General features: G+C 41.7%; 10 protein-coding genes across 11 annotated transcripts; 6 read left to right on the top strand and 4 right to left on the bottom strand.

Moving 5' to 3' along the window:
* Window positions 1-2322: 2322 nt before the first annotated feature.
* Window positions 2323-5018, bottom strand: camk2n1 (calcium/calmodulin dependent protein kinase II inhibitor 1). Of its 2 annotated transcripts, none has more exons than XM_061070587.1 (2): window positions 4859-5018; window positions 2323-2468 (listed from the first exon to the last, which is right to left on the bottom strand). In XM_061070587.1, the coding sequence occupies exons 1-2, from the start codon at window positions 5016-5018 to the stop codon at window positions 2362-2364; spliced, it is 267 nt and encodes an 88-aa protein (XP_060926570.1). In that variant the 3' UTR covers window positions 2323-2361. The 2 variants fall into 2 exon arrangements, with proteins under 2 accessions (XP_060926570.1, XP_060926573.1); XM_061070590.1 differs by lacking the exon at window positions 2323-2468 and adding an exon at window positions 3761-3975.
* Window positions 5019-8423: 3405 nt separating this feature from the next.
* LOC132999560 (trypsin-like) lies at window positions 8424-13653 on the bottom strand. The gene is made up of 5 exons (XM_061069253.1): window positions 13599-13653; window positions 11908-12067; window positions 10564-10705; window positions 9560-9826; window positions 8424-8606 (listed from the first exon to the last, which is right to left on the bottom strand). The coding sequence occupies exons 1-5, from the start codon at window positions 13651-13653 to the stop codon at window positions 8424-8426; spliced, it is 807 nt and encodes a 268-aa protein (XP_060925236.1).
* Window positions 13654-17156: 3503 nt separating this feature from the next.
* On the top strand, window positions 17157-21759 carry si:dkey-33m11.8 (trypsin). The gene is made up of 5 exons (XM_061068961.1): window positions 17157-17217; window positions 17343-17493; window positions 17715-17856; window positions 19883-20140; window positions 21610-21759. The coding sequence occupies exons 1-5, from the start codon at window positions 17157-17159 to the stop codon at window positions 21757-21759; spliced, it is 762 nt and encodes a 253-aa protein (XP_060924944.1).
* A 732-nt stretch (window positions 21760-22491) lies between these two features.
* cdab (cytidine deaminase b) lies at window positions 22492-26382 on the top strand. The gene is made up of 4 exons (XM_061068962.1): window positions 22492-22712; window positions 23460-23571; window positions 23890-23947; window positions 24767-26382. The coding sequence occupies exons 1-4, from the start codon at window positions 22529-22531 to the stop codon at window positions 24905-24907; spliced, it is 495 nt and encodes a 164-aa protein (XP_060924945.1). The 5' UTR covers window positions 22492-22528; the 3' UTR covers window positions 24908-26382.
* LOC132999320 (dnaJ homolog subfamily C member 16-like) lies at window positions 25200-36160 on the bottom strand. The gene is made up of 15 exons (XM_061068960.1): window positions 35782-36160; window positions 35579-35645; window positions 34703-34851; window positions 33179-33354; window positions 31664-31848; window positions 31215-31319; window positions 30439-30597; window positions 30143-30273; window positions 29759-29936; window positions 29377-29559; window positions 29210-29286; window positions 28958-29038; window positions 28602-28691; window positions 27187-27357; window positions 25200-26922 (listed from the first exon to the last, which is right to left on the bottom strand). Exons 1-15 carry the CDS (start codon window positions 35958-35960, stop codon window positions 26433-26435), a joined length of 2421 nt encoding a protein of 806 aa, XP_060924943.1. The 5' UTR covers window positions 35961-36160; the 3' UTR covers window positions 25200-26432.
* A 1291-nt stretch (window positions 36161-37451) lies between these two features.
* On the top strand, window positions 37452-41497 carry b3galt6 (UDP-Gal:betaGal beta 1,3-galactosyltransferase polypeptide 6). Its single transcript, XM_061069685.1, has 2 exons — window positions 37452-37777; window positions 38406-41497. The coding sequence occupies exons 1-2, from the start codon at window positions 37713-37715 to the stop codon at window positions 39433-39435; spliced, it is 1095 nt and encodes a 364-aa protein (XP_060925668.1). The 5' UTR covers window positions 37452-37712; the 3' UTR covers window positions 39436-41497.
* A 2402-nt stretch (window positions 41498-43899) lies between these two features.
* tmem167b (transmembrane protein 167B) lies at window positions 43900-47098 on the top strand. The gene is made up of 3 exons (XM_061069506.1): window positions 43900-44040; window positions 45347-45478; window positions 46037-47098. The coding sequence occupies exons 1-3, from the start codon at window positions 44031-44033 to the stop codon at window positions 46117-46119; spliced, it is 225 nt and encodes a 74-aa protein (XP_060925489.1). The 5' UTR covers window positions 43900-44030; the 3' UTR covers window positions 46120-47098.
* A 2255-nt stretch (window positions 47099-49353) lies between these two features.
* Window positions 49354-70815, top strand: mapk14b (mitogen-activated protein kinase 14b). The gene is made up of 12 exons (XM_061069702.1): window positions 49354-49580; window positions 56304-56433; window positions 61415-61473; window positions 62352-62463; window positions 63604-63633; window positions 63734-63781; window positions 63937-64051; window positions 64675-64746; window positions 66791-66870; window positions 67318-67396; window positions 68443-68616; window positions 68759-70815. Exons 1-12 carry the CDS (start codon window positions 49462-49464, stop codon window positions 68824-68826), a joined length of 1086 nt encoding a protein of 361 aa, XP_060925685.1. The 5' UTR covers window positions 49354-49461; the 3' UTR covers window positions 68827-70815.
* A 3938-nt stretch (window positions 70816-74753) lies between these two features.
* Window positions 74754-95918, top strand: srpk1b (SRSF protein kinase 1b). The gene is made up of 16 exons (XM_061069032.1): window positions 74754-74818; window positions 75481-75535; window positions 87546-87673; window positions 87975-88083; window positions 88202-88289; window positions 88386-88473; window positions 89481-89587; window positions 89782-89947; window positions 91050-91075; window positions 91175-91403; window positions 91537-91986; window positions 92654-92748; window positions 92905-93012; window positions 93610-93679; window positions 93939-94031; window positions 94415-95918. Exons 1-16 carry the CDS (start codon window positions 74806-74808, stop codon window positions 94597-94599), a joined length of 2010 nt encoding a protein of 669 aa, XP_060925015.1. The 5' UTR covers window positions 74754-74805; the 3' UTR covers window positions 94600-95918.
* A 978-nt stretch (window positions 95919-96896) lies between these two features.
* lhfpl5a (LHFPL tetraspan subfamily member 5a) lies at window positions 96897-99089 on the bottom strand. The gene is made up of 2 exons (XM_061069252.1): window positions 98675-99089; window positions 96897-97294 (listed from the first exon to the last, which is right to left on the bottom strand). Exons 1-2 carry the CDS (start codon window positions 99075-99077, stop codon window positions 96897-96899), a joined length of 801 nt encoding a protein of 266 aa, XP_060925235.1. The 5' UTR covers window positions 99078-99089.
* Window positions 99090-107928: the final 8839 nt, after the last annotated feature.

The following is a 107928-nucleotide window of genomic DNA, read 5'->3' as shown; positions in this document are numbered from 1 at the left end:
GAAGGATCTATTCATTGTGTAGCTGTATGCAAGTAGCTACGCTTTCTTCATTAGCTCATAGATACCGAGTTATTTGTTGTCAACTATGAGGAGTATGGACAGCATCCAGCATTTTTACCAGTCTATCAATATATCTGTGGGAGACAAATGTTTGAGATATGTGGAAATGGATATATATATATGGAAAAGAAGCAGAATGTGTTTCTGTCACACTGTTCTTTGCAGACGATGTGGTTCTGTTCCCTCATAAGACAATGAACTCCAGAGTACACTGGGATGGGATTCAGCCCAGTGTGAAGGAGTCAGGAGGAGAGTCGGCACCTCCATGGTTCTCTGCTCCCTAGGGGTTTGGGCCCTAAAATGAAGGCGTATCTCAGGCTTGTGTCAACAAGTAAGCAGAACATGCTTAACGTGAAGCAGTAATGTGTAAGACTGCTGTGATGAAGAAGAGGCTGAGCCAGACAGCAAAGCTACATATTTAAGTTCTGCACATCACAGATGGTCTTGAGCTCTGGATAATAACCAAACGCATGAGATGGTGGATAGAAGCTGCCGAGATGAGAATTCTCTGTGGTGTGGCTGAGCTGAGCCTTAGAGATCCCTATCCCAGAGGAGTTCGGCCATCCTTACGAAGCTTGAAATAGAACCACTGCTCCTTTGCGTCAAAAGGAACCTGTTGAGGTGGTGCGGGCATCTGATTGGGAGCCTCCTGGATGCCTTCTCTTGGAGGCACACCCATTGGGAGGACACCTCCGGGGGTAGAAGCAGAACTCACTGATGGGATTATATATATCACATCTGGCCTGGGGACACCTCAGGATTCCCTAAGAGGAGTTGGAAAGCGTTGCTGAGCAAAGAAACGTCTAGAACACTCTGCTAAACCTGTTGCCAATATGACCCAACCTCAGAGAAGAGGAAGAAAATGGTGGAATACAAAAAATTTCTTTTTAATACTTTTAATACTCAGATTTACCTTCCATCTACATGTTTCATGTCTTCATTTCAAATCACAGATGTATACTGTAACTAACCTGTTAAGATGTTGCAGGTAAATGTCAAGAGCTGTAAATTATATTTCCTTTTGGGCTATATATTGTTCAGTGTATCAGTTGCAATTGAAAAGCTTTTATTCCACATTCTGATTCAATATAGAGAACAAAAGCAAGATTAATATTATAAAACTGAAATTCTCAACTTTGGTGAGACTCCTTTGATAATCTTTGATATCAGTTGACAGGGTGGTCAATTTCTTGGGTTGCAGAGAGGCATGTACCTGCAATGGATGTAATGAAAAAGGAAAAAGCTAAGAAACAAAAGCTGGACACTACAAGCTTCACTGCATTGGTATTTACAGCAGGAGCATTTTGATTCTTCCCTACTCTTCATCTCTTGTGGTTTTCAGCAGCATGTCACTGCTGTAGTCTTACATGTTGGCTGTGGATGTGTAAAGAATGATCACAGCCGACGTTAATTCAGTCATACCAGGCTTTCACTGCAACATTTACGTAGGATCAAGATCAACCACACCATCCTAAAGTTTCACTCCCTCCAAACGAGGAGCGTAACATCCTCTCGTGCTGTGTGTGGGGATAGGCTGTTACTGCAGTGAGCGTCATGGTTGACTGCTGTTTTGAAGGGACTATTTGGGCAGGATAATGCGGTCACGCCACTGAGTGAATAGGGGGTCTTGAGAGAAGAGGGCACAGATAAGGGAATGGAGAACATTCCATTAAAGATAGCGATGTTATCTAGCCGAGGCTCGGGGAAGACTATTCTGCACCGAAAAAACCCACCGCAGCCCCCATTGAGTGCAAGGTGCATCTGTTACCATGGTACCCGGCCCAGGCAGTCCCTTTCATGTCTGTCAAGACTGGGAAGGGAGAGACAAGCAATATGTTAGTCTCGCCTGCAGTTGGAGCTGAGGCATACACATGTGTGGTTATGTGTGTGTGTGTGTGCTCATATGTGTTCTCAGTCCAAATCCTGGTGGTCGGGGGGGCTTTAAGATGCTGTACACTGACAGAGCATCGTCACATAACATGAATCATTTAGTCACCACAGCAGAGTTGGAAATGTCACGTCTCATCAGTGTTCCTCATGCCTCGGTGCCCCTGCACCATTTACATCTCTGGCCATGGAGTTAAAGGGAGGACTTGATCAAAGAGAGGAGCTGAGATTTTAGGTGCAAACAGACATTTATTGCATTGGGAAGCAGTGGTGTACATTTTCCCCACAGAATCATTTGCAATACTGTAGCACTTTTCTGAAATCGTGGTTTCCTGCGCAGCAGTCAGAGCCGAGTGTCTCTGTGCTCTCCTTCAAACAAATCACGACAAAGCATAGATTTCATGTTTCCGTTGCTCATCTTTCGGATCTTTCCAACGATTGGGACACTGCTTTCTCAGTGGAAAATGCTGACTTGTCCTTCCTTGGCATCCACATAGGCGATCCATTAACAGCAGGGTAAACTGTACAAGGGACATCTCTGAAAGTCAGTCAAGCTATATCTGCTATTGTCTTCATCTCTCCGATACAAAACTATACTTTTGTGTTTTTGCTACAGTTTTAAAACAGTTAAAAAAAGACAGAAAGCAACATCAAGTACATCATTCCGCATTGTAAACCACAATCAACACTAAACAGTAAATAGTACTTTGTCAAATCTTTATTACAAGATATTAGGCCACTGTACAAATCAGTGAGAATCGTACAGTACAACGCAGAATTAAGACTGTTTCTCGAGGTTTGTCATTCAAAGCTGTATACGAGGTGCTTCAAGAATACACAAGAGTTTCAGAACTTCTGCCGTGCATGCATGATTTTATATTTGCCATGCATGAGTTGGTATTTCAGTGTTTTAAGAAAGAGCCCTAAAAATGGCAACCCAACAAAACAACTGAACTGTCCGAGTAAATGTATAAAGCACAAAAAAAATAAATAAAGAACAAGTTATCCGGTACAGTATATCCCTCATGAGATTTGGCACACACGATAATGCACAATGCAATATAAATAGTTTATCAATAGGGTGTGTACAGTCAAGTTACAGTATCAACCAATCCAGGTGAAAGCCTGGGAAGCTTACAAACAGGTGGGAGGTACACTGTATATAAATGACTCATTAGCTGCAAAATATGGTAACAAAAAACACTCAGGCAACATCGAGAATTGTTAAGTGAAAAAAAACATCACTCTCATTCGCTCAAAGTCTTCTTGACATACAAAAAAAACCTCTCCCTTGGGCCTTTAGTCACTGCAAAAGACATATTCCAAAGGATCAATAAATAAAGTCTTCAACACAGAGAACAAGCCAGTTTACCGATTCCCACTTTGTGCAAGAAAATATGGGCTACCCTCTCCATATTTACAAATCCTATTAGTTATTTTCCCTTGATCAAAATGAAGAGAAGAAAGAATGGTACCATAGGTTTAATAGATAACATATAGGAGAAGTGTGTGCTTTAGTTTTTATATTAGATTTATTTCTGTATCCTGTCCCTGATTTCTGCATTTTAACAGCGCCGCCTCCTTCCTCTACATCGCACCCCCCCCTCGCTTGTTGTCTTCTTCACTTTTGGATCTATGGCGAAACCCTGTGATCGAGGGCATTTGTGTATGTGTATGTATAAATACATATATATATGTGTGTGTGCGTGTGTGTGTGTTTGTTGGGGGGGGTCCACCTAGGGGTCTCCTTCGCTGCCATCTCCCACCCCTGCCAGTGTGTGTCACCCGGACGGCCATGATGACTGACAGGGAGAGGAGGGTGTGGAAGTGCTGCTTGCTGCCACATGAGAGAAAGTGCTTATATACAGTGTCTTTGGATTAAAACTAGTAAATATCGCCATAAAAAATCTTTTTCAAGAGTGTCTTTTGGGGGATGGTGAGACGAGCGCGCTCTCTAAGCCTCTGGCGGGGTCTTCTCTGTTCCATTTTTCAGGGCTTCGTTGTCGCCATTCTCATCCTCGTCCACAACTGTGGATGACAGGGGAGAGAGTTAATGAGAGTAGGGGGGGGGACTCGTCTTGGTGTGGCGTCTTGAAAATTCTCCATCAACTGACAGGAGGGGGGGGCATTAACGCCTTGGACCATGAGCACTGCGCTGTATGGGCAGAAGTGGTGTATGCATGCATGACAGAATAGCAGCCTGCAAAGAGAGAAAGAAAAGCATGGTTGTGTGTGTGTGTGTGTGTGTGTGTGTGTGTGTGTGTGTGTGTGTGTGTGTGTGTCTGTATGTGTGTGTGTGTGTGTCTGTTTGTGTGCGTGCGTGATGCACATTTGAATTGCTGCATGTCTTCGTGCAGTGTACCTGCAGATGCAACACTTACACATCTGCCTCTTTGCAATGTCTGTGCAGTGTGTACATAGTGTGTGTGTGTGTGTGTGTGTGTGTGTTTGCACTACTGTACATGCAACTGTGTGCGTGTGCGTGCATGCATGTGCCACCACAAGTGAGTCTTCTCATCAGGACAAACACAAGCAAAAAGGCACGAGCCGCCCGGATTCATCGTGCAAACACAAAAAGACGAGAGATCCCAATCACACTGCATCTACATCTTAATTACACCGCACGCTCACTGGGGAGGGAGGGGGGGGGGGAGACGTGCAGCACAACTGGGAAGGAGCGAGGTCCAGATGTGCACTGCGCATCCAAGTTGTGTTGCAGTGCGAACACAAGATTTAAAAAAAACGTACTACTCATGCAAACAAAAAGAGAACATTCCTGTGACCGTGCACTGTGATGGTGGAGCCCGTGTCCAGGCTTCACTCCGCCGGGTGATCGCATTCAACACATCCACATGGGGGGTGGGGGTGGTGGTGTGGGGGGGGGGAGAAACGCCTTAAATTATATATTTACCCCGTTTGCTCCTGCCTATTTGTCCGAGCTTCGGCGGACGCTTGTTCTGCGAGCCGTTGAAGAAGTTGTTGGTGTCCTGGAGACGACAGGTGAAGGACAGGTGTCCCTCGTCGCCCTCGTTCCCATAGTGACTCATTTTCTCCGGCAACACTTCCGACATCTCCGAAATGCGTCTTTTCTCTCTCTCCAAGGCGCACGGACTGCGATGTTGCACACAGCGCGTCTCCAAAAAGCTGGAGCTCCTCGTCGTCGTGTGTCTGTCTGCACAGCCAAACAAATGGGAGGTGGGGAGGGGGACAATGCGATCTGCCGAACACGATCGAGCCCTGATCTGTTTACCCCCGAAGACACGTGTGGAAGGTCTTCGGTGGAAGGTGCGCAGCTCAAATAAAGAATAAACAGTTTACAACAAGAGAAAGAAAAAAAATGTCCTCAGTTTCTTCTCTGGTGCAGCCTCGGCAACATCATTCCAAAAAAAAATGTCCAGGGCTTGTTGTTGTTTTTCTTATTGTCCCTCTTTCTCTTTTGCGTATCGCTTGGAAATGGACGCGCACGCACAATGGAGCTGGAGCGCCCGCTGGTTCCGAGCGGCTGAACCCGACGCACGGAGAAGCGGAGGGAGAAATGCAAATCCAGGAGCGATGCAAAACCCGGGTAGACCTGCTGGGGAGGGAGCTGCACTGGGGGGGTCCTCTCTCTCTCTCTCTCTCTCTCTCTCTCTCTCTCTCTCTCTCTCTCTCTCTCTCTCTCTCTCTCTCTCTCTCTCTCTCTCTCTCTCTCTCTCTCTGCTGCAGCCCGGTCGGAGAAGCTTCGAGCTGTGGAGGAGTCGTGGCGCACGAATTTCGCTCCACTCTCCGGGATCCGGGAGGCAAATCAAACCAATGACGAGTGATTTATTATTGAGAGATGGCACGGAAATACATGAGGCAAGTCAGGTACGGTGGGAAAACGTCGTTTTACGCACGGCCACTCCTAAAATCCTCCAACCTGATTGAAAATGAAGAAAGAAATGTTGATATTTATTTTTTCCATTAAGGGGGTTTAAAGAGTGTCAGAGCTCTCCGGATGATGGCGGTATTTTCATAGACTGAGGTTGCGAGTCTGGGGCCAGTGGTGCACAGACATCCTGAGGGCCTGCACTGTTTTCACCGACTCTTCTAGAGGGTTGGATGGAGGTTAAAATGTCAAAACTGGACATCAGGGACTTGCTCCAGGAAACATGAAATTACCTGGATATTTGTTATGTAAAACCTGGAACTGGTAGTTTTCTTTTATATAAATCAAAAACACTCTTTAATCTTCATATTGCCTCATAAAACACATTGAGGGATAACAGTTACAGTTACAATCACTGCAGGTGAAGTCAGTTGTACATGAGATAAGATTCGAGAATTCCCTTAATGAAATAAATGAGCACAACCTTAAAGATCTTTGGACCTCATTCCAAATCCTATATAGAGACCCTAACCCGACCTAACCCGTATAATGACCTCCCTCTAAATCTTCTTGATGATGATTGATAATGTCTCAGCAATACTTTTCATTTTAGAACAATGTACTGGATTGTGAATATCCTGTGTGTGTTCTTCCACACTAGTTGGATGATAAGTGGCCAACCACCAGCAGATGTTAGGAACATATCACCAGTTGTGAACCTGAGCATCAATAGATGTTTCAGCCTTTTAACCACAAGGCCTTCTGCTGAGGTCGGCCCACCACAGGCTGACCAGACCTGGGTGTATGTTACTGACATCTGGACTTACTGATCTCTCCCCTAGTCGAGGGTTGAGGGCAGAGGATGTCGCACCTTGTACAGATTGTTAAGCCCTATGAAAAATTGGGATTTGTGCATTTGGGCCTTACATATAAAATGTTATTTGATTCATAGCAGGCGCTCAGATAACACACTCAAACCTAACAAGATCCAGTCTGAGAAGGTCTTGGTGTTTTGTTACCACACAGAGTCAGATAGCAGTCAGTGGTATGGAAACTGGTTTGCTTTGTTAAACGAAGCCCCCGGGGATCGTCATTAGGTTTGTGGCAAACTCTCATTGGTTTTACTGGAGTCTGTGCTGTTTACATAAGTCTGTGTCTGGGAGCAGCTGCACAAAGGGGTATAGAGAGTAAAGGACACAGAGCAAAGGACAGTGATTGAACGGTGACAGCTCGTGGACTCTTTCTCAGGTGACCTCAATCAAATATCATTACACAGACAATGAAATGAAAGGTGATATCAGCCGTGACACACCTACTCTCCGTGGACCCACAGAAGCCACGATTTTTATCAGAGGCTCACCTTTCATTTCAGAGCATCTCTCTCAGTTACACAAATGTTGTTTCACCACATGTGGTTGTGTACACATCAGTTCTGAGTTGTGTTTTCTTTGTCATGCATTGAACAGCAAACCTGGGTAACTCTTACACAGTGGACACAAACATGAAGAAACCTTTTTTTTTTACAACATCACATGAGGAGATCTGTCACTTTAAGTTACCCACAGTTTTATTTGAGAGGTTGGTTCTTAGAATCCTTGAAGACTTGGTATCAAGAATTTATTCACAACATTAAATAGTAATGAGTAATAAAGCAAAACTCAAAGTTGAAATTCAGAGAAAAAGCAGTCCTTGCTATTATTTATTAGGAGTATTAAACAAAACTCATCATCTTACACCCCCCCCCAACAGAACCTCTACGATACACTTTGAACAAATTAGAACAGATCTTAAGCACCACATGGTTTGAACTCCCCAATGAGGAGCAGCTGTGTGTAAAGTGCAGCCTCAGAGCTCCTACTGGTCCCTAAGGCCACGTTCATGATTCAAAATAGCCGTGATTTAAACAACGAAAGCGAGCGTTCGTGGGTTAATTTAGTCTCAGGTACCCGTCACTGTGACCAAACCTGGAAGTCCAATTGGAGGAACCACAGATGTATAATAGGAGACACTTACCAGACTCAATTATGGCCTCCGGTTCTTTGAATAAAAACCATTTGCCTATTTGCATGACCAAAAATAGTTTTCAAGGTTCGCTTTGTTTCTCCCAACAGCCCCACCCGTGTGTTCTCGTCTGGCTCGTAAACCTCACAATGTGATGAGTCATGAAAATGATTCATCGCTCATTTCCTTGGCCCTGAGAGAGTTTACATGTTGCTGTGAACTATACATTCAGGTGAGAGAAATGCAATAGGCCCCCTACAGAGCCAGAGTTTGGTTTGTGCATTGCTGGCAACAAAATGAGTTCACCATTTAATTTTGACACAAATCATCCCACACATTTACTAAATCGGAATATTTATTGCCATTCAATTTTGGTACAAAAGTTCAACAATGAAGACTGGAATGACACATGAACAGTAGTTTTATTAACTGTTGCACCGTTTACAGCCAATCTGACAATATGAGATGGACCATCTTTACTCAAAACATTATCAGAAAAATCAGATCATGACTGAAAACACATCTGCCTCTAGGAGAACTAAATCTATGGATCTAGTCCAGTGAATGAGAAGCTCTGCACATTTTACACAGAAGCAGCTTTAAACATAAAACTTGAATCATCTTAGTTTTATACGTTTCTTTCATATTTCGGGCAGCGGATGTAGGATCCATAGATGGTTCTATTTATCCACCGGCGAAACTTGGACACCACCGTGTAGACTCCCGGAAACTTAGCATCCCCGCAGCCGTTGCCCCAGGAGACCACACCGTAGACACGCCCCCCGCACACCAGTGGGCCGCCAGAGTCACCCTGCGAGGACAAGACCACACCCTCCAACAGGTCACATGTGGTCAAGCTGCTTTAATGTCTTTGATTGGTGTTACAGCATACACTCAGAGGTCACTTCTGTGTGGGAGATCAGGCAAAACACTGAAGACTACTATAACAACTTCAAACCAGAGAAATCTTAAACTGACAGAAAGTGGCTGGTCTACAGTTGCAGTACAATTACAGCAGAAAAGCTCAAATTTATTTTTCAGGACAGGTATATACAAAATATGTTTAGCCCTTTTAAAATGTCATATGGCCTTCTAAAATCGTCTTTCTTCTACTTGTACACACGCAGTTGCTTACTGTGCCATTAAATATAGCACTTTTCATGTCATTCTGCTTCTTACCTTAGACCAAATATAGCATATTGCTATATCACACACTGAATTTCATGTATTTTCTCAGTTAGAGGCAGAGATTCTTTCATAGCCAAATCCGTGCACGCAGTTTGTTTGTGCCAACAGATGACCGTCACTGTACCTTTAATCGACAGCCAGCTTTTCTATCCTGGAGCTATTTCAGGGTTGCTTTGTTGCCTCTTCTGCAACTTTCATAATACAGTTCCTTAGGGTGGACCGCCACGTCTGTTTAATAAACGCTTGTAGCGGAACTACGCTGACATGATGAACTGTATCCACAGTGTCATGGGGATGTGCTTCCCAAAAACTGTTATTGTTTCGCTCTAATGTGAGCTGATGAAAAGCGTAATCCCCCTGTGCCATTTCATACACACTGGGAACCATGGCCAGGGCCTTGGAGAATATGTTATTTCAATAATAGATTAATGGCCTTTCAAGGATCAGATGATTATGTTGGTCACCACGGGCCAGATCAGACAGATCCCAACACCCACTTCATCTCAGAGCTGGAACCGTTCACCTTTATTGCTTGACACTAATGACAGAAGGTTTGAAAGGATTCGATCCCCGTACCTTGCATGCATCTCTTCCTCCAGTCCTGTAGCCAGCACAGATCATGTTTGCTGTGATATTTCCATTAAATGACTCACTGCTGTTACATCTTGCAGTTGAAATAATGGGCACTCTGACCGTCCTCAGGATGAAACGGGCCTGGCCTTCACCCAGCCTGTTGTAGCCCCACCCAGACACCCGACACACCCGGCCTTCAACTACACCCGTCCCCTGCCGGGGAAGAGGCACCAGCGACACATATTGGTTCAGCACCATGGGGGCCCGCAGCTGCACAGAAAACCAGGACAGATTATATGTGATAATGTGACATAGCAGCTTATTCTAAATATCATATCATTCATTAAAGATCACTTTTTTCCATATTGTCTGTAGATAAAATTATGCTTTTTCAACTGGTTCCATCTACTTGAGGTTTTTTAAGGGCCACCATGACCTCTGACCACCCAAATCTTGTGAGTGTTAATGAACACTTGTTTCAAAATTGAAAGGACTATCTTGAGGTGTTTTAATATAACATGTTATCGAGGCAAAAATGGGTTTGTGAGGTCACACTGACCTTGACCTTTGGCCCTCGACCACCAAATTTAAGGTGACCCTTGAGTCCAACTTAACTTTTGCACCAAATATGAAGTAACTCTCTCAAGGTGTTTCTGAGGTGCTGTGTTCACGAGACCAAAAACATATTTTTTTTAAGGTAACAATGACCTTTGACCTCCAAAATCTGATTAGGTCATCATTGGGTCCACCAGAACGTTCAAACCCAATTTGAAGATAGACCCAAAACATAATTCCTCCAGCCACGGGTCATCATAAAGATAAAGATGTCTTTGTAGATCAAAGTATATTTAACATGGATTTTGTTATGTTTTTTTGCCTACTGGGCTGCAGAGAGTTAATGGTAGACTGGTGAAACACAGGACATCGAGCAAAGCAGAGTGATGACGATGAAATAGACACTGATAACACTGGTAACATTGTTGTCCAGATCTGTGTTTGTGCAGTACCTTAATGAGCATGATGTCAGCGTTGTTCGTGCTCCTGTTGTAGAGGGGGTGGGTTACCAGCCTGTGGGGTTTAGCATACTGCTCATAACCCTCAAAGTTATTCACTATGTAGTCACCCGCCACAATCATCATGTGTTCTGCCCTAGAAGATAAGTCATTTAAATTTTATACCATTTCTATCCACAATTATAAGACAAGATAGATCATGGTCTTGAGCACTTCTAAGAAAGAGATGACAACACATTATGATATTTTAGCTTCTTATTTTTTCGTCTTTTCTGTGATAATTTTACTGAATCAGATGACATATCATTAAGCAGGGAGGCTGGGAGCGATGCTGAATGACATTCATTAATAATTATGGCCAGTTTACAAAGTCACAGAGTGAGCCCATAGGTGACCGCTGTGAAGCCATGAGGTGGTTCTCTGCCAAGGAACAGCTCACTGTGTGCGGACAAGGCTGGGATAGTATAACAGATATACAGCCAATTTTCTAGACCCTCTCACTCTCTCTCGAACACACACACACACACAAACACACACACACACGCACACACACACACGCACAGACCGGACACACACACACACACACTCCAAGTTGATGTACCAAGGTCAGCCCACTCGACTGTATCCGTGTGCTGCCTGACTTCCCTGTAAAGAGGTTCACTGTGCGTCATGATCAAGCTGTATTATTTTGACGTTAGTCGTAGCAGAATGGATTCTTGCTTTTAGGCATCTGTTGGGACCATCTGCTCACTAAAATAAATCATGCCAACTTTGCCTCTACACAGTGACTTTTACAGATTCTACTGAAAGAATGCCAGAGGAATGTCATTGAGTCTCCAGCCAAGCTGGCAGCTAATAGGCACAGCGGTGCTTTGAACTAAATGTTAATGCCGGCATGGTATCAGGCTCACAATGGCAAGACGAACATCATGTTGTTCAGCAACTGTCATGTTCATCATGTTCACCGTCTTAGTTTGGTGTGTTAGCATGCTAATATGTGCCAATCAGCAAAATTGATGAGATGATGCTGATCTCTTTGTCATTATATTTAGCATTTGGTTAAATACCAAAGTATGGGATCACCTAAGTCGTTAGGATTCATCATCTGGGGAGCATGAATACCATGGTAATCCATCCAACAGATGATGAGATATTTGATTCTGGACCAAAGTGGACAACAGGCTGGCCAACATTTCCATTGATAGGCCCACAGCACAGACATTACATTTATATATTAAACCATAGAGAAGCATGTAACCTTCTTAACATAGAAATCATGAAAATGTTTCTTTGTGAGTTCTAACAGCTGACTGGTGGCAGCTATAATAAAATCCTTACCCGATGTTGCAGTGTGCTGCTGTCAGCACCCAGTACCTGTGAACCAATGATCCACCGCAGAAGTGTTGGCCCCGGCTGCTCTGCAGTGACACAATGTATTTGATGGAGTTCGGTGCAGCGGTGTGACCACCTACGATACGGCCCTGCATGAGCACACGGCCTGTGTGGAAAAACAAACACCGACATGAAATGGGAGGAAAAAGAGCTGTGATAGATCGATTTTAAATAGTTTCATGTTTTTTTTCCTGGTAGAAAGTCTTCCTCCCCAAATCCGATGACATGTAGATTAGGGTTCAATTAAATGGAGTCTAAATTAACTTTAGTGAGAACGATGTTTTCACCTTAATCGCTAAATATCCAAAACACCCTGCAAGTGACACCTCACCAGGTATGGATTTCAGTGACACTTAAAAAGCCAATCTTAACAAAAGAGAAAAGTAAAGAGCGAGCCCCCCACCCCTTCCTATTGATCCCACCCATGGTTCTCTGTCACCTGGGAGGCCACTGTGTAATGAATGTTATCCAGCATAACCTGACCTTCTCCGACCTACACTTCACTCCCTGAAACATTAGAGTGTGGGGGCTCTCCCTACACTGTACCTGCCTTATGTAACAGCTCGTCCTCTGTACATTGCCTTCAGGCTATACATAAGGACATGGTGGGAACAGCAGTATTTCCTCTGACAGTGGAATGTAAATGTGTTTGAATTTCAGATGATCACTAATAATAATAATAATACATTTTATTTGGAGGCGCCTTTCAAATCACCCAAGGTCACCTTACATTAAAATAATACAAGATAAAAAGATAAAAGCATAAAAGATAGAAACAACATTAAAAAAAAAAAAAGTAATAAGGAGTAATCACAAACTAACCTGTTGATCCTGTAAAATAGAGGGTAGTCATTTAAAAGAATGCAGATATTTTGTTTATTAATACAGAAAATATGATACTGATTTTGTTAGCTGAGCTTCGAACAGAGACTAGGAACAGTCTGGGTAAAATAATTAACTAAATCTACCATCAAAGCAAAGGTTATCATCCTCTCATTGGTTGAATCCATTACACTAAAGCATCAAAATGTAAGTTTGCAGTTTTGCAATTCCTCGGAGCAGGCTACACTTTGCAGCAGATACGTCCCACCCTGTCCCATCAGGCCTCTCGTCCACTCTCCCGAACGTGCACTGACTCACAACTGCTAGACCATCTTCTTTGTGGTCTATATTTGCTCACTTGCAAACCTTTGACTATCGTCTCCTCTTCAGTAATGTATGTCTCTCTGACTGAAGACTCGGGTCGTGCTCACCAGAGCACAGACTGGGTGGACACAGGCCGGCAGCTCGGTCAGGTATGTCCACCAATCATTTCATTTGGCCTGAATCAGACATGTTTACCACAGTCCTGTGAAGGCCAAAGCCGGCCTTTTTCCTTTTTTCTTTAAAGAGAATCTCAACAAGTAAGATGAAAAAAGTTTCAGAAACATCACACCATCCCATACCTTAACTATATTTACCCATTATTGCCTTTAAAAATCTTGTCCTTACAACTGAAAAAACAAACATATTAAAAATAAAAAATAATAAGAGAAACCGAAAACTGGACATCTCCTTGAAAAGCTAGAATCTAACATTTACCAACAAGCAAAGCAACACATATTCTCTTCTCAAAAGTGATCCAAGCATGTACTCACTGTGGATGGCCATGAGGTCCAGCAGCACAACACAGGAACACATGATGAAGTTCATCTTCGCTGTAGAGGTTTCTGGAAGCAGCGCACCATACCAGCATCGATAATCACTGCAGCCACACAACCAGGGTCCTCCGCTCCTGTCCCCAGTCTGAGCATCAGCTTCTCTTTGAGAACAGTGGGACTCAGTTTCTTCCACGGGCACAAAAAAGGTTTTTAATTTCATCGTTCATCATTTAACACCGGGGGGGGGGGGGTTTAACACTGTAGCATTGATTGGAAAGGACAAGCAATGTGAGACAGCAACAAAGTTCACCTTCAGAAGCTGCTCATCACCTCTCCCGTCCCCCACTATCGCAACTCCTCTCCCTGACCCTCCGGACTTGTCGAAAGGGCTTTGCATTGTTGCCATGGCAACACGGGGTACTGTGCCGGGCGGGTTCATCCATACTGTATCAGCACGCTCCGTCTGTGTCATCATCCAGGCTTATCTGTGCTGACACGTTTCAATGGCCCACTGTGTGCACGAGAAGAGCTCTGTGTTGAGCCAAGACAACGCCGAGCTATTCTGTGTTCCTCTGTACCGACTCATCAGTCATCATCAAATCCACTTCAGCAGTAGAAATAACTCTATTATTATTATTATCACTCTGATCATCATCATTACTATCATCATCATCAGCAGCAGCAGCAGCAGCCTTCTGGCAAGTCAGCATCACTCTCAGCATGGGAAGAGAATCTCGCCTGACCTCCTCTTGTCCCACATTTAGTGCGAGCTGAATAATTGATGATTCACCCGGTGGAATGGGAGAGACGGCTTTGTGTGGCCTCCTGTGGTCAGGTGTTCCCTGGACCAACACTAACCCAACATTACAGACACTCACCTTCAAACGTGAGGTTATGTCTTCTATTGCTTTAACGCAGACAAGGCGAGGTCGATGAATATTCCAGAAATATGCAAATCGGAAGTTGGTCTTTACAATAAAAAGACAATTTGTATATATCTATTCTCAATGAGCTACAGGTTGCATGTTATGATGATGGACAGTTTATCACAATATAAATGCATTGAACATCAGAGGATTTCCCTAACGTGTATACAAAGGTGTTATATCTTTAATTTCTCACAATATATTCCGCCATTATGGCAAAAGCTAAAAGAAACATACGATTGTAATATCTCAGGAATCAAACACACGTATTTCATACATTTCTATAGGCTGTCTTAGACATGAAATGTCTCTCAAAATGCACTTGGTTTGTCAATCTTATGATAAAATGTTGAAAATTATATTTTATTGATTTAAATTGTTGGATTTAGAGGCAGAAATCTTATAAACAGGTACACGAGAAAATAGGTTGCTGTTGTTGTTTATTGTTTTGTTTTTGCAATGTTGGCCTGTGGCTTCCTCAACAGGAAATGTCAAAATACAACTTTTTCACGGCCGACATTTTGACATGTCAAAGTAGGAAAAGCATATGTAAATAATAACACAAATTATGAAGCTTCTCCCTATCTCTCCCTCTAACGCCAAAGGATGACAGATATGTTAAATTTGCATTTCTTTGTTACATAGATAACAGGTTTTAATGTGTGTTATGTTGATTTAAATGTGACCTTGAACCTGACCTGCAGAGTACAGCATTTCCCTCCCATGCACCCTGTAACTTGTATCATGGAAGTGATCAAACTAATTCCATTTATCTGTTTTAGTTCCAGTGTCGCATGTTGGCTCACACACACGGTCATGGCCAGTAACACACATGTGCTATGTCAACTTTGGTACGGAAAAGTGTCTGCAAATCTTGTACTATTGGTAAATATACCTTTATCTGTTAATTGTACATAGATATTTGCTATTTTCGTGGAAAGAGAAGCCTCCCACATTGCATGCTACTTGAGTATAAGGACAATAAAGATCTATAAAATGGAGATATGGGGATTACATCAGAGGACAAGACACGTGTTCAGTCCTCTCATATTAACACAAAAGTGTTTGCACCTGAGTGAGAAGGGCAGCATGCTATCACCTTTCCCCCTCACGGTTTGGAATGACACCTTAGGGAGGATCCAAACCGTGCATGTGGACAATATGAAGGCTATGAGTTACAAAGCAAACGTCCCCATGTGTGGATAAAAAAAAAAGCCTGCTGGGAACCAGCTGCATGAGGGGGACACCTGGGGAGATGGAAGAGGCTGGAAGAGGAGAGGAAGGACACTGCTCATCTCAGCTGGATGAGACTGATCCACAAGAGCAGGACAGGATGTAACAATGATTTCCCACTTTTTACAGTTCACTCTAAGATTGATGGGAAAGCAGAAGAACTGACGATGCAAAGACATACATATGAACACACAATATGCCGAGTCACTGTTATTCTCACTTCATCTAAATACGATTTCTGAGAAAAAGGTTTTCCTTGTCCACGTAAAGAATAAACACTGTAATGTCTCGCTAGGTCCCACGACGATATCATACTCAGATGTCATACCCGCTTTTGTCCTGCCCTCTGTAACATCACTGGATACAGCAAAAACATGTCTGGCGAGTATATTCTATCATTTTTTTTTTGTCTTGTTAGGTTTCATCTTCATCGAGCTTCACTTTGTCTCCACGACTGGATAATAGGTTGAATCTGTGCGAACAAAGGCCTTAGAAAGACGGGTATAATAAAGAGGGCTGCCTGTTTGCTTTTGATGTTGTTTTTTTTTTTCCTGTACTAGGTCAGTACTTTCTGTGTGTGAGAGAGACACTTAGATATTCGGTGGACAATGGTGAGGAGGAACAATGCCGGTGACAGGCATGGCTACAGTATAAAAGAAGCTTGAGCGTCCACAGGTTAAACTTTATGTTGCGGCATGAGAGCAGTGTGTGTGAGTGTGTGTGTGTCAGTGTGTGGAACCTGGACTTGGATATTTTACTGACTTGATAAGGTGAGACAACTTTGTATTGGAAGATAATTTTTGTTTGATGCTGTGTAGATTGCAGTGATCATATTTAACCGTGCAATGATCACTTTCCGTTTGCAGTTTTAATGTAAGATAAGATATACACCCTATTTTTAGAGTTGTTTGTGTTTAATTGTATTTCCTTTACTAATTTATTACCCTTACTGAGTGTTCCTTTCAAATCTAATGTTAAAATAAATCACTCAGAACTTCATCTAGGTAGGAATGAAATAAACATTTTCTTTTAATAGGAACTTAAAAATAAAATCGCATTGATATCAGTGTGAAGTGCCCCCATTTACATGTGAAAATAAACCTGAAAGCACTGAAGAAACATGACCATGAAATACGAGATTTCCTGGTTCTAAATCGGCTGTAAATCTTATATTAGTAAGAATTGTGGTGTGTGGTGAACTACAGCAGTGATTTGCACTGTGCTTTATTAATTGTTCAAAATGGGATGATAATTCAAGATGTCCTCAAGCCTATCATTGTTGTTTCAGCAGCATAAAGAGCACAATATAATAAATGAAGTTAAAATGTGGGTCAAGCATGATGCGTTTTTTCTTTCACCCACTTTCTTTTGTTCATGTTGTTTGGCAGTGACCAAAATGAACCTGACTACACCCTGTCACCTCTCGCTGCTCCTTGTGCTTGTTGTTAACCTGACAGGTGAGAAACAACAGAGGACACACAACACTGCAACACTGACTTTTCAACTTTTACACAGGAACAGTTGTGAGCTGGTTTTGTGTCACTGAATGGAGCAATGTCTCTGTGTGTCCTGGGTTTATTAGGTGTGTACGGGATCAGGATCATCGGGGGTGCAGAGGTACTACCCTACACCCTCAAGTTCCAGGCCTCCCTCCAGTTCCTGAACTCCCACTTCTGTGGAGCCACCCTCATCGACAAACAGTGGGTGGTGTCCGCTGCCCACTGCTGGAGGCCGTGAGTCACTGCACTTTGACACCTGTGGCACTCAAGACATTTCCTCCACACCCAGTGAAATGAATTGCATTGCTTTGTTAGGCTATGTCCTCACTTATACCACAGAGAGAACATACTGACATTCTGGAACACTTGTTATGTGGGTTTGGAAGAAGTGATACATCGTGTGATTGATAGATGATGAACCCGTACCTCAAAATATCTTGCCTTTTGGCTTCTAGGCAACACCTGGTCCAAGTGGTTCTGAGTGAGCACAACATCAACAAGGTGGAGGGCTTTGAGCAGAGGTTTAATGTCTCCAAGATCTATAGGCTCTACCCGAACAAACCATATATGTTTGACAACGATATCATGCTGCTAAAGGTAAGGGACGGCTGAGAACCCTCACTTTGACACAGGGCACAAGTTGAAACCAGTTTTAGATACTGCTGAGGGAAAATGTATCATTAGTCGAAATTTAAATATCTCTGTAGCCCTGTTTATCTTTCCATTTGATGTCTGGTCTGTCATCTTCCTCATTTGCACCGATCCTCTTGCAGATTGTGTCATGTCACGACAAGAGATGGATATTAAAAAAGTGTGCAGATCAACATGTTGAATTTTGTCATTAGTGAAAGACATATGAGGACTGTATTTTCATTTGCTTTAATCTGTGGGCACCTCTTTGACTTCAACTTGGTGTCTGGCAGTTACATTTTGATCTATAACTGATGTCTAAAACCTTTAGTATGCGCTTAGAACATTTAAACCATTAATTTATAACAACGTATGATGAAATATTCCATAAAAGAGAATTTTGATCCAAGAGACCAACACAGGCTGTGGTGCTTTTTTAGGGACAGCGTTTTAGACAGGAAATAAAATCAAATAGACTAGATTTATTTACTGGACATTGCATCATGTTTTAGAAGCAGTTTTATGAGGAGCTAGAATGGCACTCAGCCAGTCCTATTATATTCAATTAAACTGCACCACATTTCCCACACTCAGTTATCACAGATATAAGTTCCCTAAATGTATCAACTTTTTCATCAAGATCCATGAATTATTCTGTCAGAAATCTGTTAAACTATATTTTTTTATTTGTGCTGGCGGTGTTACAGTAGGTGAAAAGGAATCCTGGATCCTGGATACAGATCCAAATCAAAATTGAATGGATTCTTCCCTGATCTTTACTGCAACCTTCATCAAGTTTCGTGGAAATTCATTCATTTGATTTTGTGTAATCTTGCTAAATCACAAACAAATGAACCAACCAACAAACTAGATAGGGGTTGAAATAAGTTTTACACAGGTAACTAAATGTACCCATTTGTAATTAATGTAATTATGTAAGACAGTTTGTCCCAGCACAGATTAATGTAATTATGTAAGACAGTTTGTCCCAGCAACGAGCTTAATGTCAGGTAGAGAGAGGAGGGGCTTGACCTGGGAGCATTTTTTGATAATTGTCCTCCACAGCACGCCTCGTACAGACGGATGGTAGAGCAGAGTTCAAGGCCAGAAAACCAAAAAAAAAACATTTAAAAAGAAAATAGCCTTATACAACTGCTGATATATGATTAGTTCAGAACAGTTTATTTCTCCTGTCAAGCTTTTATTTAGTCTTAAGTGTGTAACTGTAACAAAACCTCCCTGGCAGAGGTAATAATCTTCAAGAAATGAAAAAGAACCCGCTACTGATGTCGGTGGAGTATTGAAATGTTGTGAAATACAGTAATAGAAAAACAATAAATCGGAAATACTGAAGTAAAGTACGAGTAAAGCAGGTTTTCGCTTAAATATTGTATTTGAGTCCATATACAGGTATTTACCCATGATTCATTTTGTTGCTTTTCTCTAGAAAGCAACCAGTCACTCTGACTGACAGGAAGTGAAGTCACTGGAAGTCACTTCCAGTCAGACTGACGCTTTTTAATATAGGAGATTTGTAATTGAAGTTCCAGTGTGCTGCAAGAACTGCAACACACCAGAAATCTCCATCAAGGTCGTTGGGCGACTTTATTACCTCCGCCAAGGAAGTTATGTTTTCACCCCTGTCCAGGTGTTTGTTAGTTGGTTGCTTTATATGTCAGCATATAACACAAAAAATTACCAATTGATTTTCTATGAAATTTGATGTGAAGATGGTACATGAGACAAAAAAGAATCCATTACATTCTGTTCATGATTAACTCAACATATTCAGTTTTGTACAGTGTCTTTATACCATTTTGATGCGTCATCATCCACTTGCACATCCAGCAGAGTATAAGTCATGGAAAAAATAACCCTTTTATTACTGACACTGGAGAATCTCCTTGTGTGATGTGAGTTGAACATTTGGAATGTTTTCTTCAGGATCAGCCTCTTATTTTGACTGACTGAATGTCTGATCTGTGTTGGCCAGTTGGAAAAGCCAGTAACGATCAATTCCAGGGTTGAGCCGGTCTCTTTGCCACCGCCGAATTCTCAACCGTTGGCTCACTACACCCGGTGCACAGTCAGCGGCTGGGGCGTGACCTGGCAAAACAGATACAGCTTGTCACCAGTACTGAGGGTCGTGGATGTGAACATCTTCGCAAACTGCTGGTTCTACTACTACTTCATGATCACAAACAACATGATCTGTGCTGGCTCTTACCGTGGTGGCAAAGACTCCTGTCAGGTGAGACACACGGTCATAGTGTGTGTGTGTGTGTGTGTGTGTGTGTGTGTGTGTGTGTGTGTGTGTGTGTGTGTGTGTGTGTGTGTGTGGTACAGGTGTTACTCAGGTTGTTGGGACCCATAACATCCCCATAACATAAATCATTATATCTTCCCCAGTCCGAATGCCAAAGTGTCCTTGGGCAAGATTCTGAGCCCCAGATCAGCCCTTCTCATGGAGAAAGTGCTGCACATAGATGCACTGTATGAATGTGTGAGTTAAAGGGTGAACGTAAAACTGTGACATGATTTATGATTAGGTTTTGCTTGAGGTTAGGTAGAAAGCAGGTAGAAACTAGAGACAATTGGAGAAACTGGGAGACATGACTGTGTATGTGTGTGTGCGTGTGCACGTCTCAACTACTAAATACTGAGAGGTGATGTAATGAAATATAAATCTTAATTTTATATTGGAATAGTGAACATGAGTTAATAGTCTGATGCAACATTAGTGTGTTAAATGTTAAGGTTGAAATGAAAGGTAATTTATTACCATGTACAGTTATGATGCATTAGATAAGCAAATCAAAAGATGGAAGGAAACACAAAGCTGCATTGAAAGATTGTTTTTGCCACCTTGGAGCAATGGAAGAATCTGTAAACACAACATTCATATATCGTCACCTTATTGTGGGAAAGGTTTAGGTTTGAGCCTCTAAATGCTCCGACATGGTCTCCACCAGCTATTCACTGCTGTTGCCCGGGGGCTGTTTGGTGCTGGGCACGGTGGAACAATAGAAACCTCCAGGTCCCAGTTCTGTGGCTGTTTAAGAGATTCCTTTACTGTCCAGTGGAGACGGACGTCACAAGAAGGCAGCACAATTCTGTCTGATGGTCAACACACAGGGTTGAGGTTTTACAGCATTATATGAAGACAAGTCTAAACACAATATGTTGCCTGTGTGAGGAAGTCCTTATGAAGTCCTGGAGTGGCTCGTTTAAAATACATTGTGCTCCATAGGTCAGCAACACATCTGATCGATCCCTTCAACACCTCTGATAATGTGATATATCTTTCTGCATTGGGGGGGGTTCTGGTAGATTTAATTCACATATGTGTATGAAACCGGTTCCACAGGCTATTTTCCAGAGAAAGTTAAGTCACAAGTTTTACACAGGTAACTAAATGTACCCATTTGTAATTAATGTAATTATGTAAGACAGTTTGTCCCAGCACAGATTAATGTAATTATGTAAGACAGTTTGTCCCAGCACAGAGCTTAATGTCAGGTAAAGAGAGGAGGGACTTGACCTGGGAGCATGACCTGGCCAGAAAACCAAAACAAACCATTTAAAAAGAAAATAGCCTTATACAACTGCTGATATATAATTAGTTCAGAACAGTTTTTTCTCCTGTCAAGCTTTTATTTAGTCTTAAGTGTGTAACTGTACCCAATTAGAACAACCTTTAACCTTCTACTTCATCCTCAGGGGGACTCTGGAGGACCTCTCATCTGTAATGGTAATTTTGAGGGGATTGTATCTTGGGGATATGGCTGCGCCCACCCCAACTACCCTGGCGTCTACACCAAGGTCAGAAACTACCTCGGATGGATGAACTGGATCATCCAGAACAACTGAAGAGACTCTTTAATAACAGGCTCCTCTAAGACTGTGCTGTGAGGAAGATTTGAATGTTTCCTCATGGACTCAAAGGACTTAATGGATTCTTTCTTTTTTGGGCCATCTTTTATGCTTTACTTTTATATGAGCATGAATATATAACATAAAGATCAGTCCAGAAAAATGACACATCGTGGGACACCCTATCTCACGATGTTAAAGAAATAATGCATAATCCTGCTAACAGACAATCAAACTAACGAATGCAGACCAAAACATAAAATCAAATATAAGATATAAAGTAAAAGTTTTATATAAAAGCTAAATGCATTTTAAAGTTATTCCATTGGGTTTTCAGGGCTTTCCTGAGCTGATGTTAAAGATTTTGGACCCACAATGTTTTTAGGGATCATTTTAATGTTTGACGAATCCACATCATTACGGAAAGCCGTACTTATCAATAAAGATTCATATTTTCACAAACTGCCTCCTCTGTTATTATACATATTAGTAATAGATAACAGATAAGGAACAAAAGCAACTAGGAAACCTGTTTGTCAAATTAGAGAGCGGCACGCAACCCATCCAAACCTCACTTCATTTGAAATGCTCAAAAATGTAGAAAGGTGCATGAGTAATGGCAGCAACACAACCGCCCCTCCGTCGCCTCGGCACAGTATGTTGACATCCTCGCGCGTGATTGGCTGTGACTGCACCCTGTCGCCCTCCCCTCTCTCCCATTCACATCTAAAGCTGAGCAACAACAGACTCATTCATCGAGGCAGCCATGGAACAGGCAAGGATGGACAAAGTGATGAACATCGAAGACCAGGGCTCCAGACACTTGTCCCCGGAAACAATCAAGGGGCTGATCCACCAGTCCCAGGAGGCAAAGGAACAAGCCTACTGTCCATACAGCAAATTCAGAGTGGGGGCCGCTCTCCTGACCCTAGACAACCGTGTGTTCACAGGTAAAATACACAAAAGTAAACAACTCTCCTGGGTTGTTGGATCTGAGTCAATATTTGGTATGAGGGTAGAAATTCAGGTTCATTCAGGATGTGAGCACCTGCTTATTATTTGATAGTCAAGAATTTTTAAATGTGTTACTTGAATATTTCTGTAAATGTTGTTATCAGAGCTGCAGTATTACGAAACATGTGAGTTAGGTAAGTTCATACTGCTTTGTTGTTGTTTGAGGTCATCTAACATGTGGCAGGAGTGAAAATTAAAATCCAAAGAACATGGAAATTGATAATTTGCTTGGTACCGGTTAGATGTTAATGATTCCATGACAACATACAAAAGCTCATAGTAAAAGTTTGACTTGAACGTGTCTCTCACTGCAGCAGACCATTATAAAAAACCCTTACCAGGTCCTGGTTCTTGCCTTAAACACACTGGTTTTACTGACTTGGATGTCAAATAACCAGCAACAGGAAAAGCCAAAGACAGGACTGTTCTGTCTATGTTGCTGGATAGTGCAAAGATTAGCGAGTCACGTGTCCCTGGGGGGCAAAATGCATGGCCAACAGCTGTGAGTGCAAAGACCCACTTAGTAACTATTTGACTAGTTCAGAGGGTGTAAACAGACCCAGACAAGCCCTCTGTTTAATGGCTAAAGGCTTGTTTTTTCAGCAATTTCAGGTTTCAACTACCTATTTTCCCCAAATGTGACTAATCAAAAGCTGATGTGACAACATTTATGTGCTTGACAGGTTGCAATGTGGAGAATGCTTGCTACAACTTGGGTGTGTGTGCCGAAAGGAACGCCATGTCAAAGGCGGTGTCAGAAGGCTACAGATCATTCAAAGCCATTGCAGTTGCCAGGTACCCTCCACCTCTCGAGTGACGCAAGACTGATTCTATGACACCAGCAGGGAGTTTCTCCCCTTGCATCTTCACCGCCATTATTCTATTGCCAAACCATAACTCAATTATTGGGCACGTCACAAACCCGAATCAAACTTCCCCCATTTAAGTCCCACAACATGAATCAACACTGGTGGCGCAAGAATGGCATTACTCCTAAACATCGACACATACAAACACTGACGTCTGATTTCTTAATCATGTGCTTGTTTGCCAATTTGAAAATCCAGTTTGTTTTGTTTTTAATTATGCCTTCTCCTCATACGTTCTTTGCAGTGACCTGGACGACCAGTTCATCTCGCCCTGTGGCGGCTGCAGGCAGTTCATGAGAGAGGTACTGTCTCTGCTCATCTCAGTTTCCAGTCTGTAAAGTATTAAGCTCTCGTTTTAGGACAGAGTGAAGGTTTCTCAGCGACTTATTAGGAAAGTAAAAGAAGAGATAGACAATAACGTACTCAAGTAAAAGAGCAACATTAACTGTTCTACTTGAGCAAAAGTAAGTAGTTGCTTTTAAGTATACTTAAAGTTTTCAAAGTAAAAGAAGGCTACGCACTTGCTTGTAAATATAGTGATTGTATAAAAAGCAAGAGTCCCACATAAACTTTTTTAATGGAGTAAAAGTAAGTACTTGCGTTTTAATATACTTAAAGTCTAAAATGTTCTTTGCAGGGTGTATCCTGTTCCCTAAAACAATGGTCTACTATATCACACTAGACCAATGGGTCTCGGTGATGGCGTCTTTCAAATCCACTTTCATCGTTTCCTCACCAGTGATGCTGCTGCTGCTGGGTCACTTTGCTCTTCTGATGGAGGCGGGGTCTAATGTGACCTGCTTGCTCTGATTGGTTCAGAGATTAAAATCTCATTGATTACTTTTAAAAGATATAAAAGACATGTAAAATAGTGCATTGTTTAAATCCAGTCGAGTAGAATGCAGATCTTTGCTGATATGTAGTATAGTAAAAGTCAAAACTAACTTTACATGAAAATAAATTTACTTAAATAAGTACAGATACATGAAAAATGTATTAGAGTAGCAGAATAAATATACTTTCTTATATCTCACCACTCGATTTTGGACATGCTGTGTGCTGCCTGGAACATTGTCTGCAGATGTATCAATCAATTCTTGATATTTGTCTTTCCTCTGCAGTTTGGATCTAATTGGGAAGTGTACATGTCAAAGCCGGACGGCTCGTGCCTGAAGATGACTGTGGACGAGCTGCTGCCTTTGTCCTTCGGCCCCGAGGACCTGTCCATGAAGAAAGTGATCGACATTCCCAATGAGTACTGAGCCTTTATGTTGTAGCCAAACTAACGATCTTTGAATGATCATGCCATGGTGCTGCATGGAATACACATGCTTTAGATTTGTTCGCAGGCATTAGTTATATTTATGGTCAATGTTTCGTCTATAATTAGCTAATTGTTAACATTTAAATTTAGTCTTTGTTTACTGTAGCAAAAAACTGTAACAAGCATTCATTTACCTACATTTATACATTGAAAGCTGTATTGTTGTAGATACCAAATATATTTATTAGTTAGAAAAAAGCCTGAAGGGACAAGAAAAATATCAACGCAGGTCAAACTCATCCACATATTTTAATAAATAAACTGTTTTAAAAGGAGTTTCTTTTAATAAGTTACACATCAGTATTCATCACAGTGGGCTATGGATGTAAAAAGAAAAAAACATTCTGAGTTACAGTGCACTGAAAAATATTTCTTCGGCCGCAAATGAATCAAATTCGGGAGACGGGGTGAAACATTTAAATTGCCAGTGCATATTCACTAAGCATTTATAAGTGATTTTAGGTCTAATTATTCCATGCATTAACATTTACAGGTTTGAGGGCAGGGATTATGTGGCAAAATTATAAATGTATCCCTGATTCAGACAAAGAACACACAAGTATAATCAGGCCATGTATCTGTAAAGACAAAATGGGGGGTTTCAACTTTGTGGGATCAACTTACTGAACATTTCCTGTTCAATCCCTAAACAAGAGAATCAACACAGAGATAAAGCAAGACCTGGAGATCTGATCTGAGCAGAAAAACATCAGGATCAACCCTGACAATCAATCCTGATTTTAAAATATAAATGTTAATGTTAATGTTGTTATGTGAATACGTTGGCTATTGCTTTTCATCATGCAGTGATCTTTATCTTTATACCTGGAATCAAAAAGGGTTGCATCAGCTCTATTAGCAAAAAAAGGGTCATGAATCAAGTTCAACCCCTAAAAACTAATTGTTCATCTATAAATTCAGCTCAGCAGGCTCTATTTGGATGTTTTTATTCTCATTCAGCTGCTTCCAAACAAATGCCCAGGTGGAGATTTGATCACATACAGCAGAACTGATCAGAGGTTGCACTCATGACAGACATCTCTCTTAAATCCCATGTTAGATTCTCTGGATGGTTCAGCGGCCTCAAGCACGAAAGAAATTGCACTGATCATGATCTGCGACTTCCCCGTTAAAAAAGTCCAGAGACTAAAGTAAAGGAGGAGAAAATAACGCAAAGAAATGTATAGATATTTCTAAGATACCACAGAGGAAACTCCACGCAGTATATTGTTTTTTTTACTTAAAGATTTTCTCCTGTCTCTGCTCTCTGTGCTGAAGCTGTGATGTGGTGTCATGCAGCTCACACTTTGTCTTTGCTGTGTTTTTATCACATTCTGTAAACTGGCTGCAAATGTTCAGTGCAGCAACTTTACTGTGCAAAAGAGAAATTAAATAATAATTTGAAACTTTTAATATATTCTAGCAGTTATTAGGAGGCCATCTCAACAGATCTTACTTTGACCTCAGCTTTTTCTGGAAGAGTTAGCGCTTTCATCCAGTGAGGGCCATGCAGGGACCTGTAATCTGGGCAGGGTGCCCTCCATTAGTCTTTCCATCCACAGCCCCAGTCTGTCCAGCTTATGGTGCACCTCTATGCTTGTGGCCCTGCTGGAGCCTCTCTTGGGGCCAGCCCCATCTTCCCTGGAATGGGACCGGGATCGAGAGTGGGAGCTGGACCTGGACCTGGACCTGGAGCGGGATGATCTCTTGCTGGAAAATGACGTCTCCGATGAGGAGTCGCTGGGATCGTCCCCTGTGAAGACGGGTCTAAAGAGGCAAAAGTACTTCTTGTAGCCGTTGAGGGCCAGGACGTATCCAGCGTAGTCTGAAGGCTCCTCGTCTTCATCAGAGTGGCCCTTGCTTTCCGCAGCGTCAGAGGCTGAGCGAAGGAGTGACGGCATCCAGTAGCAGTGCTTATCCGCGTTAAGGAAAGAGAAATGGAGGGTCTGAGTCCTGTAGTGGCAGAGCAGTTTGGGATTAATAGGTGGAAAGAGCAATGGCTGGTAAAAAATGTGCCACTGGGGCATCTTAGTGGCCCAGATAAAAAAGATGATAGATAGTGTTAGTAGCACTAGGTGACCTTTTCCCTGGTACTATATTCATTACATATACATACAAACAAAAAAACGAATGTTAGAGATGCCCAAATTCCTAAACAATACATAACATAATGACAATTGAACAAAAACCTCCACAACACTGAAGACTGACACTTACCCAGAGAAAGAAAAAACCTCCTTGGCAAATTTCCCGAGCAAGGCTTTGTTGGAGGCGTTGGTGAGCACCAGCACAACGTTGATGTGTCCAGGCCTCAGCTTGACAAGGTTACTGATGTACGTGATGTCCGTCAGCTCCGTCACCTCCACAAAGTTCTTCTTAGGAGGACGACTGCATGGACACAAGACAGACGATGTTGAGGGGAAGGAAAGTAGGAATTACATATCTGTGGATTGAGGGTTTTGTTCTCCAATTGTTTATGAAGTTGTTGTCATAAGAGGGGATCCCTTTATAGCCAGACTGTAGAAGAGGGATACATAATGTTAACAAAAAGAATGGATCCTTTAAATACCTTGATGGAGCAGGAGAGTTTTTAAAATACTTACTACTCGGTCAAGTCAGTTTCTAGAGTTGAGATAGCTGGAATCTAGTTCATGATTTTTTTTATAGCTGTGTACTATACTTAACATATCTGGCATTACCCTAAAGAGGAGGATGCACTCAGCTGCTAAATTCAAGTATGTTCACTAAAAACATTAAAGTGTGACAGTGATTTTATCAATTAGTTGGTTCAAACCACATTAGAGAGTGTAACTGTTAAACCTTTCACATATTTCTTCTCTCTTTTTTTTTTCTCTATCACTGCTGGTCTGAGTAAAATATGAGTGAATCAAAACCATATTATATCATGCGTAATGAATAATGAAAGACTGTCCCATTTGGTAACAGGAGAGGTTTTATAACTCCAGGATGTGCTTTAGTTAGAACGAACCACAAAAGCCTCACAGTCCTGACACTTAGATACACGGACGTAAGTTCTAAAAAGCAATTTCAGAGTTTGTTTGCTTAATCTCACTGCAGCTGTTTTCAGACATGAACTCAGGATAATGTCCGGACAATAAGGAAGTTTGCCTTTTCCATATGAATAACGAAGCAGGAGATTGCCCGGATTAGATACAGGAAAATATTCAGGTGAGGTGACCCCTGGGTAAATTGTGCAGGAGGCAGGACATGACGTTTAAATTCTGCTGCAGAGATCACAAGTTTTTTGTTTAACCCACATAATCACTGGTGTTGGCTCTTTTCATCAAAAGCCATTGACTCTTGTTGTCTGTCTAAGTTGACAGCTTTGTTGGCATATTCTGCATGTATGGGTCCTCGTTTTCATCCTGAGATATTTGCATTCTTTTTGTTTTGTGTCTCATGTGCCTTAGAAATGTTATCAACACACCCACTCACTCACAGTATTCTTATTTTGGCTTGCTCAGGTATACTTTGGACATTTTAATAGCAGGCTGGCTGGAGAAAGTCCAGAGAAACTGACTCAGATATTTGTGTTCTCACATACAGGCCATCTGGATTATTTCAGGAGAATGTCCAGAGTTCAGTGCAGTTCTGAAAGCAGCTTATGTTACCTTGAAGTACTTGATCTACTGGATGCATCATCCTCAGTCTGTGGTTGCTCCTTTGGCTTTGGTTTCCGGGGTTTGTCCTCACCTGGCTCACTGAAAATAGACCACGGAAAGGCAATCATCAGCAAAACACTCTGAATAGAGTTGGAGGGACACTATTCAGCCAGAGTTTTACTCAACTGGAGATAAAACCAGGAACAATCATGTCGAAAATCAAAGACATATTATCCAAACAAAAGATAAAGATAAAGATTTTTCTTGCAGAACAGTTCAGTATCATTAGGTACACAATATTTTAAATTCAAGTCACACGTTTAGGCATATTATTATTATGTCTTAGGCTGAGATGTGCGTCTCACCTGAAGGCCTGGATGATGACGGTGCCAAAAAGAATGAAGAGAGCTGAGAAGATCAAGGACAGAATGGGCATCATCTCTCGCCTTGAGGAGAGAAACATGTTGTTAATGAAACATGTGGAGTCCATATCAACCAATAAAAGGAGGTGCCTCACACTGTGAGAGTATCCATGATGCAAGAGTGATTCAGCTTCCGATACATTTCACAAACATCAGCCAAAGTGCGACAGACTTCCTGTGGGAGTGTCGTCTTACCAGTTTGAATAGAGAAGGTCATCATATATTTGAAGAATATAATCATACGCGACGTTCATCCACTGAATTATAAAAATCTGGGAGAGGAAAAAAGGAAGGAGAGTGTTAAAAAACGAGTCCGATTAGTCACACGATAGATGTGGGAGTGCGTGTCTGCTGCGACTTACCGGGGCCATCTCGTTGTTGAGCTCTGGCAGAGTGGCGTCCAAGCTCAGATACGTGGGATCCTTTTGCAGGAGCTCCAGCTGTTCGTGGAGGCGGTACATGTCTTCTTCGCTGCCGTTCCAGCCGCCACTCACCGAGCGGTACTGGACCTTACCCGCCTGGGTCCGCCTCTCGAGGATCACCACCTGCCAGCAGCATTAAAGGGCACTTACACTGTGAGGTGAGGCTTTGCAACAAATCTGTGATATGACTCATTAAGTTGTGTGTGTTCACGCTTTGAAAGCGTGTTTGTTTATAGATGGAAAATTTTAATTTACAAAAACAGGTTTGCCTTACTGTATGGTATTAAAGAATATCATTTGTGTGTGTGTGTGTTCCACTGACCTGAGGTGAGGGTGAAACTTGATTTTGGAGCAGTGCCTGACACAGCTGCGGCTGCTGACGTTGGTAGACGTATGCAAAGCGCAGCACGTCTTTTCTGTTGGCTGTGGCGAAGTCGATGAAAGCCTTGTTGCCTGGATGAAAGGCTTGGTCCTCACCGGTGATCAGCAGCACACAGTACCTGTGAACCGCTCAGGTCAATCAAAAAAGCCTTGATATTCTCACGATGCTTATCAAACTATTCCTTATGGAACTTAGCTTCTTACAGTTGCTGTATTATTAGTAAGTTTGTTTGGTTAAATTGGCAAAGAGAAAACAACAACAGGAGAGCCATGGAAGATATAAAGACTAAATGCAGGTTATAATTCTCCTAATAACATGTCTTACTTCCTCCGTCGGTGGAACTGCTTTACAGGACACAGCTCATCAAAAAGCTTCTGGTTGACGAGTCGTGGCACCTGCAGGAACTTGTTGTTGGAGACAAACTCATCCATGATCTGTCGCTTGAACCCTCTGGCCTGGGAGAGAGAAAGTCAAAGAGGTCTAAACAACTTGAAAGAAAAAGTTGGAGCAGATTTGCTGTGCAGTATCAATGTAGCCAGAATATTCAGATATAGCTGAAGGGATTTTTTTATTTTTATTAATAAAGCAGTGGTCTCGTATGCAGGCAGCGCAGGGTGTACCTGGATGATGTCGACAGGCTTCTCTGTGTCCTCTTTAAACAGCATCATGATGGGGGCATACGTGTTTACATTGAACTGCCGCAGGAGCCGAGTGCAGTGCGAGTCGCCCTGGTCCACGTGGCCGAAACGCACGTAGTCTCTGAAGGCAAACGCTGTTAACTGGAGGGTGGGAAGAGAGAACAAATGTGAAGGAGGAGAGTTCAAGGCAAAACTGAGAACCGATACTTAGGTACAGAGTCGATGCTAAAATCAAGAAACGTCACAGTACTCTTCTGTTTCTATAGTACTGTTAGTACCGAACAATAGGATGGTTGCCGCCACTGCTTCAGGATCAAGGCATATGATGTTACCAAAGACTCAAAATAACTATTTGAGCTTAAGTGGACATTTTGTGACGTGTACCAGTTTCCCCATTAGATTACATTGTAACCACTGCCAGCAGAAAAAATCTGCTTGAAATATTCATTTACATTTATAAACAAAAGGCCCCGGCTGAAACTATACTGCCAGTGCTTTTGATGACAAAAACAACAATAAACAATTAGTGGAGACAATTATTGTAGATGCTGCTTGCTGTTTATCTGCTCAGCACTGTGTGTGTGTGTGTGTGTGTGTGTGTGTGTGTGTGTGTGTGTGTGTGTGTGTGTGTGTGTGTGTGTGTGTGTGTGTGTGTGTGTGTGTGTGTGTGTGTGTGTGTGTGTGTGTGTGTGTGTGTGTGTGTGTGTGTGTGTGTGTGTGTGTGTGTGTGTGTGTGTGTGTGTGTGTGTGTGTCTTACTTTGTAGAGCAGGGGAACAATGGGGACTTGGTCAAACAACAGAACACTGGGCTTATTTTCCTCATGCCAGTTGTCCAGAAAAGTCAGGTAGTTGCTATCTGTGATCTGGAGAAACAAAAGAAAAAAGTGAAAAAGAAACAATAGAAATGAATTCAAATTGAAACAGAGGGAATAAATTCAGAACTGTAAGTTACAAGCCTTTCAGATGAGAACTTAAACGTCTTCAAGAAACTTAAGCAAGTCCTGCAGATGGCTGAGAATCTTCAAAGATATGATGACTTATATATAAATATATGTTACCTCAATCAGGTCTATATTTCCAAGATATAATCAGCTGGGAATCATTAAGCCTCTACGGACAAAAAACTGCTTTACAGGTGTTTACTTATCAGGTCTATAAATTCTATTTTATAAAGTAGCACTATCGTATCTGTGCTAGCTGTAGTTACCTTTTCCACCAGTTTGTATGGCAGCAGGTCTTCAATGAACTGCCGCAGGTGTTCCCGTACCACAGCCTGATGGAAGAAGGTCACCCTGCCGTTCACTAGCCCGATGATGGAGGGCGCACGGTGAGCTCCCAGCTGGTTGGCCAGGCGACGCTCAGAACCCAGGTCAATGATGCCAATACCCACACCTGGTGTAAAGGGAAAAAAAATACATTCATAGTTAATACAGCGGAGCAAAGAAAAAAACACAAAGCTCTCTGGTAATGAAGGAAAAATGTAAATATTACATTATGATAAAAATACAATAGAACCAGAGCTGCCTTCTCACTGACTCTTATTGACTGTGGGCTCATAGACTTTAAGTAATTTTACAATCAAAGAAAAATGTGGCAGAAAACAAAAGGCAAGATAGCCGATTACTGCACAATATTTCTATTTGAAAAATCATTTTACTCTACTAATGGAGAGCTGTTGCTTGGAGAGACTAAGCGACAAAGAACGATGAACCTACTCTGTGGCTCCCCTCAGCTGTACAGAGCTCATTTTAGTATCCTTTACTTATTGTCATGGCTTTACAACCATCGGCTCTGTTCTGGTCAGAAGCTGCCTTTCTGCTCACAGCAGCAAAGTGAACCTCTTAACTAACTGTGCGCTCACTTATAAAAACAAAGCAGCAGGCAGGCAACGTTAGCAAGTAGCTGGTGAACAAAGTGAAAAATTTAGCAGCTTCAGACCCAAATACATTTTTTAGCAGACGGAGAGGAAAAGGAAGTGAGGGAATATTGGAACTCATTTTTGTCTGTTCACCACGACCCATTTCTATAAATGAAGGCTAATGCTGCTGCTGTTGGTTTAATGTGTTAACAGGCAACTGCTAACATGTTAGAAATAATATAATAATAACTTGTCACACATGTGCAATATCCAACATGTTGTGATGTTCTGCACCGAAGTGGACAAAAAGTGAAAATAAGAATTTAACAAGCACATTTTCAACCAACCCTCATTAGACAAAAACATTGTTCATATCAGCCTAAGCAAAATATGGCTTAAGGTACTGACCAAACTTTAGGCTACATCCTTTTAAAATCTATGTTTATATGGTGAACCGTGAAAGCAGATTCCACAGTTTATTACTGGTTTCATTTGCACAGTAAAGAGCAGTGGGCTACAATAACATGCAGGATTTACTGTATTTCCAGGGTTTAAACATCAGACTTCATCTAATGAACATTGGGTATAATTGGCCGAATTAACCCAACAACTTAAAATTCATCGGTACCATACAACTCCCTCGCCTTAACTCTCTATCCCAGGAAACCAAGAAGAACAAATAAACCCTGATGAATAATTAAAGAAATTGCCATCTCTCTGTAGAGCATCTGAACACATTTGTCTTAATGGCCTTCCACTGAGCGCCCATCAGCCGTATGTTGGGATGCTTTCAGGAAAGCCAGCGTGGATCCTGAGGGTCTTCTGGGGGCAGAGGGAAAGGGAGTGTAGTGACAGCAGACTTACCCAGCGGCTCCAGCTCCTGCACCGTCTCCTTCCATACAGGCTCAATGTGGACGCATGCAAAGCACCAGTCAGAGGTCACTTTGATCAGGTACGGCCTCTTGTGGCTGTCTGGGAGCACGTCGCTGTTAAACTGTGCGTGGTGAAGCAGGTACTTGCTGTCGGCAAAGTCCCTGGACCTGTAGGAGCGTGACAAAACAGTGGAGGCAGAACAGAGAGTCTGTTTTTAGAAGCAGCCTCAGTGAGTCGGTCAGGACTTGACCTGTGGGAAATCTGTCTGGGACTCCAGCTTGTTTACTCACCCTGATTCATGCTGAGTAGAGGCAGGAGCTCTACCAGGAACTTTTAGCTCGGAAATCTAAGAAATGTTCTATTTTAATAGTTTTTTTCCCTAACAAGCAATGAGAAAATTGAAAATTGTAAACCTAATTCAATGTCTTAAATTGCTTAGCTATTTGATTTATAGAATTGCTTAGATAACTGCCCTGCAATTGTACACCTTCACCAACTAAGTCAGATTGCAATGACCTTTAAGCAATAAATTCTAATCAGATCACCATCGAGTCCAAGCAGATGATTTGCCAGATGTAATGAAATTCTTTCCAGGCCATCCAAAACAATATAACTGCTCATATCTAAGATGCCAAAAAATAACATATTGTCATATACTATTGATTGACTAACTAAATAATAATAATTACTTACTGGGTCTGCTCAACAGGACTTGATCACACTAGTTTACAAAGCGAGACAAAAATCTAGGAAAGGGACAATAACTACTCCACCTGAAAATCTTGTCTTCTGGCTCAGAAGGGATTTGTTTGTAATTTCCTTGATTATTAATAATTAAACACTAACACAAAGAGGAGCCCAACCAGATAGACTGTGTATAAAGATGGACGACATGACAGCTCCCAGAGGTGAAGCCAAAGCATCTCAATCTCCCTCTGGTGGCTGGCTACAGTACAGATCATAAACCCCTCAGATGGGACATGGACCAAACTAAAAAGGACAAAGTTAAATACACATTTGTATGGTAACTGTCACTGTAGGTAGTTTGGTTTTAATTAGTTATTTGATGCTCTGAAAAAACAGGGTGGGACGTCGAAAATGACATCTGAGTCTGACATGTGATTGGTCCAGTGTGTGCATCAGTGGGACTGCGATAGGGCCGCACTATCCCCGATCTGTCCTGGATAAATTCTGGTTCCAAATTATGTCAAAAGCTCAAGATGGCAGCACCCATCTCCAGGATATTTAGGCTTCAGTTTTGTCCAAAAGGAGTAGCAGAGATTTGTCATCCATCTTTATTTAGAGTCACACCACCCACTACAAAGGTAACAGCTGCTTACTGGTATGTAAATATTTGTGACAAGTTACAACCCTTTCAGCTGCTCATCTACACCTCCACCAATCGTGTCTTAACAAACATATGGCACGGGACCAATTTAAGCTTAGGAATCCAAACTAAATAATTCTACCAGTGTTTTCAGATTCTGACTAAATGAATAAAGTGATGGGGAGTACCTGGGGAAATGGAAAAACGACTCATCGAAGTAGAAGCTGTTGTGGAAGCCGCTGCGGAAACCGTGATGCTGCGACTGGCCAGCCGCCTGGTTTTCATCCATCTGGCCGTAGCGGTCAAAGTTGGCCCTTCGCTCTTCATTCGACAAGATCTGAGAGAGAGAGGCAGAAGTGAGAGGATGGTGTTCGTAAAGGGATAGTTCACCCTGCATGGAGGCACGAGCTTGTGCGGTGTATATATCAGAGGACATTCAGGATACAAACGTGTGTGTACATTTTTTTCTATCGTTATACGTTTGAAGATGGTAAATGGTAAATGGATTAGGGCTTTTCTCGTCTGATGAAGACCACTCAAAGGGATTTACAGTACAGTTTCACATTCACCCATTCACACACACATTCATACAGTGCATCTACTTGCACTTTGTTATTCTATGGGGGGCTATTGAGGGTTCAGCATCTTGGCATACTTCGGCATGCAGATGGTTCAGACTGGGGATCGAACCGCCGACCTTCAGGTTGGAGGACGACCACTCTACCCCTCAGCCACAGCCGCCTGTGTCGTCGCCAAGTTACTTCAAACTTATTGGATTTGGCTGTAACACCCCTGAGACTCCAGAGTATAATGAGTGAAATCTATTTTTGGGTGAACTATCCCTTTAAGGATACTAAAAATGAAAGAGAATCTGACATTGAAACAGACAGAGAGAGAGAGAGAGAAAGAGAAAGAGAAAGAGAAAGAGAAAGAGAAAGAGAAAGAGAAAGAGAAAGAGACAGAGAGAGAGAGTCATCTGGGAAACACACTACAGATGAGGTGTCAGCAGGAGTGTGTGTGTAATCGTGTATGTGTGTGTGTGTGTTGATGCATTTTAGACCCACCTCATATGACTTGGCGATCTTGATGAACGTGTCCTCAGCCTTGGGGTCCTTATTCTTGTCCGGGTGCCTGTGGAAACAAGCCACACGTGTCACCAGGAATCGTACAGGGTTAGAAGAAGGTCACTAAAACATGCGGTGACAGGTGACGAGGTTTCAGGACAATAACGTGAACGGTGCGGATCATGGTGCCGTGAGTCACCCACCATTCTCTGACCAGGTTCTTGTAGGCTCGTTTGATTTCTGGGAGACTGCTGCTCCTGCCGACCCCCAGGATTTTATACGGGTCATTGTCAGAGGCTGTCTCCACCGACTGCTCACCCAGGATCAGCAGGAAGATGGCGAGTAGCACCGGGCATATCCCGCTGGCTCTCCTCCCCGTCATGGCTGGCAGCTGTCCCTGCTCCACCGCTACCGACAATGTGACCGGTTACCGGCCGAGTTCAGCTTCGAGGCTAATGGATGACCGACAAACTACGCATTTACATGTCGGGTTAGCTGACTCTCGGGACGATAGGTTAATAAACAGAGGAAAAGACAATGTTTTACTACGATGAGGCCATTTTCTTAGCAGGACGCTAGAAAAGCGTCACTACCGGCACTGGAAGACTGAGCTTCCGGTTACACATTTCAGCATAAAAGCCTCATAAACGAAATGCTTGATAGGTTGTTAACCTATATTTTAAAGGAATTACAATGAATGAAAGACAACTATAAGGTATCCATCCATCCATTCATGCAAACTTTATTTTAAACTTGCTAACAGAGGGTAAACCTAATTTACAATATTGTCAAATACAGAAAATAAACAAAACATTCCAGAAGAATAGGAAGAATCAGAAACATTACATTAGCTAAATATAAAAAAGACCAAAAGTCGAAAACCTTAGGAATAAAAACAGTACATTTAAGTGAAAGATAGATAGATAGATAGATAGATAGATAGATAGATAGATAGATAGATAGATAGATAGATAGATAGATAGATAGATAGATAGATAGATAGATAGATAGATAGATAGATAGATAGATAGATAGATAGATAGATGGATGGATGGATGGATAGATAGATAGATGGATATATATATATAGATAGATAGATAGATAGATAGATAGATAGATAGATAGATAGATAGATAGATAGATAGATAGATAGATAGATAGATAGATAGATAGATAGATAGATAGATAGATAGATCTTCTTCTTCAAACTTCTTACAACTCCTTAGCCTACTGGTGACAGCGGAGCTGAATGAGTCTGGTAATGAGTCTGGTAATGAGTCTGGTAAAGCTGGAGGTAAGATAAGGTGATATAAAAGACTTAAGTTGCCCATCCAGTGTAACTGGTCAACATGGTTTTACATGGTTCACATGGTTCAAAACGTGTTTTAATTTGGAAACTATCACATATAACATCCGGCTTTGGTTGACACTGCAACCCTAGACGCAAGGTGGGCGGAGAGTAGACCCTACCATGCCCCTGATTGGCTTATTCTAATGTATTCCCAAGGGGAGGGGGGGGGGGGTGTGTAAATGCAGATGACAGTGGAGTGTAATACGCATGCTCCAAACATCAGCTGTTCACAAAGTGCTCTCCTGTGATTATTCTCCTTGTTCAGATGTCCTATCTCACATGTAATATATTTATAAATATAAATCTCCACAGCCATTATTATACATATACATTTATAAAAAAATGGATATGCTGTGGTATATTTTTTGTCATAGTTAGGGTTTGACTTATTTAGGTTGTAAACGCTTTCCTCTTAATAATAACAGCAACACAGAGGAAACAAAGTGTTTGTACACATGAATGTTTATTATGGGATTTTAGCCCCTTCTCTCTTCAGGGGGCTTCACTTCCGGTGTCGTCACGGCTGCTGCACAGAAGAACGGCTCTGTTCTTCACCAGAGATGAATACTGCGCTGTGTTAGCTGGCTCGGCTAACAGGCTAACAGGCTAACACCCCCCCTCTCTGCCTGTTGTTACCCGCCTGACGGACACCGCTAACCGGGCTGGTTCCACCCTCGTCTCCGGGTCACGATGAGCAGCCTGCGGGTGCTCACATCCAGCGGACCGAGCTGTGCCCGGAGCCTCCTCCCCTGCTAGCTAGCGTTAGCTCCACGGAGCCACTGGATGTGTGTGTGGCCCGCTCTGCCTGCATCATCCTCCCCGGGACTGGTACACTTCACTCCGCTCAGGTAACCCACACATCCTCGGTATCGATCCGTGCTCGCTGCTGTGTGGTCGGTGAACAGCTCAGATACTGAGCCCAGCAAGCAGGTGGTGCTACAGAACCGCAGGGTTAGGGTTTTACTCTGCTACCCTGCTCTGCAGCTGCTGCTGTTCCAGGTCAAATGTGTGATCCATGTGCAGAAATGATCATCCTAAAAGTCAAAACAATGAAAACAGGTATTGACGCTGCTGCCACGAGTCCGCTGCCATGACTGACACAGACAGCCCTGATGCGCATGCATGTTTGTTTACACCTGTATTATGTCTGTGATCACAGCGGTTAAACAAGCTGAGGTAAATATGCAGAGCTGTGTGATTACTAACTGCATCCTGGAACATTTAAATTTGTCTTCTATATATTTGCTTGCTCCCTCTCAGCCTGAAGTGCCATCCAGTGAAGAATACATTTCACTGTATTTGTAATAATCAATCATAATTCTTTTAGTGTTATATTGAAGAAAGCATACAGCTTAGGTAAATTAAATACCCAAGGATTCTGAAATGATTGGTGCAAAGAATATTTTAGGTGCTTTTATGAACCTTATAATTCAAATTGCAGTAATACTAACAGTCTTTTGTAATTTTTCTTTCCAGACACATCACGATGAATCTGTTACGTCTCGTTTGCCGCCACAAAACAGCCCTGGTCCTCGGCACTGTTTGCGGCTTTGCCATAGTTCTTGTCTTCTTGGCCAAGTGTACCTCAGAAACCTTGAAACAGGGCCACCCGGATCCTCCCGGCTTGGCCCCCCGTGCCAACGTTTTGCAGTCCCGTCCAGAGCAGCACAATCCCCTCTCTACAGCCAAAGACTTGTCAGCATTCCTCGTGGTCCTCATCACAACCGGACCCAAGTACACCGAGCGGAGGAGCATCATCCGGAGCACCTGGCTCGCCAAGCGGGACTCCGATGTTCTTGCCATGTTTGTGGTGGGAACTCAGGGCCTTTCCAATGATGACATGCAGAACATCAACACAGAGCAAGGGCGGCACAAAGACCTGCTCCTACTGCCCGACTTACGAGATTCTTACGAGAACTTGACAATCAAGCTGCTCCACATGTACTCCTGGCTGGACCAGAATGTGGAGTTCAAGTTTGTCTTCAAAGCGGATGATGACACATTTGCTCGCTTGGACCTCCTCAAAGATGAGCTGAAGGCGAAAGAGCCCAACCGGCTCTACTGGGGCTTCTTCTCAGGGAGAGGCAGGGTGAAAACAGCCGGCAAGTGGCGGGAAAGCGCCTGGGAACTTTGTGACTACTACCTGCCCTATGCACTGGGCGGGGGCTACTTCCTCTCAGCCGACCTGGTGCGTTACATCCATCTCAACGTGGGTTACTTGAAGACGTGGCAGAGCGAGGACGTGTCGCTGGGGGCCTGGCTGGGACCAGTGGATGTCCGGCGGACGCATGACCCACGCTTTGACACAGAGTACAAATCGCGTGGTTGCAACAACAAATATCTGGTCACACATAAGCAGAGCCTGGAGGACATGCTGGAGAAACACCAGACTCTGCAGCGCGACGGGCGGCTCTGCAAGGAGGAAGTCAGGCTGCGGCTGTCCTATGTGTACGACTGGAGCGTGCCACCCTCCCAGTGCTGCCAGAGGAAGGAGGGCATTCCTTAAATTTGAAACCATGGAAGTTGGCTTTTGATTTGTGTCGCCTTACTCTGTGAAATTAAGGGATAAGGTTTTTTAAGCCAATTCAAGACTATTACATGGTTTTAAAGTTGTGTAATAGGTACCAGACATTACATTGTAAACACCTTGTTTCTAGTAAAAAACAAACAAACACTTGAATGAGTTCTTTACGGAAATGAGAGTAATTTCACAGATCTCTTTTCCATCCAGGACAGAGGATCTGAATGGATATTGGCTTTAATAGTCTCCATATTAATTCAGAACAGGTCTGAGAAATTTTAATGGAGTGGTTTTTAGAGCTAGTGTTCTTAGATGAGAGGAAAAAGTCATTAAATTACTCTATTTTCTGCTTCCATAAACAGAATAAAGGATTCATACAAGTGTTCAAGAGATGAAAGAAAAATCAAATCAATCTCCACTAAAATGGAGTTTTAAAAGCACAAATCTACAACTTCAAATGGCTGATAAATCTTATCCCTTGTCCCTGGATCAGAAGCCATCTTCCACCTTCTCTCTCTGTTGACCTGTAAACTCCTTTGGCCTTGTTACTTGGACCCATGATAATGTCGGTGTCGGTGATCTCCTTGGCACCTTGTCGTTGGCCTACTTCTCTCACCTCTCTGTGCTTCTTCTGCTGTACCTCTCGCTAAATATCTCTCAACTCGATGTGTGGAGTCTTAAGTGTCGTAGATAGAAGTGGGAAACGCAGATGGTAGTCTTCAACCTTGCCATGATGCTTTCTTTGTGAAAGCAATGTTTTTGTATTTAATTTATTATTAATTTATTCCTCAGCAAATGCACCACACTGGTACTGGGTCGCGACAGGAGCACAGTGGATGGAGTTTGTTGTGTGTGAGTAGAATATGTATTTATAAACATCATGTAATTCACATTACTAATGGAGAAGAAATGTTCCCATGTGAATGTTTACGGTACATGAGGTTTAAGGTGTTTGGACGTGCACAGAATGTGTTTGGGGAAATGGTTGAATGTGTTTTATTCAGCAGGCCTTCTCACTCATACTAGAGCCTACGTGAGGAGTCTGGGATGATATTTACATCACTACATTTTCTTTATAGAGATTTCAAGTTTGTGAATGTTTATTTGCAGTACACCCCAGATACAGGCTACGTCCACATTAATACTTGCTCGTAAAATGGCATACCACTGGTTGTCAAGTCGTGACGGATGAGACCCAGTCTGGAATCAAACGTGCATGACTGCATCATCACTTCCAACAGTCTCCGCTTCTGTCTGTCCAGACGAAACCCCAGAGTTTTCAAACTGAAACAGCCAGCAGTGTTTCCAAAGGTCTCCATTTAAGGGCATATGTGTTTGTTTATCTTTTGGTTTCAAAACGCATCTTGACCTTTGCTACCTTTACTGACGCCCACACTACTTGTTCATGTTTCTAAAATGGAGACTTTTGGAAATTATGACGTATAAACCTTGGTGGGTCTCATCAGTGGCGAATCAACTACCAGTAGTGAATGCAAAGTTTTGCTTGCTAACTCCAGTATTTCCACTTGGATTGGATCAAGAAAATACATTTCTGGATTTTTACCAATGCAGTTTTTCTTCTGGTTTCATAGTATTTCCTGCCACTAACCAACTGACAGCAGAGAAGACAATCTGCTTCCTGTTGACACCTGTAAACACGTGACAAGTGTATGTTAATGGGTCTGTTATACATGTTTTCAGGTGTGTTATTGTGTACAAAGATTATTTATGACCCAGAGCTAAAACACTCGCCTGGACAGAGATTGTTTTTTGAAACGCTTTTTTAAAAATGAAAATGTGTTAGTGTGGTCGTAGCTGGAGAAACTTAGCAGCTGGCACTTTGTCACTTTTTAACCAAGTAAAGGTCCATAAATCATTATTGTAGACCTATTTTATCTGATGTTCAGCTTTATAACCTTAACTCACTCTGTGATGTCAATAACTGAGTCTCAGAACATGTGAAATGTGTACAGCTGCTTTGAATAAAGGAGAAGACGCATTAAAGGATGAACGGTTCAGGAAATATAGAGTCACAAGTTTCCCTGTAGCTGCTGTTTTCTCAATGTTGTTACAAGCAGATTCTGATTAATCCAATTTCAGTGTTTGTTTTTATGTACTTGGTCAGCCTCCGTGGATGTTTTATTAAACATTTTATATGTACTCCTGTTGCTTATATTCTCCCTCTATCTATCTATATATATATTTATATAAAACATTTTTTGGAAGGAGACTACGTACACTTTATTTGAGTTGTCAGTTCCATACATACTAAATGGAACTAAATGTTTCTAGTTTAAGAACAGATTTTTGGATTAAAAGAAAATTAATTTACACCATAATTTAAAATAGAAGCTCTCAAGTCTGTTCCTCTCTGAATTTGGTAGGGATGGAGGACATGAGCATGAGCACAACAGGGATTGAATGTGTGAAGGTAGTCCTTCAATGAAAACTTATCAAACAATCACAAATGGTGTTTATTTGTATTAAAAGAGGGATACAAGAAATGTACAAAGTGAAAATATTAAATTATTCTAAATCTACGAGTGCACTAGGTTTTACCTGCTTTAAGGCCTCCAGTCGTTCTTAGTTTTTAAAGAGAAGTTGCTTGTGCTGAATTTTTGATACCTTACTTTCTACTAAATATATTTTACATTTAGCACACATCTTATTTTTGTAGAAAATGCTAGTAATATGATAGCACTATCGAGTGCTTGACTAAGGATAAATAATTTCCCTAATCTAGTTGGAACGTGCTCCTTAACATGATTCTTTATGTACAAATAACTGCAGGCATCCGCACACATATCTGAAAAGGCAATAGGTTGTGGCCTTTTCCATATTTGCTCTCCCTACTTACGACTTGTAATCTCTGCTGCAAAAACTGTATAATAACAAAAAGCCAATTCATTTGCCTGAAAAAAAAAAAAATAATCCTTACAATTTCAATGGGGCCTCACTATCTGTCTGTGCCTGTCCGGGCTCGGCCCTAAATACACATTTGTCACACTTTAAAAGCAGTTTAAAGAGGTGTGGTTGTAGTGTTTTTTTTAAAGGTTGGTAGGTCGGTTCATTAGTCAAATATTTATATATTTCAATGTTATACATAAAATCTGAATTAGAATGAGTGTTGTTTAAACTGAGAATATATGACTTTTTCATGGTCCTGAAGTGAAATCAGGTCAGTGTTTCAATGACAAACACCTGAACCCAACACATTTTTGTTATATAAAGACACCGAACTGACAAGATTGGATAACGTTATGACAACAGAGGTCAGGGGATGCTCCAAATATCAACAGAGATTTTGATTGTGATGGGAAAATATGAAGTACTGAAAATAATCATTTGGAAGCAATCAAATGATTAAAGTGGCGGGCGGGCAGGTGGGGCAGGACACATTCTGAAATGTGTTGAAATATATATGATTGTATTTAATATAATAATAATATAACCATGTGGCAGATGACAAATTGTGTACAGGTGTTTATTCATTTGAATTTGTGGACGTAGCTATCATTTTAAAGAAACAGCTTACTTTTCAGCCTGAACGTAATGCACATGAAAGTCTAGGTTGTTAGGTTGAAAATATTCATAAGGTGCTGTACTATTCTTTATTCTTGTCCTACAGCTCATGGTTGTGTGGGGTGAAGCTCAGATTAATCCTCCTACAATATTGTTTACATATCAGCCCCATAGTTCGGGTTTTCACTTTATCTATGATACTTAAAGCTTTAATTCCTTTACAATATTGTTTCGAGGAAATAACAACTGATCACAATTTCTTGTAATAGCACGAGTCAGCCACAGAGAGTCGTCATCATGCCAAATTAGAAGGTGGAGCATTAGGCCTCCTCAGGGGGCAGTGGTTCGATTCCCGGAATGGGCCTAAATATGACATATCCATGGTTAGTACTTTTTTGAAAGCCATAAAGCTGAAATTAAGACCCAGAGTGACCACAAAACGATGCAAAATGATCTCAAAGAGAAACAGAGCCACAACTATCCCAGTCACAAAACAGTCACAAAGCTATTCAGAACGAGACAATACACAATAAAAGAGAGGTAGGGGACAACCACAAAGAGACACAAACACCAACAAATGAATGCAGAACATGGACATAAAGATACAAAACAAAGACCCAAGATGTCCACACACATTTGTAAAGCAATAAGTATGAGACACAAACAACAACAAAGAACCACTTGTCGAGGGTCTTTTAGCTGTCTGTGTGCAGGGGCCCATTACCTCATCAGCAGTCCATGTAAATGGTCTGATATAAAGGTTCTACTGTCTGTAAAACAGGAAATAATAAGTTCTTAAACAATGCCATCAGTTTTTGACTTGAAATCGTTTGATATGGGAGAGGCTGCTGTAAATCACACATTCCAGTAGGTGGCAGTATTACCCGCAGGACAACAACATCCCCGCACGTAAAAGAAGAATGGAAGCCAGTGAAACCGGAAGTGTCAACCGAGGGACTGCGAAGTAGCTATCACATCTGGACTTTATATTCCATGATGAAGTGCTAGCTGAAGAAGAGAAACAGTCGTGTAACATCGTCAGAGAGCAAACTGCGAACATGACAAATGGTAGGTGACCTGTGTCGTGATACCAAAGCTAAGAAGGACATGTAAGTTAGGCTAGTTTTATGATAGAATGCTAAAGCTAGCTTAGCTGTAGACGTGGCCCCGAGCAGCCCTGTCAGTGTGTTAGCACCGAAACGGATTCTTCTTTTATCACTAACTGTGTCACGTCGCTTCTCTATGACAGTTACAGATTCACTGAACAGGTTGGTGTCCCCCTGGGAACAGCTCTCGTCTCCAAACCTCCCAGTTATGGAAACATCGAGTGGCTACAGAACAACTTGCTAACTAGCATTCACCTGGTTGTCTGGCTATCAGTTGCAAATCCAGGTAGACAGCTCGATCATAACAATAAGCGACCAAGACAAGAAACACGAACTAAACTTGCTGCTACTGCGAGTAGTTCTGGCCTGAGCAGAGCCATCAACACCTAACACCTTAACCTAATAAGTGTAGGTTAAATAGAAATTCCACATGAAGTCACAAGTATTTGTTGCTGTTTGAATGACTTTAATTGGTGGAAGTTAAATCAGCATAGAAAATAATCTGTCGGAACCTGAAGGGCAGGTGCAAATGTTTCATTAAAGCTAAATGTACTGCTGAATATGTTTGTATACCCTTGGAAAACTATGGTTACATTTAACAGTCAGTCAGTTTTTTTTGTTTATCAGCAGTATTTGTTTCTACATGGTCTCATCTCGCCAGTCTGTCTCTTGGCTGTTCTTATTAGCCTGGGTGATATGCCCGAAAGTGATGTCAAGATATATATTTTCATATCAGCCAGTATCAATAATCATCAAGATAAGTGCTCCTGAGGGACGGCTGTGGGTTTAAACTCTTTATGAGCAAATATTTACAAACACTTACACAGCAAAACATTTAAAAAATCTGAGGTCAGACAATTGTGTCATACACTGTGGTCACATAATGCCTACGCATTATATCAATATATAAAGGACTTCTGTTATATCGCTATAGTTATTGATGTTGTTTTATTGCTTAGCAAAGAGGCTTAATTTTAACATCCACGCATTTACATTTTCAAAACATACAAATACATACATGAGCAGGAGCACCATGGCAAAACGGGTGGATTACACTCCATGTTGTATTTTTCATCACTGACAGTCAGCATGTTGTGTAATTCATGATAAACATCGACCACACATTTCTACACTCTAGATGAATCGGTCTATTGAATTTTTTTTTTCTCATTTTAATCAGCAAACATATTTTTGGTGAATGCCGTTTGAATACATTGAATAAGCTTTGCATCATGTGCTGTGTGATATTCTCGTCCCCTCTCCTGTAGTGTACTCTCTCGACGGCATCTTGGTGTTCGGGCTGCTGCTCATCTGCACCTGTGCCTACCTCAAGAAGGTGCCGCGCATCAACAGCTGGCTGCTGTCAGAGAAGAAGGGAGTGTGGGGCGTCTTCTACAAAGGTAGAAATCTCATGAATCAACAATATGCCAATTCAGCACACTCCTACCACACAACATATCCATAAGGTCAACACCACAAACCCCCAGATTTTGGTGTTATTAGAATTTGATGTTATATTATTGATATATATTTGTGTGTATGTGTGTTATATAATTACATTAAAAGTTATAATAAATAGTAATTGTAGCACCTACTAGAACCAACCCTTTGTAAGAATATTTTATGTATCTTGCCCACTTACACTCAATTGAGTGTAGAACTCATAGCCAACCAGAAATCATTTTATGTAGACCTAATTAAAGGTATGTGAGTCTATATATTTTTGTTAGTCCTTTACATCCAGTCGCCAGTGTTCTTGTATAAAACGGTAATATCCTATGCACTCTTGAACCATTTAATCTTGAACCACTGTCATTTTTATTTCTACTTAAATGTGCCTGAGTGTTGGACCAAAAGAAAAGAAAATGTGTCACTAAGTGAGGGACACTTGCTGTATCTCAATGATCACTCTCTGCTTATCCTGAATCGTCCTCCTGATCCTCCATCTCTTTCCTCAGCTGCAGTGATCGGGACGCGGCTCCACATTGCGGTGGCGGTTTCCTGTCTGGCCATGGCTTTCTATCTTGTCTTTTTGAAATGATAGAGGCCGACCGGAGTGGAAAAGACTAGACGGTTGCAGGATGGGGCAGCTCATCTCAGTGGTCACGAGCTGATCCGCGAACACTTTAAGGATTATGTGACTGATGAAACCCCATTGCCCTGTGGACCCATGTAAAAAAGATAGCCAGTGGCGCCCCCTTCTGGTGACTGGGTACATAACTCCTCCTTTAATAATGTGTGTGCACTAGAGACATGAAGGGCATCTGGAATCTACGCCACAGTTATTGTAAAGAAGAGAGCCTGTTTGGTCACATGATATCATTCTGTTGTTGGGTAACACTGTTTCTTGTCTTCATACACACCCTGTAATTATTTATACTGAAGGATGCAGTGTATGCATTGTGTCGTATACCTGTGCATACCCTACAATAAGCTTGGCCTGTATATATTTGAAGGAAACATGACCAATGACCAGAGGTTTGCCATACACAGGATCTGATCAAACTGGAAGTGGGCGTTTCTGCTCCGAGCTGTGTTTTAGTCTGTATCACTTCTTCTGTCGAAGGTGGAGGGAAAGATAAACAAAGCTAATATATAAAGATGTTCTTGTAAACACTATATTTCACTGTTATCAGATCTCTTAACCTTCCTCAACAGTGCTATTTGGCGTCTCTAAACTTTTTTAGGTTTGATATACACAGTACGCTGTATTAACTTTGACAACTTATACTAGATATGTCTTGAATGTCATAAATAAAGTCACAAGAGTAAAAGTTCTGTCACAGAGAGACAAGTAGTGACTGTAAAAGAGGCATAACTCAACATTTTTAAAATTGGATAGCTGCATCAGACTCGCCTGAAGATTGAAATGCAATGCCAAACAGGGATGGTGCTTCTCATTCCATCTATTGCTGTTACTCTGAGTTTAATTCTGCTACATTATTTTTTATTACTAATGATTTTTTTGATTTGGAGAGGGGGGGTGCAATGCAATTTTGAGTAAAACCTTGATCAGACCAGTTCTGTGTTTGTTTTCTTTATAAAACAAATGGGTTTAGGTTTTAAGTGACCCTGTGCCTACATGATGTATTCACCCAAATGTCCATTTGAAGTTTTTCATCTTTTATTGATTTACAACCTTGAATCCCAATGGGTGGGATTTTATTATTTTGGTACCAATCAACAAATCATACACTAACAGAAAAATATCTTTTCAATCAAATGAAGTTCAAATCGGAAGTACTTGCCTCCAGTCAATTGTATATGTGAGTTGATCTTTATCATCTCTGAACATTGAATTATGCGATTTTACCTCCATTCTTTGCAAACCTCCGGCTGAGGGAGCAGCAGTTTTCCGGTTCGCCACAAACCAACTGAATCTGAGTCTTAACTCAGATTTTTGTTCTTTCCTGGACTCTTTCTTGAATCCAAATCTGAGGAGCTTTGACCTTTTGTTTGGCATGTTTTGTCTTGCAACAAAATAAACCATCTTCCATCGTGTCATCATAGCTTTTCCGCCAAGATGTCTCTGTGTCCTGCTGCGTTCATTCTCCCCCCATAAGGCCTGTTGTTTTAGAATTGTGCTCATAGCATCTGCACCTCACATTGCATCATGGTTATATGTATTTATGTTGCTGTGCAGCATAATGGTCATAAATAATATTTCAGTCCAAAAAATTGAGGCCATAACATTTTATTGCATTATCATTACATCACTATCTCATTCAGTGAATCCTCTTTTCAAAGACATTGCTTAGGATGGACCTTATCACGGCAGGTATTTTTGTATTTCCATAAAACTTTGTGTAAGTATGGGACATAGGCCAAAAAAGAACCCATTAAATTCTGGCATGGATCCAGTTAAGGGCTGGATTCAGGGATGTTTATCACTTTCGCCCATTTTGTGATCTGATATTTATGATTTGGAGCTGTGCCATTGACTGTTGTGACATGGCGGAGTTGTACACTATGCTAATTAACAATGGCTTGGTTATTCTTCCAATCCCCCACTAACCGACCTGAGAGTGAAGCAGCTTAATTGAACTCAGCCAGCAATCATTTTATTTTTGTTTCTTAGCAAGATTATGCAGAAGCTACTGGACGGATTACCACCAAACATGTTTGTGTTTTTCAGTTTATTTCTCGGAGAATAGTTCATGAAAATCTGTAATAATTAGTGGACTAATATTTATGAATGTGTGCCATATAGTGCTGATCCAAATACAAATGTGGATATAATCACTTTAAATGTGGTTTCATGAGGACTGCTCAGTGTATTCAACTTATAATAACGTGTCGCACCTCGATTACAAACAAGGGATTTCCATTCAACTGAACATGATATGGCATTGGCCGCACGTAGGGAAGATCCGATCCTTATTGATGCCCATGGGGGAAATTCGGATATGACAGCAGCCCCAGTCCAGCCCGGTACAGAATGGAATAGAATAGGATAGAAATAGAATAAATAGAAAATTACAGCAGTGCACAAAAATGCAGGGAGTCACCACATCCCCTCGTGATGGGCTTAAACAAGTGTGATGATGATGATGATGATGATGACGATGATGATGATGGTGGTGATGATAGTAGCACCAAATCTGGATATGGTAGTATACATAGATGCTTTATACTGTAGTGTGAAATGTTGTGATTTGATATCATACAGCAGGTGAGTGCCGTGTCAAATGTGATATTTTGAGACTTGACATGGAAAAAGTATTTCATGTTTATCAGTGTGAACCGTTATGTGTAGTTTAGCAGTTTAGTCCAGGTGTTATTGTGTGTGATTATTACTGTGTAGTGATAGTGGATTCACTGGTGTGTGTGTGTGTTTGTGTATGTGTGTGTGTGTGTTGATGTGAAGGTAAAACATACCCAGTCACTGACAAAGGGTGATTCCCACTTTAGGGACGGGGTGGGACCGGGTGGGACATCCCCTGGTTTCCCAACATAGACTCAACTCTCGCGAGATGACAACCATCAACACCGCCCCCCCCCCCCCCCCCCCCCGCAAACGTGAGCGCGCATTGGCGTGCACGCTCACGTTTACGCACGCCCAGAGCAGCAGAAAGAGAACAGAACAGAGAAGAGAGAAAAATCCAGCGAGTGCTCGTCTCCCACGGACTCTCCGAGCTTCCTGGACCCGGAGCAGAGGACCGGTGTCTCTTGCACCCGGAGTTTGCACGACTGCAGCCGGAGGAAGTTTGTTTCAGAGTGGGGGGGGGGGCACCGTGTTTTTTGAGTTGCGGAGGAAGAGAAGGAGCACAACAGCACGAGAGGAGGAGGACGGGGAAGAGAGGAGGAGGAGGAGAGAGAGGGGGCAGAAGTTTCCGCTGGTGTTTGTGTGTGGTGAGCTGCGGGGCTCCGTCTGTCCACAGGCATGTCGCAGCAGGACCGACCCGCCTTCTACCTGCAGGAGCTCAACAAGACCGTGTGGGACGTCCCGGTCCGGTACCAGAACCTGTCCCCGGTGGGCTCCGGCGCCTACGGATCCGTGTGGTGAGCACTTGTTTTTGAACACACAAACACAAGGGGAGAGAGAGACAGAGAGAGAGAGAGAGAGAGCTCCATTGCACAAGAGGAGTGAAGTGGGTTCCCACCACCCACAGAGGCCCGTCCCAGCTGCCTCCTGCCCGGGCTGTCGGTCCCCCCGGTGCCGGACTCAACGGGCGATGTAATAACGTTGTAATAACAACATTGCCGTTATTGTGTACATCCTCACGCTCTTCAGGAATCACCTCGCACACGCTTCGGGGGGATTGCTCGTGTCGCTTACACTCATGTGTTTTCTTCCACTTGTTTTTCGTGCACATTTACACATCTGCACGCACCTCTGTGGTCCTTAGCATCTGAAGTTGAACCAAACACCCACCATGTGTTTTTCACCCTACTGCTTTAAATCAGAGCCGTGTGAGAGGGTCTAGCTGCCGGGTGGCATGTCCGCATCCCGGTGCCTCTCCCCGGCCTGAGACACGATCTGTGCTCCCGGTACAGAGAACCAGCCCGAGCCCAGCAGCACTGTGGGGCCCTGCCCGCTCCACGCACACAACCCCCGGCCCTCTTCTGTTTTACACACACACACGCCGCACACATCGCATGCATTATGCATTTTCTAGTTGGGTGCAGACTGTCGAGTACCAGAAGGTCACGTGGTTTGTCAGAAAGCAGCCCCCCCTCCCTCTCTCGTGCACACTAAGAGCTTTTTTCTATTCAGGAGACCCAGTCCTGCCACGGTGGGTGACGATGACTCTAGAATGATGTCACCCTCTCTCTGTCTCCGGTTGCGGTGCGCCCATGACTCACGGTCCCGAGGTTAGGTAGTGGCCTCAGCGGTGACGCCGTTTCAGTCATGACACAGTCATGGATGACATGGTGCCACAGTTATAACTCCACTCTTCTTATGGACCCCACTTCCAACCCTGCAGCTGCTGCGTGTGCAAGTGTTTGTGTGTGTGTGTTTTTTCTTTTACTTCTTCCTCTGTAGTTGTATTCAGTCAGTAGAATGTAATGGTGAAGTTGCATTTTGCAGCTGAATATTAGGAATAGTAATATAGCAAAAGTCCAGTATACATCAATATAATACTTTTGCATTGTGTAAGCACAGTACGGAAAAGACAGAACTGATTCACCTTAGATGTTGAAAAATGCTTTGTTGTGATTGTCAGTTTAAACCACCGCCTTCACTTCGGAGCCAAAATCAGTGTTTTGAACTCATAAGAAAATAATTATTGTGACATTTATCCTGATAAATATCAAAGATCCCTATGTGACTGAGGAGTTGTCCACTACCCATAGGGTCGATGGTTTGATCCCAGTGTGTGGGTGGTGTCTGATAGAGCGCTGCACATAGATTCACTGGGTGAATGGCAAAGACTTTTAAGGCACTATGAGTCGTCATCAAGAATAGAAAAGTGCTATATAAACACAGACCATGTATCTCTGTATAATCTTTGGCTGTATCAGGACTGTATCTGGTCTTGATACACAGAGTTTGCACAGAAAAGCTCCGTTACATCATTCTAAGCTTCTCTGTTCTCAGGTTTCCTGTGAGGAAATCCTTCAGTGTGTCCCTCTGTATTCTATGATATCCTCCACGCAGGAGCTGTCCACTTATCTCTGTGGAGATGTGATCAAAAACCTTTTTGAATTTTACAGTGACAATAAATTCTAGCACGCAAAGTGATTCACACAGCAGGAAGCCATTAAATACCCTTCAGGGGGCGCAGAATCTGTGTGGTATAAATAAACGTGCGTGCAGCACCTTCTCCGGCGTGTTACAGATGTCGGCCTGCAGGGCACCTGCTCGCACTCGCTCAGCCCGCCCAGTCTTTGTTGTTGCTGCCATGACGCTCTTTAGCTTCTCAGCTTGAAGTCATGCCAGTGTTTAAGAATGGTGAGCATGCTGAATGTAGGGGTTTGTGTATATGTCTGATCAGATGCAAGACCTCTTAGAAAAATACACAACAGCTTCCTCCTTATTTCGGAGATTAGCTCTGCTTATTGTAAATGCCAGATCCTGGGTTAGTGTGTTGAAAGAAGGCATTTTGAAGGAATGCTGCTGGTGGGGATTACTGTATGGACTGTGTGCTGCCAAGTGCTTGTGTTTTATGTTTAGGTGATTTAACAAAGCAACAACAAGCATGGAACACGTGCAGGCACACAGTACGTATGTTAAATTAATAGTTAATAAAAGAACATTTTAGAGCCAACCAATATGGCCAGAAATGTTATCTAGATATTTAAGGCTTTGGTGAAATCATGACAGACAGACCAGTAAAAACAGTTTTTAATTTACATTATTATCACTGAGTTTTTCAAAAACCTTCTTATTTGAGATGAGATAGAAGGACAAATTCAAAACAATCCCTGCGTGACACTACAACAACATCATTTTATTTATTGGCAACACAGAAACCATCAAAAGCATTTCTAGGCAATCAGAGCTCTGAACTCATAATGATTCCCTGCTTTCTCTCTCTGAGAAATTCCTATAATGACTATCTGGGTGTTCCCTCACGCTCAAAACACAATAGCGTATGAAACTGTTATTGATTTGTTGGAGCAACAGTTTTCTGCAGATGTGGAACACAAACAGCTCTTTGTGCTCGGCTGCAGCTGAAGGCATCGTGCTGACAACATGTGCCGTGCTCCACTGCTCCCGATGCTTACAATTTGTCATTTAAGCATGCCTCATTTCTCAATTTTCTGTAGCATGTCCTGCACATGTTTGTTTTGCAGCTTTCACGGGTGTGTTTAGTTTGCTCTAAGCAGCACAAGCCTTTCCTCACCAGTTGTTTTCAGCTCGGAAGCTTTTTTTTGGGACTCGTGCCTGCAGGTCCTGTTGCCTTCTTAATGCGATGTATTCATTTAGAGAGCATATGTAGCTTTGCATATTTTGCTGATTAGGAATGGATTGTGTAACGAGGCTAATCTGGTGTGAAGGTGCAATATTGCGGCTGGCTCTGGCTGACGCGCCCAGTATTAACCTCGGAGAAATGAGCACTGACTTGTCAGCTCTACACACAAACCACAGGCTTAAGTTTGAAACCAGCAATTTTACGTGACTTTAGCCACAGCGTTCAGTCATGTGAGGTGCAGGACTGAACGTCCATGGGAGATACACAACTGACTGCAGAGTAACACCATTCATTTTGGTCTAAAGTGATGTATCAGGCCTGTGAGCCTCAGAATGTCCTGGCACGCAGTCATCTTGGTACTTGGTGACCTTTTCAGCTGTTTCTATAGGACCCAGCTGGTGGGGACTCTTCTCAAGGAGTCCTGCTTTTTGACAGAAAGGTCTGAGAGATGAAGCAGGGACGAGGAATCTTAATCAGCATCTCTGTTAGCACAGCACATCGGAACATTTCTGTGTTTATATGACCCTGTAATAAGTTAATTACAGCTGAAGAATGGAAGTACTGAGATTATTGCTTCTGCCATGTAAACACGTTAACCAGGTTATCTTCCTGAGGTTATAATCATGATAAGCAGGACAGTGTTATGAAATCACTATGGCAGCCATAAGCACATTGAAACATTATTGTGTGAGTGGCACTGATGATCCTCTCAGAGGTATTACTGTGCCTGAGGTCATTCGGTCCATAACAGAACATTTACTGTTGATGATTTAATGTCACCGAGCACATCATGATGATGTGTCCTCAGCTGCAGGAAAGTGAGATGACAACAGGGAACATCACTGACTATATTTGCATGGACACCAATATTCCAATAGTAACCCGATGAATACAATAGTCTGAATAAGACACTGCCACGTAAACAGCATTTTTCTGATTAACTTGAATAAGATCAATAATTGCATTTCGTTACATGTAGATTATTTTCATTTTGGTGTCATTGTGAAGACATATTTATGTTACACTATAACGTCCTGTTGGAGTTTTCACAACATTTTGCAACATCAATATACTTCAGTTCCTTACTGCTTGACGACTCGTGCTCTGTGCACAGAATGACCTGTCACCATGGAGAAGTCACATTTGTGGGGTGAGGGATAAATCATAGTAATGCTCCAAAATAACGGAAATGGATATTATTAGGTGTTTGGATTGGCAAAAACATGTCTAAAAGGAGGTATGTGGACATAATGATGTCATGACTCCTTACCGGACGCTGCTCTGTAACATGTAAACATGAAATGCAACTCTTGTAAACAACATAACTGAAATAATGTAATATTTAAACAGAATATCGGTGTCCATGTAAACATGTAGTCATTGTTTATCTCACTATTAATCATTTTAATGATTTTAGTTTGCACGCAGATGTTTTGGTTCCATTTTCTGTCGAGTACATGCCTGTGATGTGGCGCTTTCTTTTGACAACACATTTTATAGCAACTAGAATAATGTTAATTATACATTTTATGAAAGAAGTTTTTGAGTTGACAGATGGCTTATGAGATGAGGAGGGCTCAAGGTAACATTTTAGTAAATTCCATTTACTCATAAAGAAGCCCCTTGAGCCTCAATGTGTATGTGTGTTTGTGTGTGTGTGTGTGTGTGTGTGTGTGTGTGTGTGTGTGTTTGTGTGTGTGTGTGTGTGTTTGCCAAGATGAGTTAGTGCCAGTTATGACAAAAACACCTCATGCATTATTTCATTTGAACTAAAAGCTGCACGAGAGAGTTCAAGAAGAAGTGAATCACAGCTTTTGTGACTCTGCTGTATTTTTCCAATTGTTGTAGTGAATTGTTGTAGTGAGCTGATGAAAATTAAATGCAAAAATCTTTGTATTGTCTCTCTTGAATCTTTTGTGAACCTCTTTTCTAAAGAATGTGAGAAGGAGAATCCTAACTCCACACATCTCGATAGGTCATCTACAATCCACCTTTACCTGCACGCACACTCCTCATGATCACGACTTCCTCATCACCCGGGCGTCAGAACGTCGCTCCTTTTTACAGCCCATGTTTTTTATGGCCATTTGTTATTGCACTTCCAGTTATTACACACGTGTTGGCTGGTGTATGCTCAGAGCCGTCTTGTTTGTCCTGCAGACTAGCAGCAGTTTAAAAGGACATTGGTCTTTGTTTCCCCTCCCTGTGTCACATATAGAAGTTGTTCTGCAAGTCAGAGACATGAGAGTACACTGGGTGTGGGAGATAATCTTTGACTTACTGGAAGAAAAACACACACTGCCTCTTATCGTGATGTTCTTATTGTGGATCCATGGTGCTCACCACCACGACTTTGTCACAGACACCGTATTATTGTTAAAGCTGCCATCAGAGGAATTATGTGTTCGACCTTAAGAGCTCACCCAGTCGCACACTTTGAAAAGGTCAGCAGTTTGTGAAAAGTGTTCAGAGGAAATTATTTTCATCTCCTCCAACAAGCAGAGTTGACTTGGCCTTGAACTAAAGCAGTTTGATGGAAAAAAAAAAAATCCCTTATTTTAACACCCTGCACAGAGTGAGACCACAGCGGGAGGAAACAATAAGCGTCTGCACAAAACAGAGCACAGATCTTTTTTTTGACTGATTTTGCAATCGACCGTTTGTGATGCAGCTTAAGTGATTGACCTGGAAGGAATGTGGTTTGTTGTAAGTGGGTTGTGTTCCCTCACAGTACCGGAAATGCAGTGATGTCACACATCTTGGGGAGGCAAGGCCCATTGGCCTCTTCATGGCCTCTTTTTGTCTCTGTCCCTGTTCTTTATCATTATTGGATCTTGATGACATGTTTAGGGACTGATATTTATGAATGTGTGCAATCTGGGGAAAACCCGAAATAAAAATCCAGATCTAGTACAATGCCTGTCCAGCTTTTTTATGTCCTGCCAAATGTTACTTTCTGTGGTCTACAGTATTTTATTGCCAGTGATTATTTCAGGTTTATTTTTACTGAAATACAACATGTGTGCATTTCACTCTCAGCTTTTATGTTGCACTTTCTTTTGCCTCGTGTTTTTTTTTTGTGAGGTATTCTTTTGAACCATTATAATGAAATCTCAGAGCCCACTGGCCACAGTTTATGAGCAATCGGTCTCCAGGGGCCAATATTTTGGGGGCTCAGGTTGGGACGGCAGATAGCCGGGCCAAGACGTCTTCCATCCACTCTGCACTGTTTACACTTTTTGTGGTTGTTTTCGGTCCAGACAACGTTTTGTCCTCTCTCTATTAACAGCTATGTTGCCTGTTTTCCAGCACTAATTGTCGTGTTATAAACACGTGTGTCACAGTCAGCAGGGCATCTCTCGACTGAATTGAGAATGAGAGACTCTTGGAGCTGTAATGACAGGTTTTCAGTCGCTGCAGTGTCAAGTGGACGCGGGCATTGTGTGCAAACAGTTGAGGTTTTGTTATAATTATAGTTAAAACAGCAAGGAACAAACAATATCGGTTAAAAAAGATTGTCTAGCTCTGTGTGAACCCTGCTTTATGCAAGTTAATGTTCACTGATGTGCCAGTAAAACAAAAACCCATTTTACAAATCAGTTGTACACAGTGCAGTAACACATTCAGTCCCACACAGCCTTAAACTGCAGAGTGGCTTTATAATGAAAAGTGAGACCAGGCTCTCAGTGTTGTGTATTTATTTGTTATGTTTACTGGCTTCTGGCCTCCTACGCAGTCAAATGAAGTACGTCATTATCAGTTAAATAAAGGGACACCTTCTAGGTTTTGACATGACAGTCATCATTAGCCCAATTTAATGAGTTTACTTCTTTCAATTAACCACCTTCAAATGTTTGTTTTGCAGTTCAGCGTATGATGTGAAGACAGGCCTGAAGATAGCCGTGAAGAAGTTGTCGAGACCCTTCCAGTCCATCATCCACGCAAAGAGAACCTACAGAGAGCTGCGGCTGCTCAAACACATGAAGCACGAGAATGTAAGTCACATGCACCTCTGCGTGACTCCTCTATGTACAGAACAGGACATGCACATCAACTCGTGCAGAGCGAGAACTTTTGCACTTCCAACTTCTCTTCTACGGATTGTTGCAGCTCTCACAGCTCTGCCCTCAGGAATGTGCCTTTGTGTGTAGACGTTCATGCGACAAAACAGTCGACAGGGAACTGCTATTAGAAACTGAAACCGGTAAAGATGCATATGCAGACTCTGGTTTGTAAAAAAGAGTTTAAAATTGAAAAGCTAATCATTTCCAGCAATTGCTTCTATTTACTAAGAGAAATACAAAAATGCAAACAAATACACATAACAAGTGTTTGAGTCAACAAACCACTTTTGGAGTTTCAGGGGTAAACAGAGTTGCAGCCAAATCCAATACAGTGGAAGTAACTAGTGACCACTTCTTCAAACGTTAAAAACAAAGCTGCTCCTGTGCTGTCTTCCAAGTGTCTGTAAGCCCAGACATTCAAATTCCACTGTGAGCAGCATCATTTACACCATGTTTTTAACCTAAATTACCTCTGATATCCTGGAGACGCGTTCACATTCACAGAAACCCATCTACTGGCGATGTGAATGGAGTCAATAACCTTTAATACCTATGTTAAAAAAACAAAACATATGCTAATGTTTGTGTAAAAGCTGTATGAGTGACAACACCGTGCACTATACAGGATAAAATAGGTGAAACAAGATATATCATGAGTGAATTAGACATTTTCTCACATAATTGTCTGACAGTGTAACAGTTTGGCTCCGTTCCAAACTCTGTGCTCAGCTGGAGGTCTGTGGACGGCTCGCTTCGACCGCTGCTCAGCTGACTGAGTCACGGCAGTCAATCCTTTCCTCTTGGAAAATGATTTTCTCCAAAAGTCACAACATATTATTGTATTTTTCAGTTCATCATCTGTGACTCATTCTATTCTTTGCTGTTGCCTGGTTTATTAATTTCTAGGAAGTCATCATCAACTTGTTTCCTCTGAAGCAGCGGAACATGTTTCACCAGCATTCAGAGTCCTGCAGGTTAAACTGGACGAACAAACACTGAGGCTGCTGGAACTGAAAGACTCAATGCAGACATACTCCCTATATTATGCATTACGCTGTAAAAGACTGTAATGACACTGGTATTGCTCCATTCAAAACTAATTTCTGCTGTACTAACAGGGTTTTTGCAGGTTCTTAAAAAGTCTGAAATTCAATAATCTGAATTTTGGGCCATAAAAGGTTTAAATATGTTAAAATATTATGTGCTGGGTCTTAAATAGTTTTGGGTCGGTCTTAATTCACAGCACAACTGATTTGTATACCAAAAAAGCTTCTGCTTGTTGTTTTCCAAATAAAGTGGCATTTTGAGGGTTATTCTCGACTAGGCTACTTGACTTTAAATAGAAAATTAAAAATATAAATTTAAAAAAGTCTTATATAAGAGCAAATTTGGTTTCCTATTTCTTCAAAGTGGAGAACAGTCCACAGAATTTGTTACATTCATTGTTTTGGGTGCTGCACCCAGGTCGTCTAATTATGCATAAAATTCCTGCGTATATGTTGGTTTATGAAATATGAACAACCTGTTTAGAGGCCTGACGTTGTGTCTTCTGCTAATTTCAAGTGCGACAAAAAAACACACACACACACGATCAACAGCCTGGAGCTAAAAGAGGTGCTGTGGTTGGTTGGTGTGATGTCCTGTTAGAAGAGGTTTTCACTGCCAATATTCAAGCATGTTGCACGACACCAAACAACCACAGTCCCTTCCCCTTCTGTGGGTTCAAAACAAGCAACTATTAGAAAAAGGAGCATGATGTAAATATAGGTACACACAATTTGAGGAAGGGAGGGTGATGAGTCTTGAATCTCATGTTGTTGCTGCTGCAGCGATTTTGATTGATGGCATTTTACTTCAATGATTTTGGAGAGTTGCCTTTGTTGCCTTACAGACAGGGCCGTGCAGAGTGACCAGAATATGACTCCTGGTTTGGTCTTTGCAGGTCCGAGTCAGTCTTCTCTTTGTAACTTCCCTGTTTGTTTGTGTTGCCTTCATGCAAATTTCCCTCCTGCGCCCGTGTCGTGTGGAAGAACACATACGCGTTGTCGAAATGACAGAAACGTTGCTGTTATGTGATCTGTGATGCAACAAATCCAACGTTTAGAGAGTAACATGACACAATAGATGCTTTCCTATCCTCCCCTAATGTATGTCATCATTATGCACAGCCCGGGCTCCAACAATCAATGCTCTGGTTTTGGTTTTCAGTTTCCATGTGTGCATGCACATACAGATACTCGCTCGCATACTGAACTCAAACACAGTTTCTATTTCCTGTGTTTTATTGTTGCATCCTGCTCACTTACTGTCCAGATGAAGAGCATCCTTGTGTGTTATGTAATGACACAAGCTGGAGTGCAGGTGATGGGTTTCTGTTGCTGTGTGGGAATAGATCGGCTGGTGAATGGTGTGTATCAGGGAGTAAGACTAGATGTTGCACAGGGAGCAGGGTGGAGATTTGTTTTGTATGGTGCGCTCAGGAGTTTGCTGTAAGCTATTGTAATACTATAGGTTTAAATGGCTTATTGTGAGAGCTTAGTGATAAGTGACAGGGTGGACTGCTCTTTTCTCTGAGCAGTTTTCGATGACGCAGTCAGAGGGAAAAAGAAACTGCAGCTCCAAGAATCATGGAACGTCTCAAAGGGGAAAACCCATCAGCAGCAGCTGGAGAGCAACAGTACACCAGATTCCACGGTGAAACGAGGGCTGTCTAGAGAGTTCTTTTAATTTCATGTGAACATTATTTTCATACCGCCTAATTGCCTTGAAGAGATCATTACACACCCACTGGAATTCATGCATCGGCTAATCAGTGATTCTAGATGCCACCACAACACATGCTGGTGTCATGTCAGCTTTAAACAGTGAAAGTATTCTGACATCTTCACTCTGTAAGGATAAGCAACACCCGTGCCCAGAGGCCATTATGTTTTTTGGTTATCCCCTTATCTGTTTGTCCCAGGAACGCCTCAAGGGAATTTCTTCAAATTTGTAACAAACCTTCATTTGGACTTGAGGAACAACAGATTACATTTTGGTGGTCAAAGGTCAAAGACACTGTGACCAAACGTTCGTGTGAACATGAGGTTTTTTGGAGGACCAGGACCAAACGACTCAAGGATGAACTATATACAGTCTAAAGAGATGGACAACGCATCTCCACTTTCTCTCACTGTTTTAAAACTTTAAAACTAACCGGAAAAATGGGCACTTGAACTGATCAGTTTGATAAGAAACTAACTAAAATTACACAAACTATTATTGTGGTCTGTCTGATATCTAAATTGTACTCAGTTAGTTTGGTCCAAGTCCCATCCACTAGCAGGGAGGAGGTTATCTTTATGAACTATATTGTAGCTTGCCACCAGACTTTTTATTTAGTTTTATTTATATCCAAAAAGTAAACATTTCTGTGACATGATAATGTCCTGAAAATACACTTTTCTGGCTACATGCAACACCGTAACTCAGCAGCACAAGTGGAGGTGTTGATCATATTGATTGTGCTATAAGCAAAAAAAAGTCCTCATCAATCTACAGAATGCCCCATAATGACTGAACGAAAACAGAATCATTGTGATCAATACAAGCTCATAAAGAGAACTGTCTTTAGTTACAAAATCAACTTGTTGTGTTGTCGTGGACCAGACAGTTTTTTTATAAAGGTTATTTTCCATCTGTGGTCACGAGTGTCAGCGTCTGTTACATCTTAACAAGAAACATTGCATCAACCTTCATTTTCTGTTTTTAAATCATCAAAGTGTTTAAACTTCTCCCTCTGCTTTACATGAAGCGAGACTGTGTTTTGCTCACACTGTTGCCAGGAGACTCCCCGGGTTTGGGTTTTTGGAAAGCCTGAGTGGACCAATCGGCTCTTTGTTGTTGCAGCAGTCCACCTATCAGCCGTGGGCCTGGGTCTTGTGTGGGCGGGCTGCTCCTGTGTTTTTTTCCTCTTTTTTTTTTTTTACAATACGTATCCACCTCAGCCTCTCACTGCAGGGGGTGGGGGCAGGGCCGGCACTCAGGGCTGCTCAGTTGATGGTGTGCACACGTATATGCAGGAATGTGTGCATGTGCGATCACACACACACACACACACACACACACACACACACGACAATCCTCCGTTTCCCTTTGTTCTTTATCTTTCTTTTCCTTTATTGAAACTGGGTCATTGCATATAACAAGCCTTTTATATATATATATATATATATATATATATATATATATATATATATATAATCATCAAAGTGTTACTGATAAGCAGACTGTCATATTCTATTTTTCCACACATCATATTTGGTTTTCCAGTCGTGCAGTCGCAAATCTTATAAATGGCTTCTACAGCAGTAAAATACATTCTCAGCCTCTGCAGGTACTTTCACAATTTGTTGGAGTAAACGTGTGAAACCAGTGAGATCTAACACAGCATGTTTTTCTGCAGGTCTCTCAATGTTATCTTTTCCATTATTCACACTTGCTGGTGCCCGTCCTGTCAGCGGGATGCACAGACTTGTATCTGCTGCTTCCTGTGAAATCATATCTGCTGTGGTCGTCATTGACCCCATCTATGTGATTCAGCCGCTTGGTAACCAAAACAGGGGGACAAGGATAACCAAGTGCACGTCACTAGATATTAAGGTCCTTGAAGTTGAGCAGTGTATCGAGGCAGGAATGGCGCCCAAGCTCCATGGAATCAATTTAAACTTGAGATAGTGTGGAAGACGATGACATCAAGTCCTATCACACACTTGTTGACTTTCAATTTGACGTCTTTCTCGACATTTGACTTTGTGATTGTGACACTGGAGTTAATAAACACTAAATGAAAACTGTATTGTTGTTCGTTTGGAGTCTGTCACATAAAATAATACATACTTCCTGACCTCTCTGCCTCTCTCTCTGCCTCCAGGTGATCGGCCTATTAGACGTCTTCACGCCTGCGACGAGCTTAGAGGAGTTCAGTGATGTGTAAGTCACCTTCTCTCTCCTGTTCATCCTCATCTTTTAGTTTTCTTTCTCGAATTTCATTCCACACGTCTGTTTCTCTGCCTCTCTTCAGTCTCAGCCTCTACTGCTTCAGTTTCTCTCTTTCTAACACAATGAGAGCGTTCACATCAGATTAACACGGGACTGAATCTAGAGGGACAAACACATTATAATCCATAGCATCATGTGAGTCCAGAATGTGGCGGGTTGTACCAAGGTGACTGTAGGGTGAACATGTGCACTGTGCACATCACAGTCTCCATGGTAACAGCCACCTGGCAGTTTCTGGGGCTGTGTGTGTATGTGTGTATATGATACTCAATTAGCGTCCTTGAATCCTCTGCATGGAGTCATCAGCTTGTTGCACATTTCTGGTAATGCGAGATGACCACCACCCCCCACACACACAGACAAACACAAACACACACACACACACAACTGAAGTTAAACAATAAAGATTGTCATTTGTCTTTTTTGTGGAATGAGGTCAGATGGAGCAGATACACTTCACATTTACAAGGCGACCACAAGTGGCCTGAAGCTGATCTGTATAAAGATGTTACTGTCAGGGAACAATAAGTAAACAATTCTGTATTCCAACCTTCTTTTGTGCATCTCTTCCCCTCTCCTACTTTCTAACAGTGCAACTGAGTTTTCTTTTAGTACAGGTATAATTTAACTGAATAGTAATTCAGAGAAATTAAAATGAATTGGAGTTTAATTTGATTATTATATTAGAAAGTAATAATTATTAACAAAACACAAAATACTACAAAAAACTAGAATAACGACACCACACTAGTCACTAGTCGGTGAGAGGTACATTTGGAGACCACATCTGACAGCTGTGTGATTTGCAGGTATTTGGTGACCCACCTAATGGGGGCGGACCTCAACAACATCGTCAAGTGTCAGAAGCTGACGGACGACCACGTCCAGTTCCTCATCTATCAGATCCTCCGAGGCTTGAAGGTCAGTGAAGTTAACAGCGTGGCACAATTGTCCAGGTCGATCCTGGACCCTCAGATGGTTCACTCTCTTAATATACAGAATTTGAGAGACACCAACTTTTCTTTTGAAAATGTAAAATATTAATTTCCTTTAAAATGCATTAACTCTGCTACAGATACGTCTGGCGTCCACACTACTCTGGAGTTTTAGAGTATCTGAAACATAGAAGCTTGAAAGTGCTGCTGGCCCTGTTTTAGTTTAAAAACTCCAGGGCGACGTTTTAGTCTGGACGGAAACGGAGAAATGGAGAAGTTTGGAAACGATGATGTAGATACTCAGCTGCTTGCTGATTGGGTCTGTCCATTTCCCTCAGCTACCAGTGTAGAACCCTGCATGAATAATTAATTGCAAGGGTTGCTGACCCAGTTCTCTAACAGCAGTCGTGCAGTTAAATTTTGCAGTAATACAACTACTACATATCCAGCTGGACGTGCATGCCCATTGCACGTGTGGGGCCAAAATGCTGTTTTCAAACAAATACGTAGTAAGCCATCGTCTAACTGATGGTCCTTTTAATATGAATTTACCTATTTTAAATTTTTCTGTTTCCTGAACTTTGAAATCTGACCCCAAAGTAAACAGACTGATTTCAAAGTATCTGAGACTCGAGTTACTGTCATTCATTTCTGAGAGGACACAATACTTTAAATTATTTTTTTTGTACATCTTATGTTTGGTCACCTGTAAAGCACTTTGAATTGCATTTGGTTTCTTTGAAAGGTGCTATATAAATGATTAATTTATGGATTCATGAATATATTATGTTCATTGTAAATGTGTTTGACTCAGTTTCTGTTTCTGGTATTTATCATTCATATTTGTACTGTCTTTGCAGCCCTTAATAATTGTGTATATATGTGATATATGAGCATATATGTGGTGGTATGACATATACGACGAAGAGCTTATCTCAGAGAAAATTTCACATCCCATTATTTTTTAGAGTGCAGTGAGTTTTAACATTGTAGATTTCCTGTATCTGCGTCACACGGTTGAAGACACACAAACACGGTCAGCTAATATTGTGATTAAAATAAATAACAAATAGCATACATACAAATAGCATATTTAAGTAATCCATTTCCCTCTTTCCTCCCACAGTACATCCATTCTGCAGATATCATCCACAGAGTAAGTGATGAGGACCCTGTTGCATAATTAGAATAAATTACATTTCCTTTTACCTCAAGGATTTCATCCTGAAAGTGACGTCTGTGTTTCTTCCCCTCAGGACCTGAAGCCCAGTAATCTGGCTGTGAATGAGGACTGTGAGCTCAAGGTGTGAAACAGTCGACTTCTAACAATCTTCACTTTATTTGATTAAGCTCATTGTGCAGTGGAAGGTCTTCATTTAAGTGTGCTGTCTCAGTAACGAGTTTCTCCCTCTGCTTCTTCTCTGCTGCTCTTACTCACAAACATAACTCCACCCGTCAGATCCTGGACTTCGGTTTGGCACGGCACACAGACGATGAGATGACGGGCTACGTAGCCACGCGATGGTACCGGGCCCCGGAGATCATGCTCAACTGGATGCACTACAACATGACAGGTACAGTTGTTCAGCCATTATTCATTTGGCCTGCTGCTAAATGCATCATTAAATAAACTCTGTGTGCTTACAGATAATTGGCATTGTGTTGAAATAACTCGCTGACGTTGCATTGTTCAGGGTGGGGCGATTTGACAAAAAGGCCTGGAGCAGTAATGTAAAATATATATATATATATATATATATATATATATATATAACTGTTTTCCTCTCTGACGTCACTTGTTAATTATTTATTACACAAGAAATGATGAGGGTGATTATAGAAGAAACTAGGGCAGATTTTCAATTTTCTGGCCGAGTCAACATGTTACGATGCAGCACGGACCAAAGACAGACAGTTATTTATTCTAGTAACTTTGTTTATAGCGTACCTGTGTTTATAATATTTTATAATTGTTTAAGTTTAAGACCTATGCACATTAAAGGTTCAATGTGTCCATGTCGGAGGTGAGATCTCTGAAAAGAGTCTCAATACTTTCTAAATGTACTGTATGTGTCCAATGTGCAACCTTATCTTGGTAAAAAGACACTTTCGATAAATACAACTGATACTGAATATGAAGAATAGGTGAATTTGATCTTTGTAACCATACCGCATGTTTGTCTTTGTAATTTAACAGTGGATATCTGGTCAGTTGGCTGCATCATGGCTGAACTCCTCACTGGACGGACGCTCTTCCCTGGTACAGACCGTATCCTTCCATCGCTGTCATTGTCTTACAATACTTTAATGGCTCTTTGGAGTCAACATTTAGGTGTTGTGTAGATGGTTTCAGAGGGAGGATTGCATTGCATTCTGCTGTTATGTCTATGCTTGTGATTCAATGTACAGAAACCTCTATGAGGATTATTGTCTGCTGCACTGCCAGGCTTTCCGACAAACTGTTGCTTTATTTTACTGCAGCGTTTCATACACAATCAAATTAAAACCATTGTTAATAATTGAATTCTGTGAGCTGCATGCCAGAATAGTCAAGGAAACGTGTGTGTGTGTGTGTGTGTGTGTGTGTGTGTGTGTGTGTGTGTCTGTGTGTACGTGTGATAAAAGTTGGAGTACCCTGTGGACAATGACTCAGTGCTGCCCACAGTTTCTCCACTGTACAACACACCTTCCTGTTTCCCTCCCACAGAGCTTCACATATGCACTAGCAGAGTATTCATGTGTTTTAATACAAACCTATACAGGAAGACATACTGATATTAAGATACACACACACACACACACACACACATCCTTGCAAACAACATAGGCTGGCACACAATCTGTCGTGGTCATGGTCCTGTTAAAGATGAAAAGCAGGAGTCGGCTGCTGCATAATGTGTTTGATTCCTGTTCTCAATGATCAGTTCACACAAAGTGGTCAAACACTGTCTACTTTGATTAACAAATGTGAATTATGTGCGTAATTTCATGTATTTGGGCCCTCCTCTGTCAGAAGCAAACTCGCCCCAGTTAAGATAAATGATTGTGATTGGCCCAACTAGTTTCAGGACAGATGGAACTTGGTCAGAATGGGAGGCGGTCAGACCCCAGAGAGTGAATAAACATGATCGCGCTGATTGCTCTCTTTTTCAGGATAAAATAATTGGGGACAGCTTGTCCAATTGGCGCTGTGCTTAAAGACAGGATCAAGGGAGGTCAGAACCATTATGACCAGTTCACCTCAGACTATCAGTGAGCAGTTCACTGACTCTATGAAAAGTTTATTTTGCTGTTTTTTTACACTCCTGGTTTGTCCTACTTATGGCAGAAAATTTGAAAAACGATCATTTTGATAATCTATTATTAGTGTCCGATGTTTAAAAGCAAAATATGTGAACTATTATCTGGTTTGAGCTTCTCTAATATTCTCTAAACATTTTTGTAGATGTGTTTGAAATTTAAACCTTAATGGCAGAATAATCAGAAACTAAAATAATCATTAGTTGCTTCTTTTCCCTCCTAAAACGACCTAATCAAAACTACTAACCTAACACTGGAGGCCTTTCTGCTTATTTTTGCCTAATAAAACAGCAGAATCTAACTCTTAGTAAAAAAATTATGCACCAATTTTATTGTCAATTTCCTGGCTCACGTTTCTTTTTTTTCTTTTTTTAATGAATGATTGAAAACGTCTCCTCCGACACAGATGGCAGCTTCGGCTGGTCATACCTCTCACTCCTCTCTCTTTATCCGACACCCTTCATCCCTCCATCCCTCCTGTTGTCCTTCATGTGTGTGTGGTAGACATTGATCAGTTGAAGCTTATAATGATGCACGTCGGAACCCCAGGGCCCGAACTTGATGAAAGTCTCTTCGGAGTCAGTGAGTGTCCATCCCACTCACTCCTGCCTTTGTGTGTGTGTTGTCTCTGTGTTGCCCTTGCAAGATAGAGAGTCTCCGTCCTGATGGTCCTGATGCCAGCACCACAACGCTGCATTCTGTCAATGTGTGTTTTCTAAATGGCTTCATTTTCTCTTAAACACAAGGCTTTGATTCCCACTTGTCTCTAGCATGTTCCATGACTTCTTACAGTCTTCTAATCTCTTTGTTTGACCTCTAGTGCAGCACCGGGTAACCAAATTCATAAAGTGTTGCTGTGTATCAAAGCTTAGAAACTGACTTCCTTCCTCTTCCATCCTCTTCATCCTCACCCTTTGTATGACTCCCCCACTGAATATCAAGTGCCCTAACCACCCCTGCTCTGTGACATGCTGATCTTCTTGTTATGATGCCCCTTGACTCAGAAGCTGTAGATATAAACCAGCTGCAGCAGATAATGCGCCTGACGGGGACACCCCCTGCCTGCCTCATTAGCAGGATGCCCAGCCATGAGGTGAGCCAAGCGCCCGCCCACCTTCCCACGTGCCCCAGCACATAAACCCATATTCCTCTTTACAGGCAGATACCGTTAGAATCGATGTGTTGAAATATTTCCCACCAGTCCATATATTCTGCATATTAGCCTCTGCTCTCACAACCACTTATTCCCTGTTTCCTCTCTGACTCACCGGCTGTGTCACAGCAGAGCTTCCCAGAGTGCTTTGCCAGTGCAGCTATAGTGCATGTTGATGAGCTGAAGCTGTTTGCACTGGTATCACATATTGATTGTTGAAAATTAGAGCACAGTGTTTTTTAATGGGTGTTAATTAAAGTGCAGGAAGCATGAAAAGATGTGCAGTTTGGGAAATCTCAACAAATAATTAACAATTTTAGCTGTAGCTGCTCAAAATATCTGATTCTTTTAAGATCGTTCACAGTTGTTGTTTTTCATCTCCCACAGGCGAGGAACTACATTAATTCACTCCCACACATGCCTAAGAGGAACTTTGCTGATGTGTTTATTGGTGCCAACCCTCTTGGTGAGTTCCCTTTTCTCCATCAGCCTTTGTCTTCTTGGTGAGTTCCCTTTTCTCCATCAGCCTTTGTCTTACATTCCACAGGCTCACTTACTCCCTCTAGTGGTGGCATGAAGACAGTATTTTCTAAGGGCGATCCACAGTTCCATGTTAAAACAGTATGAAACATTATGTGTGTTGTTATGAAATGATACAGTTCAAACACTTATCTGATTGAGTTACGGTGATTTCACACCTTCAGATTGATTCATTTAATCTGAATCAAGGGTGAAAAATGATTCATTGTTAGTTTAAAGATCAGGTCGAGTTCCTGTTCACACTGACTTTATATAAGAGGAGTAAACATGACACTGTTTGCAAGTCATTGATTGGAGGGATTTGGTACATGTCTTTCTGTATCACCCAAATTCAGATGACTGACAGACTCGACTTATAATGCTTCTAAGTCTTTATGTTCTCTGGTGCTGCAAAGATATCACAGAGAAATACTAATTAGATGTAATTTGTATAAACAGGCTGTAAATTACATTGTGCAGAGACTGGATGAAATTATGGATAATAAAAGTTGAATGGACTACGTGAACTGCTTGACATGATTGATGACGATTCTAACATGCTACTAAAAAAACAAAAAATATCTTGACGCCAGTGTCAATGTGCTGTGAACAAAAACACATGCCCTCCGCAGCAGATTAAATACATTATGTCCTGCCTCTACTTGCTGAGCCCCCCCTCACCTGAAGACTCTGGTGATTTCTGTGATGTTGTAAAAACCGTCTGAGCGGAGAACCTCCTGTTGCATTGTTCATGTGTGAAACACAACCTTCCGGAGAAAGACCAAACCCAATTGGCGGACCTCCTCCTTCGTTCTTGTCTGAAAGCATTTTGAGTGTTAGAAACCGCAGGACAGAGGGACTAGTGTTTGGGTTGACATTCTTCAGGTTATTCAACAACAGCTTGTCATTATTAACTTTCCCGTTAAACAAGTTTGTGTTGTTTGCTCTCGCCTCATTCTGACTATTGTTCTTCTCTTTGCTGTGGTGGTGTAGCGGTGGACTTGCTTGAGAAGATGCTGGTTCTGGACACAGACAAGAGGATCACAGCGTCCGAGGCTCTCGCTCACCCGTACTTTGCTCAGTACCACGATCCAGATGACGAGCCTGAAGCGGAGCCTTACGACCAGAGCTTTGAAAGCCGCGAGCTGGAGATCGAGGAATGGAAGAGTAAGTTGGCACCCTGTGGATATATTGTGGATTCCTAGTCTATGGTTAGCAAACTTTGAGGTGGAAAATATACATATATATTTAGGTCACGTGTTAAGTATTTATGCTCAGTAGTGGATAAATCTCATTTTATATTTTTCAGAATTAACCTACGAGGAGGTGGTCAGCTTCTCACCGCCATCGTTCGACGGAGACGAGATGGAATCCTGAGGAGGAATCGCCTTTTTTTTTTATTCCATCTTTTGCTTTCCAACGGACACTCTTTATGGACTATCAGTCTAATGTGATTATCCACCACTACCCTCACACACATCTCGCACAAACATGACATTCAAGTGCCTGCCGTCATTCATCTCTGGGGGACATTGCGATATCAGGGATACAACTCCTGGTCATCCAGCCCCCCACTTTGTCATTTTTGTTATCTTGCATCCCCAAAATGGTGAGGCAGACTGTTAAATGTTTGCCTCTGACATTTGTTGTTTATATTGTGCCCTTAATTGATTCAAAGAGCTAGAAATTACATGTCAGTATCTTAAAGTAAACGGTAGAAATTGAACTGCTGATATGTTTTTTTATACAGTTGGACGACTAGGCAGTAATCTTGGAATAGTTTCAAACCACAAAGCGTCTAGAGTTAATATTTCTCCACATACTAAATTAAATGGTATTCCTATCTGTGCATAGAACTGTGTAAATATGACAGCAAACAGTATTCGTAAATGAGTACTTCAGGTAAAACAGTAACTATATGTGTGTAATAGTTTTTACTGGCCCCTTTTGACAGTATGAATTTTTTAATTAGAGATTAGCCATAAAAAGGCATATTAACAGATACAGTAGGTAATTTATTACAGTTGTGTACAGAATAGTCTAGAAAATGTAAAATGTTCATCTCTCAATTCAACCCCTTAATTTTTCTTATTGTTGGGTTTGAAGACTTTCAGAGTCCAGAACTGAGTTTGGAGAGTATTTCTCATTTAATATCTTTATTATTTCCCTCCCCTTCTCTTCCATATACATTATTTTAGCTCCTCTGTTCTGTCGTGCCAGAGGACGGTTCCAGCAATTAGTCACGTACAGGACCACTTGAGCATGATATCGCCACTTGAGGCTCACTAGTTTATTGCAATTTTGATGTTTTCTATCACAACATCAACTGACAATGTAATTTAATCATATTGCATTTATTAAAACACAGTTATATTGATGTATATTGAATGTCGGGGGCACCAGTTTGCCTGTATTTATGATCTTTTCTTATGCTGTTGTATATCGATGTAAAAGAGAATATTATTTGTCAGAATCTTAAGGTTCTTTTTATTATTTATGAAGAGCTTGCTGTCTCAGAAACTAAAAGTATCGTCAGTAATCTCACAGGTAAATCAGGCCTTGCTGACTGCACTTACAGTTTGTGCAGCTGAGCCCACAACGACCACGTCAGTTTAGTTGCTACATAAAATTTGCTTTATCTGATATATTCCCTGAAGTACTGCCTTCCAGAATGATCCTATTATCAAACAAAATGGCGACGGAAAACCACCAGAAATCAAAATATAAGTTAGTCACGGTAGCATTTACCAGCCACTAAACTGTGGACTCCTGTTCTGAGGTGTAAAGACATTGAATGTGTTTTTTTCTGTGTGGACCATTTTATACACCAGACAACACCTACATGTGACATACAAAAACTGTATCCACAGATGTTCTGGCTAATCTCAACCGAACAATATCAATGTCTTTACCATTTAATTTGCAACTGCTTTCATGTAACTGTGTTTTCATGTAGTCTTCTTTTTCCTAATGTATTATTTTATTTCTTGTGTGTTAAATCAAGAGTTGATGTTATTCTGTAATTCTGTATAATTGGTTGTTTTTCATTAGCAGTGAGTGCTAGAAGCATATTTGTAATTCATTTGAATGATTTATTTGGGCACATGTTTATGGAAAAGAGTGTACGTTTACTCACTGGATGCTGAAGGGCAAAGCTGAAGCCTCATACTCTATCGTCGATTAGACACAGTATTTATCTCGTCCATACCCCAGTTAATTTGGTTATTATTGGTTATAGTTGCTTTGCCTGAAGATTTGTTCATATCTTTTTACAATGTACTTTATCACATGTACCAAGACAGCAGGCCATGCCACATGTAAATACCACCATTAGAAAATAAAGACTACTATTTTTCAAACCTGGAACAGTGTACAGTGAGTTTTGACTGTCAGGATCAACACCCGCACCGAAACCACAGACCACATCAAAGCATTCTGCTTTAGTGGCTTCTGGGCCAGCTTCTGTTCAATTCTTCTGCTCACATTTAAGCGTTTCATACCCTGGCTCCCCTATTCCTGCTGGACCTTCTCCATCCACACACCTTTTCCCGAGTCCTGCACTGCTCCTCGGCTGCTCTTCCCTCTTCTCTCTCCAAGGTGCCTATTATGCCCAGCTGGAGTCGATTGAACTCAATACTGAAAAATACATATGTTACATAATATGGTTTATATTCCTCACTGATTTTGACCTTTGAAATTACCTTAAGTTACATGATATAGTTTATTTGCTTCTTAACCTGTGACAAACCTTGGATTTATTTTTTGATTCTTCCTGTCATATTTTTCTGTATTGATAGCTGTTTTTGTCTCTTAATCTGATTTTAACACTTGATTTTGGTTTGATCATTCATGTATTTACTAAGTACTTATTATAAAGTGTCCTTAGTTGTCTAGAAAGTTACAAACTATTATTATGACTATAATTATTGTAACTTTACATATAACGTCATTGATAGAGCACTTTTCAATGCAAAGTGCAAAGTGCCACATAATAGTAAACAAATACTGAAAAAAAAGGAAGTATAAACATAATAAAAGTAATACAAATAGAGTTAAAAGAACAATAATGGCCTTTCACAGTAAATTCAAGAATATGCCCCCTGAATTATTTATATTATTACGATGATGATGAGGATTATGATTATTGTAATTGGGGCCGAGCACTGACAGGCACTGACAGACAGTGAGGCCCTATTGAAATTGTAAGGATTATTATTATTTTCAGAAAAAATTAATTGGCTTTTTGAGGGCTTTAACATGCTAAAATTCGTCCTCCTGTGCGCAGAAGCGAACTGCAGGATTAATTTAATTTTATTAAATTAAATTAATTTTTTTCATTTAATTTTTTTTTCTTTTTAAAATATATGTTATATTTATTTTAAAATGTACATAGTGTAAGGTATTGTGCAATTAATAGGTGGTGGAAATCCTGCCAATTTTAGGGGTTCAATAATTTGCCAAGGACACTTTGGCATGTAGATGATGGGGAAGAGAGGGGATTGAACCCCTAACATTCTTGCTGGAGAACAACCACTCTGCCCTATAGGCCACTGCCATAACATTAAGAATTGGATTACCTCCTCATTCCCATGAGAAACTAAGCATAGGAAGAAGATTATTGTGTGTGTGTCTGTGTCTATGCTGGTTTTGATACACATTTCAGAGAAAACCATTGTATTTTCTACTTTACTACATATATTTGAAAGCCTTACTTAAAAGATACTTTTATATTTTGGGATTTTAGATACTGGATGATTTAACATGCTTTAATAACCTGTTGTTAGAGAATAGCCCAGTAGTTTCCAGCCTTGGCTTCTGACGCCTTACAAGAATCACAGTGTAGGACACATTTAATTAAATATAATTCTGAAAACTCATGCAAAACCTTCTATTCAGTGATCAAATCAATAACATATTGTTCCCATCAACTAGCACAAGGAGTAAGGGTCACTCATTACTCATTGATCAAATCAAACCTTCTGGCCTCCTGTACTTTTACTTTGAAGGTGAGCTATCTCTCTGTCCCCCTCTGGATGTCCTTGTTCAAGTTGAGCTTCTTAGATTGACTTCCACTCCATGCACAGACCAGGTGAGGCCTCACTACTGCACAAATCTACAACAACAAATCCCTGGATCTTTGCTGTTTAATTTCCAAGCAGTCTGCTGCTGCTTGTTTCCATTTGATGTCTTGAGGCTGACCCCTGCTGGCTGCTGGGTTCCTCTGCTGCTCTTGCTTGGTTTGTGCAGCTTATGATTAACTAAAGTTGTCCATAAAAGAAAATCTGTATTATCCTTCAAGGGAAATTTGATGTACAACCAGCAATCAGTGCACGACAAAAATAAACCAATATATACAATGCAAATAAAACAAACACAATATAAAAACCCTATAGACTAAGTAAAAGGGGAAATTAGCTTTTCTTTAATGTTGTAATCATATACTACTGATTTTATTGACTTTATAACAATGCATCATATTTTGTATTGTAGCTGAAGCTATGAAATACATTTATGATAGAATATTTGTGTAAGTTTAAGTAATTGTCCATTTGTCGGTTGTTTGTTCTCTGTCTCCTTGTTTGTTTGTAATGTACATTGCCCCTTTTGAATAAATAAAAGTAATATAATATAGTATAATCAATAAATATCTGAAGCAGAAAATGGAAATACTCAAGAAAAGTACACCTCAGAATTGTTGAGCACAATATTTGAGGGTGTGTGCTTGGTTAATTTTCAATACAGAACAATCAAGATTTATAAAAGAAAAATACAAATGTACTCAACAAGCCACTATCTGCAAATGATTTTAAAATAAGTATAAATATCTTTTTAAAATAAGATTTATAAAACGTCAAAGGAATCTCACTGTCATGCTTATTAGTAAATGAAAACCAAAATGATCAAAGAACACCTCAATGTTAAAGTGATGCTGAAAAAAAAAGGTGGTTGACTGATCCACAATAAAACCTTGACAATTACAATGTTCTTTTCATTGGTGGCTAAATTTGGGGAAAATGGCAAAAAATAAAACCAATGGTTCCATATTATTTCAAATTGAATATCTGTGTCTTTTGGATTTCACCTTCTTAGGTTCTGCTACAAATTCTTAAATCCCTGAACGAACATCAAAAGCAATATTTATTGCAAAAGAATGCTTTTACTTTCAGTTCTATGTTCAGCTGCTCACACAACTTTACTCCTCCTGTGTTAACACCAGAGCGCAGTTATGCACTCGATAAAAGACTGTGCTGAGACGAGACACAAGCAGATAAAGAACATATTGTAGGAAGATTGTTGGAGGCTATATTGTGATCATATTGTAAAGGTCTGTTGATGGAGGTTGTGGATCAATGTTATAAATATTGTCTTAGAATGTTAAAATTGATGGATGTGTGTTGACGTTTATAATTAAGACCGGAGCACTGACAGGCAATGACATAAAGTGAGGCCCTATTGATATTTTAAAGATTATAATTATTATTCAGGCAAATGAATTGGCTTTTTGAGGGCTTTAACATGCTCAAATTCTTACCAAAATTTGCAGAAAATTAAAAAATGGTGAAAATGTACGTATTCTGGAGGAATTTTCAATGGGCGTGGCTCAATGGTGCCCCCTGAGACCCCTGGAACGTGTTCACACAAACAAAAAAGGCTATAGGTGCAATTGGAAACAAGCAACAGGAAGCCTGCTTTTTTGCATTTAGTGGCCATATTGGCCATATTCCACATTTTTACTTTGAGGTACTTGCACCAGGGCTTACATCAGATCAACTTCAAATTGAGATGAGTGTCATCACAACAAGATGGAGATACAAACTAACTCAAAGATCGATTTTTCGTGACACGGTGTGACCGTGGCGTGGCTCAAAATTTGATTACACACCATTAAAACACGATGTTCTGTATCGCTGACATACATGAACCATAATTCCTTTGATGCTGAGCCGTTAACAAACAACTCCACTCCTGCAGTGACAGAGGTCAAAGGTCAAAGGAACCTTTATGTCTTGTTATTATTATGATTCCAATGATGATGATGAGTATTATACTGTAAGATCTCTGGGTGGCAGCAAATCACAAGTACAGAGAAACTTCTAGGATGACCGAAACATCTCTAAGTTCTGAAGCTACTAACAACATAAGGAATACTACAATACTATTGTGCAAAAGTAAGTTGAATTTACCATCTTAAAGATTCCATCGCATGTTACAACGTGTGACAGCTGATTAAACTGGTTCTCTGCACGCCCCGCCCCCTACTGGCCATGCCTCTCTCTGGTGGTGTTCGCGCATTTTAGAGTTGCCATATTTCCCGACGGTCCGTGAAGGCGGCTTGTGCTCTGACTGGTAACCAGCATGGAGAGAAAAGGTAACGTTGCTAACTCTAAAGCCCGACGCGTTCCCCACACAGCTCCTCCATCACACACTGGTTTCGTCGGGACGTTCCTCCGGTCGACGCGGGGTCGTCTCGGCCGTGACACCGGGGTCGGGTCGGCCGGTGGAAACCCACAGTGGACCATGCGCTCCGCTCCGTGTGTCTGTGGCTGGGAACAGGGAGCTAGCTGTAGCCGTCACTAGCATCTGTCCGCGGACAAGTCTGCGCCAAATTCCTACATCCAGAGTAGAAAGTGACCCACACAGTCCGTAGAACCACCTCAGGCTTCACCGGGGACCTGTGTTAGGAACATGAAACTACGTACTGTTCTCTGTGAATACCACTTTAGTTACCGGAGGTGCTAAGGGCTATAAAAAAGCCTCTTATTTGAGGTAACGCAGCGCCGAGGCTAATGACTCCAGCTACCTGCTAGCGCTAGCCGCTGAGAGATGCTAATGAGAGCTGGAACTGCGTGTTTGTTTGTGTAACACCTGCAGCCCGGAGGCTCCCCGGCTCCTCTTCTCCCAAAACAAGGAAATAGTCCTGAAAACAACAAGCCGCCCCCCCCGGAGCCCGGAGTGGAACCATAGGAACCCACATGTGAGGTGGGAGCTTCGCCTCTCTCCGGTTCTCACTGTTCTCTCTGTGCTTTGCAGTGCTCGCGATGCAGGCGAGGAAGAAGAGGACAAAGCCCAGGAAGCCTGGAAAGAAGTAAGATGAAGATACTTAACTTTCTCTATTTTCTCCCGAAACACAAAGCAGAGGGTAATGATATCATCAGTCCAGATGTTTCTTCTCATCGGGATGAAGAAAGCAAACGGATGGGCTAACAATAAGTGTCACGCTAATTATTGTTATTTCGCTTAAATTTAAAGGCTGACATTTTCACCTGAGGGAAATTTGTGGATTTAAACTCTTCTTTACGAGCAGAGAATTACCATCACTGAATAAGCAGCAAAACCTTTTACAAATCTGAGGTCAAACTATACAATGCATACACAATCAATACTGAACCTCTGTTGTGTTGCTATTGATCAAAATTATATTGCGCTGATTATTGATCATGAACATTGCCCTGATCTATAACTTAAACATAAGTTAAAAGGGAGTCCTGTCTCCCACTGGGATATAATGGGCTCAAGTAGTTTTAAGTGCTTGATTTTACATTATTTAAGTAGTTCATTATGAGTCTCTCTAGTTGACATGAGTGGATATTTATGTAAATGTAGGGAGAATTCATTAAACAATATATATCTAAATACACGGATTAGCCACAACATTAATATCAGTAACTTGTTTAATTCTGAACCATCAGTAATGTGATTCAAACTGATTTATTTGTCATGTTGTTTCATGGCTTCAAAAATACACATTATTTTAATGTTGTGGCTGATCAGTGTAGAGTTACAAATTCATCTTAAGTCAACTCATCAAATAGAAATAATAATAATAATAATAATTCGGTCTCAAGTCTAGACACCATGCCTGTTCCATGAACATTTAATTGTGACATTCCCACCTCCAGTAGCGTAGAAAGTATATATTTTAAATTAATATGAATTGGTTTATCACCACTGTTCTTACTTCTTTTTGGTAGATAATCATCATAATCAAGTGTGTGTGTGTATGTATATTATGTTATTGTCTCTTGTGGGGTGCAGTGGGGCTCGTTCAATATCCAGACGGTTGCTGGTTCGATCCCTGGCCCCTGTAGTCTGAAGTGAAGATACTCAGCCCCTAGATGGCCCCCTGTTGGCTGTGCAGGCGATGTGTGAATGGTGAAAAAGTGCAGTGTATAGTTGCGCTGTATGAATGTGTGTGAATGAGGGAATGTGACTTGTTCTGTAAAGTGCTTTGATTAGTGAAAAAGACAAGAACAGTGCTATTTAAATATTCATTTTACCGTATAAATATGTGGCTGTTTGATTCAGTGAGATATGCTGTGGACTGCAACTTGGGAACCTTCAATTTATTACATTTTGAAATGGCAACATTTAAAATATGCTGATGTAGCTATTAGTTCTGTTTTGCAGTTTACGCATGGATGTGCACACAGTTCACTCCCGATTACTGTGATACTGAGGAAATCTTGAAAAAGTCATGATTCATTAAACTGTGGGTCACTCAGCCGCTGCCCAAGCTGCCTACCCTGCTGATCATCCGGCCGAACTTCAATAACCTAACTCCCTATTTTTAATCATTATTCACGTTCACCAGCAGTGACAGTGGTGCAGTGCAGCAGCTTTCAGTCGAGAATGCATCATTTCTGTCTGTAACCATCAAGCGAGTGGCGAGCATCCAAGCGTAACTCAACTCCCCAACTCTCTCTCTCTCTGCCCCTCTCACTCTCTCTCCCCCCTCTCTTGCCCTTCCACCCATCACACACTCTCCCTCCCACTCTCTTGTGTCAGTCACTTGGTTGTGGCTGCTGTGCTGAGAGAGCATGCCGTAGCCTCTGCTCAGTTGAAGAGCCACAGGAGAGGAGAGCAGGTCCCAGCAGCCGTAGAGACGCTCTTTACGTGCCACTTGCCTTTGCTGAGTTAGTTAAGTTAGTTAGTTAGTGGACTCTGGGTCATGTGGCTCCTGGACTGGATCTTCTCCATCAATATCGCCGTGGTGAAGCTAGCCAGCGGCCTCACATGCAAGTGAGTAGTGCAGCACTCCACCTGCGTATGTTTGATAACGATTAAGAGATTTCAGAGTCATGTGGTCTGCTCTGCTTGTTGGACTTGTGGTGATGGGTGTCGGCCAGTTTACACAGAGCATGGCTGACTTATTGATTGCTTGATTCATACTTGATTAAGAAGCAGATGCTGACTGTACTGTGTGTACCTGACTGCCTGCATGTGTGCTTTTGGTTTGCCTGTGTACAAGCAAGAAAGTACGTGTATGATGATGTCCCTCTCGGGTTTTGGCTGCCAGCTTTTAAAATAGTTCATAGCCCACCCTGTTTTATTCCTGCATTCACTGCATCACATATTTTTGCATCACTTCAAACACGAAACTAGTTGTTTGTGTAACTTTCTGTGCCTCAGATGTAATGTTAGGACTCAGTGTGCACCTAGGAGGCTGAAGAGGAGTAGCCAGTGTTGCAGAGTATTTTCCAGCACCACTGCTCTTTTGTATTTTTTTGCTCACATCTCCTCCTCTTCTCTCAGTCGTAGCTGCGGTTCATTATATAACCCATCAAATCTTTTATCATGTGCAGCTCTTTGTCCTTCTATCTCTCTCTCTTGCCGTTTTCTCTTTTTCCCAACACATCAGTGGCAGAATTACGTAAATATGTGTGTGTTGATTGTGAAGAGGAGGCAGGTTGCTTCAGGCGATGAATATGTCAGGGCTTCAGCTTTTTGTGCAGAAAGATATGATTTAATGAACTAAGGAAAACCTGTAGTGGCTTTACTGGTGCTGTAGTACACAAAGCTGTAGTGTCCTCTTTGTGAATGCGTCTTTCTCTATTGTATAAGTCATGCAATCTCTGCTCAGGGGGCCTACTTTGTACATGAAAGATACAGCTCTCCCTATACAAAGCTATATATTACAGCCCCGTGAAAGAGAACACCATTAATTGAACATGTTAATGCTATTATCTAACATGTGCATAGATCATGAGCAACACATTAGGACGTGTGCTTTAAGCAGGTGTTGGTAACATAAGAGAAATCCATGCAGCACATTCATCAACACTATGTGTGCCTTGCACCCTTGGTACAGTTACCTAGTACTGTTGGCTGAGTCTGCTGCTCACTTTGCATTGATTTTATTTGTAGGGAGGGGATGATGTAAAGTTTTGGCTGCACTCCATCCCCAAGAGCTCCTGTCTTCTTCTGTGTCCCCGTTCATTTTACCATTTAGATCAGATAGGGCTGGAGGTGTGGAAACAAACCAGGAGACACTGACACTGTAATGTCAGCAGGAGTGATCGAGACGTAAAGTGGCCTGAAGGGAAATGTGGCCCAGGCCTTCACTTAGATCAGCCATTCATCAAGCTCCTTGTGTACAAGACCGTTTAAGTATCAGCTAATTAAAAAGGCCTTTGAAGGTGTAAATGTCCAGTTTTGTCAACTCAAATCAGGGACGATGCTAAAGTTTGGCAATGGAGTTATTTTTGGACTTTGGTGATTTAGGTGAAAGGGATCTATTGGCAGAAATTGAATATAAAATACTCAGTGTTTTTTTTTCCACTAGTGTCTAATCATCTAAATTATACAAATTATTATTTTCTTTACCCTAGAATGGGCCCTTTTTTATTTAAATACTGAAACAGGCCCATTTAAATCAAATTAAGTTGTAATTTGGGTTATTTATTTAACTGCTTCTCTTGCAATGCAGTGTAAACGTCTGCCATGAAAAATGTCTGCTCTTTAATACATAACAAAAGATCTTACTTTTTATTTTATAATCCAGCAAACAACCCCTAGATATGTTTATACGTTTTCATCTTTGACTCGGATCTGTTCAGAATAAAACCGTATCCGGTTGTAAACTGGTGTAAGGAGAATAGAGATTTTGAAGTGCTGTCACAGAAACCAGCAGGTTGGTTAGTAAATACTTCATGTGGGTTAATTGTTCATTAATCCTCTCTTTAAATGTGGCAAATACACACAACTTGTAAATAATACAGCTGTGGAGGTTTTACCCTAAAACCAAAATCCATTTTGTTTTTATGCTGCTTCGCTATTTCTGTTCTGGGGTTTTCTGTTGGACACAATGATCGTAAATGTGCTAGTTCAACATTAAGAGGTGCGCTGATGATCACTGTTGTTGCATAGTATTCATACATACAGTTCCTTAACATATCTGCGTGAGCCATGAATAAAAGTGCTCCAGGTTGTAGCGCAAGTACGTAAAATCAATTAAGATCAAATCAGTACAGATAAAAATTGTTTGGTTACAACTTTTCCAGTTAGGTTTTGATAACTAAACAGATAAAATGGCACTTATTCATAAAGTGCATAAATGTAGACATAAGGGATTTATAGGCCATTTACACAGCAGACATTTGAACTTGTCACAGTAGGGCAGAGATTTCACTAAAAACAATCTCAATGGGTCTACTGTTTTTTTCAAGAAGCTTTGAAATTTAGCAGAAATGTACAACACCAGAACCCTGACCCTCATAAATTAGAAATTTGCCATCAATAATTTCATCTGTTGCGCCTATGTTTTCTTTTACTGTGACTGCAACACATTGATTAATTTTTTTATAGATGTTTCTAATGTGCCGTCTCAGATATCCACACCATAATTTGCAAGGCTTGCTAAAAATGTTGGATGAATGAACATTCTGACCATCAAACATCACACGGACACATCATATTAATCATGTAATGACTAACAAATAGTCAGATTGGAAAACAAACAACTCTCAACTTAAACACAAAAACAAATGGCATTATTTATCATTTGAAAATTAAGTTCTGTGTTATTGAAGTACAAGTAATATGATCAATTAAAAAAGGATTAAATGACAATCACTGATAACTAAATGAAATCAGGTTAACTCCCAAGTCCCTGCCAGAGATGAAAAACTCTTTCCTTGTGTTTAAAGGCCAAATTATTAAGTTCTGAGGGGAAATTAATATTTTGATTAACAAATCATTGTATAAATGAATCTATGAATGACATCAGAGTGATTCAGTAGAGAAGACCCTGGTGTTTTTTTTTTCCTTTTTACCTAAAGCTAATCCAATGTGCTACTTCATTTGTCAGACAGAGATCGAGTACAGATTGAAGAACAACCCACGTCTGGGACACGCTTGTTAACTGAGGTCTTGTTTTTCAGAGTTTCAGTAGGTTTTGATTCATGCTTGACATCATTAATAATTAATCTTGATCGTTTTGAGCAGGGTACGAAATTGCGACATGAAAATAATGAGTGCACACACATTCTCAGTAGCAGTGCTGTTTCACTGCAAAAAATAAACTGATGAGTGAAGCACTGATGGAATGGCAGGCGTGTAGGAGGGAGGTGGTATTGTTGGTGATGATGATGGACAGACGAGGAAGGGAAAGAGGGAACAGTGTTGTTTTGGTCAGACGGGGGGAGGAGAGGGGTGCTGATGTCGTCCCTCACCTGCAATGCAGTGCAGGGTTGCGTCACCCAATCACGTCCCAGCTGTTGGTGAAGGGGGCTGGGCCAGAGGCTGACGACAGCCAAGGAGAGTTCTCGGTCAAAGAGAGGGTGAGGGAGGGAGTGAGAGTGTGAGAGAAAAAGTGAGTGAGGGAATCGGTGCTTGTGCAGCGGTTCCCTGCGCTTCAGGACTACAGCCGTGTCTTCCTCCTCTTCGTTTTCTTCCTCTCTGTGCACACCCCCCTCTTTTCCTCTCCTCTCCGCCTCCACCTACCTCTATAATCTCTTCATTTTGTTTATCAACTCTGATCGCTTTCTCCTTCTCCACGTTTCACTTTCCATCCCTCTCCCTGCTTTCGTTCTCTCATCCATCTTTTTTTATCATTGCGGATGGAGTGAGTGTTTTTCCAATACCTGCACACTCTCCTTTCCTGTCCTTCCCCGCATCACATCCCATGGGTATCCGTGCATCTTGCAGGTAAGAGCAATGTGTGTGTGTGTTTGGGAGCAGGTGTGACACAGTTGCAGGTTATTGTGAGGTATGTCTAGGTGTCTTGAGTGTACCAAAAGTCCTTGAAGTATCCTGATCAGTGTCCATGTTCTCATCTGAGGACATAGAACTGCCTTGTGCTGCAGTGGAGAGAAAAAACTTGTCCACACGATCTTGAAATGTTCCATCATCCTTTGTGTTTTGGTTTTAAATGTAGTAAGGCTCATGTTGGTTTTAAAGTCACTTTTAATGTCATGCACATTTGCTTAGCATTTCCCTATATATTGCCTCTTTTCTTCCATGTAGACATTTGTCCCTCCATCTTCCACCATTCTGTCTCTCTATCTGGTTTGCTGCTCTCCACTCCGTCAACATTGTGTTTATTCCGGCAACAATATTTAGATCGAGTCCTTCTCCTGGGATCGAAGAGGCACATGTTAGTTTTCAACCTATCATCACAGGGATTGTAATGACATATACTAGACATTTCATTCTTAATCATAAAGAACTGTTTTGTGATTTCAGGAAGTAAAATACATTTAGTATTATTCAGGTTACCAAAATATTTTTTTGAAAACTGTACATTTTGTTCTAGTTAGAACAGTCTCTTTCATATATTAGACTGGTACTGTATATCTCCATCACCATCTCACTCGTGAAGCCATGGAAGCCATATGTTGTCATTAATGCAGGTTCAACGTAAAGGAGCCCAAACTTTAAATGCAATGATAAGAATGCATAAATGAACATGGATGTTTGCCAAATAGAATTAATACATGGAAATGCTCATACGGCAGATTCACTGCAGAACTTAGGGCTGGATGAATAAAGTCTGCAGTAGGTCTGGAGGCTCTCACTCTGACATTATCGTTCACTCATACAGCCCCTCTGGAAAATGTCGGAGGATGTTCGGCGGTCAATGCCTGTCTGAAAGCAGCTTTATTGTTCATTGTAGTTGCTGTTACTCTAAAGCTTGAGCATGTTCAGTGAGGGAAATTGGCAATTTTGTATTACTTAGTATGCGGACAAGAGGAGATTGACCCAGGTACTGCTAGATCGGATCACTGTGTATGCAGCCAAGAAAACAAACACATGTAGTGTTACTTCTTCTCCTTCACAAAGTGAAGACTTAGTGGGCTGACAAAGATCTTGCAAGAAAGTGCTAACATTATTTGAGCCACTGTCAGTGTCCAAATTTAGACTGAGACTGGAGGCAGCACATTCATCTTTAATGATCTTAATACTGTAAGTAATGATAACATTGAAGACACGTTTTTAAAACCTAAAACAAGAGCTCTACAACCTGCTCCTGTGTTGTTGTAGAGCATTTTTTAGCATGCCCACTCCAGCAACACATTTTTTCTTTTTAAGAAGGGAGAGAAAATCCTCACAGCAGATGAGTGGAAATCTAGCAACCTCATCACAGAATGAACAATCAAAATCGTTTTGTTTCAGCCTCTCTTCTCAGAGGAGGATTCCTCCCACACAGGAACCAGACAGATGTATCTGTGGATTGTGACGCACATTGGCAGATATTCAAACAGACGTTGCAGTATTTTCCATCAAACGTTGATAGTGGTCTCTGCATCAAAAGTCCTGTATCAGTCTGACTCTGAGAAACATGAAACCTTTTGAGAGGAGGATTCCCCCCACACAGGAACCAGACAGGTGTATCTGTGGATTGTGACGCACATTGGCAGATATTCAAACAGACGTTGCAATATTTTCCATCAAACGTTGATAGTGGTCTCTGCATCAAAAGTCCTGTATCAGTCTGACTCTGAGAAACATGAAACTTTTTGATAATTTGAAAACTCATTGTCACAGAAGAAAATGGCCTTCTTAATTTGTTAATCTCTGCACTTCTGACCTCAGATCAATACTGTAATGCGATTTATCCACATAGAACAGTAACTAACAGCTGAGATTAGCAGGCGGCTAAATATGACACAGCTTTGTAAGCATGGTTTTTGCTAAGATGCAACTAAAGTGGTCCCTCTGCTCAGTCTTAAGCCAATGAACTGATTAGCACGGCATGCTAATCCTTATGACTTTGTTGTTGTTTGCAAGCAGATCACAACAAAGTGTCCAAACCAATGTGTCAGTTTTTGATTTGTCTTCACCAACAAATAATAGTTAGAGTATCACTGATATTTCTCTGTAAACTGTTTCCTTAAGAGGTTATCTGGCAAAGTCGGCTGCTTAGGCCTTCTTATAGCTTAGGAGATAATATGACTTGCTTTAATTAGGTCCAAATCCCTCACGACACCATCACCAGTGTTTCTCTGTTTGACATCAGTGGCCAAGCTGAAACACCACGTCCAAATGCGAAGCACGCAGGACTGCTGTAGGCACGACCAGAGTGTGTTTGTCTAAGGCATGTTGGGATGCAAGGAAAGACGGTGGTGTTGCTGAGGGTAACATCTGTCTGCTGTGCAGGATTTCTTGCTGGAGGCTGTTTGGATGCTACCTTGCTTAACTCCACAGTGAAGCATGATCAGCTGTCTGCGGTAATACACTAGCCCATTTTGAGAACTTGTGATGTTTGGTTGGTAAAGAACTCTGTACGAACAGAAATGATGCATTAACTTATCTGTCTGGATTTTGTGTTTTAATTAGCCTTGATTTAGATTATAAACTGCTTTTAGTGTTGATGTGAAGACAACACCACAAAACAACGCGCTGAACAGACATTTGGCCAGTTTTGGTTTTGTTGTGTGATTAATAGAAATTTGTGAAAAGGAATTTAGTTTTCAGCAAAGCAAGATATTTGAAAAATTGTCGGTTTTTATTAGAAAGACAATGCAAACATTATCATGACATGCTCCATGGCACAAATCAAACAAGCAAATTAAACTAGCAACATTTGTCGTTCATTGGTAATAGCATGTTAATGTTATTATGACGGATCTATCCTGTCAGTAATGAGAACAGACAAGTAGAATTCTGTAACATCAAGTAACTTGCGCACTGAGGAGAAGAAATACCAACATTTTTTCTCATGTGGTGTGTCTGTGTGTGGGCTTAATGACGGTGCAATCAACTTTTTGGCCTTCAGGGGACACTGGCTAGTTTCTGTGTCTGATGAGTTGAGAGGTGTCACCAGGGGCATCCTGGGACAACAATTCAGACGAGGAGTTTGACTCCTTTCCAGGCCACCATTTTATCGCAAAGCACCAGACTAGTAAACAAGTGAACGGCTAAGTAACTCACTGCGCTCTGCCATCTTTTCAATAAGGTCATTATTGCCAAGTGCCATAAGATGCTCCTTCTCTGTTGACACAACCAAAACAGTGAATATATGATATTACCAAGGGCTTTTTCTTTTGAAATCTACATCAGAATGTTTTGATATTGTCAGACTTTTCTAATCACTTACATGCTGAACTGATTTTTTATAAAAAACCTGCTGAATTCATATTTAGGTTCATGGATAAATGGGGCTTTGTGTGTAGCAGGAGAACTGCATGCAAAATGTTGGACCTTTTTTTGAATTTGTTTAAATATGTCTCCTAAATTTTTTAGCGAATGGTGTGCATTGATAACGTGTAAATTGAGCACAGGTCAGCGGGGGAGTGATGAGGGATCACATGGGGCAGGGTAATACAGCAAAGTACAAGGATACCGGGTCTGTGATGCGTGTCTGCCATGACCCTGAAGCAGCGGTGGCAATAGGTACAACGTAGCGGAAAAACTGTATATTATAGTTGGTCAAGTAATCAGTTTAAGGCAGCTCAAATAGACCACCAAGCCACTGGGAAATGTCCTGGTGCTCCTGATGTGAGCAGTCTGCCACTGGGCATCAATGTCATATTCTGGTTATGTGTGTTTGTCACTGTGTGGCGTGGAGCTGGTCAGAGACAGTGACAGTGCCGTCTCTTCTTTCAGCACCATGGACAGCACCTGGGGGTGCTCTCTGTGGTGGTTGTAGTGATGAGCTGCACCTTCACCGGTGCAGAGCGGCTTGTTTCACTTGTTAAGTTTCCAGCTTAAATCCTGTGTGAGGGGTTTTCATGGAAACATACCTTTTCTCTTGTTACCTTCCAATGAGCTGTCCCTATAGGAGCAGCCAGAGGACTACTTTTAATAATTTATTCTGTCATGTTCAGATTCAAACACAACCTGCTCTTTTAAGCACTGTGGAATCAACATCAGTTATTCAACAATACTATTACTATTTAATGAAATAATATCTTAGTGGAAGGAGTCCCACTGTTTTGATGCTGTGTTTTGTGCTGGTGCTCCAGCATCAGTATGAGGGTTCGAACTTTGAAGTAAAACATGTTGCTGCACCTAGGGCTGGGCGATTTTTCGATCCCGATTCGGGATCGCAATAAAATTTAGATCGATTTCGATTATCTCCTCGTGACATGTATTCGATCTCACGTGGCAAAAGTAAGCGCAACAACAGTGTCGGAGTCTGCCGGCTGCCGGCTGCAGTTAGGACACGACACGCCCCCTTCCCATTGTGAGAGCTGCTGCAGTTGCGAGAGAGAGAACAAAGTTAGAAAAAGGAGAAAAAATGAGTGAAACTGAAGTCGGGGACAGCGAAAATAATGCCGAATGTGAGAGCGACATCCCTACATCACCCGGAACCGAAGACATTTTCGAAAAAAAGCGTAACGCGACGTCAGTTGTGTGGACGTGGTTTGGATACGGCTAAAAGGACGAGGAGCAGAGGAAGCCGGTCTGCAAAATATGCCGGCGGTCGGTACCAGCCAGGACGGGAAACACCACAAACCTTTTCAATCACCTGAGACGGCACCATCCCAGTGATTACACAGAGAGTTAGACTCTGTGGGCTCAAGTTTGCACGACACCAAACAAAGAGACAGGCAAGACCACTACGTCTCCTGTTAGCATCGCTAACGTTAGCGATGCTATGTTAGCAAAACAACAGTCCATCCAGTCGTGTTTTGCAGCCATTGCCCCATATGAAAACAATCGAAGCGGGGGAAAAATATAACGAGCCCTATAACTTATTGCTTAGCTACAGATATGATGCCCCTGAGCACAGTGGAGAGGGACGGCTTCAGGAAACTGATCAAAAACTACATATCGTGTTAAGAATCGAGATCGATCAATATGGAAAAACATATCGTGATAACATTTTTTCCCATATCGCCCAGCCCTAGCTGCACCCTTCTCTTTGTAACCAGCCATAGGTACTTTTACCTAACGTCTATCTAATTGACAATGCAGATTCAAAGTTAACTTTAATTTCTGATTGATAATGATACTTTAAAGTAGAAAAAGCTGAGTTGAAGTGTAAATGTAGAAAAATAAATCCGATACTGTGTTTTTATATTGTTTCTTAACTATGGATTTTCTGTTTGGAGAGAAGAGGAGGTAGAAATGGCTCCGCTCTGCAGCAGCTCTTCTAATCAGGCCACTTGGCCGATCTGATCCACTTTTGTTCTCCTGTGGGTTTTTTTTGTGTCAGCCTGTACACCTGCAGTACTTAAAGTCCATATTTTCCACAAGACTATCCAACAATTGCAGAAATCTGTGTTCGTCTCCAGAACCATTCAGCTCATTGCCTTCACACTAAGGGACCAAGGAACTGCAGGGTCAAATTTGGTGCAATTTGGACACAATGAGTTCAACATTAATAAACATTGAATATACAGGTGACCAGTGCTGTGTAGCAGCGGCAGCTGGGACTAATCAGCGTAAGTGAACAGAAACCACTGATTCTCCAGTTCAGGGTTCTAGTTCATGTCGAGCTTTACAACCACTAAACCAGTTAAAAGCTCTTCATGCAGCAGCAGTGGCTCAGCTTCAGGTTTCCATGGACTGAGTCTAGCAGCAGGTCTTCACTTGCCGCAGCTCTACTGCTGCAGGTCGGTTTGACAGTTTCAGATAGAAACCCGCAACCAGCATCACCACAGGCCAAGTACACAGCCCATTCCAAACAGGGAGGTCTAGAATGGGCATTGCACTAGTACAGACAAAAACAAAATGTTGAACGTTCCTCTGGATTAAAGCACACTGTACCGCTCTTTGCTCAAGTGTCTTGCCTGTGGAATGAGCCATTATAGAAACCACATTTTCGAAATTGAGTCTCAGGTCCGTACATTTCTTTTAGGGTCTCTGCCATTTAAAAAAAAAAAAAAAAAAATCTCTCTCTTACCATCCCGCTCTCTGTTTCTCTTCAGACCAGAGCCTCATGGTCGTGGTGGCGGCTCTCAGCCGGGTCAGGGAGACTCTCCCCTCCCAGAGCAGGATGAGGAGATCCTGGGCTCTGATGACGACGAGCAGGAGGACCCCAATGACTACTGCAGGGGTAGGACGTCTCCCATACTGCTTCACTCTTCATAGACAGTTGAATATTATGTTATTAGGGCACTGGCATGAAACATATAGTTTATCCTAATTTGTATCAGCATGAATTTAGTGATAATACACAGACGATCTCAGATGATTTTAATACTGTTTTTTGCAAAACATCTCTGTGCAAATTAACATGTTTGATAATAGTTCTTGAATTAAAGCCTCTTGTAGCCCAGGTTCATATATTAAAAAAACAACATTGTTTGAAATGATCTGGATGCGTACAAACTGCTCGTCTGTCTGTCTGTGGATAGGTGGATATCACCATGTGAAAATCGGAGATCTCTTCAACGGGAGATACCATGTGATCCGTAAGCTGGGCTGGGGCCACTTCTCCACTGTGTGGCTGGCCGCGGACATCCAGTAAGTCGGCTCCTCACATTAGAGTTTTAAGGATATATGTGTCAATAGGGCTGGTAATACTGCCAGTGACTGTGTTGTGATGATAAAAATGACTGAATGCATTTTGTGTGTTTTTCAGGGAGAAGCGTTATGTGGCCATGAAGGTTGTAAAAAGTGCTGAGCATTACACAGAGACCGCTCTGGATGAGATCAAGCTGCTCAAATCTGTAATAGCACACAGCCATCACCATACGTACATTTCCACTCTGGCTCATATTCAAGTTTTATTCAAAATACCATTTTTTTTTTGTGTGTGTTGTCAGGTAAGGAACACGGATGCCAACGACCCCAACAGAGATAAAGTGGTGCAGCTTCTAGATGACTTCAAAATTTCCGGCATAAATGGGTCCCGTATCCTCTTTGAGAATCAAACTTGGCAACAGCTAACAGTTTGTGTGTTGGCAAAATACAGAAATCCACAATGAATATCTATTATATGTACAACATTTTTCCCACATTTAAACAGACTAATCCTAGTCTAAATGATGGAGCTTGCAGGTTTTAAAGTAATATCTTTCATATAAACTGAACCAAAATACATTTGACAGTTTTCAAAAATATGTAAAAAACAAGTTTGAAGCTGCTTTCAGGCTGTTTGTGGTGCTGACATTCTGCGAAGGAAGGGAACATTGCAACAACCACAATTAAATTTCTTGGTGGCGTTCCATTTTCTCTTGTTGCTGTCTCAGTTTGACGTCTGGGATGCGTGATGTGGTTTAATTCCAGGCCAAATAACTACTTTAGTGTTGAACATTACAAGGAAATGACTGCATCATCTCAGGCTGCACATAAATTATTATAATTATTGTTTTTGTGCATGAAAAGCCGCATTTGTCTGCATCATGTTCAAATATGGACTTGTCTCAGGAAGAGTTCCAGAAGAAGGATTGGGTTTGATAACAAACAGTGTTGACAAGATACAATTACAGTGTCAGTCATTACATTCTCCAAATTCAAACTTACCGCCACTGATCATGGTTCACAGATGTTCATGTGACATTGGGCTACTTCACTGTGGTGTTACACTTTGCTCTCCGTTGAAAGTATGTCCACAGGCATGGAATATCTTGATAGGGCTTGAGAGTCAAAGCATGAACCTGGAAATGGTATCAGCAATGACTTGTGTCTATAGAAAATTAATGAGCTTAGTTAATCATTTTTTATCAACTAGACTTAACCGTGTCAGGTTTGGCTGCTAGGAAATGTACATATCTGTGTCTCCAGTACCAAACTGCACTTAAATCAGCTTTCCTGCAAATTAATAATTTTGGCTCTTGGTCAGGAAAAAATGTAATGTTTTTGTTTGGGCATTATCCGATTTATTTATTTGAATAGTCCTTGACTGTGTGTGACCTCAGATGTGTGCATGGTATTTGAGGTGCTGGGATATCACCTTCTGAAGTGGATCATCAAATCAAATTATCAAGGCCTGCCACAGCCCTGTGTCAAAAGCATCATTCAACAGGTACTGCACAGCAACACAAACAAGTTTACTGACCAAATCAGAAAACTGCTGGGTCTATGTATGAGATGATCCGATACCCTTTTTCCTTTTCTAGTACCGAATCTTTTGAACAGCTTAATTTTCAATTTTTTACCATAGCAGGAGACACATGAAAGATTGCTGTACACTGATTATGCATCTCTGCTGCACCGCAGGTTCTGCAGGGTTTAGACTACCTCCACACCAAGTGTAAGATCATCCACACGGACATCAAACCAGAGAACATCCTGCTGACGGTCAACGAGCCCTACATCAAGAAAATGGCTGCTGAAGCTACACAGTGGCAGAAGAGCGGCGCCGCACCTCCCTCGGGTTCTGCAGGTCACCACTTTTCTTTTTCCTCAGCTCCTCACTAAGCAACTTTTAGAGGTTTTATCGGCATGTGGCTGACAGAAGAGACGTATGCTGTTTAGATTTCTCAGCAGGTCTGTTGCCTTTTAGTGGTTTAGTAGAAATGTTATGGTAATAAGTATTGTTTTGATTTGACTGATACTATTTATACGTGTCATTTGATTTAATCAATTCTAGATTGGACAAGATAAAACAACTGTGTAGTAACAGTAAGATGCTTTTCCACCACTGTGTGCACGTGTGTGTTACTTGCATCATACAGAAATGTGAGGGTTGTGACTTTCATGGGATAGTTCACCCAAAAAGGAAAAATTCACTCTTATCTACTCACCAGTAGATAGTCTGCACCAGATGGATGGATGTTTGAATCCACAAACCACTTCTGGAGTCTCAGGGGTAAACTTTGTAGCAGCCTTATCAATACAATTTAAGTCAATCGTGACCACTAATTCAAACGTGATATAAAAAATAACACATGCCTCCATACTGCTCGTGTGGCGTCATCCAAGTGACTGCAAGCCCCGACAGCTGTATACGACTCCAAACGACTCTTAGGCTTAAAACACGATGTGAATGAGGTCGTTTTGAGTGGATTATGAATATTGGGGCTTTCAGACACCACACAAGCAGTATGGAAGCATGTTTTGTTTTTTCTGTGTTATTACGTCTAAAGAAAGACTCACCATTGACTAGAATTGTCTTAAAAAGTTTACCCCTGGGACTCCTACATTGTGTTGTGTGCTCAAACACTTCACCTGCACCTGCATAGTGATGAGTATATAATGAGTGAATTTTCATTGCTGGGTGAACTATCCCTTTAAGGCACGTGTGTGTTTCTAATAAAAGAGGAGCACTTAGCTGTTTGACAGTATGAGTCACGACTGGATTGCTTATGGAACTTACCAGCTTGCTCAGAGGAGTGTGTGACTCTAGCTGTGTGCTGCTGCAGAGATAATCTATTAGAACAGCTTGGTGTGAATCAACACAGCCACCCGAACAGAATACTAATTATAGAGAGGCGACACGTATGTCGTTCACCACTGTAATCCTCTTATTTTCCTGTTTCCCACAGTGAGTACAGCCCCACCACCCAAACCAGTGAGTTACGTTTTTAAACCAAATTCTCCAGTGTGACACTTTGTAAATATTGTAAATCAAGTCGTTCTACAAACTCACTCTGTTGTCGTCTTCGCCCAGATGGCCAAAATGTCAAAGAACAAAAAGAAGAAAATGAAGAAGAAGCAAAAGAAGCAGGCAGAGCTGCTGGAGAAAAGGATCCAGGAGATGGAGGGAGGAGATACATTTGAAGTCTGTGACGACGAAGACGACGAAGAGACGACGACAGAAACCACAGAGGATACGACTTCCTTGGCCACCTTGTCCACGTCTACCACGCTGCAAGACATCACTAACCACGTCGTCACAGGTGAACGACCAGATCCCGTTTCCCATTCAGACAGTGGATAACTTCTATTAGTTCAAATGTTGTTATTGAATATATGGTTTGAAAAATCTGATCTGTAGTGATATGAATTAAACTAAGTTAATTTTTGCCACAGACACGTCTCCCGACAAGCAGCCCCAACAGACGTCAGAAGGAAACGAACAAAAACAGGGTTTGGCCGAGGAGGAGAACAAGATGGACGTGAACAAGATGGACGTGAACTTCAACGGCGTCGCCTCCAAACCGGAGAGCGAGGCCAGCCCGGAGAGCCAGGTTCATGAGACTGAGCAGTCAACAGAGGAGAAAGAGGACCAACAGAATGCAAACCAAGCAGAAAACGACACAGAGGCCAACGACATATTAAGCAACAAAGAAGAGCATCAGACCTGCAACGGTTCACCTGAGGACCCGGAACAAAACACAGACCTGCAGCAGGTCCCCGCCTCCCTCAGCCCAGACTCTGTCACTATAGAGATAAAGACAGGAGAGAAAGTGGAGAAGAGGGAGGAAGAAATGGACACTCAAGGGGAGAAAAAAAGGGAAGAAGACGAGAACAGTCAGAATGGTTAGTTAAAAAGTGTTTGACATATACATATATGTATATTGGCAATTTAAATTGATTATGTAAACTATAATTAATTTTTTTATGTTTTTTTATAAATGTATCTACTCACTCAACCCTGACATTTAACCTAAAATCCTAACTAGTGATAATGTTATGAATCAGTTTGTAGTAAATTGTGTTGATTGTTGGGTAATAACATATATTAGATATTTAATGTTATTATATTATAGGCTACATGAGATAGGCAAACTTGTATTGGACAGAATTTATTTTCAGTCATTGTAAAATAATTCAGAGACCTGTTGAATTTCTAGGAGGGAATAATTCCTGGATCTTGATTTGAGAAAAGAAATCTGGCATATTTAGGCAACTGATATTTGTTTGAGTGTTTACATTTGGATGTAGCTGGATTGACATCAAGTGGATTATTATTTGGGCCTTGATGGAGGTATGCACTCTAATGAGTGTCATGCTGGTTCTTTAACCCTCAAATCTGCTGTAGCAGCATCCTCTCTGACAGAGGTGGGAATCATTTTTTATTTCCAGTTTTCAGGTGCAGTGCACCGGTCCTGGTTCAGACAGATTCAGTCTGTCGGCTTCTTCCATGTGTTTACATTTTTTGGGGTTATTATTGCTAACTCTCCATCCCCTCTCCCCTCTTTAACAGGAGCATCAGGCAGTATGCTAGTTAACCCCCTGGAGCCCATCAATGCCGACAAGGTGCAGGTTAAGATCGCTGACCTTGGGAACGCCTGCTGGGTGGTAAGTACAAATATACATTATAACTTTTTATTTCAGACTAAAGCGCTCTTGAAATGTTTGTTTATCGTGAAGATTCCCGTTGCTGACTGTATAAGTGTCAAAACACCATCTTTATTTTTTATTCTGTGTCCAAACATTTCTCTCTCGTTCTCACAGAACAAACATTTCACAGACGACATCCAGACGAGGCAGTATCGCTCTCTTGAGGTGCTGATGGGAGCCGGCTATAGCACGCCAGCTGACATCTGGAGCACAGCCTGCATGGTAAGACAAGACACACACTCATTTAACACTCCTGTAGAAATATAAAGGAAGATGGCATAAGCACTGAATGTACCAGGAAGTGGTAAAGTTCAGTCTGTGGATTGTTATCATAATCAAATATGGTTGTATTATGTTATTTTGACCTGTTTCCAATTCCAACACTATTACTGTGCTCCAGGGTTGCACTATCCAGTGTCTGTATCATGCAGGTTGCTCCATGTGCCCATATAAACACTTAATGCAACAAATCATGAAGACGTTTCTCTACAGCGTCATCAATGGTCAAAAACTCCACAAGGAAGCTTTACATTCCCCCAGAACATGTTGAGTTTGGTCATCTCTCTTCATTAGAAACTGATGGTTGATCAGAAGGTGGAAAACATGTCTTTAAAAGAGATGCACACAATTACTGGAGAGAAATACGCTGAGAAAAGAGAAGCTATTGTCAGTGAAGATCAGATGTTGCTCACCCTCAGAATGAATCGCACACAACAAAGAAGAAAAAAATAACCAAGAGATTTTATGTCTTTGTATTTATTTAAATCCGTTACTCTAATTTTTTTTAACTTATAATGCCTTTGTGTGATTTGTCCTTAGGCTTTTGAACTTGCCACTGGAGATTATCTGTTTGAGCCCCACTCAGGAGAAGACTACTCTAGAGATGAAGGTTAGTGTTTGTTTCCCTGAGACGTCTCTCACTCAAAACCCAAGATATCAGTGTTGACATACAGGCTAAAGAAAGTGTGAATGCAAGATTAATTTGAGGAAATATAAACCGTGAAATTGTATCTAATTGCTTTGTCTTCTACTCATTCTAAGAAGTATTGTTTTATTCAAACAGATTTCAGCCCATGAAAATCTAGTTCAGTAGAATACTTGTTTACCTTGGTGTTTCATCGTGTGCGTGTTTCTCTGCATCCCCGTAGATCACATAGCCCTGATCATCGAGCTGCTCGGTAAAGTTCCCCGGAAACTGATCTTGGCAGGAAAATACTCCAAGGAGTTCTTCACCAAGAAAGGTAAACACACCCGCCCCTGCCCCCAGCTGCCTGCTGGAGCTAGTTTTTTCCATTAATTACCTGGACTGTGGTGCTCCACCACGGTCTGATTTGGTTCCACTGCTGTTTATTATGAACAGAAATTATAACAAGAGAGATCCCTGACATCATGTTTTCAGCTGTTTTATTGTCAAGCTTGTAAAGCACATCATATTGCACCTGAACACCTGATGCACCTGAACACCTGATGTCTTAAGGGAACGGCCATCTGCTTGGTTGGAGTGCAGAACTTTTATCAAATTATTCATAATCCAGTTAATTTATTTCAACCAAAAACACTATTACACAAACCATTATTTTGTATATTATATAATACCTTTTTGTACTTGATTATTTCCACCCAGGTGACCTGCGTCACATTACCAAGCTGAAGCCGTGGGGTTTGATGGACGTCTTGGTAGAAAAGTACGAGTGGACGAAGGACGAGGCGCACTCGTTCAGCACCTTCCTCCTGCCCATGCTGGACCTGGTGTCTGAAAGGAGAGCCACAGCGGCCCAGTGCCTCTCCCACCCATGGCTTTCATCCTAGACGCCCCTTGTGCACGCGACCGCCCACCGATTGTGATGGGGATGCATTAGGCTTAAAGTTTCTGGGCTTGAAAAATCCACACTAGTGTCTGCGAGAGCCTGCATCACGCCTGCGTCCTCCTGTCCTGGATCTCCGAGGCTCCCTACACACATTTGAAATTATCTTAACAGTTAAAAGAAGACTGCTGCCTAGTCTTTGTCCTGTTATGGATTACACTGGTTATAGAAGGAACTTGAGGGCCTCTCCCTATATTTCTGGGTCTTTTTTTCTTTTACTTGCTGCAGGGGACTCATTGACTTTGCTTCTTCTTTTTTTTTTGCTTCTAACTCCAGCTCTTTCTCTGCAGCACATTACTCTCTGTACTTTTAGCTATAGATACTGAATTCTGTTGGATTTTAAAAGAAATTTGCACTTGTCTACAATAACAGAAACAAAGATCGCCATGAAAGCCACATGCTTTTGTCATTCTGACCCGTGAGACCCATCTTTGTTTGCCAGTCATCACGTTAGCCGTGCCAACTTTTATGCTTTTGACTGTCATCTGTGTGCAAAGTGCTCAGAATTAATAACTGCATAGTGCAAACAGGCATGTAGAGCAACTAGTAACCCTCTCCGCACTGGTAAAATAGCTTAGACCTCAAGAACCTTTTATACATTTGTATACAGACAGCAGCACCGGAGTAGGAAGCGTACGTTACATACGTCTCATCCATAGATCACACTGCGTATCGTAGGACTTGTTATAGATATTCTTTTTCAACTCAGCTTTGTTTCACCCTGGTACAATATAATGCGATTCCTTTTTTTCCACATGCATGAACAAAAGACGGTACACTGGATGCTGTTTCATACCTGGATCGTTTTTTACTTCTCGATAGTTGCTTCATACACCATAACCCATATTACCAGTGACAGTCCATGTGAATCCTCATCCTGTGTGAACAGTGTACCAAAGAGTCGGCCTTTAATCTCTCCCTACTCACACTGTTAGCTTTGTACGGTGTTTTCTGGAGGAGGTTCTCAGCAGTGACTATTGACGGCAGAAGCTACAATGGTAAAGCATTTTTTTTTTTTTAGATACTTTTTAGAAGAATGTCCAGGTGATTTCCAGCCATACAAAAGTTAAGCTTCCACTGTCTCCGCTGCACATGGAGGTGATGAATTGGAAAATACGATTGTACTTAATATTGATGCTGTAATGAGGCTTCGGACCCATTTTTCTTATTTTTCTACAAAATCTCTCCCTTCCATGTCTCCCCCCTTCATTTTGTTGTCAATTTTTTCTGTAGGTAATAAGAATAAACATTTTTCAAGATCTAGCTGCACTGCTTTTGCCTCATGCATCGCCACTGTATTGAAAGAGGATTGCATTCAGTGATTTCATTTTATATCAAATAGATTTGTGAAAACATCTCAGATTCAGTTATATAATATCAGTTTATTTAAATTTTCAGCACCATCATAATTACCAGGTTATTGCCTGGGAGAGAAGACAACAAAATTAAGCAATAAAAAAGTTTATTTTAATGTGTTGAAACATGTTTTGGAAACGTGTCCCATCAAAATATGGGATGTTTGATAAATCATTGAAAAATTACACACGTTCAGAAGATTAATGGTTATAAATAACAATTAGCATATTCATTCTCACATTTCAAATAACTTCTCAGAAAAGCCACCACATTCGAGAATTCATTCAATAGTGTGGAGAACCTTTTATATTTATAACTGGAACCTCTATTTACATATTCGCACATTGAATATGTGAAATATTTTTACCTTAAAAATCCATATACATAATGTAAAGCTGTGAGGCTGGAGCGAAAGGAGGCCAGTGACTGACCATGATGTTAAATGTCTGTTGACAAACTGTTGAGAACAAAACTGACACATTTAGATTTTTTACATTAAGACTTTGAACACTTGAATCCCCTGAGTCAGCAGATTCTGTCTCATCGGTGGTCTCTGCGTCTATGCATTATCTGTAGTGGAGAGAAAAGATAAAGTGAAATCATCAGTTCACACAATGACCTTATGCATTTAAAATATGACGTCTTACGACAAACTGACTGACTTAATGAGCAGGAATCAATATACATTTTTGACCTAACAATATTAGAAACAGGTCTACAAAACAGACCTCTTGTTTTGTATAGACTTAACCTTAATAAAATAATGTTCCGAATGAACTCCGTTTATTCAGACCTCCATGATTCAGTACTATCACAGAGGTCCTTAGAGGTTCACGGCTGTTCAGACCCTTTTTCCATGTCCCCTCCAAGTGAAGCAGGTAACTCTCACACCACCTTCTCTGAAACCTGAAACCTGAAACCTTTCCACTCGCTTACTCCCTGGAGTCCAGTTATTACCTTCCTCTTGCATCTTTGTCTAAAAATCCTCATCCGCCCTGTATCCTCCACCCCGCTGCATCTCCAGCCTCCCTTCACCCGGGCAGTACCTTTCCCCTCCACCTGGAAGTCCTCGGGCAGCAGGTTGTCCTGCCTGTTGCCCAGGCTGAAGGCCAGGAAGGAGAGGACGAGCGAGTCCATGATGCTGATGATGGCCAGGATGTACGCCCAGCGCACCGTGCAGTTGCCCAAGGTGTATTTGTCGGTCCGCTGGCCACACATCCGCTTCACCGCCTCCGAGTCCCAGCCATCAGGATAGATCATGCATCCAATCACCATGCATGTACCTGAGAGGGAGGGAGGCACGGGTTGGTAAAGATTTGGGTTTAAAATATGTTACTATCATCAACAGACATTTGTTTTAACATTTAGTAGTTGTATTAGTTTTATACACAAACAATCAAGGATTTAAATGAGGGAGACCTGCAGAAAATATTATTTTGATATCACCCCCAGCAACCCTCACAGGACAAGTGGTATGGGTGGATGCATAGATCATGACTGGGTGATGTTGATGGGAAATATCACAAATTAGCATCTCCTCCTCCAGAGCTGAATCAACAAGCCTCCAGAGAAAGTAAATGTATGCATTACACTCATTCAGCCACACACACACACACACACACACACACACACACACAGGTGAGGTGTTGCTTAGCAACTCTAGAACATCTCAGTTGCAGAAAGAGGAATGTGTTCATCCATTATTGACTGCAGACAGACTTGTCGTAACACACACACGCTCACACACTTTCACTTTCTGAGCCTCATTCACCCACTTAAAGTTCTCACACTCACTTTCTCAGCTTCTTCTCAGCTTACTTGTGCTTTGGGAAGTTAAACGATGACACATCAGGATTCTGCTTTTGTACTGAACAAATACGTGAAGCAACATGTTTCAAGAAGAACTTCAACCACTCCCACGTCTGTACTTTAAATCTAAATCAAGCTCTGAAATAAGACATCAGACCTGAACTTCATCCGACATCCCTGTAGGTTTCTTATGTCCTCACTTTGCAAACATGTCCTCAAGATCTAAAAGTGAAATTTCACCCCACACACACAGACAGCAGGTGTAACAGCACTCCTCCAGGTAAACCTCGTTATTTGTTACAGTCTTGTTTCTCTTCCAACTACATCTGTTTACAACCTGCATCATGTTTCAGAATCAGGTTTCACTTCTGACTGTGTTCAAGGCAACAACTTAAACATTTAAGTAAAGATTTTGAAGTAAAAACATTAACATTAACTGTACCATTCGAACCTATTTGCACATTCAAATATTTGATTGTGTATTACTTCAAACTAATGTGAATGAATTGTTCATCTTGGACTCAAAAACTAAAGTTTGTTTGTGTTCAAAGTTTTTGGTGTAAACTAAATAAGAACAAAATACAACCTTCTGAGGTATGAGACATTCCACTGTTAGATTTTTAAGTGCTCTCTTGATTGTTGTTTATGAATACACAAAGTTTGTGCCTTTTTACAATCCTGAATTTTAAATAAAATGGTCTTATTATAATACATACAAGGTGTTGATCATTTAATTTGAGAGGCCCTGATGTGTGACATGTTTTTACGTGAGAATCATAGAAACTTTTGACAGCATATATCTATCTTATATAACCCTGTATATGTACAGAGTGTGGTGAGGCTGTTCCGCTCACTGGAGGCCAGCTGCATCCAGGCGCAGATCTTGTACACGCTGCCCGCGTTGCAGAAGAAGAAGAGGCTGAAGCAGACGATGCTGCCCACCACCAGCAGCATGGAGATGCCCACGAAGAACATGGCCGTCTTGAAGGCGCCGGACGGGATGGAGCCGAAGTCCAGCGCGCTCCCTTTGCAAATGAGCTCCGAGGTGAGCGCGTTCCCGATGCAGTAGTGGAAGAGGCCGAAGTAGCCGGCCTGCGGCGTGTTCACGCTGTCCCCGATCCAGTACGGCTGGATGAAAATCACCACGGTGATGACGGCGAAGGTGATGGTGAACACCGTCCACAGCACGCCCATGGCCCGCGAGTTACGCACGTAGTTGGTGTGGTAGATCTTGGCCGCCTCCACCGCGGGGAGCATGGTGCGTAAAGAGGCGGGATCCACCTGGATGGGGTCAACACCGACACGCTTTACTTTCCCCTGGTCGTGTTGTTCCACGTGTTAGAGGGATGGATCCTGTGGGATTGAAGTCTCTTCAGATGTATCCAGTTTGTTGCAGAGGGTTCCGTGTGTGGATGTGTCTCCTCTGTGTCTCCTCTGTGTCCGGTCAGTGTCTCCTCTCCAGGGGACCAGAGATGATGAATGATTAATGGTTAAAGGATCTGAAGAATAGAGTGACACAGGATGGGGCCTGAGCAGATGGCAACCCAGTCTACTCCACTCTCACTTTTAATGGCATGGGTTACTCCATCACTTTCCTTTTTTATATTGTGATTCAGATCAAATGCACAGTACATTACACTGATACTAAAGGGAATCTTTGACAAATATGAACTGGAAAAGCCACACCAACCATTTTAAATCCACTTAGTCCAATGTAAACACTGTGATCAGACAAATACCGATATTAAGAGTCCCAGTTATCAAATCTCTCCATTACTAGTCTGAATTCTTATCTGTGCCTATGTTGACACGGATTCCTTGAGGTGAACTAGGAGCTGCTCTGGGTCTTTACCTTACCAGACATGAGGAGACCCTCCATTATCAGAGTAACGCAGCATGTTCTGCTCTTAAACACTAGATGGCGCTACAGAGCTGCAGTCCATCATGTCAGAGGCATTCACACCACTGGTTCCTCACTTTGCCTGAAATCACTCAAGCTATTTAAGTCTGTTCTTATGTTTTTTGGTAACACATCCTGAGACAGAGTGAAAAAGTGTTTTAAACAATTAAACGTACCTCTCCATCCATGTGATAAACTGTCTTCTCTAATGACTGTTGTAAATAGTTGTATTTTGTTGATGTTCTGTTAAATGTTCTATTGCAGTTCTGTCTGTCCTGTTTAGAGCAGATGATGTCACACTTTGTACCGATTGTTAAACCCTGTGAGTCAATCTGGGATTTGTGAATATGGGCTACACAAGTAAAATCGGATCTGATTATAAATCCGAAGAAAACGGGTATGATTTAAATCTCCTACCTCCACTGAAAGGACAGATGTTTTTTTTGACATCATTTAGTGGAATACCAGCGTTTTGAATTGAACTGAACATTTATATTAAATGAAATTTGGTATGATACAGCGGATATGATCAAATCTAGGCTAATGCTACCAGTTGGCAGACTAGCATTTGGCAAATCAGAGGCAGCTTAATCGTGGGTGGACTATTCGACACTCGCCACACTAAATATTTTAACTGCAAAATGTTATTACACATTCACAAACTTTTTACATAAAATAACTTATTTATGTTTTACACCGTAACAGTTACAAATCATCATCCCTTTGCATTTTTTCCAAATCAACTGCTTTTTCCAGCCAACTCCAGGCAGCACCACAGTTAATCTGCAGCTCTTGCAGAGGCAGCAATCCCCACAATATCTTCACAAACTTGTCTAGGTTAAACAACATTTAATGTTTTGCCAAAAAATGTGTATGTTGCTCTTTTACAGTCTTGTATGACTTGTAATGAATTTCTACAACAAATGTGAAATTGTCCAATGATCTAACATCCTACATCCCATCATACCAGTGTTTCTCTGTGCCTGGTCCATGCTTTTGATCTCTGCTCTGACATTCTGCTATGCTGTAACAGCACATGAATGTATTGACTTTCACAGACCTCATGCTGACATATGGCCTTTTGTTAGTGTTCACATGCTAATAAACCAGCACCTACCTGCAAAAAAGACCTGACTGAATGGCTTTTTTGAGCCTGAGTTATAATAGTATAGTATAATATAGTTTTGACCTAGACTCCAATTCTGTGATGTTTGCTCTTTCTTCAGTTCCAGTTAATATGCATTACTGCTGATCCTTGAGTGAGACTTGGATCAGAAGGTTGATGTATAGATCTGCAGTGGTTTGTGTGTGTATGTTTACATGTGTCTTTGTGTGATTGAGTGTGGGCACAAGCGTGTCGATGCACTTAGCTTTATTAAGTGATACTGGCCCAGAGTGAGAGGGAGGCTCTTTATAATCAAGTTATCTGGGAGTGGCAATCCAATTTTCAAACGCAGAATTGAGTGAGATTTGTGTAAGTGTGTGTGTGTGTGTGTGTGTGTGTGTGTGTGTATGTGTGTGGCTGTTATATGTGCACATGCCTGCATCTGCTCTGTGAATACATAATATGATCTACCATGTTAGTCAAAGCTCTCTTGGTCCCAAACAGTAAATCATGAGCAACACCTCACTCACATGGAATTATTTTCATAGAGTAGATATCGTAGAGATAGAATCTATTCAACAGACAGACACATACAGAAGCTGTAACCTATTGAATTAACCAATCTATAAAAGACCAGTCCTAGTGAAAGTTATCTAAATAGCACGTATTGCTTCAAGGGGAAATTCAGACGATCCTCCTTATCTTAGATTGTGCATAAAGTGGAAGTTTGTGTGAATGTGTGTGTGTGTGTATGTGCGTGTGTTTGTGCAATTAACCCGTTATACCCGCTTTAGGCCAAGCCTCAAAGAGCACAAAGAGGCTTTTCTGCCATTTCAGCATCTCTTCCTGTCCCTTTCTGTCTGCCTCCTTCAGAGGGCCGTTACCATAGAAACAAGGCGCTGGATGCCCTTAGTGAGAGGAGAGGGTAGGTGACAGGGGAAGATCACACAAATACAAATTAGGTACTTACACTAATTTAATGACACACCTATGGTGAGTCAGTCAAACGAGCTGGTAATCTTACTTTCACGAACCCCTTCAATCACAGCTGCATCTATTTCAGGAAGTGGGATTCACTCTGAAAACCAAACTTTGATTTGTACCAATGTGCATTTTGACAAACATCCTCATTCACACGGGTTCAATGGGTTGTATGATCCAACCGGGTTCACTTTACATGAGCACAGGACTGATGCCAAACTTTTCAGTTACGTGTGAATACATAATTGTTATATTCAAAACATAATACCATGTGACTGCTCTCTGGGGCTGCAGGAGGGTCAACCACTGTCCACAGGGGAGTGTCGGTGGTTCGATCCCCAGCTCCTCCAGTATGCAGTGGCCTAGCAGATACTGAACCTCAAATTGCAGCTCTGTCAAGTATGAACGGTTGGTTAATGGGTGAATGCAACTTGTACTTTCAAGCGCTTTGAATTGTCAATAAGACTGGAAAAGAACTTTATAAATACATTCTATTGACCATTTACTTTGTTTTCTTCTAGCCCCCGTAGAGAAGTCAGGGCAGCTTGTTCCTGAAGCTGCAGGGAGCTTTCTACCTCCTCTTTTGTCAGCTGACACACATGGAGTCCATTAGTCTTTTGTGAATGTGTGTGTGTGTGTGTGTGTGTGTGTGTAAGTAAAAGCATGCAATGGGCTGGGGGGAGAGGGCTAGGTAACAACCAGTCCTTGTCCATTTCTCTCTCTCTCTCTCTCTCTCTCTCTCTCTCTCTCTCTCTCTCTCTCTCTCTCTCTCTCTCTCTCGCTCTCTATCACACACAGTCACTCCCTCCCTGAAACAGCCCTGAGGCTGCAGCAGTCACTATGAGCTACCCTCCACCCTCCAGCCTCCAGCCCAGCCACCGCCCGGTCACTGCCCAGCAGGAAGCATCAAAGCCTGGGTGAAGATGGGACAAAAATGTGGGTCAGCGTTTTGCCCTGGGATGGATGCTGGAGTGTAGGTCTGCTGTAGAGTGGCTCATGTTCATGACACGTTACTGATCACTCAGGACCATTATATTCAGTGACTAGTGATCTGTGACTAACTACGTACAGTGTTTAATCATCGAACAGTATCAGACATGCCATCAGTTGGTTGTTGTTATACAGTTAAACTGTTTTTAAAGGAGAAGATTGCCAATTGGGGAACAACTGCATGTGAAAAGGTTGTATAAAACCTTTCTCGGTACCAGATGGAGCTGAGATAATTTTGATACACTTCCTCAAAGTGACATCACATGAGGCCTGCACAAAAACCTGTAGCATTCAACTGACATTTGGGGATTTTTCCAGGGGCTATTTCTTGGTTTGACCCTCTGGTTGCCTGGTAACCTCACAGAGATGGTGACACGTTCGTTAGAGAGTGTTAGAGGTGCTGATATGTTGATATTTATTTTGTTTAACCTTCAGACAGTGTCACACAAGCTGTTTTCAAAACTTTGAATGCATGAAAGCCTCATTATGTAAATCGCCAACTGTCCATTATCTTAACCGCTAAATTGTCGCACAGGGCGCTGCAGCAAATCAGCATGTGACATCGGGCAAGAGGTGTGCCAACTCCAAAAATTGGTGTTCAAACCAAGAACTTTCTTGCTGTGAGACAACAGGGCTAACCACTGTACCACCATGCCGTCCTGAACTGCCACCGTGGTGTCAATATCAAGAATCAAAATGTGTAATTTCCCAATGTCACTCAGCCGACAGTGAGAGCTCTGCTGGGCTGAGGGAACAAAGCCCTGGTGGGGGGGGGGGGGGGGGGGGGGGGTGTCCACCCCTCCCAAGACGTGGTGACAACCTGCTCTGCTGAATGTCACCGCAGCTGACACACGTAAATCCCAAGCACAGCTCCTCTGTCACATGCAAAGACACGCCATCAAACATCCATGCACACGTATTGGATCCAGTCACGTTACATTCTCATTGTGAGGGAAATGGATGAAAGCAAAATTAAACGTGACACAACTGTGGATGATTCGACTGCCTGACTTCTATCGTTCCCTGGCGCTGCACCTCTCTCTCTGGCAGCAAGTGAGACGTCAAATGCAGTGCTTGCGTAATCGTGGCCAATTCAAACAGTTTTGTTACGGTGAAGAACGTAGGATTAGTTTACGGCGCTTCAAAGCCAAATATAGCTGGAAAAACGCATGTGAGGGATTAGAGACACATCAAAGAATAAGGATGGCGAATACATTATTGGATGCAGCTTCATCTCCCAATCTCACACGCTCCGACTCACTTCTCCTTTTTCTCCCCTGAAGGAGGCAACGTGATGCTTAGGATGGAGCAGTGAAATAGAACATCGGACTTCATTGATGTAAAATGCATCTTTTGGTTTTTGCTTAATTTTCACAAGGCTGATATGGGGGTTTAACACATTAACCAACAGCCTAAATAGTATATTATGTGTTTGGCAGTGGGCGTGTTTGGTTTTACCAATTATCAGTATTCTTTACTAGATTTTCCAAAAGTGTGGCAAGAAAATTATTACAGCAAAGGTTTATGAGCACATGCTGCAGAAATAAGGACCATTAAGAAATAACTTCATGTGCATTTAAGTGTGTGTGTACGTGTCCATTTTTTCGCCGTTTTAGGATCTTTCCAGCAAAAACCCTGACCTCATGAGGACCAGTCGACCTGATGAGGACCCATGCCTGGTCCTAATGAGGCAAAACATAATTTCTGAGGTCTTGGTCGAGGTTAGAGGTCAGACATGAGTTGTGGTTAGGTTAAGGTTAGAGTTAGGCATGAGTTGGTCGTGGTTGAGGTTGGGCTGTTGACAATAAATGGAAGTCAACACTAAGTCCTAATAATGATAGCTGCGGAAACCTGTGTGTGTGTGTGTGAAGTGTCAAAATCCCTGACAGACAGAACCTGGGGGCGGGTGGAGAGTTTGTATGTGAATGCCTCTAATGCAGTTGGGGTGCTGTTATTTTCACTGTGTGGCCCCAAAATAAAAGGATTATACTACAGTTTGCCAACTGCAATATATAAATATCTGCAGGATTTCGTATCCCACACAGTGTGGTTATGAAATAAGCTTTTTACATGGCGAAGTGCGGAGGGGAGGGGGTGGGACACAGGGGCGCGAATCAGCAAAGAGGGGATTAGGAAATCTGTAAACATACCTGAAGAGGAATAAAATGTTCTTAACACTTGCTCAGAAACAGCTTCATTATGCAACGGTTCATGTGACACGGCCTGAGAAGTTTGCCAGACAAAAATAAATCCAGTGTTTGATTTGTGTGTGTGCCGCTGTTGTTTGTGTGTGTCAGGGCCCGGTGGCTGTTTCCCAGCAGATCTGAGAGGATTTCAGCTTTATCCTTATAACTGAACCATAATCTTTTGTGGAATCCAGCCCTGATCCCAGGGAACGTCGCCCCTGAGGCACTAACATCGCCACCTGGTCCTCGGGTCACTGACACAAGCACGTATGCATGCACACAATCAGCGCCCTGATTTTATGACAAACTATGAATGACAACAGACTAATAGAATATGTATTCAAAAAACAAAACAACATTTATTATAATTTGATGATTTAAAGCAAAACATGTGCATATATGATGCTGTTGCTTATATGAGCGTGGGCGTCTGTTGTGTCTGAGCAATAGCCATCACATGAGGAGTGAAACAAGTAACACTGTTATAGAAAATACATTAAATGGTCTTTTTATCATCTTGTGTCACACTTTTTTATAAACTGAGGAAAAGTCAATGTGAAAATTGATTTAGGGGTGAAATAATTTTCCATTACAAACCCAATTGATGTCATGTCTTTTCTCCGTAGTCTCTATGATGTCAAAAAGCTTTTATCTTGACATTTTCAGTCCCCACTTGTCTGATGTTTGGTCTGATAGCGTTCATACAATATCGTTGTTTTAAATTAAAAACAAAATCATGTCTCCTATTAAATGTCTGTCTGTCTGTATAAACTGTCTGTCGCAGCTGTTGTCTTGTTTTTATTCCCACAATACATTCTCATAGACGAGGTTTGTTGGTTTACTGTTGTGAATAAATGTAACACACACACACACACACACACACACACACACACACACACACACACACACACACACACACACACACACACAAACACACCGGTGCTCAGAGTCATAAGCCCTGGGTTTAGAATTCGTGCAACCATTGGTAGACTTTGTTTTGTAACATGAAGTGATTGTTGTTGGTGACTTTGCTGGAACATATTTTCTGTATCCGGACATAAACCTGTTTGTTAAAACCACCACACAGAAGAAAGTGAGGGCTTCTATATGTTCAGTCTGATTCTAATATACAGTCATAATGCTTACAACACCATAAACAGCTGTATGTGTCTGAATAGTAGACTGTATGTAAAGATGGTTGACATGAAGTGAAGCTAAAGAGCCTTGATCGTTACCTAGCGGCTGTCTGCAGTAAGTCATAAAACCCACCTCCTCCATGTTAGTAGATTGGACATGGACAACATTATGAAGTCAAAAGATACAAACAAAAATGTTCCTCATAAATAGTTTCTTATCGCTCTGATGTTTGTTCAAGTGTTCATGTGGAACACCGTGTATAGATCATTTTAGGGAGTGGAACAGGAACCTTAGAGGACAGAGAGTGTGCAAATAAGAGAAAGGACTCCTGTTTCTCTTTTTGCAGAACTGACTCAGCAGGAGAGGGAAGTGAGCTGTGTTCAACTTCCCGCCCACACCAGAGCCAATCAGCCACATCTTCTGAACATTATAACCTCTGTGAGCTGTGACCTTTGACCTGGAGGTGTTTAAAGAGGCGGCCCCTCCTCTCCGTCATGGGAAAGCCTGCCTGTGTTTATGGCAGTTTAACTGACCCCAGATTTGCCTGTGGCTGTCAATGTACTGCAGGTTTGTATCTTTAGTGCCTGTCGTGGGTGTGTCTGTGGGCGTGGCCACATGTGGCTACAGAGCCCTCTGATTGGTCTCTTGTGTACAAGGAAGGCGGTGCTAAGTCTGTAATTGGCCGTAGTGGCTGTCAGTTAAATGCATTTATGCTGCTTTCAGGGACCGCTCGTATTATTTTTTTAAGCATAGGAAGAGTTTGTCCAAGTGTTAAAAACAGGTCAACTGGATTTAGTTGAGTTTCTTTATGACTGTTCACATCTCCTCCAAGAGGCTTCTTCAGTTCTAACTGAAGAAGCCTCTTGGTCTGACCCACTTTGGGAGTTATTTGTTGGTTTTTGTGGGTCGTATACATCCGCCCCCTGTGAGTCATGTGTCCTAAGGTGGGAATTGTAGTGAATCTTCTTGGGGATGGAAGTCAAGACTGTATTGTATGTGGCTGATTAGTAGTGTCTTAAACCTCCTCCGCTGTTCAGAGAGGATTTTTCCAGTTTGACATTGATGTCTTCATTCCCTCCTCTTTCAAACCATCTGTCTTCCCTGGCCAGGACAGAGTTATTAAGGAAAACAGCATCCATACTTTCTTGTTACATATAAACTTTTTTAGATAGAAACCAGGGAAAGGTTATGAACTTTAACCCTTTGTTGTAGGGGCCCTATGACAGGCTGTCGACCTTTCACCCAATGTCAGCTAGGGTTGGGTACCGAGAACCGGTTCCAATATGGAACCGGTTCCAATACAACCGGTACCTACCCGGACCGAAATGCAACGTAGATTTCGGTGCCTCATTTCGGTGCCTGAGCCAATCGAAGACTGAGGTCTCCGCTCGTCCCGCCTCCTCACACCTCCGCTCCTTCCTTCACGGGAAGCGGCGGCTCCCGTCGGGCCACCGCGGCCGCGGCTGCCGGTGACAGACTCTTGTCCCCGCGCTGCCCGCGCCCCGCGTGCGTCAGGGCTTCCGTGCAGGTGAGGGGGGAGGATCTCCTCGTGAGACCTCTCCCAAACTCGTGAGACCTCTCCCCGGCGCTGGCTGCCCCCCGCCGGGCGCATTTCCTCTGTGGCGTTGCGTCGCGAGCTGCTCCGGGTCGGCTTGGAAAGGCTCGGGGCGGGAGGAACGAAGACCACGCCGAGAAATGTTTCATAAAAGCGACCGCATTTTAGGGGCACGAAGGCGGGGGGCCGAAGCCCCCCTGCGACAGCCCCAGCCGCGGAGACACGGGGGTCTCCGAGTGATGGAAAAGCGACCC

Source organism: Limanda limanda, chromosome 4 (assembly GCF_963576545.1).
Source record: "Limanda limanda chromosome 4, fLimLim1.1, whole genome shotgun sequence".
NCBI lineage: Eukaryota > Metazoa > Chordata > Actinopteri > Pleuronectiformes > Pleuronectidae > Limanda > Limanda limanda.
Note: the sequence above shows the minus strand (reverse complement) of the source record. Positions and strands in the feature narration are given on the sequence as shown.

What these genes read in the sequence shown, in the direction of transcription:
- cdab (XM_061068962.1), top strand. Translation starts at nt 22,529, where the DNA reads ATGGAACAGGCAAGGATGGACAAAGTGATGAACATCGAAGACCAGGGC. An exon ending in AGACAACCGTGTGTTCACAG is followed by an intron (nt 22,713 to 23,459) that starts GTAAAATACACA and finishes TGTGCTTGACAG; the next exon opens with GTTGCAATGTGGAGAATGCT. An exon ending in GCAGGCAGTTCATGAGAGAG is followed by an intron (nt 23,948 to 24,766) that starts GTACTGTCTCTG and finishes TTTCCTCTGCAG; the next exon opens with TTTGGATCTAATTGGGAAGT.
- b3galt6 (XM_061069685.1), top strand. Translation starts at nt 37,713, where the DNA reads ATGTGTGTGTGGCCCGCTCTGCCTGCATCATCCTCCCCGGGACTGGTA. An exon ending in GTACACTTCACTCCGCTCAG is followed by an intron (nt 37,778 to 38,405) that starts GTAACCCACACA and finishes TTTTCTTTCCAG; the next exon opens with ACACATCACGATGAATCTGT.
- LOC132999560 (XM_061069253.1), bottom strand. Translation starts at nt 13,653, where the DNA reads ATGAACTTCATCATGTGTTCCTGTGTTGTGCTGCTGGACCTCATGGCC. An exon ending in GGACCTCATGGCCATCCACA is followed by an intron (nt 12,068 to 13,598) that starts GTGAGTACATGC and finishes TTTTCCACACAG; the next exon opens with GCCGTGTGCTCATGCAGGGC. An exon ending in GCAGCACACTGCAACATCGG is followed by an intron (nt 10,706 to 11,907) that starts GTAAGGATTTTA and finishes CTTATCTTCTAG; the next exon opens with GGCAGAACACATGATGATTG.
- si:dkey-33m11.8 (XM_061068961.1), top strand. Translation starts at nt 17,157, where the DNA reads ATGAACCTGACTACACCCTGTCACCTCTCGCTGCTCCTTGTGCTTGTT. An exon ending in GCTTGTTGTTAACCTGACAG is followed by an intron (nt 17,218 to 17,342) that starts GTGAGAAACAAC and finishes TGGGTTTATTAG; the next exon opens with GTGTGTACGGGATCAGGATC. An exon ending in ACGATATCATGCTGCTAAAG is followed by an intron (nt 17,857 to 19,882) that starts GTAAGGGACGGC and finishes TGTGTTGGCCAG; the next exon opens with TTGGAAAAGCCAGTAACGAT.
- camk2n1 (XM_061070587.1), bottom strand. Translation starts at nt 5,018, where the DNA reads ATGTCGGAAGTGTTGCCGGAGAAAATGAGTCACTATGGGAACGAGGGC. An exon ending in AATAGGCAGGAGCAAACGGG is followed by an intron (nt 2,469 to 4,858) that starts GTAAATATATAA and finishes TCCCTTGTACAG; the next exon opens with TTTACCCTGCTGTTAATGGA.
- lhfpl5a (XM_061069252.1), bottom strand. Translation starts at nt 99,077, where the DNA reads ATGCTCCCCGCGGTGGAGGCGGCCAAGATCTACCACACCAACTACGTG. An exon ending in CTGGATGCAGCTGGCCTCCA is followed by an intron (nt 97,295 to 98,674) that starts GTGAGCGGAACA and finishes CCTCCCTCTCAG; the next exon opens with GTACATGCATGGTGATTGGA.
- mapk14b (XM_061069702.1), top strand. Translation starts at nt 49,462, where the DNA reads ATGTCGCAGCAGGACCGACCCGCCTTCTACCTGCAGGAGCTCAACAAG. An exon ending in GGCGCCTACGGATCCGTGTG is followed by an intron (nt 49,581 to 56,303) that starts GTGAGCACTTGT and finishes TTTGTTTTGCAG; the next exon opens with TTCAGCGTATGATGTGAAGA. An exon ending in AACACATGAAGCACGAGAAT is followed by an intron (nt 56,434 to 61,414) that starts GTAAGTCACATG and finishes CTCTGCCTCCAG; the next exon opens with GTGATCGGCCTATTAGACGT.
- tmem167b (XM_061069506.1), top strand. An exon ending in GTGGGGCGTCTTCTACAAAG is followed by an intron (nt 45,479 to 46,036) that starts GTAGAAATCTCA and finishes CTCTTTCCTCAG; the next exon opens with CTGCAGTGATCGGGACGCGG.
- srpk1b (XM_061069032.1), top strand. An exon ending in ACCTCCCTCGGGTTCTGCAG is followed by an intron (nt 89,948 to 91,049) that starts GTCACCACTTTT and finishes TGTTTCCCACAG; the next exon opens with TGAGTACAGCCCCACCACCC. An exon ending in TTGGGAACGCCTGCTGGGTG is followed by an intron (nt 92,749 to 92,904) that starts GTAAGTACAAAT and finishes TCGTTCTCACAG; the next exon opens with AACAAACATTTCACAGACGA.
- LOC132999320 (XM_061068960.1), bottom strand. Translation starts at nt 35,960, where the DNA reads ATGACGGGGAGGAGAGCCAGCGGGATATGCCCGGTGCTACTCGCCATC. An exon ending in CAGTTCCACCGACGGAGGAA is followed by an intron (nt 29,937 to 30,142) that starts GTAAGACATGTT and finishes AGCGGTTCACAG; the next exon opens with GTACTGTGTGCTGCTGATCA. An exon ending in AGTAGATCAAGTACTTCAAG is followed by an intron (nt 27,358 to 28,601) that starts GTAACATAAGCT and finishes GTGTCCATGCAG; the next exon opens with TCGTCCTCCTAAGAAGAACT.